Below are 140026 nucleotides of genomic sequence, written 5' to 3' on the forward strand. Positions count from 1 at the left end.
CCGAGTGTCCCTGGATCCCCCCAAACATCGCTCTGAACCCCTTCCTTCCAACCCAGGTCCTGAATCAGCAGGTCTCAACAGGTCTTCAGATTCTGCATTCTTACAAACTCCAGGTCACAAAGCTGCTTCTGGGGATCAGCAGATGAGGAGCGAGGTTGATTCCGCCAGGGAGCTGGAGAATTCCCTCCAGGACCCCTGCTTTGCTCATTTCACCAGGGGTCCAAGAGAGACCTTAAGGAACTGGGAAGGGGCCTGAGGGTCAGGAGGAAAGGTCAAGAGAACTTCGCTTGAGGGAACCAGCTCTGGGAGGTGACAGTTCAGCAGCGAGCGTCCCTGCGCCCTTGTGGAGTGGACGCCCCCTCCCCTTTCCCAAAGAGCATGGAAGTCAATCGGGCAGGAAAATGATGCTTCAGGGGGTTTCAAGAGAGCCAGCGGCATAAGGGCTGGGCATTCCCCTGCTGTTCTCAGGGAACCTGATGGACGGGCATTCTGGGCTCGGTCACAGGCTGGCACTGACCGGCACGGACCGGAGCAGAGCGCAATGAGAGGCGGAGGCTTGACCAGGGCATGTGGCCTCCGCGCGGGGCGGGCGGGCACTACTGAAACCCAAGAGGGAAGGTGCTGGAGACCAGGAGGAGGGCAGCGGCGCGCTGAGTCCGAGTGTGCAACTGGTCTCGGAAACCAAGAGGTCGCTGAAAGATTCCAGGCGGGAAGGAAAAGATTTTCCACTGCAGACACCTCGGAGAGGCGGCGCGGGATGGGGACCCGCTCGGCGGGCCTCGGGCCGGGCCTTAGAGCGGCGCCGGCGTCCTCGGCCGCCCCGGCGAGCCGAGACCATCGAAGGTGGTAAACGCTCCGAGGCGTCGAAGCGGGCGCGGAGCGCGCGGCGGGGACCGGGGGCGCGGGTCGCGGGGACCCCGGGGCGGCGGCGTCCGTCCCGAGGCGACCCCGAGGCCGTGCGCTCCGGCGTCCGCGCTCGCCGGGCCCCGCACGTCCCCCAGCACGTCCCCCGGCGGCCTCGGCCAGGCCGCCGCCCCCCGGCCCCCGCGACCGCCGCGCCAGGGTCCGCCCCGCCGCGGCGGCCCGGGCCCGGCCGCTCCTCCCCCGATGATGTCACGTCCCCGGCCGCCCCTCGGCCGGCCGCGCCGCCCCGCCCCCGGCCCCCGGCCCGCGTCCCCTGGGCCCGCCCGCTCCCGCCGTCCCTCCTCCCGCCCGCGCGCCCTCCCTTCGGCTCCCGCTCCCCCGGGAGCGGCGGCGGCGGCGGCGGGATGGCCCGGGCCCGCGGCCAGGCCCCGGGGAGCGGCGGGCGGCGGCGGCCGCGGCGGGGCGGCGCGGGGAGCGGGCCCCGGGGGGAGTCGGCCGGGCTGCTGCTGCTGCTGCTCCAGGTGCTGCCGCCCGCGGCTGCGGCAGGGCCCGGGCGCCGGGGCACGCGGGGCGGCGGCGGCGGTGGCGGCGTCTGCTGGCCCGGCGCTGCCCCGGCCTTTCCCCGGGACGCGCGGCTGCTGCTGCTCCTGCCGCCGCTGCCGCCCCTGGCGCCGCCGCCGCCGCCGCCGCCGCCGCGCGCCGAGCCCGCAGCCTCCGCCTCCCGGATGGTAATCAGCGCCCCGCGCCGGCGCCGCGGGCGGGCGGGAGGGGGGCGGCGCGGGGGGGTGGGGAGGGCGGGCGGCCCCGCGCCCCCGCCTCGCCCGAGGCAGCTCCCGGGGCGCTCGCCCCCACCCCCCAGCACCTCCGACGCCCGCGGCCCTGGGCAGCCGCCAGAGCGCGCCTCTGGGGCGCCTCCGCGCGGACCCGGCTGCCGCCGGCGCTCCCCGCGCGCCCCGCCCCGCTCGCAGGGCGCCCGCCGGCGCTCAGGCCGCGGGGGAATCCCTCCACCTCCCCGCCCCGCGCCCCGGGAGGGGAGGGGACCGCGCCGGCGCTCGCGGACCCGCTTTCTCCGAGGGAGCGCCCCAGAGGCTCGCGCGCTCCGAGCCGCGGGGAACTCGGCGCTGCGCTGCGCTGCGCTGCTGGCGGCGCCCGGTGCCGTCGGGTCTGGCGGAGCTGAGGCGCGGGACCCGGGTCCCCAGCGGTGCGGGCGCCCCCACCCCGACCGCGCGCCCTTATGTTCCCCGCGCAGGACGCTGTGGCCCGCGGCGGGCTGAGTCTGAAGGAGGAACCTCTGCTGCCCGCCGGCCTGGGCTCGGTGCGCTCCTGGATGCAGGGCGCGGGCATCCTGGACGCCGGCACCGCGGCGCAGAGGTAAGCGCTCGGACGCGGCCCGGCGGCGCGCGCGGCTTGCAAGGCAGCGCAGTGCCTTCGGCCCGGTCAGCTCGGCGGTCGGGGCCGAGGGCTGAAGGGGACCCCAACTCTGCACGGTCCCGGCGCACTCTCCGGTCCGCCCAGTCCCGAGCGCCCGCGCTTCCTCCCAGGGGCGCGGGGCGGGCCGGGGCGGGGCTTCTGCCGCCCCTCCGGGCCGTCCAGGCTCAGATTTTTCACTGTGCACGCGGACCTGGCGGACCCTAACTTGGGGGGAAGGGGAGCAGGGATCCCCGATCCGCGCAGTCCCTGAGCCTGACCATCAGCCATCTGCCGTCCTGGAACCGTCAGCCCCCTCCTATTTGGGCAGTCCCGGAGTCTGTCCTGATCTGATTCTGCGACTCGGCCAGGGAAGGCGCGAAACCCAGCCCCTTTTCTGCTTTCCCACGCCCCTCGGAGTTGGAGGTTGGGGCAGTGCCGAGCTCAGAAGTGTCTGGGGCCTCGGGAGCGGGGAAGAGATGCGGACCGTCAGGCCTCTTGGCTGAGTGGTCCCACTTTTCCCCAAGATGTTTTGTGGGGAGTCTAGTGGAAGGCGGGGCGGCGGGGAGCGGAGAGAATCCCTGGAAATCTGAGCCCATCTCTTCTGACTTTTCACACGCTTCTGGGCGCGGAACCCAGACTCCTAATTTGCAAGGGAAGTTTAAAGGTTATTCCCCATAGCTCTCACACCTGCCCCCCGCCAAGTTTTTGCACCCCTAGTTGTGAGTTGGGAGATGGGGATCCCAGGCAGAGTCCTCAGTGGTTAGTGCTGGAGCAGTGCTGCCCCTGTGCCCGCAAAGGGATGGAGGGGGACTTGCTCTGGAGGTGTGAGGGATGCACACACACAGAGACACACACAGACACACACAGACACACACACACACACACACACACACACACACAGCCCTGGCCCAGGGTCACCTCTTAGCCACACTCCATGCAAAGGGAAAAGCTGCTCCTGTTTTTGGCAGACAGGGAGGGAGCCCCAGGAGAGGGGTGAGCTGTGCAGCTCATCTCTTCAGGAAGAGGAAGGTCCTGCCTGAGACTCCGTTTACACAAGTTTTTCTCCCGGTGTGGCTATATTCCAGGCAAAGCGAAACTAGAAGACAAAAATCCCTCGTCTAACGGAACCACTGACAGCCTGCTGGCGGGTTTCCCACGCATCCTCCTTGCCATGAGTGTGTGTTTTGCTGTGCGGCTCCTGTTCTTGGTCTTGCCTGGGTTTGGGTTGACTCCAGTTTTCCCTTTAAGCCAGCGCGGTCAGTTTCTCTAGGGGGCTCCCACTTCCTCGCCCTCAGCAGCTGTGGTGTGAGAGCTGGGTGGTAGAGGGTCTGGAACAGTGGGGTTTGAAGGGTCCTATTTCTCCCCTCTTCTCCTCTGTTCCTACGGGGCTGGTAGGGAATAAGGCAGCAAGGAGGGAGGAGGGTGGTGGCTGGTGGCTGGAGGGAGGGAAGCACAGGGCCCCTCCCAGAAGCCACCAGCAGTGCTGACCATTGGCCGGAGGCCTGAGGGGGTGCATTAAGCACCCCTGAGAGGGGCCTTTCTGCAGCCCCAAGTTGATTATCCCCAGATCCTGAGTGGAACTGAGAGTGTCCCATTCCCCATCCCCCCAACATTTGTTGATTTCTCCTTTGCTGTTAGGAGGGAGCAGGTTGATCTTTTCCTTCGTCAGAGCCTCTGTGGTTGCTTCCCTTCGCACCTGGGCATTCTTTTGCCCAAGTCTTTCTATCCTAAAGAAGCAGCAGACATTTCTTGCCCATCCTTGCCTCACTCTTCCATCTCTGCCTGGGTTTCCACCCTCCTCTCAGGAAAAGGACTTGCTCTGGGTGGGGGTCGGGGGTGCTCTCCCGGGCTGTGTGCTCTCCCAGGGGGCTTCTTTGGCTGTAATGGTTGCCTGGATGTTTTCCTTGCCTTTGCTCCATAGCCTCCGGGTTGACAAGGACTTTTCCTTCTGTGTCCTGCGTCCAGTCTCACCTTCTGCGGGGTGTGGCCGCATCCAGCATTTAGTTCCCTCAGATCTGACATGTGATAAGCCTGGGCTCCACTGCTGACTTGCATGCTCAGTACCCTGCCACTAACTTTTTTTGTTCTATTGTGGGGTCACACCTGAGAATGCTCAGGATTTACTTTGGGCTCAGTGCTCAGGACTTATTCTTGGTACTGCTCAGGGGACTGTATGCAGTGCTAGAGAACAAAATCAGTATCAGCTGTGTACAAGGCAAGCGCCTTAACGCCTGTCCTGTCTCCCAGGCCCTTATTTTTTTTTAAAGGTATTATTTCAGAATATTTTAATGCATATAGAAATGTTTCCTTTCTTTATTGTTGTTGTTCCGTTTTGTGTTTGCTTTTGCTTTGGGCCACACCTGGTGATACTCAGATCTTGCTCCTGGCTCGGTGTTCAGGGATCACTCCTGTGGGCTATTTGGCCTCCAACAGTGATGGGGAGGTAGGCATTTCTCTGAGCCCAGTCCTCTGCCTGCCCCAGCACCCACGAATGCACTGAATCAACTCCTGCTTCTCCAAGACCTACCAGCTTCCTCCGCCTGTGCTCCCGTAGGCTGGGGACATGGTTCTGAGTGCTACCCGCAGAGGCCAAGTTACCCAGGACCCAGTCCCATGGGCTCTGCTTCTTTCTCGGGCTTAATTGCCCAGCCAGCCCGCCCCCTTTCTGCAGGGCAAGGATGGGGCCTCATTTGGCCCTGTGTCCACTGTGGCGGACTGGGTGTGACCATCAGGAACAGCGGGAAGCAAAGCAGGAATGCAGGCGAGGGACTCCTAAACCCGCTTTCATCATCTCCATGTTGGTGGTCACCAGTGTATCACTGACTCCAGGGAGTGGGCACTAAGGTAGCCAGTGTCTGCTCCCCAGCCTTGCAGTGCCAAGGTTTTATGGGAGGAGGCTGAGGCCCCCAGCTTGCTGAAATCAGCAAGCGGGGGATAGGGGGGTCTCTGCCAACAGGAAGGAAAGTTCTGAGCCCTTGAGAGGTGGGAAGCAAAGAGAGGCTGCACTGTCGACCCAGGAGGTGAGATGGGGGCTTGGCCCTGCTCGAAGGCACTCTGCATGTGGACCCCAGGCAGACCCTGTGGCTGGTACAGTCCCCTCCTGGGCAGTGGCATTTGAATTCTCAGACCCCTCGACCCAGCCCTCCTTCCCTGGCCCACCAGTACCCCCTGATCTCTTCCTGGAGGATATTGCCCCAAAGTAGCTCTCCTTTGAATGTGGGTCCCAGCCTGGGGAGACCCCTGAGCAGACCTGGGCCAACTCCCCAAAAGCCCTGCCCAGCCAGTCCCAGCACACTCGCTGTACCCTGAGAGTGAAGCCTTTCCTGTAAGCAGCGGCAGGCTGGCCTCCCTGCTAGGAAATGCTTTTGTGTGCTTTAATAATTAATAGCCGCCCTCAGCCTGGGGCCTGGCAGGCCGGCCTGGGGTGGGGGGCCAGGGGCCGGGCAGTGTACAGGTAGATGGAGGGTAAGGGGAGGGGGTGGCTAGTGGGGAGCCCAGTGACTGAGGTTTCCGAGGATGCTGGGGTTAGGAAGTGGCCTCCACAGCACAGGGCACCTGGGCTGTGACTGACCACCAGGGCCTCCCTCTGCCCACACTGACTCAGAGGGGAACCTCCCAACCCACCCCTGCCCCGTGGATCTCCTAGTTTTGAGTTGTGGCACAGCGAGGCCCTGAGCATCTCAGACTGGCCCTGGCTAAGCCAGTAGATTGTGTCCAAGGCCGGGAGAGCAGTGGGCACCTGGAGGGAGAGTGATAGAGAGGAAGAAGGGAAGTGGGCTGGACTTCGCGGGCCCAGGTTGGGGGACAGAAGAGCTAACACTCCTGCTTCTCCCGTGGTGTGGGATCTCCCTGGCATGCACGGCCAGCTCCCCTGGGACTCACTCAGGACTGTGCTGGGTGTGGAGCACGGAGCGAAGCAGAAAACAGAACAACAGCAGCAGCCGACATCTTCCATGGGGTCTTCAGTTATGGGCGGGACGGTGAGACCTGAGTCCCGAACACTGCAGAAACCAATTAGACTTCGCAGGGACTTGAGGGAAATCAGAAGAGGAATAAGATGCCAGAGACATAGACTTTTTTTATTTTTCTGTTCCATTTTGCTTTGGGGCCACACCCAGTGGTGCTTCAGGTTTACTCCTGGCTCTGTGCTCAGGGAATCACTCCTAGTGGGCTCAGGGGACTGTATGGGGTGCCAGGAATTGAACCCAGATGACCTACATGCAAGGCACACACCCTACCCATGGTCCTGTCGCTCCTGCCCCAAGACTTATGTTCTTTGCTTCTCCGCCCAGGCTCCCTCCTTGCTGAGCGCCCCAGAGCTCGTCCTCCCTTCTGCACATCTTAGTGCAATACCATCAGGCTGAGCCCGGGCACAGCCTAGAAGTGAGCTGTCAGCAGGCAGCAGCTAGGTGATGCCAGGGCAGGGGCAGAAGGCCCGGGTGCCTCGGGTGAGGCGGAGGTTAAGGCTCCAGGTGTTCTCAGTGGGGTGTGGAATGTGCTCTTGTTTTGTTTTACTTTGTCTGGGGCCTCCCAAGTGGTGCTTGGACGACCCATGGCCTCACTGGTGGTTCCCGGTCATCTGGGCCAGCGGTTCAGCAAGCAGCTAGAGAATGTGCTGCTCCAAGGACCCGCCACCCTCTGCATGCTGGGGTTCAGGGGTTCCAGGGCTGCATCCCTCTCGGGGCACCCTTTGATGCCAGGGATCAAAGAGATTGACCTCACCCCTGTACTATCATTTCACCCCGTGTTTTAAAGCCTTCATAGTTTTTTTTTTTCTTTTTTTGGTGGAGGTACTGGGGAGTTTTTTTTTTTTTAATTGTAGTAGTGTTCATGGACCAGTGATACTCCCAGTGGTACTAATCAGTATTTGGACCAGTGATACTTGGGGGCCACCCGGGCAATTCTCGGGGGAGAAGAAAGGGGCCAGCAGGGGCGGGGATCAAATTTGGGGCCTCGCACCTGCACAGCATGTGCTCTAGTGCTCTATCCGCCATTTGAGCCACATCCTCACCCCCCGATTGTTCTGTTTGAGGGCTGCAGTGACGGTACAGCGGATGGGGTGGGGTGGTATGCCTTGCAAGTGGTTGATCTGGGTTCAATTCCTGGCACCCCATATAGCCCCCGAGTTTGCTGGGAGTAATTCCTGAGAACAGCGGCAGGTGTGGCCCCCCAAAAAACCCTAAAAACAAAAAAGAACCAAACAAAAAACCCCAATTTGTTCTGTTTTGCTTTATTTGGGGATCACAGCTGGTGGTGTTGAGGGATTTCTCCTGGCATTGTGCTTAGGGACCTGCTTCTGGTGGTACTTGGGGGACCCTGTGATGCCAGGGACCGAACCCTGTGCAGGTGCTCCCACCCTTTCAGTCACCCCAGGCCCTACAAGGTTCGTGTTTCTAATAAGCTTGAGGAGGTTGAGGAGGCAGCCCGGAGTGGCAAGAGTCGGGAAAGCAGAGACAGGTCTGACCTTGCTGGACACTGAGGCAGCATCGTGAGCTGCGAGGGAGTGGCTCAGGGTGTCAGGCTCCATGGGGGAAAAGAAGCTTCTCCAAGAACCTGCTGAGCAGCCCCAGCAGTAGGGGACAGGCCCCTCTGTAGCCCCCAGCCTGTCCCCCCACGCCCCACGGTCCTTGTGCAGTGAGCACAGGCGCCACCTCTGAAGGTCACGCTGTCCTTGTCCTGGACACCCGACGCAGACCCCAGGCAGCCCCTGGCCCGTGCCGGCCGCCCCCCACAGCCCACCAGACAGAGCTTGCGAGCCTTACGTCTTTCACTGCCAGGTCTCCTCTAACTTTGGCCTATTTCAGAACAGAATATGGGAAGGCGTGGGGGGAGGGGCATGGGCCAGGGTGGGAAGAGGAAAATGAGCACTTCCCCCCCACCCCACCCCACCCCGCCGCTGAAATTCAGGTTCTTTAACCCAGGAACCAACACCCCACCAACTCAGCACACATTGGAGCTGGTAGGAAAGTGGTGTTGAACAATTTTGTGTCAAACATTTGAGAGAGAAAAGAGAGAGACTGTCGCTTATTCTTGACTCGGGAAAGTGTGGAGGTCACTCTTGGCCTCACTCTACCGCCTTGGCTGGGAACAGGTCCTTGGGGAGAGGGAGGGTGGGTACATGCTTCGTGCTGGACGAAGGAGCACTTGCTGGATTTGGGGTTCTAGCCCGTACATGCGTGGGGAGGCAGTTTGGGGTGTTCACCTGCCATGCTGCACTCAGGCTCCTGAGGCTGTAGCTTTGCTGGTTTCCGTGTTGTCACCTGAGGGGTGGGGGTCTCTGGAAACTATGCTTGGCACCACCCCCAAACCCCTCCATGCGCACCCCTTGACCCCCACCCAGACACCAGCTCAAGGGGCATCTGACTCCTGAGCACTCGGACCTTGGGTTCCGGCACCCGTGTGTGCATTGCACAGCAGGCCGGAAGTGAATGAGAAATGACACCCAGAAGCCCCCCAGCCTATGACTGGTTGACATTGGGGAGTTGCCCCAGCTCGCTCCCTACAGAGGGGGTGGGTGACGCTGAAGCATTCAGAGCTCCCATTGGGGTGGCGCTGCAGTGACCTCGGGGAATTTTGTTGGTCATGTGCCTTTCTGAGCTTCTTGTCTCCCGTGGCCCGCCCATTCCTGCCAGCCTCCTCCTCTGGAATCAACTCCAGAATAAGCTGCATTGGGGAGATAGTACAGTGGGTCGTGCCTTGCACACGACCTACCTGGGTTTGATCCCTGGCATCCCCAATGGTCCCCTGAGTCCCACCAGGAGTGATCCCTGAGTGCAGAGCCAGGAGTAACCTCTAAGCATCGCTGGGTGTGGCCCCCACACAAACAAAAAATAATGAAATAAACTGTTTGCATTAGAACCCTTGTTTCAGGGTCTGCTTCTAGGGAAACCTCGACAGAACTCCTGCATCTCCAGACTTGGGGTTCTTCCTTTTTTCTTCTTTTTTCTTTTTTAAAGGCAAAGAAACTTGCCTTAACTCCCCTCGCATCCCAGCATCCCAGTGTCAGCCTCTCGCCATCCCCTCTGGAGACTGTGGAATCGGGAGGGCCCATTGTCCTTCCCATTGTCCTTCCTCAGCCTCTCTCCAGGCTAGTGTGAGAAGGTGAATGAGGGGCTCCAGCGCCCGCCTGCACCCTGCCCCGGCTCTCCTCTAGCCTGTTCGCCGGCTTCCGTGTTTCTGTCCTTTCACCCGGCTTGACTTTCTTCTCATCACAAGGCTCTTCCCAAAGGGAGCAGTGCACAGCTGTCCTTTCCTCTCTCCAGCTCCCACTGCAGGGTGGGTGGCTGATCCCCCGTCACAGGTGATAGACACAGACACGGGCAGCGAGCCAGGCCCCCAGAGGAAGGCACAGCTCAGACCTGCCCCGTGTCCTGTGTCTGTCTCTCCTCCCAGTGCTTGAAGGCCAAACCTTTTCTCTTGCCCCTTGCTCCCTGTGCTCATCCGGCGGGGCTGAGGGCAAGCCAGCTGGAGACGTTCCCGGCGCGGCCGCTCGGGCCTGGCCACTGTTGGCAGGGGAGCAGCCCGCGCGGTCATTCCTGCTGCTCGGGCGGCAGGCTGGCCCCCGCTCGGAACTGTTTACAACCAGGGCGTGAGGCCAAGAGCACGACCTGTGTGTGCCTCAGAGCCCCAAGCGAGGTGGGGAGGGAGGGCAGCCCCCATGCTGGCTGGTTGGAAATGGACCCCCCCATCCCTTCAGACGAAGCAGGTGTGGGCCCCCCCCCCCACTGCCCCGGCTGCTGTGATGGCCTCGCCCCTCCTGGGGCCCCTGACCTCTGCTCCCGAGAACCCCATCCTGCTGGCAGGGCAGGCCCTGGACAGGGAGCTGGCTGAAGGCTTGGTCTGGACATCAGGAGTGGGCGGGCAGGCCGCCAAGCACCAGACGGCAGCTCTCTGCCAGGAGTGCGGGAGGGAGGAGCTGCAGCTGGCCTCAGTTTACTGGGCACTGGTGTGGAACCCGACTGGGGAAGTACCCGGGATCAGTGTCAAAGAATGTAATGGTGCCTGGACAACCTCCAGCCCTTGTGGGTCAGGGCCTTTGTCTGGGTTCTCCTCCCTGCTCGGGCGCCTCACAGAGGGGCGATGTGCGGGGTCGGAGATGGCTCCACAAAGCCCCATACGCTGTGGCCTTCTCTCCCCCAGGTGGACCCTGGAACCTGTCTCTTCCTGCCCCAGGCAGGTCCAGGAGGGAGGAGTCTGGTGGCAGGCTCATTAGCATATTCATCAGCAGTAATCAGGGGCCTGCTGTGCGCTCCACCTCCAGGCAGATAAGCTGTGGTCAAGGCCCAAATGGGAAGGACAGGGACAGCGGGAGAGGGAGCGGGGTGCCTCTGCCCCCCCAGGGACCTGCTGGGGCGCCAAGGGTGGGAGCAGCAGCCCCCCTCTCTCCCGCCTCTCCATCATGGATCGAACAAGTCCCATCACTTCTGCCTTGAGTCAGCCAGGGAGATGACTCCAGGGCAGCCGAGAAAGCAAAGGTGATTTTGGTTTTTCTTTTTTCTTTCTGGGGGGACACACACACCCAATGGTACTCAGGGGTCACTCCTGGCTCTGCACTCAGGGGTCACTCCTGGCAGTGCTTAGGGGGCTGTATGGGATGCCAGGGATTTAACCCAGGTCGGCCATGTGTAAGGCAAGCAAGTGCCCTCCCCGCTGTCCCATCACCCTGGCCCCCGCAGTGCTGCTTTACCTGGGCCCCAATCCCTGCTCGGGTGACTGCTCCTCCCAAAATATAAACAAAATCAGCATTTCTCACGGAGTGCCAGGCTCCAAGCAGGCTCTCGGGAGGGGGAGGGGGGGAGGGTGGCCATCTGCGTTTTGTTCTGTCCGTTAGCACTGAAGTATGTCTTAAGTGAAAACCTAACCCGCCTCTCAAGTCCGCAGCATCCCAGAGACTGTGGCCTCAGGGGAAGCCGGGAAGAGCGCGTTGATTACAGTGGAGAGGGAGAGACACTAAGTAGATATGAGTGGGCCCGGCGTGGGTGCAGTGGCGCACCGTGCCGCGTTGGGGGCTCCACCCTCTGAGCCTCTCCCTTCTGTAGTGCCGTGCCCCTAGCTGCCCATCTGAGCCCGGCCAGCCTTCAGAAAATTCTAGTGGCCTTCAGTTGTGTCTCCCGCACCACATCCCTCAGCAGAAATGCCCTGTGGTCAAGAAAGGGTGGCCTGTACTTCCCAGAGCATCCCCCAGGGACTGAGAGACGGAGCAGGGTTAGAGGCCTATGCCTTGCAGGAAGCTGACCTCTGGCCCCACACAGTCCCCCAGGGATTGCTGGGTGCAGCTCTGGATGACCCCAGCACCAGAGGGCTGGCCAGGGTGATCCTATCCCCAGCACCCGCACGGTTCAGCAGGACCTCATCCTCAGGCCCTCTCATTGACCCACTGGACAGTTGGCCGAGAATGCTGCCTGAGACTCTGGGCACTGATTGCTCTTGTTTGGGAGTCCTCCCCCACACACCTCCCTCCTCCAAAAAAAAAAGTATCCTCAAACTCAGAACAAACAGCGAGCCTGCCTGTTGTTTCTGAGTCAGAACTGAGGGAGGTGCTTGACTCTGTGGGTCTGGCACCCCATCTCTCAAGAGGCTGTAGTCCAGGGTACCGTCTAGGCTGCCGAGGCAGAGGGCTCAGGTCTGCTCCAGGTGATGCCTCCACCGGGCTGTCCTCCCTGTGACCAGTGGCTTCCGGAGAGGCTGATGGAAGAGGCGAATGAGGCAGGACGCAGGGCGTCTTTCCCGCCAGCCATGTGCTGAGCTCGTCCCTCGTTCTGCCTGAGCTGGGCCAATCCAGGGTGTTCCTGGGGGGTGTCCGAGGGCTCCCCACACCCCCCCCCCGTGTTGAGAAGCCACGGTCCCCAGCAATGCTGGCCACTGCACCCCTCTCTGGAGACATGACCAGGAGATTTGGGGGGCATCGGTCAGAAAGCCTCAGCTTAGAGCAGCAAGTCTGCACCCCGGGGCCTGGATTCAGGTATTCCCACTACAGCCTTTCCTCTCTCCTCACTTTACCCGCTGAAATCTTGGTGGCACTCACGGGTGTCTCTAACCCTTTATCATGCCCTTTACTGATATAGCTGTAAAGCTCCTGTTTTCCCCCTCGAAGGACCCAGGGGACCCAGGGAAAGCCACCATCTCCAGGAGTCTTCCCATCATCCGATCAACAATCCCCATTTTCTTTCTTCTTTTTTTTCTTTTTGGGTCACACCCAGCGATGCACAGGGGTTACTCCTGGCTCTGCACTCAGGAATTACTCCTGGTGGTGCTGGGGGGACCATATGGGGTGCTGGGAATCGAACCCAGGTCGGCTGCGTGCAAGGCAAATGCCCTACCCGCTGTACTATTGCTCCAGCCCCAACAATCCTCATTTTCTGCCTTTACTACTGTAGTTGTGAGATTTTTGTGTTTTATTTATATCTTTCCCTGCATGCCCTTCCCTTTGTGGCTGTTGATGTTGTGATGTTTGTGGAGGTGTGTGTGATGGGATACACACAAACACACACACACACACACACACACGCACAGAGCTGACTGTGGTGTTTGCCAGGGGTCGCACATCATCTCACAGTGCTCCACAGTCAGGCTCGGTGCTCTCAGAGATTTGCACTCTTTGTGGCTGGGGCTCACACTCTTAGTGGAGGCTCATGAAGTTTGAAGTATGTGTCAGTGGGTACAGGTGTCGGTACAGGCTGCCCTCTGGGTCGAGTATGGCTGTCACACTGGTGGTGGGACAAGCTGTAGTTACTCATGTGCATTCTCAGCATAGCTGTGTTGCTCGCACTTGTGCAAACATCTTTTTAGTCGTGGTGCTCCCTGGGGCCGGAGGTTGCCCCCATTTGCTTGGTGCTCTCACACATGGCCGCAGTGCAGCTGGAAATTGATCACAGACAGTTGAACTGCCAGGTCTGGGCTTTGCACATGGGAGACGCCAGGGCTTCGAACCCATGACTATATGCCTACAAGGCAGGTCCTCCGAGCCCCTGCATTACTGCTTGGGGCCTTTCTTTGTCTTTGTCTCAGTCTCTTCAGGGACCATTCACCACTTGGTCCTGCGCTGCAGTTCTGGGTATCTGACTCCCCTCGGTTCCAGCACTGCGTCTGGCTCCTGCTCAGGGCCACAAGTCTACGTGGAGTTTCAGGACGTGGCTGGTGATGAGGGTTGGGCTTGGTTCCTCCTGCTCTCATGCTGGCTTTGCACTTGGGAATGGTGTCTGATGGGCCAGAGGAAGCCCTTGCTGGGTCTCTCCGACCACCTGGGGATAGGCTTCTGCACCTGGACAGGGCATCCTCACCTTTGGCCAGAGCCCAGGGTCTGGGCTGGACAGACCCAGGGCCTGGAGCCAGTTTGATGTCTCAGTGAGACTGGCAGGTGATGGTATGGAGGATATCATCATCTCCCAGGGCTGTGCTGCAAACAGCCCTGGGCTGGGGCCGGGGGTGTTCCATAACCTTCTGGCTGCTCCAGGCTGCCCTGAGACCCCTGGGGGGTGAGAGTCATTGCAGACAGGTGGGGTTGCGAGATCAGCCTTTCAAATATGAGGCCCGTGCGAATCCTGGGGCGAGCCTGGCAGGAAAGTCTGTGGTTTTCTTCCCACCCAAGGAGCAGACTGGGTGCAGGCTGGGGTGACCTTCGAGCCACAGCCTCTGCCTGGAACTGCAGTGACCCAGCGAGGGTGGGAAGAGTGTCCATCCAATCTACTGTTTTGTTTTGTTTTTTGTTTGGGAGCCAATTGCACTCAGGGCTTACTCCTGGCAGGCCTGGGAGACCATGTGGGACGCAGGGAATTAAACCCAGGTCAGCGGTACGCAAGGCTTCCCTTACCCCTTGTACTCTCTGGTTCCTCCAATGATTTTTGTTTTTCTGGGGGAAGGGTGCGTTGGGTGAGATGTGTCTCGAGATACTGGGGGGCTACTCGCAGCTCTGTTCTGGGGAGGGGGTGGTCACTCCCTGGTGCTAGGGATGGAACCAGAGGCAGCTTCCTGCAAGGCGAGTGTTTTCCCCTCTCTCCTGTCCCTCTGGCCCCCTCCGCCCCTCCCCGCTTCTGGGCAGGGCTGAGGGGTCTTCCTGTCTTCCTGCTCTCTGGGGGCCACCTCAGGGGCACTCCAGCTCCTCCTCTCCCACAGTGGCGTGGGCCTGGCGCGAGCACATTTTGAGAAGCAGCCCCCCTCCAACCTCAGGAAATCCAACTTCTTCCACTTCGTGCTGGCCATGTACGACCGGCAGGGGCAGCCCGTGGAGGTGGAGCGCACGGCCTTCATCGACTTCGTGGAGAAGGACCGAGTGAGAGGCTGGTGGGCTCACGGGCGGGCGGGAGGGTGCGGGGACCCCCACCCCGCCCACAGGCTGATGACTGGGCAGATGGGGGTTGGTGAATGGGTATGGGGGACAGAAAGACGCAAGGGTGTGTGTGTTGTGGGTCTGTGTGTCTGTGTGTCTGTGGGGGTGGTGGGGGGCTTTCGGGTTCCCTGGGCGCCAGAAGCTTCCTCACTGTGGTGTCTCTGCAGGAGCCTGGAGCGGAAAAGACCAATAACGGGATCCACTACCGCCTCCGGCTGGTGTACAACAACGGTGAGTGAAGTCAGGCCTGGTGCCCCCTCCTCCGGGCCGAGGGGCCCCAGGATCCAGGATCGGGGGGGGGGGCGTGGAGCGTGAGGTGGCCTTCGTGGCCCCCTCCAGCCAGCCCCGTCCTCCCTCCCTGCCCAGGGCTGCGGACGGAACAGGACCTCTACGTGCGCCTCATCGACTCCATGTCCAAGCAGGTGAGCCCACCCGAGCCGCGCAGGTCTGTCCTCACCCCCACCCCTACCCCCCTGCACAGTCTCTGCCCCCCTCCCACTGCGGCTTCCCCGCTCCTCTCCACCCCTGCTGCACACACAGGAAGATGTGTGGCTTTCGCCTTCTAGGGGATGATTATTCACTGTGGTGGTTGCATCTTGGGGAGTAGCACACATACATTGTGTGCGTGTGTGTGTGTGTGTGTGTGTGTGAGAGAGAGAGAGAGAGAGAGAGAGAGGAGAGAGAAGAGAGAGAAAAAGAGGAGAGAGAGGAGAAAGAGAAGGGAGAGAGAAAGAGAGGAGAGAGAAAGAAAGAGAGGAGAAAGAGTGAAAGTGAGAAAGAGCGTGAGAGAGGGAGAACGTGTGGGCAGTTCTGGGGGCTCAAACTCGTGACCTCCTCTCTGCAGGGCGGGCACTCTGCCCCTCTCAGCCCATTCATTCATGCCTTCTAGATGGGATAAAATCGCCTTAAGTGCCGAGCAGGTCTGAGCTCACCGTCTCCAGAGGCCCTGCATCCTCTAAGGGCGAGGCAGGTGTGGGTGGTTTTTCAGGGAGGCAGTGAGGAGCCTGGCGGGAGGAGGGAAGGGGGCCAGGCCTGGGCAGGGGGTGCTGCTCCGGGCGGGGGTCTCAGCTGGAGCCTCCTCTCAGCCAGATCTCGGGAGCCCTGGGGAACCAACAGCCCCAGAGTTGTGGGGGCTGGAGGTCTGTATCCGCCTCAGTGTGGCGGACCCCCTCTGGGGGGGAGTATGAGCTCTCCAGCGTTTGCAGGACCCGTAGCTCCTCACGGCTCAAGCCAGCCGTGTCCTTGGTAGCCAGCCTCAGGGGTTGCAGGGGGGTGAGTGAACTGACCCAGTAAAAGAGGGGTGCAGGGCTGCCGCTGGTGGGAAAGGGACTCAGAAGTGTGCACCCTGGGAACCCCAGGGAATCAGAACCCAATTGAGCCCCGGGAGAGTCTGCCGAGGAAGCATCCCCCCAGTCTCAGGGTCCTGCTGGTGAGGAGGGGCCCAGCCTCACACCTGTTGCAGGCAGAGATGGGACCCCCCTCCCAGGTCCCCCCATTTCAGGGCCTCTGGCAGCTCCCACCAGCCCCAGTGGGGGGAACGAGTGACTCCTTTCTGGAAGGTCTGTGGTTACTACAGTCTCCCAGGCGGGCCAGGCAGTGGTACCATGGGATTGTGGGGAGACGAGTGTGGAGTTAAGGGGGCCCAGAGAGAAAGGCCACCAGTGGGGGGCTTCATTTGGGAGGCCCCTGGGTGTTGCAAACTCAGAGGCCAGGTCTGTAGCTAGGGGGAATCCGTGCTGGCGTCCTGGCAGGGTGGGTGATGGGCGTGGAGCTGACGCTTCCTTCAGCCCGAGGCTGGGGACGGGGCAGGGTGGGGTTGGGATGAGCCCATCCATTGGCAGCACAGGCTGGAGAGACCAGGTCAGCGAGCGGAAGCCAGAGGCGGTGTGGGAGGGGGCGGGCACAGCCCACTCTCAGCAGCCCGTGCACAGATGGAATCTGCAGCCTCCTTTGACCACGCTTCCCCCCACGGAGGTGGGCTCTGGCAGGGGTCCCAGGCCTCCAGCTCCTGCTTTGCACTCTGGGGTCCTCCAGGTGCCCATGTCTTCCTGGGGGGTGGGCGGGGACTTGAGAGGAGCCTCCTTCCACTCCCCCAGGCCATCATCTACGAGGGGCAGGACAAGAACCCCGAGATGTGCCGAGTGCTGCTCACCCACGAGATCATGTGCAGGTGAGGCGGGCTGGCACCCACACTCTGCCCCTTGGCCCAGAGGTTGCCAGGGACAGCCACCGCCTGCCCTCCCGCCCCCCGCCCCCTGGGGGAGCCTGGCAGGGGGAGGCGGGCTGAGGGAGGCCCCAGGGCCCCAAGCTGGCAGGGGGAGAGGGTCCTTGAGGCCCCATTAGCCTGGCCTGTTTATGTGAGTGTTTTTGTAAGGAAGCTTAACTAACAATGCTCAGGGGAGCCCCGGAGGGCGGCTCCCGTGCAGCTCAGAGCTGCAGGAAGGAAACCGGGCTGCTCCCTGGCGAACTCAGGGCACCTCCCTGCCACAGGTGGGGGACCTGGGCCGGGCATTTCTAGGTCAGCTGCTCCGGCAGGGAGAGAGCATGGCTTTCGAAGCTCTGATGTGGACTGTGCCCACCTAGGGGAGGGCTGGTGACAAGGGGGAGCCTTCTGGGGCACTGGGCACCCCATCGGTCCGCGGCCATCAGCCAGGAACCACATGCTTTCCCTGGAAGAGAAACATTGCTGGTGGCCAGCAGCCAGTCCCTTCCGAACCTCTCTGGGACCTTGTCTTGGGGACAAGGGTGTCCTGGCCAGGGTTCCCTCAGGCCATGCTCGCAACTCCCTCCCTGTGAGGGACCCTCACGGCCTTTCTCCCAGGCCCGGGAGGGAGCTGCTCCGACTCAGGTGCCATAGCCAGGGGCAGGCCATCAGCATTCCACACATGCTACACACACACACACACACACACACACAATATACATGCACACAACACAGTCATACCATATATATACATACACCACACACACACCATATACTTGCACACACCGTACACACACTGTATATATACACGCCACACACCATATACATACACACACCACACACACACCACATACATACACGTCTCCTATATATACTCACCTCACACATATATACTGCATATAAACTATATGCATATACTTATGCACACATGTTCCACACATACCATGTGAATGCATACACCACATACACACATGCATGCCCATGGCACATACATATGCCACACACGTATACATTACACGCATGCATATCATAGACATGTACATATATCACATATATACACACATGCTATACATACCACATATACGGCACACATGCATACCACACATTCCACACACATGCATAATACATACACTGCACCACATACACCACACATGATATCACACAATAGCATACATCTACACTGCACACATACCACACACATGCACATACCACCCATAGCATACACATACCACACACACACATATACAGCTCACACACCCATGCACTCCATACACACTCCACACCACCACAAGCATGATACACCACTTACACAACATAGACTGTGTACATACACCCACTGCACATGTACACTATACCACACACATACCACACCTACACCACACAAACACCACAAATACACCACACACACATACACAGCATGTGCATGACACAGGCTCACACCACACACTTCCACCACATGTACAAACACAGACTGTAATCTCTCTCTCCCACCTCCCTTCCTCCTTCCTCTCTCCTCATCTTTTCTTCAGCCGATGCTGTGACCGGAAGAGCTGTGGGAACCGGAACGAGACACCCTCCGACCCGGTCATTATTGACAGGTACCGACTGGGGGTGGGGCCTGGAGGCTGCAGGGCCAGGGCAGCGTGGTCACTTGCAGAGCACTGTGGCACCTCCCTGTCCTCCTTCACCCTGTTGATGGCTGTGAGTGGAAGGAAGCTCAGACACCATCGAGTCACCAACCAGGGACCCAGTAAATCCCCTGGGGGCCTTCTCGCAGGAGCCAGGCAGGCTGAGGGGTTGTATCCAGGACTGGGGCCTGGAAGGCAGGGCGAGTCCGGAGCAGACTGGACATGGAGAGGGGCTGCCATGGATTGGGGCCTCCATGTGGGCCTGGTGGCGAGGCTGGACGGTGGTCCTCCACTGTCGAACCCTGTGCTGGAGACTCAATATTCCAAGGGTCCTGCTCCTCCATTTAAAAACACGGGAAATACTGTCAGCCAGACAGTTATCCACAGCTGTATGTGAAAAGCATTCTCCCACCAGTTTTGAGATGATTTTATTTATCTGTGAATGGGAAGCGCTTACACAAGGTACACAATTCAAAAAACACAAAAGGAACAAGTAATGGCAAGTCACCCTGCACCCACTTACCCCCTCCCCCTGTCCTTCCAGAGCTCCCTTCCTTGTCCTTCCCAGAACCCCCCTCCTGGTCCTTCCCTGTGCTCCCGTCCTCCAGAGCTCCCATCCTTCCTATCCCCTTGTTGCCATTTGTTCCTGGTAACGCTGTATCCTAGAGATCTTTCCAGACCCAAACAAAGCCTCTTTGAACACATTATAGTCACAAGGCACAAAAGCTCAAGAAGCTTCGAAGGGTTTATGACAAAGGCCCCACCTCTGCCTCTCCTGTCCACTGTCAGCCCCACAGGCAAGCTGGCGCAGCTCTTGAGGTTTCCAGAGACTTGAGGCATGGACCAGAAATGCAGTTTGATGTTTTGGGGGCCACCATTCTCTTGATTTCTGTCCAGTAGTGCCACCTACACATGTCTGTCACCATTCTTCTTCTCTAAAAAATATCAAAAGCTGTAGCTTATCCAAGGTCATAAGAAGAAAATTGTTTGCTTCTGTAAATTACTTCATTGTGGATGGATTGTAATTTATAGTGCACATTTGCTACTGGACGTGTGGACCTTTGGGATTTTTTTTCAAGGATAAAACATGCAAATGACTTTGTCTATGTGTTATTTTGCACGTGTATGAAAAAGACAATCACTAGGCAGTTTTTAATCTGATGGTTATTTATCCTCGACAGAGATGATCTCAGTTGACATTCCTGCCGGCAATCTTGAGAATCCCTGTCACACACACTCTAATCAGTCAGCATGTTGCTTATTCATTCAACTAATAATTTTTTTCGTACTTACTTGGTGCCAGGGTCCTTTCTATATGCTTTAGATTAGCCAGTGACCAAAGTCGAGTCTGGGGAAATATGCCTGGCATGTGCTGGGCCCCAGGTTTGATCCTTGGTACCACATGGCTCCAACTCAGCACCGCCAGGGATAGTGCTGGTGGACCCCAGACACTGTTGGGAGTAGCCACCAGACCCCTGAGCCCTGTTTAGGCCTCCTCTAAAAAAATCAAAGAAGAAGAGGAAACAATAGTCATAATAGATAAAAGGATAAATAACCTGGCATGGGAGAAAAGAAAAATCACCAGGCAAGATCAGAGTACCAGGAGGTGCTGCATTGTACGATTTTTGTTGTAGTTTTATTTTGTTGGGGCACATTCATATTCACACACGTTTATACCCCCCTACCCACACACACACACATCCACATTCACATATATTTACACACACACACACACATATCCACATTCACACACTCACTCTCACATCCTCAACACTCCCCTACATTGACATATACACACTCACATTCACATTCACACACAACTCACCCACATACACACTCACACATTCAAGTATACACTCACCCTGACACACACTCACATACACTTCACACACTTTCTTTTTTTCATTGTTTTGTTTTGGGGCACACTGGGCAGTGCTCAGACTAATTCCCGGTTCTGTACTCAGGAGTTACTCTGACTGTGCTTGGGGACCATATGGGATGCCTGGGTTGGTTGGCAAGCGCCCTACCCACTATACTATCTTCCCAGCCCCTGCAGCCCTTTTTATTTTTTAATTGTATTCATTTATTTATTTGAATGAATCACCATGAGATACAGTTACAGACTTACAAACTTTTCGTGATCACACAATGATTGAGTACCCATCCCGCCACCAGTGCCCATTCTCCACCACCAATGTTCCCAGTATCCCTCCCGCCACCCCCACCCCATCCCCCCCTGCCTCTGTGGCAGGCACATTCTCTCTTACTCTCTCTCTCCTTTTGGGTGTTATGGTTTAAGATGCCATTTTTTAAAGCAGTGCTCAGGGCATTTGGGAACCGCTCTCAGATGTACTGGGATAAATGGGCCAGAAGGTTCAATTTTAGGGCCACACATGGCATGACTCAGGGGTCACTAGAACCATATTCAGTAGTTCCTGGGAGCCGGGGGGGCATGCAGTGCTGGGGATGAAACGCAGGTCTTTGCTTCTGCAACAAGTGCCCCTGATCTCTGAGCTATCTCACTGCCCCCAAAAGATGACATTTGAACCGACAGCTGAAGGAAGTAAGAAAGAGAGGCATAGGAAGGAACTGAACTCAGGGAAGAGAGCGCTACAGCAGTGGTGCAGGGAAGTGGTCAGCGGGAGGAGGATGGGGAGCTGAAGGGTGCTGAAGTGTCGTGCGTGGAGCCCTATCGGCAAGAGGATGGTAAACCACAGTAGCAAAAGAATTATTTAAAAGTGCTTGTTATAGAGGCAGGCTGGTGGGTGAGAGGGACATTGATGAAACATACACCAAAGGGTGTATGGAGCAGCAGACAACTGGGGACATTGGTGGAGGGGAGTGGACCTGGTGAAGGGATGGGTGTTAGAACATTGTATGCCTGACACCCAGTCATGAACAACTTTGTAACTCACCATGACTAAATAAAATGTTATAAAATGAAAGTGGAGCTTGTGTGCATCTGGGAGAAGCTTCTCTGTAGGCAGGAGCCTTCCTCAAGGCAAAGCCAGAGGCCCCGGTGCCTGGAGGGAGGCGCAGGGGGGTGAGAACATCAGGAACGAGGGTAGAGCAGGAAGACAAAACTGTGGCATCTTTGGGGGCTGCACGCAGGGCTAAGCTGGGGGCCCCTGTAAAGATGCTGGTTTGTATTCTGAACGCCATGGAAGCCTTGTGATTGGTCATGGGGGAGAGGGGAGGTTGTAGTTGGACTGACACGACCTTATTTGTGTCTGAGCAGTCTCACTCTAGCTCTTGTGTAGAAAGCAAATGTGGGAGGCAAAGGTAGATGCAGGGAGACGAGTCAGGCCGAGGCCAGGTGTGATAAAGGGTGTCTGGAACAGCAGCATTCTGGTAGTTTTCATTTGGGGGCCACATCTGGCTGTGCTCAGGTCTTATACCCGACTCTGTACTTAGGGATAACTTCTTGTGGTGTGCAAGGTACCATGTGGGGTGCCAAGGGCTGAACCAGGTTGTCCATATGCAAGGCAAGCTCCTTACCCACTGTACCCTCTCTCTGGCCCCAGGGATTCTGTATATGTCTCAGAGGCAGAAATGAAGGATTTGTTATGGAAGGAAAGAGAAATAGAGGAAGTGAAGTCAAAAGCATCTTCAGACTTTCCGACTGAAGCAACTTAGAAAGAAATTCCATTTATGAGAAGAGGAGGAGAAGGCTTGGGAGGATAAAAGACTGGGAGTTTGGTTTTGGACATGTTATTTTTGTGGTGTTGTTGAGGCTTTTTTGGCTGCGGTGGGGAGAAGGCACCCCCGGCTGTGCTCAAGGCTTACTCCCTGCTCTGCACACAGGGAATCACTCCACCCCCTGGACACGTTATGTTGAAGATGCTTACCAAATATCCAAGTGGGACCGGGAGAGCAGATGAAAATATGAGTGTGGTTCTCCAGGGAAAAGCTCAGGCTGCAGATAGAAACTTTAATGAATGAAATCACCAAGGGAGTGAGTGTTGATAGAAAATAGAGGAGGCCTAAGAATTGAATCCCAGAGTTTGCAGTGTTTAGAGGTCACGGAGATACGGAACCAGCCAAGGGGAACAAGATTGGACAGCCCATGAAGTACAAGGAAATCAGAGTGTTGTGTCCTGGGGGCCTAGATGAGAACACATTCCCCCAAGAGGCAATAATCAGCTGCCTCAAACACTGCTCCACAGATGATAGACTAAGAATTGTCTCTCGACCTTAACAAGAGCCATTTCAGTGGAGTATTGGGCCAAAAGTCAGATAGGAAGAGATGTGAGAGAAAGTGGGTATGGGGGGGGGCGGTGTGAGCAGAGCAATGCTACAGTGGGTAGGATGTTTTCCTTGCACGTGGCTGACGGGTTCAGTTCTCAGTATCACGTATGATCCCCTGAGCACTGCCAGGAGTAATTCCTGAACACAGAGCCTGGAGTAACTCCGGAGCATCAACTTCCCCACAAAAAAAATAAGAGAGAGAGAAGGATATAAGAGAGATGTAAAAGAGAGACCTGAAACACTGAACAGAGGAATTGAATTTTGCTCCAAAGGGATCAAGGGGACAAGGAAGGAGGAACACAGAAAAGACCAAGAAAAAAGTAGCTTATTGATGGGGCTGGAGCTATTGCACAGCAGGTAGGGCATTTGCCTTGCACAGCGGCTGACCCGGGTTCGATTCCCACCATCCCATATGGTCCCCTGAGCACCGCCAGGAGTAATTCCTGAGTACAGAGCCAGGAGTAACCCCTGTGCATCGCCAGGTATGACCCAAAAAAGAAAAAAAATAGCTTATTGAGACACTGATGAGGAAAACTCACAGGAAAGAGAAATATAGTGATGCAAGAGATGGGAGAGTGGCTCGAGCAACATCCTATGGCAAGCAAAGGGCTTGTGATCTTGTGCATGGAAGGGACAGGAGGCCAGTCTCAGCTGCATTCAGAAGCAGCTCTCCATGGGGGTATTCAGGAGAACCCAGGTGCAGGTGTAGGTAAATGGGCGTGTCCAAAAGTACATCCAGTTATGGATGTTCTTGTCTGCTTGCTTGGTTTTCTCCAGGAATGAGGATGAGAAATTAAGAGGGAGACACTAGAGTAAGAGATGGACAGGAGAGCGAATGGGTCATGGACATTGTGTCTGATTGTGCAAAGTGCCTGTGTGAGGTTTGTGGTCCTGTGTTTCTAATAAGAACTTTCTGCTGCCTGGATGCAGATGGATGAGCGATGGTCAAAAAGAACCAGTATTGGGGGGTTATTGAGTCCATTAAAAACATGAATGGGCGAGAGAGTGAAAAGCTTTTGCCAGGGTGGGGCGGGAGAGACAGTACAATGGGTAAGGTGCTGGCCTTGCAGGCAGCCAACCTGGGTTTGATTTTCAGCATCCCGTATGGTCCCCTGAGCACTGCCAGTAGTGATTCCTGAGTGCACAGCCAAGAGTAATCCCTGAACATTGCCAGTTGTGGACCCAAAACAAAACAAAACAAAGTGTTTGCTAGAGTGATTTAAAAAATGGAACAAAGCCAAGGCCAGGGAGATACAGTAGAGTGGGCGGGGCCTTGCCTTGCGTGGCTCACCTGGTGTTCAGTATGGTCCACTGAGCCCAGCAGGAGTGATCCTGAGTGCAGAGCCAGCGTTTAAGCTCTAAGTACCACCAGGTGTGTCCCCCACAAAAAGCAAACAAACAAACAAATGAACAAGGAAGTTAAGATGGATGTGGAGAGGAGAGTAAGAAAACAAAGAGAAGAGGCTAGAGCGATAGCACAGTGGGTAGGGTGTTTGCCTAGCATGCAGCTGACCCGGGTTCGATTCCAAGCATCCCATATGATCCCCTGAGCACTGCCAGGAGTAATTCCTGAGTGCATGAGCCAGGAGTAAAGTAAGTAAAGTAAAGGCCCTCCCGTTGATCATCGATTTGCTCGAGCGGGCCCAGTAACGTCTCCATTGGAGACTTTGTTGTTACTGTGTCTGGCATATCGAATACCCTCGGTAGCTTGCCGGGCTCTCTGAGAGGGGCGGAGGAATCGAACTCGGGTCGGCCATGTTGGCTGCGTGTAAGGCAAACGCCCTACCCGCTGTGCTATCGATCGACCCAAAAAGAAAGAAAAGAAAAAGAGAAGGCAGGATGAAAGAAACATACTGTGAAGGGACCAGAGAATTTAGGTACTAGAAGGAGGTTGATCAGGAGGTTGGAAAGTGTTTGGACAGGGAGTTTTTTGTTGGTGGGATTATTTAGGGATGACTTTTATCGGTTCTAAGCTAGGGTGGAGATAGGAGAGATGCTTAAGGAATGGAGAAGGTTGTTGCATGAATTATCTATATGGTATATCACAGGACCAGCATTCAAGAGCATGTAAGTGATTAGAAGTAAAATCGTCAAGGAGTGCAGGCAGGTGATCTCAGGGTGAGAAATGGCTGCAGCTTGCAGAGGTTGTCATGTCCTTCATCTCTCTGCATGATATAAATGAGTTTTGACATCCTCATAAAGTCTATTTCTCTTCCCCACATGTGGAGCCTACGTTTTATTGGTATTTTCCTTTCTGTCTGCTTTTGTCCTTTGTTAATTTTTCTGTAAAGAATTGATTGACTTTTGTTGTTAATTGGGAGTAGTAGTAATAGTAGAGATTAAGGATGCTAGCCTTTTGTTATAAATTGCACATAATTGTTTCCTAGTTAGTTACCTTTAAACTTTTTTCCAGGGCTATAATTCACTCCAGGCTCTGGGTTCAGGAATCACTCCTGGTAGGGCTCAGGGGACAATATGGGGTATCAGGGATCAAACCTGGGTTGACCACATGCAAAGCGAAGTACCCTACCCACAGTACTATTTCTCTAAACCCTCTTTTTAACTTTGTTGATGGTGAAAAGTTCTCAATTTCTCAATATTTTAGGACTCTGGATTTTTCCTTTGTTTGGGGGTTTGTTTGGGGGCCATGCCTGGAGCTGCTAAGGTGTTACTCCTGTTTCTGCACTCAGGAATCACTCCTGGCAGTGCTCGGGGGAATCATGTAGGATGCCGGGGATCGAACCCGGGTCGGCCAATTGCAAGACAAGTACCCTACCCACTATATACCCCTCCAGCCCCATCTTCTGATACCATTTAAAACATCTTTTTTTTTTTTTTGCTGTTTGGGTCACACCCGGCGATGCTCAGGGGTTACTCCTGGCTCTCTGCACTCAGGAATTACTCCTGGTGGTGCAAAAGCCCTACTTGCTGTGCTATCGCTCTGGCCCCTAAAACACCATTATTTACCTTTAAATATTTGAGCCATTTGAAAAAAGAAATTGTCAATATGCCCTCTATGATACATACAAATGAAAATTATAACAACATAGAAATTATGAAGCATAGTAATCAATGTGCACCTGTGAGCCTGCCAACAACTTAAAATGAGAAGATTAAAAACACCCTTGAAGTCACCTCTGGGTCCCTTTCCTGTCTCACAGTACTGCCCACCCCTCTCCTAAAGGAAATAAGGAAGAGTTCTGTGTGGATTATGACCTTGCTCTTTAAACATTAATTTACCAGCAACAGTGTCATCTTAAACCCTATGTTAATTTCAGCGTGGTTGTGTAACTTCGTAAAAATAATCTCAGGTTGTGATGAGTTGTTTCTTTTTTTTTTTTAAATTCGCCATTGTGTTTTTTAAAGATATTTCTTTATTGCTATTTTTAGCTGGAGTTCGTTGTATTTGGTTTTGACTGTGATAAGCACCACAAGCTCTGAACACTCTTGTTTGTGTCTCCTAATTTGAATAGGTACAAGGGCTTGTTTGATGTATAAACCTAGGACTGGCATTGGCAGGTCTTAACCCATGCTTTCGACCCACGTGCCAAGCCAAGGTCAGGCTGGTCTTGCTGAGTAGCACTCCCCTTGCCTCGACCCCTGAACCCCCAACCCCTTGCCCGACCCTGCACCCCTGCATCCCACAATATGTCTTCACCTGTAGCACTGTAGCACTGTCCTCCCATTGTTCATCGATTTGCTCGAGCAGGCCCAGTAACGTCTCCGTTGTGAGACTTGATGTTACTGTGTTTGGCATATCGAATACGTCATGGGTAGCTTGCCAGGCTCTGCTGTGCGGGCAAGATACTCTCGGTAACTTGCCAGGTTCTCAGAGAGGGGTGGAGGAATCGAACTCAGGTTGGCCAAGTTGGCTGTGTGCAAGGCAAACACCCTACCGCGGTGCTATTGCTTACTTAATAATTGATTTCTAGTGAAATTGAACTTCCTTCAGTCATCTATTTGGTATTTGCATTATTTCTCTTATTTATTTTATTTGGAGGGAGCTTAGGTCACACCCTGCAATGTTCAGGGGTTACTCTGGGCTCTGTGCTTGGTGATCACTCCTGGTGGGGCTAGTTGGGGGGGTGTCATATGGGCTGTTGGGAATCGAACCCAAGTCGGCCGAGTTCAAGGCAAGCACCCTACCCACTGTACCCACTGTACTATTGTACCAATCCCTGCATTGTTTTTTCTAAAAGTTCATTTATTTATTTATTTTTAATTGAATTACAGTGAGATGCACAGTTGCAAGGCTGTTCATATTTGGATTTTAGTCATATAGTGTTCTGACACCCATCCCTTTACTGGTGTACATTTCCCACCACCAATATCCCCAGCATTATTTCTTACTAAGCATTTTTATTTTCTTTTACTCGTTTTTCTTTTTGAATCTTTTAGAGTTTTTTTCCCCAAAAATTTTAAATAGTCTTTGTAAATCCTAGATAGCTAATCCTTTGATAGGGAAGTTTATTTCAAGTATTTATTTATTTGTTTGGTGGTGGAGCCCAGACTCTTAGTGCTGAGCCACATCCTCACTCCACCCCAAATTTCACTTTTATTATAATTTGTTTTTGTTTGGGACCATTGTGGTTGGTGTTTGGCAGTGCTCTGAGACTGCTCCCAGCATGGTACTCAGGGGGATACCACCGACTGGTGGTGCTGGGGATTGAATACCAAGCTCTCAAATGCAAAGCTCACTGCCCAGCTTTGAGCTCACTTCCTGCCTAGAGATTTTTTAAATTTTGTTTTGTTTTGTTCGGGAGAAAGCCCCCAACAGTGCTCAGGGCTTTCTCCTGGCTCTGTGCTCAGGGATCACTCCTAGTAGGGATCAGGGGACAACATGTGATGCCAGGAATCAAACCAGGTTGGCCATGTGCAAGGCAAGCACCTTGCCTAAGGTACTATCTCCCACTCCCCCAAGGTGCTGTTTTAAAGGGGGTGGTTTCAGTAGGCCAAATCTTTGAGGAAACAAGTAGTGAGGGTCTGAATCATTCAGGTACAGTTACCGTTTTGTTGCTATTGCAAGTGATATCTCCTCTTAGGTTTCCTAACTCTGTTGATTACATAGATAAATGCAATTGACTCTTGGGTGAATTTTTGTCTTTAGATTTGCTTCATTGTTTTCTATATAGGCAGCCACCTTAGCAAATAATGACTATTTTGTCTTTCCTATCAAATTTTATATGTGTTATCCTTTGTACTTCGTTGCATTAGGACAATAATGCTATAACCAGTGGCGGTGGGCATTCTTTTAAGATATATTGCATTCCACATTTTATCATTTAATATGTTCCTTTAGCTATTTTGTAGCTAGGTATATTTCATCAGGCTAAAGAAAATTACTAAGAGTTGTTTTTTATTTTTCTGGGGTCTTTTTTTTTTTCCTTTTGCTTCTTGGGTCACACCCGGCAATGCACAGGGGTTACTCCTGGCTCATGCACTCAGGAATTACTCCTGGCGGTGCTCGGGGGAGCATATGGGATGCTGGGAATTGAACCCGGGTCAGCTGCGTGCAAGGCAAACACCCTACCCGCTGTGTTATCACTCCAGCCCCTCTGGGGTCTTTTTTGTTCGCTTGTTGTTTTTTGGTTTTCTTGCTTATTTGTTTGGGGCTTTTTTGGGTCACACCCTGTGATGCTCAGGGGTTACTCCTAGCTCTGCACTCAGAAATTACTCCTGGTGGTGCTCGGGGACCATATGGGTATGCCAGGGATTGAACCCAGGTCGGCTGCATGCAAGGCAAACACCCTCCCCACTGTACTATCGCTCCGGACCCTGCTTGTTTGTTTTTAACTTTTGCATTTGGGGTCATACCAGGTAGTGCTCAGGGACTATTTCTAGCTCTGTGCTTAAGAGTTACCCCTGGTGATGCTTAGGGATCCGACCAGGGTTGGGTGCCTGTTTTACCAGCGCCGACCCCTCTGTACTATTTCTCCTACCCATCCTGTATCTCACGTTTTCATAATCACTCTGCTTCTATGGATTGGCACTTTTTTTTTGCCACACCTAGTCGTGCTCAGGGAGTATTTCTGGCTCTGAGCTCAGGGATCACTCCTGGTGGGGCTCAGGGGATCAAACCCAGGTCAGCTGTGTGCAAGATAAGCACCTGACCCACTGGACTGTGGCTCCAGCCCCTGAATGGCACATTTCTGCTATAACTTCTCTCTAATATCCGGGCTGTTTTCAAGTGTACTTCGATAGTAGCTCTGTAACTATAAACACTTCGATAGTATTCTAAACTCTGATTCCTCAGTAGACATATTAATTTTAAAAACTACAAGTGTGTTTCTAAACCAAGGATATGGCTCTCCAGGAGAGTTCATGCCTTATGGCTTTGATCCTTGGGATCTCTCCATCCAAAGAGAAACAAAGCAAAAGAAAGAAAGGAAACAGAAGGACCAGGCCATAGTTGTGTGGGGAGGGCGTTTGCCTTGCACTCGGCTGATCCGGGTTCGATCCTCAGCATCCCATATGATCTCCTGAGCACTATCAGGAGCAGTTCCAGAGCACAAGAACCTGGAGTAACCCCTGAGTGCCACCTGGGTATAGCCCAAAAAGCCAAAAAAGAAAAGAAAAGAAAAGAAAGCAAGTGTATTTCCTCTGCTTTATTTTTAAGCTAAATGTATTATTATCAAATTGACAAGCAATAAAATGCACATGAAATATGTGACTTGAAAAGTTTCATTTATTTACTTAAAAATAAAACGTTGTATCCCTGGTAGGGCCTTCCAGTGAATCTCAGCCAATCTGCAGAAACCAAAGTGCGCGCTGCTGTGCAGTATCTGTGGTGCCAGGGCTGACCGGTCCTCCCAGCAGTCCTCAGGGGCCCCCAGGCCATGCCCACTGTTGTGCATAGCCTCCCGGGCTGCACACTGGATGCTCTGGGGACCAGGAGGTGCTGGGATCAGTCTGGGTCCGATTCATATTAGGCCTGTGCCTTACACCTCGTACTGTTTCCCAGTTTGGTTTGACTTGGTTTGACTTGGTGTTTGAGCCACACCTGACTGTGCTCAGGGTCTACTACTCTCAGTGAGGTATTTGCTGGTCTCTCCCTGCAGAGCATGGGGGCCCATCCAGTGCTGGGGGCCCCAGCCCCTTCAAAGCATGTGCTCCAGTCCTTTGAGCTGTCTTCCTAGACCTTTCTCCACTTTAGTCCCCCCCCCCCACACTCCCGCTCTTTGGGTCACACCTGGCAATGCACAGGGATTACTCCTGACTTTGCACTCAGGAATTGCTCCTGGTGGTGCTCGGGGGACCATACAGGATGCTGGGACTCGAACCTGGGTTGACCGCGTACAAGGCAAACGCCCTACTCGCTGTGCTATCGCTCCAGCCCCCTCACTTCAGTTTTTGAGCAAAGTTTACTAGAATGTTTTGTTTCTTCCTTCTATGCCTTTTAGAATTCACCAGTGAAGCCTCTGGAAGAGGAGTTTTCTTCAGGAGAGTATTTTAACCGTAATTTAAATATCAATAATAAAATCGATGATCTGCTTCTTGAATGAACTAGTTGTTTGTATCTTTCAAAATTTTCCCATTTCTTACCATGTATTGAACTTGTGACAGGAAATTGCTTTTATTATTCCCTATTCTTTTAATTAATATCCCGAGAATCTATAGTGATGACTGCGTTCATTTATAACATTGGCAAGTTGTGTCCATATTTCTTTCTTGATCAGTCTGGCTAGAGGTTTTATGTTACTGAGTTTCTGAAAGAACCAACTTCTGCATTGATTTTTTCTCTTTTTTATTTTGTTTTTTGAATTTTCTATGTTGAGGTTTATTAGTTTTTTTTCTTCTGGGTTTAATTTTCTTACTTTTTCTGGTTTCCTGGAGTGGACAAGCTCAGGTGTATGCTTTTATTGCATGTGTTTCTTCCTCAGTATTGCATTAGCGGCACACCGTTGGGTTTTCATTTCCATTAAATTAAAATTTGTTTTGTTTTGTTTTGTTTTTTGTTTTTTGCCCACACCTGGCTATGCTCAGGACTTACCTCTAGTTTTGTCCTTAGGGATCACTCTTGACAGTCTCAGGGGACCATATATGGTGTCAGGAATCGAACCAGGATTGGCCAACTGCCAGGCAAACAACTTAATCTCTGTATAATCTTTCTGACCCCAAAAATACTTCCTAATTTCCCTCATGAGCTTGTTTTGCCTTTGATTCATTTGTTTCTTTGTTTCCAAAAATTTGGGTATTCTCCTAGGAACTTTATCATTATTGGTTTCCAATTTGATGCTATTGTATTGAAAAACATGAACTTTGTACCTCTTGGGTAATTTTTAATTTTTGAGACTATTTTTATGTTCCAAAATAAGCCCACCTTGGTAAATGTTTTGTATGTACTTGAAAAGAATTTATAGTCTTTTGTTGTTGGGTGGAGGGTTCTATAAATATCAAGCAAGTTAGTTGATAATGTTGTGTGAGTCTAATATATCCTGGCTGACTTTCTGCACATTGATTCTATTATTGGGAGAAGGGCATTAAAATCATTGACTATTAATGGGAATTTGTGTTCTCCTTGAGTTTCTATTTGATCTATATGATTTGGAATAGTGTTATTAGGGAAATAGAATTTTTGCATTTTATGTCATTTAATTGATCCCTTTATCATGAGCCCATGAAATATACTTTAATGTTAATACACCCACCTTAGCTTTCTTGTATTAGTGTAAGTTTCATCTTTTTACATTTTTTTAAATGTCTTTTTATTTATTTATTTTGCTTTTTGGGTCACACCTGGCAATGCACAGGGGTTCCTCCTGGCTCTGTACTCAGGAATTACTCCTGGCAGTGCTCAGGGGACCATATGGGATGCTGGGAACTGAACCTGGGCTGGCCATGTGCAAGGCAAATGCCCTATCCTCTGTGTTATCGCTCCAGCCCCTCATCTTTTTACTTTTAACGCATTTGTGTCTTTATATGTAAGGTGTATCTTGTTTGTTTTGGGGCCCCTCCTGCTGTGCTCCGGGTTTACTTGTGGCTCTTTGCTCAGGGATTACTCCTGGAAGGCTTAGGGAACCATATGGGGTACTGAGGATTGAACCTAGGCTGTGTGCCAACAAAGCTCCCTGTCCCTTTTTTGTTTGTTTTTGGGCCACACCTGGTGATGCTCAGGGGTTACTCCTGGCTCTGCACTCAAGAATGACTCCGGTGGTGCTTAGGGGACCATATGGGGTGCTGGGGATTGAACCCCGGTTGGCTGCATGCAAGGCAAATGCCTTACTTTTTGTACTCCAGCCCCATCATACTGTATTGTTTCTCCTGCCTCTAGGGTGCATTTTGTTTTTTTTTTTTTGAGTTCACAGCTGGCAGTGCTCAGGGCTTACTCCTAGTTCTGTGTTCAAGGATCACTCCTGGTGAGGCTCAGGAGACCATATTTGGTGTCAGAGATTGAACCTGGGTCCACTGCATGCAAGAAAAGTTCCCTGTGTGCTATACTATTGCTGTGGTTCACAAGGTGCATTTTTAATAAGCAGCTTGTAATTATAACTTTTTTTTCCTTTTTGGGTCACACCTGGTGATGCACAGGGGTTACTCCTGGCTCATGCACTCAGGAATTACTCCTGGTGGTGCTTGAGGGACCGTATGGGATGCTGGGAATTGAACCTGGGCTGACTGCATGCAAAGCAAATGTCCTACCTGCTATTGCTCCAGCCCCCTAATTATAATTTTTTAAAACCCAATTCGACAGTCTCAGGCTTTTAATTAGGATATTTGTGCCATTTGTCTATGCTGTTTTAATATGGTGATATTTGACTTTTTTTTTTTTTTGCTTTTCGGGTCACACCTGGCAATGCTCAGGGGTTACTCCTGGCTTTGCACTCAGGAGTCACTCCTGGCAGTGCACAGGGGACCATATGGGATGCTGGGAATCGAGCCCGGGTCGGCTACGTGCAAGGCAAATGCCTTACCCACTGTGCTATCACTCCAACCTCGATATTTGACTTTCCATTCTGTCTTTTTTGTTGTTGTTCTTTGTTTCAGTCTTTCACAGTTTTTAGGTACTCTTGTAAGTATTAATTTTTTCCATTATTACTTTGTGGGCTGGAGCAATAGCACAGCGAATGGGGTGTTTGCCTTGCACGCAGATGACTCAGGTTCGATTCCTCCGTCCCTTTCGGAGAGCCCGGCAAGCTACCAAGAGTATCCCGCCTGGACGGCAGAGCCTGGCAAGCTCCCGGGGAGTGTATTCAATATGCCAAAAACAGTAACAACAAGTCTCACAATGGAGACATTACTGGTGCGCGCTTGAACAATGGGAGGACAGTGCTACAGTGCTACAGGTACTCTTACTATTCCGTTTTATCTCCTCTGCTGGCTTATGAGCAAAACTGTGAATGCTTGTTCTCTATATCTACTCCTGTAGTCACCATTTCCAGTGTTCTTCATTCTTTTCTGTAGATACAGATTTCCACCCAGCATCATTTTTTCAAATATACCTCAAGGTGTCCTTTAATATTTTACTATAATATTTACTATTTTTCTATAATATTTCTGGTTCTTTTTACTTATTCCATCCATCTGTTATTGTTGTGATCAGCAGAAGTCTCTCAAAGGGGTGGGAATGATAGTACAGTGGATAGGGCATTTGCCTTGCACACAGCAGATCCGGGTTCGATCCCCAGCATCCCTTATGGTCCTCTGAGCACCACCAGGGTTGATTCCTGAGTGCAGAGCCAGGAGTAACCCCTGAGCACCACCAGGTGCAACCCAGATGACCCAAAAATAAGAAGACTCTCACACACGTGGGTTATGGGTTATGGTGCTCCAACGTTTTTCATGGTGCATGCAGGGTTCCTATCTCAGGTTGCCAGATGTGCTTGGTTGCAGTGCTTACACACATGCTCTTGTGCTCTCTCTCAAGCTCCTGGCTGTGATCACTGTCACTGTCCTTCCGTTGTTCATCGATTTGCTCAAGCAGGCCCAGTAACGTCTCCATTGTGACAATTGTTACTGTGTTTGGCATATCGAATACGTCATAGGGAGCTTGCCAGGCTTTTCCATGCGGGCGAGATACTCTTGGTAGCTTGCCGGGCTCTCCAAGAGGGGTGGGGAAATCAAACTTGGATTGGCCGTGTTGGCCGCTTGCAAGGCAAATGCCCTACCTGCTGTGCTATCGCTCCAGCCCTGGCTGTGGTATTCACACATATTTTTCACTGCATCACCTGCTGGGGCAAGGGGGCTTGGGAGGTGGTAGCGTCTTCCTTCAGGTTTGGGGCTCACATGTCTGACTGCAGCACAGCTGCACCTCACTTAACAGTCCCAGGGATCTCAGGCAGCAGAGTTGCCAGGGGTGGACTCAGTAATATGGGCAGCACCAGAGTTCAACTTTCAGCTTCCTGCTTTACAAGGAAGGCGCTTTAGCCACTGAGCTGTCACTGTCCTCCTGTTTATCAATTTGCTTGAGCGGGCCCAGTAACGTCTCCATTGTGAGGCTTCTTGTTACTGTGTTTGGTATATTGAATATGTCACGGGTAGCTTGCCAGGCTCTCTGAGAGGGGCGGAGGAATCGAACCCGGCTTGGCCGGGCTGGCTGAGTGCAAGGCAAACGCCCTACCTCTGTGCTATTGCTCCAGCCCAGCCACTGAGCTATCTCCCAATTTTTTTTTTGCATTAAATTTTTTTTTTTGCTGGGTATAGATTTCTAGGTCGATTGCTAGTGTTTTAAGAGATTCCTCTGTTATCTTCTCCCTTGAGTTTCTGTTGAGAAATCTGACATATATGATGATTGTTATATTTGATTATATGGGCTGGAGCGATAGCACAGCGGTAAGGCGTTTGCCTTGCACGCAGCCAACATGGCCGACCCGAGTTCGATTCTTCCGCCCCTCTCGGAGAGCCCGGCAAGCTACCGAGAGTATCTCGCCCGCACGGCAGAGCCTGGCAAGCTCCCCATGACGTATTCGATATGCCAAACACAGTAACAAGTGTCACAATGGAGACATTACTGGTGCCCGCTCGAGCAAATCGATGATCAACAGGAGGGCCTTTACCTTTTTACCTTTTATGAGTTCATATATATGTAAAGAATGTATGTATATACACATACACACACATATATACACTTTTATCTCTAGCTGCTATTTCATGGTGACTGGATCAGACCCAGACCCAGGGCCTCACCCATGCAAGGCAAGTGCTCTACCACTAAGCTACGTCCCTGACCATCTAGCTTTTTTTTTTTTTTTGGCTTTTTGGGTCACACCTGGTAATGCTCAGGGGTTACTCCTGGCTCTGCACTCTGGAATTACTCCTGGCAGTGTTCAGGGAACCATGTGAGATGCCGGGGATTGAACCCGGCTTGTCTGCATGCAGAGGAAACACCCTTCCCTTAGCACTGGATTATTGCTCTGGCCCCAACATAGTTTTTTTTTAAAGATTTTCTATTTATTATTCAACATTAGCAACTTGATTATGACATGCCTTGATGTTATTTACTTTGTGTCTGTGTGGGAGGGAATGTGTGCACATATATGGTATGGTGTGTGTGTGTGTGTGTGTGTGTGTGTGTGTGTGTGTGTGTTTAATCTTTTTAAGTCTTGGAGTCTATAGTTTTCATTAGATTTGTGGAGTTTCTGACCATTGTTTTTCAGATATGTTTTCTGGTACCCTCTTTAGGATCTCCAATTATCCATAAACTCAACTGTGAGGTTTCCTACCACTCACTAGTAGTTCTTACATGTTTTTTGAATTACTTGTTTCTTTTTTATTTTGTATACTTACTACTGCTGTGAGCTGGAGCGATAGCACAGCAGGTAGGGCCTTGCATACCGCCGACCCAGGTTCGATTCCTCCGCCCCTCTCGAAAAGCCCGGCAAGCTACTGCAAGTATCTCGCCCACACGGCAAAAAAGCCTGGCAAGCTACCCGTGATGATTTCAAGATGCCAAAAACAGTAACAACAAGTCTCACAATGTAGACATTACTGGTGCCCGCTCAAGCAAATCAATTAACAACGGGAGGACAGTGCTACAGTGCAGTGTACTACTGCTGTGCACTTAATCAGTCTTCTGGGGCTGGAGTGATAGCACAGCAGGTAAGGCGTTTGCCTTGCACGCGACTGACCCGGGTTCAATTCCCAGCATCCCATATGGTCCCCCGAGCATCGCCAGGAGTAATTCCTGTGTGCAAAGCCAGGAGTAACCCCTGAGCATCACCAGGTGTGACCCAAAAAGCAAAAAAAAAAAAAAAAGAATCTTCTTCAATGTGTCCACTGCTATCACTCCCATCTTATTTTTTTTTAAATTTATTTATTTGTTTATTGAATCGCTGTGGGAAAAGTTACAAAGCTTTCAGGTTTAGGTCTCAGTCATGCAAATATCAATCACATTTCCCTTTACCAATACTTATTTTTCACCACGAAGAACCCCAATAACCCCCCCCCAACCCCCCCATGTCTGTGGGGTAGATGAATTCTAGTTAACACTCTGTCTACTTTGACTAGCTTCATTGTTTTGAAAAAATTTGCACCATTATTATTTAGACTTTACCCCCCACCCCACCCCCAAATCAGCCATGCTGAAAAAGCATTGTGAAATGATTTGCTTTCTACAGCTGGGTTCAAGAATTAAATGATGTCACGCGGTTTTGGATTTCTGCTATTTTATTTATTAACCCTGGAAGTATTTCTACTGAGGATCAGATAATTAAGAGACTGGTTTCTGTGCTTCTGGGGCTGTGGCCGTGCCGGAGAGCCGCTCGTGGGGGGCAACTGGTGACCTCGGTAGGGCGTGAAGGATGACTCCCATCTTATTTTACTTTAGACATTGTAGTTTTCTTTTTTTGTTTGTTTGTTTTTGAGCCACACCAGATGCTGCTCAGGGGTTACTCCTGGCTCTGCACTCAGGAATTACTCTTACGAGACTTGGGGACTATATGAGATGCCAGGGATTGGGGGATTGAACCCAGGTCGGCCACATGCAAGGCAAACACCCTTCCCACTGTAATATCTCTCAGACCCCTAGACATTTTAATTTTCCTCTCTACAAATTTGAGTAGTCACTGTCCTCCCGTTGTTCATCAATTTGCTCGAGCGGGCCCAGTAACGTCTCCATTGTGAAACTTGTTACTGTGTTTGGCATATCAAATACGTCACGGGTAGCTTGCCAGGCTTTTCCATGCGGGCTAGATATTCTCGGTAGCTTGCAGGGCTCTCCAAAAGGGGCGGAGGAATTGAACCTGGGTTAGTATCCTTTTTAATCTTCTGTCTACTTAAGTTTTTAAACTTTATCAAATTGAGTCATAATAACGCTTCACTGTTCTTTTCTGTTAATTCTAACATTTGTTTCTGATCTAGGTCAGCTTCAGTTGATTGATCATTGTCCTAAGGCATATTTTATAATTTATTTACTTTTGCATTTTTGCACACCTACTAATCTATGATTGGATGTCAGGTATTGTAATTTTTTTTTTGGTTTTGTTATTGGGCCACACACCCAGTAATGCATTGGGTTTACTCCTGACTCTGCACTCAGGAATTACCCCTGGCACCCTGGAACCATATGGGATACTGAAAATCAAAGCTGGGTTGGCCATGTGCAAGGCAAGGGCCTTACCCATTATGCTATTTCTCCAGCCCACTATTACAATTTTTAAAAAATATTTTGGAGTGGGAGATATTTTTGTGTTCTGTAATCTCCTGAGCTTTGTTCAGGAATGCAGTTCAGTGTCTCAGAAACACTTTGGTCTTTTTTTTTTCTCTCTGAGGTGGGGACTTCCTTCAGCTGACCTTGAAGGGCCTGGAACCACTTCCAGTGTTAGTGCATCCCCCACCCTGGCCATTGCAGAGATTCTCACCAGGGCTAAGCCAGGTGGAAAGACATGTACTGGGAAACTCGGGACCTTACACATGTTAGGCATGTGCGGTGCCACTTTTGAACCTCTCTCCAGCCTCAGCACTTGAGCCTTGTGTCTGGCTTATACGATTTATTAGCTGTACCCATAGCAGCAGTCTGAGACAATTTTTTTTTCTTTTTGGGTCACACCCAGCAATGCATAGGGGTTACTCCTGGCTTTGTGCTCAGGAATTACTCCTATTGGTGCTCAGAGGACCATATGGGATGCTGGGAATTGAACCTGGGTCGGTCTTTTGCAAGGCAAATGCCCTGCCCGCTGTACTATCACTCCAGCTCCTCTGAGACTATTGCCCACTCATCAAGACCTGTGGAATTACTCTACCTCTGGCCCCCTGGAATTGAGTCTTTTCAGTCTAGCTTGTGGAAGCAGACACTATCACCGTCCCTTGTGAGCACCAAGGTCCCTTTCTTTCAGTGGTTCTCATGACCTCAGGGACTTTCCTCACTGCCCCACACTGATGAGTCAGTAGGAAACCCTTCTGCCTCCTTATGCTTCTGGGTTTTCTCTCTATGCCTGTCTCCTCCATAAGACTTGGTCTTAAAAAGAATAATTCCTGCCCCTCAACCCCCAAACCAACTATGGTTCTTTCTCCTCCAAGCTGGTATTCTGGGCATTTGTAAGATGTAGAGTTCGCATCTCTTAGGGCTCACAGTCCTTTGTTATCTGTTGTCTGTTGTCTGGACAGTATTTTGTGTATTTTGCCTGATTTGTTTTTGCTTCCTTTTCAGGCTGTTGTCTGTATTATTCCTTCTTGGCCTGAGACAAAAGTAGAAGTGTGTTTCTTAATTTCCAATCATGTGGTGTTTTTCTAGTTTTTTTTTTTTTACTAATTTGTGACCTAATTGTGTATCTAATTGAGCCTACTGTTTTATACATGTCCATTAAATCAAGATTAATTGTTGTGTTGTTCAGATATGTCTTTATCTTTGTCTACTTGATGTATTAAAATTGAGAGAGGAGGTTGTTATCTTCCATAGGATCTTTCAACTTCCAATTTGTAAATTTCATCAATGTATCTATCTACAGGTCGGTTTTATTATCTGTAGACATGCTTTTAAACTTAATAGTTTCTGAATTGAACCTTTTTCAGCACTTATTAATCTTTTATTTTAATAATACTTTTGCCTTAAATCTGTTTTATCTAATATTTAGAAATGCTTTCAACTTACTTTTAATTATATCTGCCTTATATAGTTTTATTTTTCAACCAATATATCTTTATGTTTCAGACATTTCTCTTTTAAGCCCACATTGTTGATTGATATTTGGGGAAAAAAATTATCTTTTTATAATACGGCATGTTTGATCCTTTATTTTATTGGGACTGTTGATTTATTCAAACTATTTTGCATTTCATATTTGTTTCAATTCTCTGTTTTTCTTTCCTCCCATTTAAAAAATTTAGTGTTTTCCCTTTGTGTGCTCTGTTCCTTATTCCATTTTTTCTCCTTACTGGGTTAGATGTTTGTTGACTTTTTTCTATTCTTTTGTTTATTGACCTTGAAATTTACTATATGTTCTTTTTGATTTGTTTTTGTTTGCGGGATGGGAAGTTTGTCCATACCTAACAGTGCTCAGGGCTGACTCCTAGCTCTGTGCTCAGGAATCACTCTTGGCTATATGTGGTGCCAGTGAGCAAACCCATGTCGGCTGCATGCAAGGCAAACACTCTACCCACTATATGATTGCTCTGACCCCTACAACACTTAAAGTCATAATTCCCATTTTGACTCATATTAGAATCTTCGGCAGGTGTGCTAGGCTGCCTCGCACAGATTCACAAGAGCTAATTATTAGCATTCCTTTTCAAGGGCATATTTAGTGATATTACTTTGGTAGTTTGAAATCAGTGAAAGAGGAAGAAGATACCGTGGGAATGGAGCAACATTATAAATCAAGGGTCTTTGCCCTCTGGAAATGGTTTTTAAACACTCACAACACTGGTCTTCAGCTGTTCTATGACCGTGGTCTTTATTTATGAGCCATAGTTTTAGTTATTTTAAAATTTCACACATTGTTATCTTTTTTGTTACATACGAAGATTTTCCATTTAGATTTACCAGGCTTTTTGCTTTGTTTTTGGCTTTTCCTTCTTGCATCTCACCATTTCCTGGGGTCATTTTCTTTTTTTCCAGAAGTACTTCATTTTTGATTTGGGGTTCCCCCCATTTCATTGTTTGGGGTAGGGGTTGGGCCACATCTGGCTGTAAATGTGAAATACAAAAATGTCATGTGGTGACATAGGGGTTCTAATCTGTCACGCATTTCTTCTGCTGCCTCTTACTCAAAATGGATCATTTCATTGGTGCTTCTCCTGATGTTGTGGTGCTAATGATCGTAGCTCGTGTTTGGTTGAACCAGTTATGAAGTCAGACTGGGTATGGTTTGGAATCTTCTGGAAGGATTTGTGTTTGATTCAACCAGGAACTGGGGGAAGTACCAACCTTTTAGGTTCCTCAGAGGATTTGGGATCCTCTGAGAGAGATCCTGTTTTTAAGCTCACCGTGTTTGCTTGGGCCAGTTTGCTCTGATACATTAGTTCCTAGTCATGCCTCCACCCAGATTTCAACTTGCTAATTTTTTTTGTTCTGTTTTTGTTCAGAGGGGAGGTTGGTGTGGGCCATACCTGGTGATGCTCAGGGATCACTCCTGGCAGGGCTTGGGACATCATATTGAGTGCTGGGGACTGAACCTGGGTTGGTCACAGGTAAAGCAAGTGTCCTGCCCTCTGTACTATCTCTCCAGCCACAACTCATGTAATTTTTACTTTTTAATTGCCTTCAGGATTTTCCTTTTCTTTGTGCTAAAAGCTCAGAATGTAGTTGAGTTGGGAAAGCCTCTCAAGACACATAGTATGCCATAATACTAAAATAGGAAAGCATCTAGTTGTAGATACCCTGGTGAAAGGTAGGAAGTATGGACCCTCTTGAATATTTGTCACAATTCAATTATTGAATTGCTGTCACAGCATCAATTATTGGATATTTAATCTTTCCCCCTAACAATTGGAAATACCACCCATGTCATATTCAAAATGTCATTGTATATATTTCTGGATTGTGTATCCTATTAATTATTCCACGTATTCCTTTGGAAATAGGATGCTGCTTCAATATGTGAATATTTAGAACATGTTCCAGTAACTTGTTGTTCTAGTAATGTTTAGATCTACTCTATCCTCACCAGTATTAGAATTTTTAGAATTTTAGAATCTTTCCAACTATTAACCTATGTGTGTCTTGTATAAATATGTGTCTTGTATTTACTTGATAACTAGGTCATCTAGGCCACCAAAAATCACTTCTAATGTCTTTTATTATAATGGTGGTAACAGTTTAAAAAGAAAAGAAACACAGAAGAGGACGAGGGAGATCACTCAGAGGGCTTGAGCATGTGCTCTGCTGGTGGAAGGCCGGGATAGAACTGCTGGTTCTCTGGTCCCGGAGCATCTTTGAGAGTCACACCTGTACATTGTCAGGTGTAGCCCCCCCAAACAGCAGAAAGACAGAACAAAACAGAGCATGAAATTTTCTGTTCTAGCATTTGTAAACATAAAGTTCAGTAGTTTTAAGGATAGTCATATGTAAGACAAATTTTCAGAAATTTTCTTCGGGCAAAACTGAAGCTCTAACTCTGTTAAATAGTAATTCTCCAACACACACACACACACACACACACACACACACACACACACACACACACACACCACCCTCTTCCTGCCCTCGTAGCCACCTCATATAAATGAAGTTATACATTATTTTTCTCTTTTGACTGACTTATTTCACTGAAGCTTAGGTTCATGCATGCTGTAAGATGGGAAAGAGTGTCTTTCCTTTTGAGGCTGACTAAGGCCGGAATCGTGGCTCAGAGGACTAAGTTGCATGTTCTGTATGTGGGGGGCCTAGGTATGATCCCCAGCACTGAATTATCTTCTAAACACCTTTAGGAGTGATCCCTTTGGCATACAAGCCAGGAGTGGTCCCTGGGTATGGCTGGTTGACCCCTGCCACCCCCTGCAAAAGTCAACAATTTCCAGTATATTTATACACCTGGTTCATCCCTAAATAGTCATTTTGGGGATCCCATCTTTTGGCTATTGTGAATAATCCTGCTATAAATATCAGTATGAAAATATTTCTTTGAATTACTAGAGATATATACCTAGAAATGGGATTTCTGGGTCATATGATAGGTTTGTTTTTGAAGATCACCATACAGTTTTTCATAAAAGTTGCAGCATTTTACAATCCTACTAGCAGTGCACGGGGTTCTAATATATCCAATTCCTTGCAGATAATTTTTTCTTTAATATAGTAGCCATCCTCACAGGTGTGAGATGACATTTCACCGTGCTTTTGATGTCTCTAATGATATGTGATGTTGAACATCTTTTCAGATGCTCGCTGGCTGTTTGTACATAATCTTTGGAGAAATGTCTGTTAAATTCCTTTGCCTTCTTTTTAATTGGGTTATTTGATTCATTATTATGAGTTATAGGCGTTATTTACATACTTGGAGATAAACCCTTTGTCAAATATATGATCTGCAAACTTTTTTTTAATTCTACAAGAATTTGCCTTTCTATAAGAATTGCCTTTCCATTTTATTGATTGTGTGTCTCAATTTCATTGAGAACATATTTAATTCAGGTTTACCCAGAGGTGAATGACATACAATGCTAAGTCTTGAAGGTGCTATGTAAAATGTAATTCATTTGTTATGTGATGGTATGAGCTACAGTAGGAAAAGTGCAGACAAAAGCAGCTTTACTCCTAAGTATTGCTTTCTAAACCCACTCTCCTCTGTCATTTCCTTCTCTCTCTAAACCCCTTCCCTCCCTCTCTTGCTTCCCCTCCCCCTGGGTCTCTCTCTCTCTCCCGCCATTGAACCCAGGGTTCCACATACTATGCAAGTGTAGTAAGTATAGAATCTCTTTCTAAAGTATCGCCCTCCCTGCCTTCACCCTGCCTTGGGCTTAGTGATGGGGGGAGGAATTAGCAGAATCATTTTCTGCTTCACACCATATACTTCATCCCTTCCTGTAGTTTAGGTTGAGTTTTAGGAGGGGCACTTTGGGAGACAAAAGGTGTTCTGGAACTGTCTGGCAGATGGCTTCTCTCTCTCTCTCTCTCTCTCTCTCTCTCTCTCTCTCTCTCTCTCTCTCTCTCAGGTTGAGTGTTTGTCAGTCTCTCAGCCTTCCATACTGGGGTCCTTCTTCTGGTGTCTTATGACACCCACCCCCCACTTCCTCTATCAACCTCTACAACCAACTGTTTGTCCACACCAGGATGTCTACAAGACTTACGTTCCATAGGTAGAATTCAGGGAATCTGTTTCATAGGTAGAATTCAGGTGAACCCAGAGAGGGACAATTCCGTTTTTGTTATATGTAATTTCTAGTTATTTTTGTTTTTTGTTTTTTTTTCTTTTGGAGTCATACCCGGCGATGCTCAGGGGTTACTCCTGGCTCTGCACTCAGAAATTACTCCTGGCAGTGTTCAGGGGACTATATGGGATGCTGGGATTCGAACCTGGGTTGGCTGTGTGCAAAGGAAATGCCCTACCCACTGTGCTATCGCTCCAGCCCCAATTTCTAGTTTCTTATCTTCAGCTCACATTAGCATTTTCTTTGGTGAGCTATGGACCACAGTGATATGAGCACTGTATAGAACTGTGTCACAAGAATGATTATTTTTTTTAAAAAGTGAAGCAAGATAGCGTTTATCTTTTTTTTTTTTTTAAGTTTTGGTGTCATACCTAGCTGTTCTCAGGGCTTACTCCTGGCTCTGCACTCAGGGATCACTCATGGCAGGGCTCAGGGAACCATATTTAGTGCCCAGGAGTGAACCAGGCTAGTGCCTTACCTGCTGTACTGTCTCTCTGCCCCCAAGATAATTTTTATTAAGGAAAAGTCAGAAAGATGCAGTTGTGGGGTAAGCAGCTTGGGAGGTGGGGGATGGAGAGGAAAGAATTTTGTATTCAGGGGGAAACACAAGCTTGAAAGAGCGAGTAAGCAACGAGATATAGAGACAAGCAACTGTCTATTCAAATCTCTGCCCTGATTGGGTTTGTTTTTCTTTGTTGTTAAGTTGTATGAGTTCTGTATATACCTTGGTTATTAACCCCACATTGGATTACAGTATGCAAATATTTCCTCTCAGTAGATGACCTTATTTTATCTGTTTACATTTTCTTTCTCTGTGCAAAAGCTTTTCCATTTAATTCAGTCTCAATGGTCTCATCTTTGCTTTAATATCCTTTGTTGCCGGGTTGAGACCCCAAAGACATATGTCATGTTGATACCGCATAATAGTTCACCTTTATTATCTTCTATGTGCCTTGAAGCCTGTGGTCTTGAATATATTTTGAAATGACTTATATTCATGGAATTAGAGAGTATACCAGTTTCATTCCTTTTGCATGTTGTTGTCCAGTTTTTCCAATATCATTTGTTGAAGAGATTCTCCTCTATTGTATGATCTTAGATCCAATGTCAAAAATTAAATATTGATAAAATTTGTGATTTATTTCTGGGCCTTCAAATCTATTCCATTTGTATGTCTACTTTTATTCCAACACCATACAGTTTTAATACTGTTGTTTTTTGAAATGGTTTGAAGTCAAGTAACATGATCTTACCTTCATTTTTCTTCCTTAGATTGCCCTAGCTATTTAAGGTGTGTGTGTGGGGGGGGGGGGGGGGAGTTGCTGGGAATTAAACTCAGTACCTTACACATGCAAAACATTCTGTTGCTAAGATGTGTATTTATAGTGGATATTTTTTAAAATTACATATAAACTTTAGTATTTTTGTTCTATTTACTTTGAAAAGTATTATCTTAATTTTAATTGAGATTGCATTAAATCTTTTTATATTGCTTTTGGTAAAATGGACATTTTGACTAAATTGATTCTCCACATCATGTATATAAAATGACTTCTATGTTTTTTAACAGTGAGTTGATTTTATTGTATAGGTATTTAACCTCCTTTATTAAATATATTCCTAAGTATTTTGTTCTGTAGGGGCACAATTGTAAATGGAGTTGATTATTTAATTTCTTCTTCTCATTTGTTTTTTGAATGTAGGAATGTTAGAGGTTTTTGTTTTTTTCTGGGTTTTGGGCCACACCCGGTGGTGCTCAGGGCTTATTTCTGGCTCTGCACTCGGGGACTAAGTCTGGGTACCATATGAGGTGCCAGGGATTGCACTTGGGTCAGCTGCATGCAAGACAAGTGCCCTACCTGATGTATTATCACTCTGTTCCCACAAGAGACTTCTTAATATTGATTTTTAAGGGTGTGGTGTCAAAGATCAAACCCAGGGTTTCACATATGCAGAGTATGTGCTCTACCACCTGAACCACACCCCTCACATAGCATGTCAGTGCTGTCTCCAGGGTTTTTCTATCTATTAATTAGCATATTATCTGCAAATAGTGATAGTTTAACTTCTTTACAATTGACATTTCTTGTCTAGTTGTAGAGAATTGTGATCCTAAAAAATACTTGTTATAATTTCAGTCTTTTTAAGTTTATTGATAATTGTGTTTTAATATCCTTAAATACTCCACACAAATGTGGAAAAGATCTCAGTTCAGATCATGTGAAATAAAACATTCCATTAATAGCTGTTAAATCCATCTCCTCTAGCTCATCATTAAATGCTGTTGTTTACTCATTTATTCTCTAGTTGATTTGTCCATTATTGTAAGGAGCTTGTAAAATCCATGTTTTTAATTCTATTACTGTTGCTATCACTTTTCTATCCTATTAGTAGTTGCTTAATATATTTTGGTTCATGTTCATTTAGTGCAATATATTGATAACTGCAATTTCTTCTTGCTGTGTTAAGTCCTTAGTCATTTACATCTATCCCTATAATTTTTTTACCTTCTTTTCTAGAAATTTATTATCTGATATAACAGTAATTATTTTTTTGAAATTACTATTTTCTTGTAGTATCGTTTTCCAGACTTTCACTTTGAACCTGTATTTCTTTTGGAGACTAAGATGTGTTTAGTGCAGACAACAAAATATTAAATTTTGGTTTTGATTCGTCCAACACCTTTTATTTTTGTTAATTTACTCATTTATTTTGGTTTTGGGGCCATACCTGGTAGTATCTGAGGGTCACTCCTAAGCATCTTCTCCACCACTAATCTCCATCCCGCCCCTGTATCCTGTCCTTTAGCTTAGCTGTTGCATGTGAGACATCCTTGATTTCTATTCGAAGCTTTGTAATAGTTTCTCTGTCCTTACTGTAAACCACCTTTGCTTTATCAGTTGTTTTTCTGATTTTATTTAACATTGTTGTTATAACAGCTTTAAACTCCTCTTCAGGCAAGCTCTTTGATTGCAGTGCAGATGAACTTTCCCCCAAGATTTTGTTTTCATCATAATCTGTGGCAGATTCCTCTGTCTCCTCTTCTTGTTCGAGACTGTTTCATGTGTTGGGTTGAGCATTTGTCTTTGCTTTACTCATGCAGGCTTTGTATCCCAGCTGTAGGCTGCAGGCTGCGATGCTGGGTTTTCTTCCCAGGACACAGAGATGCTGGCCGCTTTATGCACTCGTATTTCTGCACCTGTTGGGGTGATGGAGATGCTGCTGCGGCAGCCTGGCCTCCTGGCCTCCTCGGGAGCTGCTTTGCCCTCCTTATGGTCTCATCCTAATCTGTAAATTCCGCTGCCCAGTCCTGCAGAGGGGCGCCAGCTGGGAGCTGCGGGGGTTCAGGTTACAGTCAGGCCACAGCCAGGCAGGAGGAAGGTGATTCTCAAGGTCAATAGCTACTGTCAGGACAAAGAAAGTTCCCTCCTTTCCATCCGGCCTTCACTTTGGGTGATGGGATGCCGCCTTCTACAGCAGGACGCAGAAGGGGGAATAAGACCCCATCTCAGGGGCCTTGCCCAGCACCAGGCCATTGCTGAAAGGAGCTTGGGAGGGAGGAGACCAGACGTCACGATCCCTTTGTGCCCAGCATGCTCCTCATTGCCTACTCACCCCTCAGAGCCCAGTTGTCTGTATCCTGAAGTAACAGGATCTATCAAGTTGTCATCTCGACTCCCCCCCACCCCTTAACCAGTGGCAGTGCCCATAAGCAGAGACTCAGACGCACCTGGTGGAAGGATTCTCTCCCTTCAGCCCTGCCTCCTTGGCAGTTTCCTAGCTGGTAGAGTTGGCATTTGAGGGAGATATCTCAGGGGTCAGGAATGCACGCATTGCATTCGCAAGGATTCAAGTTTGATCCCCAGCACCACATGGCCCCTCAAGCAACCCCTGAGCACCACTGGTGACCCTTGAGGTCCCTGAGCACTGATAGAGTTTCCTGGGTATTGCCCAGTATTGACGGAGCTGTGCCATGTCAACACCCCCAGCATTCAGCTGTTGGGTCTGTTGGCAGAGGGCAATGGCCTCTAGCGCCCCTGAACGTTACTTGGGGATAAAACACATGAACCATCTCTGTGACTTTCTCCTCCCCTGGCAGTCAGCCATGGAGCTCCACTCCCTAATGGCTCTACTATCCAGAGGGCCATGCAGGACATCCATCCTCCCCTGGACGATGCAGAGGGGACAATGCAGGCTCTGACTCACATATCAGAGCCTCCAATTTGGGTGCGAGCCCCTAAAACTCTGAAGCAACGCTCCAGTTTGCTGCCTCCCTTGTTCTTGCACATCCTGGCAATCAGGGGCCATGCCTGGGGCATGATTTCCAGCTGTCCTATCCTCAGTGCTCCCAGGTCCCCTCCCCTCCCCCAGTGAAGGAGCTGATCCTTTGGCCAACCGCTCCTTCTTCATGCCCGATTTTGTCCTTCATTTACCCTTGATTTCCTTTTCAATACCTCCTTCCCCCTCCCTTCCTTTCTTATGTTTGGTTGGTTGATTGGTTGGTTGGGTTCTTTGTTTTGTTTTTGTTTGGGGGCCACACCCAGCAATGCTCAGGGGTCACTCCTGGCTCTGCAGCCAGGAATCACTCCTGGTGGTACTCTGGGGACCATAAGGGATGACAGAGGTTGAATCTGGTTTGGGCTGGAGCAAGGCAAGAGGCCTACTCACAGTACCATCTCTCTGCCCTCCCCACCTGGTTGTTGTTGTTGTTGCAGTGATAGGGTGGCCCACATGTGTTTGTGGTGCTCACACACTAGGCCATGCTGCTCCCTGGGGTTGTAGCATGTAGTTGTGATACTCACGATTGGGGGCTAGAGTAACCCAGTGCTCACATGCCTGTTCACCAGGACTCACATCCTGGTCATGGTCCTCACACAGCGTGGATCTGCCCATTGGGGGTCACAGCCCTTTGAGTGGTTTTGCACACGCCCTCCAGGCCCTGCTTTGATAGAGTGGGCAATGAAGAGGGGATCCAGCCACGCACTCCATCATCTTGTTGGTCTCTCTGGCTTTAGACATTTGCCTCTCTTTCTTTGTTCATCTGTTTGATCAGCATCACAGAGCCAGGGAGCCATACCTGGCTTTGCTCCTGGCTCTGTGCTCAGGGAGTCACTCCCAGTGATGCTCAGATGTGGTGCTGAGGGTGAGCCCCAGGTTCAGTGTGTGCAGAACCCATGACCTGACTGCTGCACCATCTCCCTAGTACCTGTTTGGTTGACTTTTAAGTGTTTGTCTAGTTGGTTTTTCTCTATTATTTTTCGGTTCTCTATTTCATTTATCTCTCCTCTATTTCTCTTCTACTATTTGTTTTTGGATTTTGTTTGTTTGTTTGCATTTCTTCTCTAGTTTTCTTATGGTGGAAAGTTACTGATTTCAGATCTTTATTTTATTTAATTTTTTTTAATATTTTGGTATGTTACAGCTCTAAGTAAGCACCTGTTTCATTTCCTCCCAGATGTTGGTATTTGTAGTATTTTCATTTATCTATAAGAATTTTTCTCATTTTTTTTTAAACTTGGCTATTTAGGAATGACTCATTCAATTTCCAAATATTTGCAAATTTGCCAAGTTTCATTCTGTTACTGATTTCTAAATTTAATTCAATGTTACTATCAGGTACACTTTGTTTGTTTGTTTGTTTGTTTGTTTGTTTTCAGCCTATTGAGATTTTTCTTATGTCCTAACTCATGGTCAGTGTCAGAAATAGCTCATGTGCCCCTGAAGAGAATGTGTAGCTTCCCGTTGATTGGAGTTATCTTTAGGTGTCTGTTAGGTCTAATTATTTGTGTGTGGGTTTTTTTTTTAAGTTGTTGTTTGTTTGTTTGTTTGTTTGTTTGTTTGTGGCCAAATCCAGCTGTGTTCAGGCTTACTCCTAACTCTGCCCTCAGGGATCATTCCTGTTTGTGCTCAGGGACTCTATGTGGTGCCAGGCATCAAATCAGGGTCTATCACATGCCAGGCAAGTGCCATAACCCCTGCTCCATCTTTTCAGTCCCTGTTCATTGTTCTTAAGTCTTCCAGATCCTTAATAACCTTCTGCCTAATCGTTCTATTATGTTTATGGTAAGGTAAATTTTTTAAATTTTCTTTTTCTTGATTTGTTTGTTATTGTTTGTTTTTTTTTCCCCTACCTCTTGTTGTTGTTGCTGCAATGTCTGAGATTGCACACTTGTTTGTGGTACTCACCAATTGCTCTGGCAGTATTGGAATCTCACTCAATGGGATCGGATATGGGGCCTAGTGTCTGCAAAGCAGACTTTCTGGGAGCCTTAATCCTGGCCCCAGGCTGTAGTTCTCTCTATTATTAGAAAAAGTGAATTGAAGTCTTCAGCTCTTTAATGTTGAATTATCTACTTCTTCCTACAGAGATCTCATTTTTTGCTTTTTTATTTTGGAATCCTGTTAGTTATTAGGTGCATATGGGTTTATAATTTTTAAAAATAGTTTATCACTATTTTATATCATTATCATTATATTATTAATTATCTATTATAATATATCATTATATATTATATATATCATTATCATTTTATAATGTCCTTTGTTTCTGCTAACAATTTTTGTCTAAAAGTATATTTTGTATGATTATTATTAAATCTGTTAATGCTTTTTTAGATAGCATTTTTATTCCTTTTCCAACCCCTTTGCCTTCTAGCTGATTGTGATTATTTTTTTTTGCCCTACCTGGTAGTGCTCAGAGGTTACTCCTGGCTGTGCACTTAGGGTTCACTCCTGGCAGTGCTGGGGTAGCATAACAGATGCTGGGGATCAAACCCCAGGCAGCCTGCAAGACAAACGCCGTACCCACTGTACTATCTCTCCAGACCCTGTTTTTTTTTGTTTTTTGCTTTTTGGGTCACACCCGGCAATGCACAGGGGTTACTCCTGGCTCATGCGCTCAGGAATTACTCCTGGCGGTGCTCAGGGGACCATATGGGATGCTGGGAATCGAACCTGGGTTGGCTGCGTGCAAGGTAAACACCCTACCCGCTGTGCTATCGCTCCAGCCCCCAGAACCTGGTTTTGATCTTTAAATATAAACTGCATCTCACGTAGACAGTATATAATTATATTTTTAAAAATTCATTCGGATAATTTCTGCTTTTTATTCATAGTATTTAATAATTTAATCTTGATAGTATTTAATAATACTTATAGTATTTACGGTTAATGTCACCACTATAGAAGTAGGATTTGTGGGGGGAGCTGAGCTCATGCTTCATATGCAGGAGACCAGGTTCAGTCCCAGAACCACATGGTCCCATGAACTCTGCTGGGAGTGGGAGTGACCCTTGAGTATGGACTTGGGAGCAGCCCCTAAGTACCACTGGGCAGGACCCTAATCCACCCCACCCAGAGGATTTATATCTGCGATTTTGCTGTTTTCTGATTTATTTGTATCCCATTGTTCCTCCATTATTGTGTTTTTCCAGTGTACTCTTTTTTTCGGGGTTGGGGGCAGACTGATACTTGATGGTGCGTGCGGAGCTGCCCCCAGTGGTGCTCAGGACACTGTGGTGCCAGAAGTCAAACCCAGAGCCCCTGCCTCTGCTCCATCCCTTTGAGCTATTTCCCTGGCCTTCGAGTGGGCTGTTTCCATTACATTGTTGTTGTTGCTTTACTGTAATTTCCTAAGTGGTTTCCCTGGGAATTACAATTACAATATCTTATTTTAACACAATCTCATTTAGATGAATATCAGCTTAATTTCAAAAGCATACAAAAATAATGCTTTTATTTAGTTCTGTTCCCTCTCCTCGCCTTAGTTCTATCTTTATCAATCATATTATATCTTTACACATTATAAGTCTATCAATACAGTTTTAGAATCATTGCTTTATGCCGTTTCCTTGAATAATTGGCTTTTCGTTTCTGGGTCACATCCAGTGATGCTTAGGGTTTACTCCTGGCTTGGTACACAGGGATCACTCCTGGGTGTTCTCGGGGGACCATATCAGATGCCTGGGATTGAACCCAGGTTTGCTGCATGCAAGGCGAACTCCCTACCCACTATACTATCACTCTGGCCCCAGATTGTCTTTTAGAAGTACCTTCAAGTTTATAATAAAAATGTGTGGAAACCACAGAGAATTCTGGTATCCACTCCACCTTCATGCACACACAATTGTTTTTTAAAGTTTCGGTTATGGGCCGGAGAGAGCTCAAATACAGGCTGAGTACAAGTACTTTAGGCCCAGGTCAAATCCCTGGTACTGCATTGTCCCAAGCACTGAGCCAGAAGTAGCCCTTGCACACAGCCATCCACACTCCGCAAACCAAATGAAATACATTTTAGCAAAAAAAAAAAAAAGTCACAAGACGAAATACACTTAGAATGTGGGTTTGGCTTGTTGTACTCAGGAATCACTGCTGGTGTTGCACAAGGGGATGCCAGAGATCGAACCTGGGCTGGCAGCGTGCAAGGCAAGTGCCTACCCGCTGTTCTATCTCTCCAGTACCTATAATGTGCTTTTTGTTTAACACCTAGCTATTTTTCCTAGAACACATTATCCTTTTCGTTTTCTGCTTATGCAGGATCTCTGGGCCTCCAGAGCTCCTTCTCCTTCCTGGATGCTGGTGCTCTGCCCTGCCCACACACAGGGACTTCCTGCTTTCCAGGAGCGAATAATCGCTTTTGAGAGCCCCATATGAGCATCTCATTCCCACTTTCTCTGTCTCGAGAAGACTTTTGTTTGCACCGTCAGGTATTACTGCCTCCAGCAAGAGCAAATGTTAAACATAACCACTGGCTGCTTTCAGCAAACACCCTGAGTGAGCCCTGGATCTGGTCAGGTAACTAGTTCTGCCCTTTGGGGAGAATCTGTCAGAGGTGCTGCATAGATCCAGGCGTGGCAGCTGGGGAGGTGGTTGGCAGAGGTGCTCCCCATCGGTCTGTCCCTCAGAGAGGCTGTGGGCTGCCAGTTCTCACAGCTGTCCCGGATGCAAGACTGCTGCTCCCCAGACCGACACAGAGCTGGGGAGAGGGCCTGGGGAACTGGGTACAGTGAAACACCACAACGCTCTCAGTTCTCCCTCAGAGTCAGACAGTTTTCTAGAGTAAATATTCTTTTTATTTTTTATTTTTGGGACACACCCGGTATTGCACAGGGGTTACTCCTGGCTCATGCACTCAGGAATTACTCCTGGCGGTGCTCCGGGGACCATATGGGATGCTGGGAATCAAACCTGGGTTGGCCGTGTGCAAGGCAAATGCCCTACCCACTGTGCTATCGCTCCAGCCCCTAGAGTAAATATTCTTTGGAGAGCAGCAGATGTTTTGATAATTTTCAGATTTCTAAAAAAACGCTGAATCTTTTTTCTTTTTCAATTTTTTAGGGGTTTGTTTTGTTTGGGGGCCATACCAGGCGGTGCTCAGGGCTTAGTCTTGGCTCTGTGCTCAGGGATCACCCCTGGTGGGACCCAGAAGACCATAGGGGATGCCAGGGGTCAAATTCAGGCCAGCTGCATGTGAGGCAGGACTATGTAGTGATATAGTACCATCTGCTGTGCTGTATCACTCCCAGTCCTCTCTTTTCAGTTTTTGGGCCATATCTGCCCGTGCTCAGGGGCTACTCCCAGGCTCGGTGCTTGAGGAGTTTCTCACAGTGGTGCTCAGGAGACCATGCAGTGGCGGGATCAAACCCAAGCCTTCTATGTCCAAAGTGTGTGCTCAAGTCCTTTGAACTACCTCCCCAGCCCCTGAAAAGGTTGATTCTATTTTTCTGGGTCCCTGTTGCCTTTGAGAGAAAAGACTTTTCAGAGGTCTTTGCAGTTCTCAAAATTCTGGCCTCCCAATTGGTATTTTTTCCATCCCTGAATGTGAGGTTTTTGCATTACTCCCTGTTAAGAGAGATTTGGGGGTGTTGGTCTAACAGTCAGTGTGATGTTTTCTTTCATGTGATGGAAAGGAGGAGGATGGGGCACACCCACAGTGATCAGGGCTTGCTTACTCCTGGCTCTGTGCTCAGGGATCACTCCTGGTGGTGCTCAGGGGATCATATGAGCTGTGGGAAATTGACCTGGGACAGGACACAGGCAAGGCAGGTGCCATACCATCATACTATCTTTCAAACCTCTCACTAGAATTTTTTTTTGGTTGTTTGGTTTTTGTTTTGAGGCCATACCCAGCAATGCTCAGTGGTTGCTCTTGGATCTGTGCTCAGGAATCACTCCTGGTGGTGCTTGGGGGATCATATGGGATGCTGGGGATTACACTCTGGTTGGCCGTGCACAAAGCAAGTACCCTTACCCACTGTGCTATCACTCCAGCCCCTTTCACTGTAATTTTGATTCTAAATGAATAAAAATTTTATACCTGCAGTGGGGCAGAAACTGGGATGAAACAAATCTGAACCACAATTTTCAACCTCTGAGAGTTGAAGAGTTGTCAAGGAGAGGGCCCAAGCAGTAGTGCTGCAGGTGGGGTGCTTGCCTTGCGTGCAGCCAACCTGGGTTCAATTTCCAGGACCCCATAGCATCCCCCAAGCCCACCAGGAGTGATCTTTGAGCACAGAGCCAGAAATCAGCCTTGAGCACCACTGGGTATGGCCAGAAACCAAAAGAAATCAATAGAATAGCCAAGGGAGACACAGTGTAATTGTGCAGACCTGTGCAGAACAGCTCAGGGTTCCAGGCAGGCTCTGCTGTGGGAACTTCTGCTGGATGCGGATGAGTGGCCACACCCAGAGGAGCACTTGCCAGTGGCCACACACACCATGAGGCGCTTGGCCACACACACCATGAGGCGCTTGACGTGTAGCTAGTGTGGCAGAGAAATGGGATTCCTGGACATGATTTCACTGTGATTAGTTCAGATAGTCTCATGTGGCCGCCTCACTGGCCATTATACTTCTAAGACTTAGTATCTATGTCAGGGACGAGGGATACAGCTCAGCAACAGAATTCAGGTTCGCAGATAGGAGGCTCTGAGTTTGTACCTGGCAGCCACAAAAAAAAAAAAAAACGTCAAAAAATAGACTGGATTGGCCTCACTGGCGCCTGCATGGGGGCGGGGCAGGGTGCGAGGAAGAGCTGCTCAGTGGGCTGGGGGCAGTTTAGCGGGTGGTCCTACCTGGTGCAGATAATTTTTTTTTTTTTGCTTTTTGGGCCACACCGACAATGCACAAGGGTTACTCCTGGCTCACGCACTCAGGAATTACTCCTTGCAGTGCTCAGGGGACCATATGGGATGCTGGGAATCAAACCTGCAAATGCCTTACCTGCTGTGCTATCGCTCCAGTCCCGAGCAGAGACTTTTTAGTGGCACTTTTGGAACAGGTCCTGTTTGGGCCACGAGCAGAGGAAAGTGCTGGTCTGTCTGGCGGGAGCAAGCAGCCCCAGTCCCTCGTGGGGCCCAGGATGCCACATAGTTTGGTGGGAGCAACAGAAGAACCAGCCGCCAGGGCTGGAGCCATGTACAGCAGGCAGGGCACTTGCCTTGCACTCAGCCCTCCGGTTCGATGCCTGGTACCCTACGTGATCCCCAAAGCCCCCCCAAAAGTGATCCCAGAGCACAGAACCAGGAGTAAGTTCTGAGCACTGCCGGGTGTGGCCCCCAAACAAACAAACCAAAAGAAACAGCAACAAAAAAGAATCAGCCGTACTCCCTTGTCAGGTGAACCCGCTCCCCTCTGTAGCCACCCACAGGCTCACGGCAGCTTCTGTCCAGTGAGAGTCGGGCTCCCCACGACAGCTGTGGGCACCCACTTCTGAGTGTCCCTGCTGGGCGTTCCCTGGCCCTCCCCGAATTTCCCTGCTTGGTCAGTACTGGGGAGAGCTCAGGCTTTCCTCTCTGAACTGCACTTCCCTTCCTGGGGCCCTGTTCATGCCCAGAACATTTGAGGGGAGAGGGTCACAGAGGGGCTTCCTGAAAGGTCCCCCAGGCCCCGGGGTTCCTGTGGGCTGCAGTGTCAATCATAAGGAGGAGAGTCCCCAAGCCTCCTGATTCTGATCCAGAATTCAGGTGACGGCTTCTGGGCAGCTGACGACAGGCTCCAAGCTCAGGGTCCCATTGGCCTGCTTCCTAGCAGGCGTCCAGCTGTGGGCACTGGAGGAGGAGGAAGCCTGGGCGTTACATGAGTAGGGGACAGGAACGCTCAGCACTTGCATGAGAAATGGCCGCTGAAAGGGTGGGGGACCGAGACAGTCGGGAAAGACTGGCCAGGCCCCAAGCACGGCCTCCTCACCTCCCTCTGCTTCTGATTTGTAAAAGGGAACTGACTCTTGTCGTTATTATTGTTAAAGGTGGGAGCCACATAATGGTGCTCACAGCACACCAGGGCCACTCCCAGTGGTGCGGAAGAGGAAATACCACAAGTTAGGGCTGGAACTCAGGGCTGTGGCCACCTGAGCTTAACCCCAACCAGTGGGGATGTCATGAAGTTGACTATGCAGTGGTTGCCTGCGGCCCGAGAGACAGGGTAGGACTTGAGGCGCTTGCCTTGCAAACAGCAGAGCCTGAATTTGATTCTCAGCATCGCTTATGGTTGGTCCCTAAGCACTGCCAGGAGTGATCCCTGAGCACAGAACCTGGCATGAGCCCCGCACACAGCCTATTTTGTTTTAGTGTGGCCCCAAAACAAAACAAAAAATATATACCCAAGTGCTGGGCCTGAATCTGTCCAGATGTCATTTCTTGTCCTGCCCTGCTTTCAGCCCAGTGACCATTGTGGATGGTCAGTACGAGTAAGTCAAGGCTCCTGAATAAGGTTTGGAGCCAGGAAAGAACTTGGAACCCACAAGCCAGAGGGGAGCAGGAAAGCATCTGGGGCCGGGAAGGGGTCTGCCCTGGTCACCCCCTCTGCATCTCACATGAGGGGTCTCAGACCAAGCAGAAAACACAGCTGCTTCTTCCCTTCAGCCCATGCCCCACACACACGCTTCCCAAGTTACTCACAAGTCCACCTTCCTCTGCTCTCCCCGCCGCCGGCATCCCCTCCGGCTCTTTCTAGATCCTTCTTCCTCCTCTTCTGCCCTAGAAGTCCTCCATCCTGCATTCAACCGAGACACCCCTGGGCTGGAGAACAGGCAGGGCACGTGTGCGTGTGTCTTGCTGTGTCCTCGAGGCCACCAGCGGCGACTCGTGCTCAGGCGACAGGCTGTCCTCTGGGTCCGCTCTGAGCTGCTGCCGCCCATTAGCAAACCCCCGCTCCCGCCTCCCGCCCCTCCGGCCCATTTGTGGGTCTCGGAGTCACCACTCTAAGGGGCAGCTGGGGGGCCCTCAGCCGGCTCTGCACTCTTCTCCCCCTCTCCTCAGGCCCCATGCCCAGCCCCGAGGTTTGGAGAGCCGAGTAAGTGCCCTATCAACATGTTAATCAAATTACTTAGGAGCTAAAATTGACGCTGTTCATTAATTATACAAGATTATGCTAATTGTGCATGCAAATGCATGCAGGGGAACAGAAGGTGTTCAGGCGCATGGTGGGCCATTAGCATAGAGGATGGGGTGCGGGTGCATTGGCATGCTAATGTATGCGCCCCTGCTATTTATAGTCCCCCAGCCCATCTGCACTGCAGCCACCTCTGCCCTGGGGAGGGACTGGGCGGGGGAGGGGGGAGACCAAGACCAGGCCTGGCAGGTGGGAATGGCCCCGGGGACATTGGGGCCTCACTGTTGCTCCCCCACTACACACACACACACCAGGACCAGAAAGTAGCAAGCCTCCCCCCCACCCCCAAATGGACCTGGACTGTCCCACTGGCCTCAACCTGGATGTGTGCTTCTTCCTGGAGGCAAATGACACTTTAGTTTGGCACCACCACCAAGGCCCCCCTGGCACCCCCGGATAACCCAGGGGGCCCAAAGCTGACCAGGCTTAGGTCCATCTGCCCAGGCCCTGGGCCGCAGTGGCCCCCCTCAGCCTTGCGAGGCCCCCCGTGAGGAAAGTGTGCCACGCATGGCAGGGTTGACATGCCCTTGGCAGGGAGGACCCCTGTCCCCTACTTTGTTGTCAGGAAAAATTGCTTCTGGTCTTTCAGACCCCAGATGCCCGCCATCCCAGGTGACCTGTCGCACTGGCACCTCGCCTGGGGGAGCATTACTGTGGGTCTCACTCAGCAGTGTCCTGCTGCCCAGACCCCTCTGTGTTTGCTGGGGGTCCTTTGAGGGGTTCTCTTAGCTGTCCCTCCAGCCTCTGCTGACTGCTCCCTAGAAGGTGGCAGAACTTGTTGACTGAGTGTACTGAATGACTGCAGGGATATGGGCCAGCCATTTGAGTCCTCCTCCTCGGTCCTTTGGGCAGGGGAAGCCAACCCTGAAAAGAATGACATGCACAGCCCCTGTCCCCGAAGATGTGCAGTTTTTCCTGAGGCTTGTCAGCTCCAGGGCAAGCCCTTGGGGGTGAGAATGAGCGGAGAATTTCCCCTGCTTCTCCTCATCTCAAAACTTCTGTGTGGGGGCAGAGGGATAATACAGCAGGGGCCAGAAGTGATGGTGGACGTCCACCATCCCTCTCTGTGTTTTGCTGTTCTTTGCTCAGTCTTTTTTTTTTTTTTAAGTGGTAGGGCATTTGCCTTGCACGTGGCCAACCAGACTGACCCAGGTTCAATTCCTCCGCCCCTCTCGGAGAGCCCTGCAAGCTACTGAGAGTTTCTCGCCCGCACGGCAAAGCCTGGCAAGCTCCCTGTGACGTATTTGATATGCCAAACACACTGACACCAAGTCTCACAATGGAGACGTTACTGGGCCCACTCGAGCAAATCGATGAACAACGGGAAGACAGTGACAGTGACAACCTTTTGGTTCTTGGACCACATCCAACAGTGCTCAAGGCTTACTCCTGGCTCTGCGCTCAGGAATCACTCCTGGTGGGGCTTGGAGGACCATATGGGATACCAGGGATCAAACTTGAGTCAGCCATGGGTAGGGTGGTGTTTGCCTTGGCATGTGGAAGAGCCAGGTTCCATCCCCATATGGTCTCTCAAGCCCTGTCAGGAGTGAGCCCCGAGCACAGAGCCAGGAGTAAGCCCTGAGCACTGCTGGTTGTGGCCAGAAGTAGGGAGGAAAGAAAAACCTGCCATGTTCATTTAAACTTGGCATCAGAGTTTTAGGTTTATTCTCCCCTCGGCTCCAAGTTTGCCCTCACGAGGCCCTCGCAGGAGGCTCTGCCCCACCTCTGCTGCTCCTCCTGCCCCACCCCTGCCTCGTCTTGCCCTTGTTAGCTCTGCTCCTGCCCTCGGTGCCAGCCGCACACCACGTGTGACTGTCCGGCTTTGTTCATTTAAGGAACTAAAGGGTCGTGGAAAGTGAAATGCAGTTTCTGGTCCCTTCAGCCCCGTGTCAGGAGGGGATGAAGTCATTGCGGGGAAAGTCCTGCTGGAGAGCGATGGTGGTTTCCCCATCAGCTTCCTGGCTTCTGTGTTGTTACCCTGGGCCCCATCCATCTCCTTCCATTACCGGCAGCTTTTTGCAAGTGGGAACCTCGCGTCAGCTCTCAGGCAGGCTCTCCGGGGGATGCCGAGAGGAGAAACAACAGCGGATCACTCTAGTTTCTGAGGGGGTGATTCCTAGAAGCAGACTCGGAGACGGGGGTACTGGTGAGAATGACTTCCAGGAGGCAGGAGGCAGGCGGGAGGTGGGAGAACAGGGCGGAGATGGGCTGAGTGAGATGGGCTAGGTGGGGGCCGAGGGGTGCTTAATCCTTGGGGGAAGGGAAAAACCCACCCATAGCTGCTGATGCCAGTCTGTTGGGAAGGGGGCACTGCAAGGCATCATTCTCTGCTCTGGGGTCGGGGGAGTCTAGCTGCGCACCACCCCACAGTGTGAGTCCTGCCTCCAGACCATGCTGTTGTCCACCCCAGAGAGGCCAGAAATGATGGTGGACACCCACCCACCCTCTACGTGTTTTTCTGCCCTTTGTTCAATTTATTTTTTTAACTTTTGATTTTTGGACCACACCCAGCAGTGCCCAGGGTTTACTCCTGACTCTGCTTAGGAATTACTCCTGCTGGGGCTTGGGGGACCATATGGGATGCCTGGGATCAAACTTGAGTCAGCCGCGTGCAAGGCAAGCTCCGTACCCGCTGTGCTGTCTCTCTGGCCCCTGCTGAGTCTGTTGAGTACAGCCTGGGTTGGGGTGCTCTTCTCCCGCTGCAGTGTGGCGCCAGGGAGTGAGGAGGAAGTCAGCTGATTGCCCTTGAGTCGTCACCAATCGGGCCCTGCGTCTTGGGTTGGAATATGCCTTTGAGGAGCACAACACCTCTTTTTTTTTTTTTAAGCCACCTTATTTATTTATTTATTTTGCTTTTGGGGGCTGGAGCGATAGCACAGCGGCAGGGCGTTTGCCTTGCACGCAGCCAACATGGCCGACCCGAGTTCGATTCCTCCGCCCCTCTCGGAGAGCCCGGCAAGCTACCGAGAGTATCTCGTCCACATAGCAAAGCCTGGCAAGCTACCTGTGACGTATTCGATATGCCAAACACAGTAACAACAAAGTCCCCAATGGAGACGTTACTGTGCCTGCTCGAGCAAATCGATGAACAATGGGAGGACAGTGACAGCTTTTTTGGGTCATGCCTGGCAGTGCACATGGGTTACTCCTGGTTCTGCACTTAGGAATCACTCCTGGCAGTGCTCAGGGGACCATATGGGATGCTGGGAATCGAACCCAGGTTGGCCTTGTGCAAGGCAAATACTTTACCCGCTGTGCTATTGCTCCAGCCCCTACCTTATTTATTTTTGTTTTGAATGAGTTTTTTGGTTTTTTGTTTGTTTTGCTTTTAGGGTCATACCAGCGATGCTCAGGGGTTACTCATGGCTCTGCACTCAGGAATTATTCCTGGCAGTGTTGGAGGAACATATGGGATGCTGTGGATCGAACCCGGGTTGGCCGCATGCAAGGCAAACGCTCTACCATCTGTACTCTGTACTATTGCTCCAGTCCCAGCCTCTGCATTCTTGGGGAAGGAGGAAATTCAATTGCAGACACGTTGTGAAAGCTAGTATTAAGTGTGGGAAGTGCAAGGCCTAGGTGCGGGTGAACAGGCTCTGTGTGGTCTCTGCGGTATCTAGCCTGGTCTCTAACCAGGCCAAGTCACACAGGAAACAAGCTCCTGACCCACTAACGATGAACTCCTGACTCATCCTAAATAACTCATCTTTTTACTTATTTGGCTTGGGGGCTACACCCAACAGTGTCAGGAGAGGCCCCCATTTGGTGCTCAGGGGTTCATCAGGTGATGCTCGGGGGGCCATGCAGGGGAGCCAACTGGGCCCCCTGCATGCAAGCCAGGTGCCCCTGTCCATTGTGCCATCCTCCTCTCTGGCCCACTACTGACCTCAGGAATGTTATGGCCCAGCACCAGTAGGGCCTGAGTCTCTGAGAAGCTTTGAAGGAGGTTTGCTGCAAAGTCTGTGCCAGCCTCACAGCTGAGCAGGGATGGACTCAGATACTCATGTCTCTGTGGGTCTTAAAGTCCAAGTTCCTGCCTCAATTTTTGTTTTGTTTGGGTCACACCTGGCGGTGCTCAGGAGCTACTCCTGGCTCGGCACCCAGGAATCACTCCTGGCAGTGCTTGGGGAACCATATGGGATGCCGGGAATTGAACTGGGTTGGCCGTGTGCAAGGCAAGTGCCCTCCCCACTGTACTATCTGTCACTTCAGTCCTCCTGTCTCAACTTTGGCTTTGCTGTTGCCGCTTACTCTTGCTTCTCCTTGGCTTTATGAGGATGACACTGCCTTAGGACTAGGAGGGGCTTAAGCAGGTAATGAAAGCGGTTAGCACAGCAGAGTTTCTGGCACTTGTTAAGGGCTTCCTAGAACTCTGTGTGTGTGTGTGTGTGTGTGTGTGTGTGTGTGTATGAGTGTGTGTGTGTGTGTGTGTGTTGGGCCACATTTAGTGGTTCCCAGGACTTTTGTTTGTTTGTTTTTGGACCACACCCAGCGATGCTCAGGGGTTACTCCTGGATCTACACTCAGGAATCACTCCTGGTGGTCTTCGGGGGACCATTGGCTGCTGGAATTGCACCTGGATTGATTGTGCACAAGGCAAACACCCTCCCCGCTGTGCTGTGCCTACAGTCCCACTCAGGGTTTTCGCCTAGTGTGCTTAGAACATTCCTGGCAGTGTTCAAGGAACTGTGTAGTGCCAGGAATTGAATCCCGGGTGGCCCCATACAAAGTGAGCACCTTAACCCTTGTATTATCTCTCCAGTTCCCGAATCACTTTTTAAATCGACTTTGCCTCGTTCTCCGTTTCCAACTCATGCTTGCATTCCTGGTGTAGTCTTCATTCTCGATGGAGCTCCTGGGACATCATCTTTGTCTCACCACACTTTCTGTGATGCCCAGAGTTGGGTACCATGTCCCCAGGGAGCCTCACTGTGGCAGTGTGGATGGCATGGGACACAGGTCTTGCCCAATGGGACATCCAGAAATGTTCACCTCTGTGAGGGGGTCAGCTAGACTCTGGGGTCAGCCTTGCCTTGCTTCCCCCAGGCTAGAGGAAGTTCAGCTTAATCCCCTCCTCCTCGTAGCCCCATGAAGGGAAGGGGACTGCTCAGAAAGGAGCCCCATGCCTGCCTCCCGTCTGGTGCCTCCTGGCTTGAGATAAAATGCTTTCCTGGTGTCAAGCAGCCCTCCAGCCCCTCCAGGAAGGAACCACTCCCGCCTCAGGCTCCTGTAAGGCAGCCATGCCCAGGACCTTGGCCTCAGTTTTGCCTACCACATCAGGCTCTTTCCAGGAAGAAAGGGATTAAAAACAGATATGAAAAACACATGAGGGAGATCACCCTGGTAGGCTCAGAGCAAGTGGAAATTTATAGCACAATAAACTTTTTTTTTTTTAATTTGGGCCACACTTAGTGTTGTTCAGGGGTTACTCCTGGCTCTGCACTCAGGAATCACTTTTGGCAATACTCAGGGACCATTTGGGATGCTGGGGATCGAACCAGTGTCAGCCATGTGCACAGCAAGCTCCTTCCCCACTATACTGTCTCTCCAGCCTCCCATGAAATGGTAACCTTTAAAGCTACTTAACAGAAAAATTTGCAGCTTCCCAAGACCATTTGTTTCTTATTCGGTTTCTGCAAATTAGCACCTGACTCAACAGAGTCAGGCCCCAATTCACAGTAAATGAGTCTGGTACTTTACCAGAGAGCAGTGATGGAGAATTTTGTTTTTTAATCAGGGTCATTTGGATATCCATAGTATCTTTTGAGACCACCCAAGCAAGCAGATGCAGGCAGCTGACAGAAGCACTTATGTCTTTCCCATGTACTAGGGCCAGACTCCAGGATTGTGTAGGTCAGAATCCCTCTCTGCCATAAAAAATGGAATAACCCTTAGAAGGCTTTGTTAGCTTCATATCCTAGAAGAAGATTGCCTGATACAAATATAATGTAAGCCGCATATGTAATGTTATCTATTTATTTGTTTATTTTTAGTTTTTAAAAGTACTGGGACCTGAGAGATAGTACAGCAGGTAGCATGCTTGCTTTACATGCTGCGGACCCAGGTTTGACCCTCCGCACTCCGTATGGTCCCCCGATCACACCAGGAGTGATTCTTGAGTGCGGAGCCAGGAGTTACCACTGAGTACTGCCAGGTGTGACTCCAAAATAAAAGCAAATTAAAAAGTACATATATAGGGGTAAAGCACTTGGCCTACCTATATCTGACTGGCCCCACTTGGATCCACACCACTGCATATGGGTCCCTGAGCACAAAGCCAGGAGTAAGCCCTGAGCACTGCTGGGTGTGGCCCAAACCACACCCCCATACATATTCACTCGAGCAGGTACCAGTAACGTCTCCATTGTGAGACTTCTCATTGCTGTGTTTGGCATATCAATACGTCACAAGGAGCTTGCCAGGCTTTGCCGTGCGGGCGAGATACTCTCAGTAGCTTGCCAGGCTCTCCGAGAGGGGTGGAAGAATCATGCAAGGCAAACGCCCTACCCGCTGTGCTATCACTCCAGCCCACCATACAGATGTAATATTTAATTTCCTAATAGCTACACTTTTAAAAGTTAAAAGATGATCTGGGGAGATAACACAGAGATCAGGAAACCCAAATCCAGACCTTGGGACCAAATGACTCTCAAACTGCACTGGGGGGAACCCTGGAGGTCCCTGAGTTCCCCTGGGGTGGCCATGGTGGTCCATGCAGCACCATATCCTCAGGCCCTAGCATTGAACTGCACGGTCCGGTGAGCCAAGTATTGCCAGCAATGGCCTCTGAGTGCCCCTGAGCACTGTTTGGAAGCCCCCTTCCCAAATAAACCAAAACAATTTTCTTAATTCAAAGAAATTGGTAAAATTAATGGTGGCTATATTAATGATTCAACCCAGCACATCAAAACTGTTATCATTTCAACTTGTAATTGAGTTTTCCCCCCCTTCGCTGTGTTTTGTGAAAGCACCGTGATTTACACAGCTATCCATAGTTGGGGTTTAGACATATGATGTTCCAACACCGATTCTACCACAGACTCGCCTTCCCTCACCACTGTACCCAGCTTTCCTCTCCCACCCCCATGTAACTGAGTTTTTAAATATTACTAAAGAGATAATCTTTTGTTGTTGTTGTTCTGTTTGGGGGGATCACACCCAGTGGTGTTCAAGACTTACTCCTGGCTCAGGAAGTGGTGGTGCTCAGGGGACCATATGGGGTGCCAAGGATCGAACCCAGGCCAGCTGTGTGCAAGGCAAATTTGTTACATCCTTTTTTTTCTAAGTCTCTGGAATCTGATGCATGTTTTACATTTCGAATTGCAATGGAGACCTTTGAAGCACTCAGTGGCAGCCCCACGGGGCTGAAGGCTGCTCTTGGGGAGACCGGCTGGAACACAGAGGTTGCCCCATCTTTGCTGAGGATTGCCTGTGAGGCTTCTGGAAAACCCCCAAGAGTCTCTGACTCAGCAAGTCCAGGCAGACCTGAGAAGCTGCCTCTCTAGCAAATTCCATCCCCAGGGGATGCTCAAGCGGCTTGTCTGGTGCCACACTTCCAGGCGGACTGTGGAAGAACTGTCACCTTTCTGCATGACCTCCAATTTGGAGCGTTGGTGTTGAGGCCACATCTGACCCAGTGTGTGAGCAGCTAGGAGTAGCCTCTGGGGGCTCCCACAGATCCTGGGTGAGAGGGGAGCAGTGCCATGGGGGCATCAGAAGTGAGTGGCTGGTGGTTAGAATGATAATACAGCAGGTAGGCACTCACCTTGCACATGGCTAACCTGGTTCAATCCCCAGCATCCCATATGTCCCCTGAGTGTCGCCAGGAGTGATGTCTGAGTACAGGGCCAGGAGAGCAATGTGGGTGTGCACAGTCCTTCCCACCCCACAAGCTCCCAGCCAAATTACTTAGCAACCCCAGAAGTTCCCACCCTGGCTATCATTTCAGCTCTCCGACAGAGGGCAGTATGACCCACTTTGGAAAAGTGCGCTTGTGACTCTGAGACAGGAAAGGGCACTGTAGCACAGTCCTCCCATTGTTCATCCATTTGCTGGAGTGGGCACCAGTAACATCTCCATTGTGAGACTTGTTGTTACTGTGTTTGGCATATCGAATATGTCACGGGGAACTTGCCAGGCTTTGCTGTGCAGGCGGAAAACTCTCGGTAGCTTGCCAGGCCTCTGAGAGGAGCAGAGGACTCGAACTCGGGTCGGCCTAATACAAGGCAAACGCTGTGCTACTGGCCCTTATTACCTCCAAGGAGGGTCTTACGTGCTGCCACAGGAAATGCCAATCTGGTTAAAGACTAGATGCCTTGGGGTGAGTCAGCCTCAGTAGAGGTGACAGGGAAGATGAGGAGACTTGCTGAGCAAGGGCAGTGGAAGGGGCCTCTGAGAGGAGCTTCCGGGGGGGGGGGGGGGGACAAGACAAACCCTGCAGGAAACAACAGGTTGAAGGCTGAGGAGGTTTGCAGCAACAGCTGTTCCAAGGGTTGGAGAGAGAGCGCAAGGGGTAAAGCTCTGTCTCCGCATCTCACAGCATCGCCTGAGCTCCACAGGGGTCAGTCCTGAGCACAGAGCCAAGAATCGCTCCTGAGCACAGCCGATTGCGGCCCCCAAGTCAACCAAAAATCAAATGAAGTCCATCCCTTAGGGGCTGGAGCAGCACAGCAGGTAAAGTGCTTGCCTTGCTCATGGCCAACCCATGTTCAATCCCTGGCACTCCAAATCCCCACCAGAAGTGCTCCCTGAGTGCAGAGCCAGGAGTAAGCCCTGAGCTCGGCTCAGTGTGCTGTTCCCCCCACAAAAACGTGTCCTCGAGCCAGAGAGATAATATAGCGAGTAATTTGCACCCGGGCACGCTGCTGACCTGGGTTCAATCCCCAGGACCTCTCCCTCAGCATAGAGCCAGCGGTAAGCCCTGAGCACCACCTGGTGTGGCCCCCAAGCCGGAAAATTAAAAATAAACAAAAAGTCTGTCATTGAGGTATCTGTACAAGATGAGGAAGGGTTCCAGAGCTCGAGGCTGGTGGGGATCCAGGCTGGGACACCACCCCACTTCCAGCCTAAACACACTTCCTCTTGACTGTAGATTTGTGAGTGGGGTCAAATGATGCATGTATGGCTCTGCAGGGGGCTTTGTTATCTTTGAGGCACCCCCATGGTGACACCCAAAGCTTAGCATGCTTCTAAGCAAACAGGGGGGCTGTGTTCCATCCTAGTGTTTGTCCTTCTAGCACCTTCTAAACGACTGAGCACCTGACCTGGAATGTCAGCGAACTGTGTGAGTAGTGTCTGGGTTCTATGTCACATGTTAGTGGGACATGCTTGAGGGGAGGGCATTGGGCACAGGGACATCGTGGGGTATCTTAGAGGGGTTTGGGAGTCATTCTAGTGACATATAATGTGGGACAAGAGGGGTGTCTCTGCAGTGCACGCATTCTGTTCCAGCGAATTGAAGGTGTCCATACCTCAGCCAGACCTAGAGAGAACATAGGACACTTTGTGTGTCTGTGGGGGGTGTCCTATTGGGGTTACAGAGAGTATCAGCATGCTTCTGTTGGGGTCCTGAGTGCTACTCTGTTGCCTCAATGGAAGGGGACTAGTGGGAGTTCCCACAGGGACACCCATTGCGTGTGGAATGTAGCAGGTGCTGAGGGGTCAGCAGAGGTAGGGCCCAGTGGGGACACACATGTCCACCTTCCGGGAGAGCTGTCTCTGTTCCAGGTGATATCCACACCCCCGCCTCAGCACTGAGGGACTTCCCCTTTGGAGACTAGGGGAAGTCTGCCCTATTATGAAGTCTTCTGCCCTGTTAAGAAGTCTTCCCTCGGGGGCTGCCATGCACAGTGCCAGCCCCAGCTCAGTCCCTGGCACCAGATACCATCCTCTGGACCCTGGCAGGAACAACCCCTGAGCAAAGAGCTAAGAGTCAGCCCTGAGCATCACCAGGCGTGGCCCCATGACCTCACTGCTACCATCACCAAATAAAACTTCCCTAAACTGGAATTCCATGTTGGTCGGCTTTGGAAGCAACTCTGATGGGCTAAAGGGATTCTAAACGGGGGTTTCAAGCGAGCAGGATGCTTGTTAGGGAGCTGCCCCCATAGGACAAGTCAGAAAGAGGCCAGTACCCACCACAGACTGCAGTCCTACACCGAGCAGTTGGAAAAGGGCCTCCCTAGAAGCTCAGACCACTCTTGGGGGTCAGGTACATCAGTGACAGTCTCTTGAGTTCACAGAGTCCCCGGTCACCTCATGGAGCATTGGGTGGGTGGGGTGCGGGAAACACACGTTCCCCACCACCCCAGCAGAGAAGACCCAGCGCTCTCATGGTGGTCTGGAAAGCAGCCTACGGTGGGCTAGGGATGTGGGAGATTCTAACGGGGAGAGCTCAGAGGATCTGGGTTCAATCCCCAGGCCAGCCTCCCATCCCCACACCATGGCTGCATGGGTATATCCCTGTGACTCCAAGAACTTCCACGAATGTGCCCCCAAAAAAAGAAGAAAAAAAGCAGAAGTATCACTGTACATTCCCAATTCCTGTGCGTGAAATAGAAGGTATCGGGCGGGGGTGGGGGTACCGGGAAGGGTGGGCCATTTGTTTGTGCGCACATGCGCAGAGGTGCCTGTCAGACCCCAGACCCATGCATGTGCGTCGTGGGAATAGACTCTGCGGGCAGGTTTTGTGTGTGTGTGATGGAGATGGATGTAGTCTGCTAAGTGTGAGCGGGATCTGCCATGTTGGTGGGGGGCTTGGAATCTACTATAAAGGAGAACGGAGGGATCTGCTCTGGGTGATGACACTAGTTTTTTTTTTTTTAATTTATTTTTTTAAATTTTTTTATTAGTGAAACACCATGAGGTACAGTTATAGACTTACAAATTTTTGTGCTTGGGTTTCAGTTATACAATGATCAAGTACCCATCCCTCCACCAGCGCCCATCCTCCACCACCACGGGTCCCAGCATCCCTCCCACCCTCCATCCCCCCATCCCACCCTGCCTCTGTGGCAGGGCATTCCCTTTGTTCTCTCTCTCCTTTTGGGTCCTGTGGTTTGCAAGAGAGGCATTGAGTGGCAATCATATTTGGTCCATAGTCTACTTTCGGCATGCTTCTCCCACCCTGGGAGGATCCTCCCAACACCCTTTATTTGGTGCTCTCTTCTCTATCTGAGCTTCCTTTTCCCCTAGCACGTGTGGCTGGCCTCCAAGTCATGGAGCAAAATTCCTGGTACTAATCTCAGCCACTCCTGGGTGTTAGTCTCCCATTTTGTTGCTTTATGTTCCCCAGATGAATGCAATCTTTCTGTGATGACGCTAGTTTTAGCAAGGGCTGTATTTGAGGTGCTCAGCTACAACACCCTAGGATGCATTTCTGTGCAGGTTCAGCGGCCCACCTTCTTCCCGTGCCTATGGCCTGTAGGCTGGGCATGGACCACACAGGGCGGGAAGGACCTTAACTCACAGGGGTCAGTCTGTGCCATCTCTCTGGGTCGGCTGTGTGTGAGGTTTTTACTTTATGCGCCTCTGAGAAGGCTGTGCCCTGCGTGTGTGGGATACACGCTATGTTTGTTGTCTTAGAGTAGAAGGGCTCACCAGTGTGCCTAGCTAGATATACCGTGTCCACACATGGGGGACGCCGGAGGATGAGTCTGTCTCGTGTGACAGGTCCACTCTGGGGGTGGGGCTCCGAGTGTGATGGGCAGAGACTGTGGCCAATAGCCATGGAGTGGGGTGGGTGAGCCTGAGTGAAGTGCCATGTGGAGTGAGGGGTGTGATTTCTGAGCAGTAGGCGCTCAAGTGTGTAGGAGACGACCAGGACGAATAGATTTTGTAACTTCGACAGATACACTTGGTGGGACAAATGAGCACTGTGTGATGGGTTGGCGTGTGCAGACGTAGCCAGGACACAGGTCTATCAGGTACCCTCTGTGCAGCTTCTGGGGGCAGCCTGGGATGTTTTCCTGTGTGTGCACACACAGAGGGGTTGACTCTTCACCTCTTCGCAGAACGCCCCTGAGCCCTCCAACCACTGTTTCAGGTTCTTCCTCAAGTTCTTCCTCAAATGCAACCAGAATTGCCTAAAGAACGCAGGGAATCCCCGAGACATGCGGCGCTTCCAGGTGGGTCTGGGCGGAGGGCTCCCCCTGTGAACCTGCCCTTCGCTCGTGCGGGTGGGTTGGAAGCTGGGACCCTGGCACCCTGGGAGAGGCTCCCTGGGACAGAGATCTGCCCTGTCGGGGTGCTCCAAGTCCTGTGCCTGCTGGGGGTGGGGAGCTCCATCTCAACTTATGCTGGCTGCCAAGGGAGGCTTCATTAGAGCCCCACTTAAGGAGATGCTAATTGTGACATTTTTACATGATTAACGACCCAGCTCATTTGCATAGCGTGAAGCCGAGAGCAGCTGCCCTTAGCACATCCCCAACCTGCGCACCCTCCCAGGGAAGGGGGTGGGGGGGCTCCCCCGATGGGCTCTTGGGCTGATGCTGTCCCCCTCATCCACACTCTCAGTCCCACTAGGAGCCCCAGGGATGCAGCCTGGGTGGGTGTGTGGAAACCAGTGGCCTCTCTTCCCACAGAGCTTCAGGCCTGATTTTTTTTGCTAGCTTCTGGGAGGTCAGTTCCCAGAGATAGTGGGGCTCTGGTTGGCTTGTCCCAGGACCCAGCTGTCCTGTCCCCCACCTTCCACCAGCTCATTCTTGGAGAACTGGAGCCCTTCCTGGGCCATGACCCTGAATTCCGAATGGCAGTCTCTGGTCTCCAGCGGCAGGTTCCCCCGCATCGGGACCCCAGGCAGGCTGGCCTTGGCTCTCCCCGCAGGTGGTGGTGTCCACGACAGTGAGCGTGGACGGGCACGTGCTGGCCGTGTCCGACAACATGTTCGTGCACAACAACTCCAAGCACGGCCGCAGGGCGCGCCGCCTGGACCCCTCGGAAGGTCAGGATCCCCGAGTCCAGCCCGAGGGGCTGCAGGCCCCACCCCGGGTCCCCACCTGGGCGCGCGCCGCTGATCCAGCTCCTCTCCTGTCTCCCAGCGGCCACCCCTTGCATCAAGGCCATCAGCCCCGGGGAGGGCTGGACCACGGGCGGCGCCACCGTCATTGTCATCGGGGACAACTTCTTTGACGGGCTGCAGGTCGTGTTCGGGAACGTGCTCGTGTGGAGCGAGGTGGGCCCCCCTACCCCACTCCCGCCCGCTTCCCTGGGAGCCCCTGGCCGCCCCTCCGCGCTCGTGCGCGCAGGGCAGGACCCCGACCTGCGCTCTCCCTCGCAGCTCATCACGCCCCACGCCATCCGGGTGCAGACACCTCCGCGGCACATCCCCGGGGTGGTGGAGGTGACCCTCTCCTACAAGTCCAAGCAGTTCTGCAAGGGAGCACCGGGCCGCTTTGTCTACACTGGTAAGGAGTTAGGGAGAACCCGGGTTTCTTGGTGGGAACACCAGGTGCAGGTGTGCGGAGCGAGTCACCCCAAACTGCGGAGTGGCCACTCCCGCCCCAAAGTGGCTGCTTCCTTAACCTGCACCTCAGGACCCTCCCTGGCCTACCTTCTCAAGTTCCCCTCCCCTTCTGACTCACCTAGGCGGGCGGCTCCCTGGTCTGCCCTGGGCCTTTGCGTGCGTGCGTGCGCGCGCGTGCGGCCGAGTGAGTCTCCCGGCCCGAATCCTCGCGCCAAGCGCGTGCGCCCCCTCCTGGACGCGGGGAGAAGCGCAGCGCAGTGGCCCGGCCACTCGCCTGCGTGCGGGGCAGAGGTGCCCACCTGGTGCCGGGCAGAGGCGCACACCCCGCTCCTTAGAAGCGGCCGGGAATCCGCTCCGCCTCCGTGCCCCGGGCGAACCCCGGTCCAAGTTCCCCGCATCTCCCTGTGCCCGCACGCCACCCGGCCGGTCAAACAGCGAAGGGGGCAGACGGGGGGAGGGGGGCGCAGGAATCTCTGGGATGCATTGTGGGCTTGGCTGGACTCCGAGAGTGGGACTGGGGGTCGGGCGGAAGGAGATGGGGTGCGGCGGTCCGAGAGGCAAAGAACGGCAAAGAGAGGCACAAAGTTCCCGAGTCAGTGCAGAAGGTGCCTGAGTTAGCTGGGCCGGGCGGGGCCCAGGAGGAGGGAGGTTGGGAGGGGGAGACGGGGAGGTTGGGAAGGAGGAGAGAGAAGACGGAAAGGGGAGAAAGGGAGGATGAGAGGGGGAAGATGGGAAGAACCACGGGGAGAGATGGAAGGAAAGGGGGCATCTCATACCCTGGGAAGGATGTGACTGTATATTCCCAAGAGCCCTGGGCATTGCCCACCGCTAACAGGCAGGAGCTGATGTTTCCGCGTGCCCTGTGATATATGGAGTATTGAGTTTTGGTTTCTTTGGATGTTTTGGATGTGGGGGCCACATCTCTCGGTGCTCCGTGCTTACTCCTGGCTCTGGGCTCAGGGGACTATATGGAATGCCAGGCAAGCGCACTACCCACTGTGCTATCTCTCTGGCCCAAGCTTTACATTTCTTTTTATAACAAATAATGCGCTCTAGTAAGACCAAATGCAATCAAAGTCTTCCTTCAGCCCTGCCCCTGGCCACCTCCCCAAGTATGTGCACGGCATGTCCTCTGGCATGGAGTGGGATCTGGGGTCGTGCAGTGCTTGGGGGGGGGGGTCCCACTCGCGGACACAGGGCCTGACTGCGGAAATCTCTGTGGAGTGGATGAGCAGAGAAGAGAAGGAGGGGACCTCTGTGAGCGCCCCTGGGTGGGGCGGGGCTGGGTGCAGGGGTTCTGCCGGCTTTGCCCCCGCGCCGGGTGAGAGTGTCCCACAAACGCCACCGTCTCCCCAGCCCTGAATGAGCCCACGATCGACTACGGATTCCAGAGACTACAGAAAGTCATCCCCAGACACCCCGGGGATCCCGAGAGGCTGCCTAAGGTACTCGGCAGGGCTCCGGCAGGGCTCCGTGGGGGTGAGGAGGGGTCGCGCGCCCCCCGGGGGCTGCCCCTCCGTCCTGCTGTCTCCCCTCTCTCCCCCCCCCCGCCCCACCCCAGGAGGTGCTGCTGAAGCGGGCGGCCGACCTGGCCGAGGCGCTGTACGGAGTCCCCAGCAGCAACCAGGTAGGGCACCACCGCGCTGCCCGGGGTGGCCGGGGAACCCGCGCCCAGCCGCCCAGACGCACCCCGCTGCCCCGCCGTGCCCCGCTCTTGTCTCCGCAGGAACTGCTGCTGAAGCGCGCGGCGGACGTGGCCGAGGCCCTGTACAGCGCCCCCCGCGCGCCCGCGCCGCTGGGACCCCTGGCCCCGAGCCACCCGCACCCCGCCGTCGTGGGCATCAACGCCTTCAGCAGCCCGCTGGCCATCGCCGTCGGGGATGCCACGCCGGGCCCCGAGCCGGGTGCGTGACGCCGCCCCCCGCCCCCCGCCCCCGCACGCGGCCGGCTGGAGCCGCTGACCGCCGCTGACCACCGCTGTCCCCGCAGGCTACGCGCGCAGCTGCAGCAGCGCATCCCCCCGCGGCTTCGCGCCCAGCCCCGGCTCGCAGCAGAGCAGCTATGGCAGCGGCCTGGGAGCCGGCCTCGGCGGCTACGGGACGCCAGGAGTGGCCGGCCTCGGGGTGCCCGGCTCCCCTAGCTTCCTCAATGGCTCCACGGCCACGTCGCCCTTCGCCAGTGAGTGTCCGCTGCCCGCCAAGGGAGGGGCCGGGGTCCCCGAGCCGCAGGACGGGGCTGCGCCGCCCTCGACCCCGCCGCTAGCCCCGAGGGGAGGAGGCTTCCCGGGACCGCCAGCCCTGCTCTGGGCGTGTGCGTGACGCCGTCCTCCTCTCCTGCCGCTGCGGCGCGGGCAGCTGGCACCTGGAGGCCTTCCCCCCCCCCCCCCCCCCCCGGCCCCGTGCACATGCTTTGAGCCCCGAGATGCGGCCACGTGGGGTTGAACCCCGGAGAACCACAACGGTTTCGGGAGGAGTTTGGCGCCCCCTGCCGGAAGCTCTAGGAAGGAGCGCTTGTCCACCGGGCCCCAGAGAGAAATTCCCCCGGGAAGGAGCTGTTAACTCACCACCGCTCTCTGGGGCCACGGTGCGCGAATTCTGGGTGGTCACTCAGCTGGGGTTAGGGTTTGCCTGTCCACATCAAGCACTAGCGGGCATACAGCGAATCACTTCCTTGGAGTTCAGTTTTTACCTTGGTGGAAAGGAACCGATATCAACCCCTGCTTAGGACTGTTCTCAGATCTGAGTGCACACAATTCAGGAGTGTCTAATTTAGAAGCCCCAACTCGCCAACTACTCGCTGACGTATGGGGATGGGAACTAGCAATCGGATGGATAAAAACAGCCTTATTACGCTTTGGGCATTTTGCACTGCCCTCAAGTTCTTCTTTTCAACACCCAAGTTTCAGAACAGCCTGCAGACCCATGCCTTGGGCTTAGCATCCCAGCAATCATTTATAAAACACCACCTTGATGCAGAGCCTCTGGCTGGGGCCTCTCTCTGCCCCAGCTCACCCGATCAGTTTTCTGGGGCTGTACTTCCCGTCCTGGGGGACACTGCTGAGCCAGCATCAGGGATGCAGAAGGCTGCCCTCAACCTTGCTGGCTGTGATTTTTTCTTAGTCCCTGCACTGTCCCTGGATTGTCAGTATCGCTAAGGATTGATCTCTCTGTCCCTGTGGGCCTCCTTGCCAGCAGCCTGAGTATTGCTTTCTCTGCCATGGCTAAGAGGCTGGCTCTCCTCCTGGGACCCAAAGTCCCAGATGCCATTATCTGTGCCATACTCCCTGACAACCCATCATTCCTTCGCTTAGGCTGGGATATACTGTTCCTGTTCCCACACAACTCTCTCTCTATGCACGTCCCCACTTTTGACACGGGTGCAGTCTGGAATCACCCATTCTTTCCACTGGGGTGCCGAGGTCAACCCCATTTGTCCAGAGGATCAAAGAATTCTAGAGGGGAGGGGCCGGAGAGATAGTACAGTGGGTAGGGTGCTTGTCTTGCCCACAGGCAACCTGGCTTCAATCCCTGGCACCCTGTAGGGTTCCCCAAGAAAAAGGAAAAAAGGGGCTGGAGCAATAGCACAGCGGGTAGGGCATTTGCCTTGCACACAGCTGACCTATGTTCAATTCCCAGCATCCCATATGGTCCCCCGAGCACTGCCAGGAGTAATTCCTGAGTGCATGAACCAGGAGTAACTCCTGTGCATTGCCGGGTGTGACCCAAAAAGCAATAAATAAATAAAGGGACTGAGCTCACTTCCAGCGTCAGTTGGGGTCCATCTGTTTCATAATGTCTCGCACCATCATGCCCCTCCCCAATATGCCCATCCACTCCCCCTGTGGCAGAGCTGAGGGGTGGGGGTGCAGACTAGGGGTTTCCCTCCTTGAGTTTGCCAGGCTATACATGAGTGCTTGTTCCTGCCAGAGGTTTGGGGTGTTTGTTCAGGTCTCCCTCAGTCCTTTCCTCCTCCAGGAGCCCTGGGCCAACCCAGGACTCCCAGTGACATTCATAATGTGCAGCTTTATGAATGTGCATTTATAAGTTTGCATACCAGTCAGAGCGAGGACGTGTTCTCTGGCCTTGGCTTCCAGACAATTCCAGCTCCCTGGGCCTCAGCAAGAAGCTGCAGTGCATGAGTATTACCTGAGGAGGGGATGGCAGGGCATGGAGAGCATTTGGCAATGGGGCATCCTCGTGTCAAAGTGATTGTTGGGGTGAAGGGCAGGGTGTTCTGAGGCTAACGTGGTCTTGAGTCATTGGTTTCAGGAACCCCTGACTTTCACTGGCTGTGTGGACCTCACTCAGCACAACCTTACTAGTCTTTAGAAGAGAGAGGCAGGGGGGCTGGAGTGATAGCACAGTGGGTAGGGCATTTGCCTTGCTGACCCGGGTTTGATTCTCAGCATCCTATATGGTCCCCCGAGCACTGCCAGAAGTAATTCCTGAGTGCACATCCAGGAGTAACCCCTGTGCATTGCCGGGTGTGATCCAAAAAAAGAAAAAAAGCGAGGCAGGGAATCGGTTCAAATAAAGATGGAGAAAGGTGGGATCTAGAGATGCCCTGGGCGGGGCTCCCCCAGGGGCTGCCAGAAGTGAGGGAGGAAGGGGGAGTTAAGCCAGTGTGTCAAAGCCTTACACCTCTTGGCTGGCCACTGTCCTGCAGACCGGCCCAAGCACCAGCAGTTAGAACCAAGGCAGCAGGCAAGGAGTGTCCAGCCTTTGTCAGCTGTGCACGGGCACCTGTTTGTGGACTATTGTTTGACAACAACTGAGTCACTGAGCTTGTGTGAGCTGTGATCCAGAACCAGAGGCCCGGGTGCACCCCCAGACTCTCCTAATCCTGACCTGCTTTGAATCCTGATTCCGGACTAGCCTCTTCTGCTGGGGCTGTCATTTCCAGTAGTTTCTACCCTGCCCTCCCCTTTCCATGGCAGTCCCCCTCCCAGGAAGCTGGTGTGGGATGTTCTGGTCCCACCTTTGTTTTAACTTCATGGATCCTGTCATCTCCAGCTCTGAAAAGGGGGCCTCCTAGAGCCCCCTAGAAGGCAAGTGCTGGCCCAAAGGCCTGTCCCCAGTCCCTTCCCTGGGCGATTCTCCCCAGGACCCTCAGAGCCCCCTGATGCCTGGGCCCCACCCCCCCAAGTTGCTCACTCTGGTGCTGTCTCCCTGTCTGTTGTGTCTCCCACCTCCTTCCCTGCTGCGTCTGCCCCTGCCTGCCCCGCCCCGGAGTCATGCCCTCTAGCCCCCCGCTGGCCGCTGCCTCCTCCATGTCCCTCCCGGCCGCTGCCCCCACCACCAGCGTCTTCTCCTTCTCACCTGTCAACATGATCTCGGCGGTGAAGCAGAGGAGCGCCTTCGCCCCGGTGCTGCGGCCCCCCAGCTCCCCGCCCCAGGCCTGCCCCAGAGCCCACGGAGAGGGCCTTGCTGGTGAGTGGGCACTGGGGGAAGGGGGGGCGTCCACTCCACCCACCTCCCACTTGCTCTCCCCTGGAGGGCGCCGAGCAGGACGCTCACACCCCTAAGTGTGGGAGGGAGGGGTCCACCCCAGATACTCTGGGCCAGTCCCTGGAAAAAGTCCCAAGAGACTTAAGCCCAGCTGGAGGGAAGGTGAGGAGGGGCTGCGAGACCTGCTCCTTCCAGTTGTGCCGGGCCGCGGGAACCCCAGGGTTGCAGCGCCACCCTGCGTCCACATGGGGTAGCGCCGCGCATCACCGTGTCCCGTTAATGAAATGATTGGCGGGTGCCGCTGCGTCCCAGAGCCCGGCTCTAGCCCGCGCTGTACAGCCAGTCCAAACAGGTCTCATGCCTCTGAGGGTGGGCTTGTTGGAGAAGCTCTCTGTGGGTCTGGACCAACACGCCAATCAAGTTGGGGGATTTTTTTCTTTGGCGGGGGGAGCAGTGGGGTTTGGGGCCACACTCAGCAATGCTTAGGGCTTATTCCTGGCTCTGTGCTCAGGGATCACACCTGACAGAGCCCCCCGGGAGGGCATATGCAGGGCTGAGGATTGAACTCCGGTCCCCACATGCTAGAGAAGCACCTCCCCCCCCTCCCTGCTTTATCTCTCCAGCCTCTTTTTTAGGTGCATATTCCTGGGTCTGTGCTCAGGGAACCGTGTGTAGTGCTGGGGATCTGAACCCAGTCCTCCCTATCTCTTCAGCATTGCTCCAGAGCCTCCAGGACTCCCTGGCGGTGCTGGGGGGTGGGGGGGGGAAGGGGGGCCCGGGGGCTATTCATTACCAAGGACGGAACTTGCAGCCTTAGCCTAATTTCTGCCCCTTTGAGCCAGTTCCCTGGCTCTGGATACTTTTCCTCAACCTCAGCGTAACTGAAGCTTACTACGTGAACAGAGCTCAGGAAATAGTGCACGGAGATACGCACATGTGCTTTGCACAGGGAGGCCTGGCTTCCATCCCCAACTCGCCATGGTCCCCCAATCACAGCCAGGAGTAACCGCCTAGGACCTCTGAGTGTAGCCTCCAAGCAAAAAGAACCGCTCTGGGGACAGGCATGGGGGGGGGGGGGGACAGGTCTGCATTAGGCTGGGTCCCCCTGGTAGCAGAGTGCTCGTCTTTCTGTCCTGGGACAGGATACTAACTCCCCACTCCAGCTCCAGACAGGTCCTCTGAAGCAGGCAGGGCCAGGAAGAGGTGCCCAGACCGTCCATGGAGCAGAGCTTAGGGCTTCGAGGGCTGAGGCCATCTTTTCCTCCCAGACTGTAGGGCCAGCTGGGCCCTGACTGGGCCCGTGCCTGCCCTTCACGCCTTCATGGCTCTTGAGAGCACTGACCACTGGTGGGGCAGGCTGGGCCCCGGTTCACACAGCTCATGGCCCTCTCCTTCTTCCCTAACAGACCAGCCTTTTGAGGATTCTGACAAATTCCACTCTCCAGCACGGGGGCTGCAGGGCCTGGCGTACTCGTAATTATGGTAGGTCTTGGGGGAGCAGAGGCCAGGTGATCTTCTCCCAAAGCCTGAGAGGTCTGGGGGGGCTGGGGTCCAGGGCTCCTGCCCCGGGATCCAGAAAGCTGGCCATGGGTCCCAGCTGAAGAAGGGAAGGGAACGTGGTCTTCTCACTTCCAGGCTGTCTCCAGAACCTTCTTCCCTTCCTCTCTCCCCAAGGTTGGCAGGTGTGGCCCACCAAGCCCGGACTGGAGGCCCCGCTGGGAATACACACCCACGTCTGGATGACGGCACAGACATGAGCAGGGTCAGGGCTATGGGCCAAGCAGAGGCCTACTTCCCAGCGCTCAAGGACCCCCCCTCCGGCTTCTCTCACCCCCCTTTTTGGGGCCGGTCAGAAGCCCGAGCACTGTGCTGAGCACTTTGCACTGAGCACTGTGCTCTCGGCTGGAGAGCATCGGGAGGTGCTGGGGTGCGGGGCCTCCCTGGCGGCTTCCTCTGGACTCGAAGGACCTGGTGCAGACCAAAGCGCCCGTGCCTGCGACAGCCCCCAGAGCACGGGTACGGACGGGACAGACGGTGGGAAAGGACAGCTCAGGGAGAGGGGCCGGGAAGGGCCTGTCGGAGTCTGGCCCCGCATCCCAGCGTCTCCCCAGGGCAGAGGTGGCGTCCACAGGTGCAGCCCACCCAGGCCCCCAGGGTGCTCCCAGGGGCACCTGTGCCCAGCGCGCCCTGTTCTCTCGGGGGCCCGCAAGCGCCTGCCTGCCACATCAGGAATCCCAACGGGAACTTGGAGCCTGCAGGACACAGAAGAGGGATGCCACGCCTGTGGAACTGTGGGTCTCCGCCCAGTGGGTATCTCATGGACTCTGGTGCCCCTCGACGTGACTCTGGCTGGCACAGGGGCTGGGTCCGGCCACCCCTGGGCTTCCCCTCTGCTCTGCTGAGGTTGGAGTGACCGGAACAATAAACACAGATGCAGGTGGCCCTGGCCTCTGGTTCTGCTTCCTCGGCGAGGCTCTGCTTTGATTCAGTGGCGCCTCCCCAAGGAGGCCCTCCACATCGTACCCCCAGGATCTTTCTTGTAATGTTAGGGGCCTTTCCAACAGCCCCCAAGTGACAAGCAGGGGCAAGTGTCTGCTCATGGGGTGTGGGGAGGCCTGAGACCTGCGGGGGACAGTCCTGAAAGTATCCCGCTGACCCCAAGCCATCCCCCACCCCATCCTCCCGCTGTCAGGACAGGAGCCAGGGAAGTGTCATCAGGCCTTTACGGGGACCCAGGACAGAACATTGAAGCTCTGTCCCAGGTTGGAGGGAGGACCTGACCGACTCCAGTCCCCATGCTGCTTACTGAGCCCCCATCCCCATGCTCAACAGCCCTGCCTGCTGGCCAGGGCTAGGGACCTTCCAGCTGAGAGATTGGACTGGGTTGGTGAGGAAGCTCCTATTTCCACAGTCTACCACCGCACCTCCCAGTTTGAGTCGGAGTCGGCCCCTGAGCCCAGCATTCCTCAGTTGCTTCCAGGGGTGGCCCCCCACCCCAAACCTTGTCTCCATCCTGCGTCTCCTCTGTCCTCCAGTTGAATCACATCTTGTGCTATAGCATGCCCCCCCCATTATGAAATTTCCACTCGTGCCCCCTTTGGAATATCCTAAGGGCCCACAGTGAGACCATAAGGTCCCCGATTTCGTAACGCTGCCCCAGGGGACAGAGCAATAGCACAGTGGGTAGGGTGCTTGCCTTGCATACAGCTAACCGAGGCTCCATCCCCACCACCCCGTATGGTTCTCTGGGGTCAGGTCCCTGAATGTAGAGCCAGGAGTAAACCCTGAATACTGCCAGGTGTGGCCCAGAAACACAATATAAATAATATTTTTTAAAATGAAACAGAAATGCTGGGCTGGAGCAATAGTATAGCGGATAGGGTGTTTGCCTTGCATGTGGCCGACCCAAGTTCAATCCCCGGCATCCATATGGTTGCCTGAGTACTGCCAGGAGTAATTCCAGAGTGTAGAGCCAGGAGTAACCCCTGAGCATCACTGTGTGTGACCCCAAAAGAAAAAGAAAGAAGGAAGAAAGAAAGAAAATGGTGTCCTACAGCACAGAGGCATCCTCTCAGGCCCAGAGCCCAGCCCTGTGGCCTTTCCTCTCCTGGTAGGACCCTGGGCTGTGGCCTCGGGGGACTCTGTCTCTGGCTCTGTCCTTCCCCAGCCTGGGTCCCGGCCTTCAGGCCTCTGGACAAAGACTCAGCGGAGAGGGTAGGCAGGGCTGGGATGCCTCCGCTTCCTTCTGTGTTCTTGGCCACAACCGGGAGTTCGTCTCACCTGGGACCCAGGCCGGCCAGAGCTATTTCCTGGCCTCCCGCAGGGCTGCTCCCTGGCCAAGCTCCTGCAGATTGCCTATTTGTACTGTAGGAGGCAGGTGGACAATGGTCATGCTCGAGGACCTGGGGTGGTCAAGAGCCATGGGTGACGTATACAAGATGTGGCATCTGTTCCCAGAGGCTTCCCAACTCTGCTCAAGCCACCAGGGGCATCGCCACACAGCAGGCAGAGCTCCTGGGTCATACCGGGCGCCCCGGACAGACCCTGGCCTCCCTGAGTGAGTGCTGTGGTACCCCCAGAGGACTGTCAGGAGATGGGGTCTTGCAGAAGGTGAGGAAGGCTGAGGGAGGGCCTCCGAGGGGAGCCCTGAGCCAAGAGGAGAGGACGGGTGTCCTGGAAGGAGGAAGGAGCTTGGTGGCTCTCTCCACTGGGTGGAGACACGGCAAGGACACCCTGGCAGGGCACCCTCACCAGGGACAGCACACTCACCAGGAACCAAGGGGAGCCCCCCCCCCCCGCCAGATACCAGATTTGTGTCCTCTAGCTATGTAGGCATGTGACAAAATAAATTTCTCTTGTTTCAGTCACCCAGTCTAGTATTTGTCCTGGTAGCCAGGCTGGTTAGGCCAACGCTCTCTCCCACAGGCCTCAGGTTTGGTGTTCTAGAAGTAGGCCCTGAGGCAAGTTCCCCAGGGAGACCTCCGGCAGGCAGGGTAGAAAACCACCAGCGTTCTCCCCCATGAGGGCCAACGAGCCCGCCTACCCCTGACCAGCCGACCCCACCCTGCCCCAGAGAGGAGCCTCCCATTAGACTTCTGTGTCAGCATGATGGGAACAAGTTCTCGGAGGGAATATGGGCCTCAGTCATGTCTTCCAAGCCACTGAACCACCAGGATTTTTTTTTCCTTTTTGGGGTCACACCCAGCGATGCTCAGGGGTTACTCCTGGCTCTGCATTCAGGAATTACTCCTGGTGGTGCTCGGGGGACCATATGGGATGTTGGGAATCGAACCCAGGTCAGCCACAAGTGCAAAATGCCCTACCTGCTGTGTTATCGCTCTGGCCCTTAACCACCAGGATCACAGGATTCTTTTTCATGGCCCCTGATCGGAGCTGTCCCCTGTGATGAAAACAATTACCCACATCTGGTGTCATATCAGGTCTTTCTGTGGTCAGCGCATTACGGGTGAGTCAGACGGGAGCCTTCGCCTGGCGCCCTCCCAGCAAAGCACTGAGCTCAGTGTCTCCACCTCACAGGCCGCGACTCCCCCTTATCCCCACATTCTTCCCTCTAAGGGGGCTCCCAGTGCCCTGCAGTCCTGAGTCTGAGTCCCACAAAGCTAAGTGGGAGGAGCACAGTCCTGGTCTGACATAAACCCATGTGGCAACACCTCACCCATTAGATGCTCTCAGATCCCAAGTCTTTGTTTCCTGATGGCCCAGAGGTCCATGTGAGTCAAGAGAGGTGGATTTAGGGGGCTGGAGCAATAGCACAGCAAGTAGAGCACTTGCTCATATGCAGCTGGTCTGGGTTTGATCCCCAGTGCCCCAATGGTCCCCCAAGCACCGCCAGGAGTGATCCCTGACTGTAGAACCAAAAGTGAGCCCTGTGCACTGCCAGGTGTAGCAAATAAAAGAATTAAGATAATGGATTTAGATTAGCTCCCTATAAGTGCCAGATATTCCAACGATGAGCATCCTAATCTGGCTCCAATGCCTTTGCTCACACTGGTCAGGTTGGCATTGCTCAGCTGGACATTGTCTTCACATGGATACACCAGATGCAGAGCCTGAGACAAGGATTCGGGTTCCGAGTTGGGAGATAATCTCAGGAATTACCAGGAAAGGAGGGAAGAAAGGTAGGGAAGAAAAGAAAACCTGATAACTATGGCATAGGGACCAAAGAGATGGTACAGGGATTAAGACATTTGCCTTGCACATGACCAGACCCGGTTGAATCCCTGGCACCTCACATGATCCCTCCACACCCCACCAAGAGTGATCAGAACAAGGACAAAGGCCTGAGCACAGCCGGGTGTGGCCCAAACACACCTTCGCCAACTAGCATAGTTACTAAGCAAGTTACCACTGAGAGTTTTCCTGGAGTCATTCAGGGAACACTGGAGAACCATATGAGATGCACACCTCAGAGATTTCCCACTGGAGACAAAGAGGTGTGAGGGAGCTGGAGTACTTATACGCCAACCTTCAGCAGTCAAAGATGGAAGGATCCTGGGGGAGGGAGGTCTGACCTTCCTGGAACCTCCAATGAGCCTTGTGATTGGCTCAATACATTTAAAAGCTAGAGGAAGCTCTCGGGCAAGGAAGTGCAGGTGCTGGCAGGTGGAATCAGACCTATGTACACTTCACAGGGAAAGAGGAGGGGAGACGGGAAGGACAGCTGTGTCTGCCCTAGAGTTGGTCCCTGGTGTTTCTCCTATAGAACAAGAAGCTGGTTTATTCTATTTGAAATAAGTAGGGCTGAAGAGATAGTGCAAAGGTGAAGGTACTTCTGTATTTCTGTACTGCGAAACATAATACCTAAAAGAAGAGTGAAAGGGGGGGGGGAGAGAGAGAGAGAGAGAGAGAGAGAGAAGAGTCTACTCTAGAGGCAGGCTGGGGGTGGGGTGGCTACAGGGTGGCAGGAAATATACACTGGTGAAGGTTTGTGTGTTGGAACATTGTATGGCTGAAATCCAGTCATGAACAGCTTTATAACTGTGTACCTCATGGTGATTCAATTTTTTAAAAAAGGTGAAGGTGCTTGCCTAGCATGCTGCTATGACCTCAACACTGATTTAAATCTTAGCACTGCATAAGGGCCTCAGACCACCACCGGACATGGCCCCTGAGCACTGTTGGGGGTGTCCCTCTCCAAGAAAAAGGAAGAAAAATAAGTCAGAGTGGATATTAATTTTTCTGTATGTGTGGGGCCCACCTCTTCTGAGACCAGATAACAGAAATCCCCACCGGGCTATTTCTGGTGGAGATACCAAGATGGCAGGTAACAAAAGGAACCTTCTCGGCAATGCTGGGTGGGGTGGGAGGGTTTCCAATGGGGGGTTCCCAGTGGGGGTCCATGAGCTGGAGTGCAATGGGCACAGAGCCACTCAGGCTTCCGGGAGAGAGAGCATCTCCGGGAAACCCTCTGCTTTCTTCTCACATGTTTTCTGGCAGACACAAGACAGCTGTGTTCTGCATCAACCCTGGGGATTGAGCAACCTCTAGGGCTGTGGTTGGCTCAGACAATCACCACTGCAAGCAGGACTCAGGAATGAGAGAGAACCAGGTGGCCTGTCTGCTGACTGCTCGGCATGGGGCCCTGGCCTCTTCCAAAAAGGAAAGCCACTCAGAAAAAAAGAAAACTGCCATGCAATGTGGAAAGGATCATTGTTTTCATTCATGGCGTTGGGCCCACTGGATATTCACATGAAAAATAAAACTTGGGCCCTACCTCACACCATATGCAAAACAAGAGTCAGTGCTAGGTGGATTGGGGAAGCTAAAGGAGAGTTTCAGGGACCCGAGCGATAGTACAGAGGGTAGGGTGCTTGCCTTGCACACGGTCAACCCTGGCTGGAACCTGGGTTGGCATCCCATATGGGTCCCCAAGCCCTGCCAGGAGAGATTCCTGAGTGCAGAGCCCCTGAGCACTGCCAAATGTGTGATCCCCCCCCAAAAAATAATAGAGTTTTAGATTAGAAGAGTAAGCCCTGAGCACAGCCAGGTGTGGCCCAAAATTTTTTAAAAAGGAAAAGAAGAAGAAGAAGAAGGAGGAGGAGGAGGAGGAGGAGGAGAAAGAAGAAGAGGAGGAGGAGGAGGAAGAGGAGGAAGAGGAGGAGGAGGAGAGAAGAATAAGAAGAAGGAGAAGGAGAAGGAGAAGGAGGAAGAGGAGGAGGAGGAGGAAAGAAGAAGAAGAAGAAGAAGAAGAAGAAGAAGAAGAAGAAGAAGAAGAAGAAGAAGAAGAAGGAGGAGGAGGAGGAGGAGGAGGAGGAGGAGGAGGAGGAGGAGGAGGAGGAAGAAAGAAGAAGAAGGAGGAGGAGAGGAGGAGGAGGAGGAGGAATAAAGAAGGAGAAACCTTTTTCCTTTTTTAATTTTATTTTATTTCTATAAAATTGTTCACAATAATTCATTGCACTTAATATTCAAACACCAGTTACACCACCATGCACCGTCCCACCACCATAAGAGCAAAATGTATGAAAATTGTTGTGTTTCATCCTGGAGCCATTTTAAGCCCTTGTATAAGAGATTACAACTATACACGTTAAACCCAAACAAATGTGTGCTACTTTTTGGTACATTCAGGGGCTAGAGTATGAAATGTCGTGTGGCCACACTTGTGGCCATGTGCTCCAGGATTTCTAAAATTTAAAATATTTTAAATTTTAGTAGCACAGCAGTAGGGTGTTTGCCTTGCATGCAGCCAACATGGCCAACCCGAGTTCGATTTCTCCGCCCCTCTCGGAGAGCCAGCAAGCTACCGAGAGTATCTCGCCCGCACGGCAGAGCCTGGCAAGCTCCCCGTGACGTATTCGATATGCCAGACACAGTAACAACAAAGTCTCCAATGGAGACGTTACTGGGCCCGCTCGAGCAAATTGATGATCAACAGGAGGGCCTTTTATTAAAATATGATTATAGAGCAGATTCACTCATGGATAAGGCGTATGTGGCTCTCTCCCGGGAGCTTTATTTCAGAGTTTCTGAATCTTGGCCACTGATGAGATTATATGGCACTAGAGGCAATTGATGGGTGTGGCTGCCAAGCTACTGGAAAACTGGGGAGCTGATGGTGAGGAGGCCCAGTCCTGCTCTGAACGAGCTTGGAGATCTCAGTCACAGGTCCTGCACACCTGGGTTTTTCTGCAGGTTCCCCCATGGGTGAGGCTCATCCGAGCCTGTGGACAGTGTCCTTGAGCATGGCTGCGGTTGAGTTCTGGAGGGAAAAAAATCCTTTTCTTGGGAGGATTTTGTAGGTTTCCATATAGAAGATGTACACATCTCTATATGCATGTATTAAGATAAAAATGTGACTTTCCCTATTAATTTCTAAACATTGTAAGTTATATTAGTTATATAGCTAATGTTAAATCATAATTGTCTAATTACATATTTTATAGTAAATATGAATAGTAAATTGTCTAATTCCATCTTTTAGTCAGGGTGTACCTGGGTTGATATGTAGTCTCTCTGTCTTCATGCATATCTGCCCTCTGACTCTTCACTGCTGTTTAGGGTACCACACAGTGCCCTTCGCAATGCAACAGGTGTGACCCCCGTGCACTGCTGGACCTCCAAGGATATGGAGAGGTCACAGGACCTCCGTCAGACCCCTACTGGAGGCAGGTGAGAGAGATTTCACAACTTGGACCACACCTAGAGGTTCTCAGTGCCTACTCCTGGCTCTGTGCTCAGGGAATCACCCTTGGGGGTCTCAGAAACCATGTGGGGTGCCAGGGGTGGAATCTGGGTCAGCTGAGCATAAGGCAAGCACCCTCCCCACTGTATTATATCTCCGGTATCCATATTTCATAACGTAGGTGTAGGAGAGTTCTTCAGCAGACCAGTAGCTGAAGCAAGACTATCACACATTCTCTTCACCTCTTTCATTCTTTTCTTGCTCCCAGTGCTGGGGATCAAACCCAGCTCTCTTGCATGCAAAGGCTTGTGCTTTATCACCAAGTCATATTCCAGTTTCTCCCTCTTTGGGAGGTGTGGGGGTGGCTTACCCAGTAGTCAGGGCTTCTTCCTGGCTCCGTACTCAGGCATCACTCCTGGCAGTGCTCCGGGAACTGTATGGGGCGCCAGGGATGGAACCTAGGATAACAGCAGGCAGGCACTGCCCTATCTGCTATACTGTCTCTCAGGTCCCTATTCCTTGAGTGAGGAACAAAGTGTTTAAAGGGGCTGGGGAAACGCCCTCAAGTTGCAGGACTGTAGTTCTACCATCTTGGCATCTTGTTCTCCAAAACCTCGCCTCCTCCAGCCTCTGCCAGTGGTATCCCGGGCTGTGCAAGGGGCCCCACTTGCCAGGTTGCCAGAGTTCCTGGGCTGAGCTGGGGAGGCTGCCAGGCGGCTGCAAGAGAGGACATGTGGCCAGGACCCCAGGCGGGGTTGGAAAGGACTGTGCCTGCTCGGGCCAAGGGGCCACCCCAGGCCGGCAGCCATCCATGAGTCCAGTTCCTAGACACCAAGAGTGACCGACCATCCTCCGGTCTGAGTCCCCATCCCCACCCCCTCTCCCTTGGGATTCCACCCACCCGGGATCCTGCCTCTCTTCTTCCCCAATGTCCCACAGAGCCCACATCCACCTTCAGGCGGCTGGGGAAGGCCCCTGCTGGGCTGGCACAGACTCAGGGCAGTCAGCCCCGGCTTCTGCTTCTGCAGCGACGGCCGGATGGTCTGGGCAGCTCCCGGCCAGAGTTTCTGCAGCCAGGCCCCGGGACCTCCTGCCAAGACAAATTGTGGCTGCCGGCTGGAATGTGGTGGGTGGCGGCTGGCCCAGCCACAGAAGCTGGCAGGGCCACAAGGAGTAGTGTCCTGCTGGCTCCACAGTCCAGGGTTCTGGTGCCCAGGGTCAGGCCAGGCCAGACCAGCAAGCCACAGGCTGCCGGCCCTCACCACCACCTCACTGAGCCGCCAGGAGCGTTCGTTCTCTCGGTCTCACCCCCAGACCAAGAGCCCACCCTCAAGGTCCACAGGAAGCAGAATTCCTCCCAAACCACTTCCTCTAGGGAACAGTTCAGAGGGGACTTCAGGGGGTGTAGGTGCAGCGATGTGGGGTCACATGGGGAGTGGAAGTGAGGTCAGAGCAGGAGGACTCCCCACAAGGTCTTCCCTCTCTAAACCACCCCATGTTGGAGCTACCTGGGGATCAGGTCCCCAAATTATCCAGGACTTGCAGAAGTTTATTGCCTCAGCTGGGGTTCCCTGGAGGCAGAGGCTGAAATTGAGGTTTGCAAATACAGGAAAGTGCTTCCTGTCAGGAAAGGGGGCAGACAGACCTTCCCTGTGTTGAGTGGGCTCACGCACCCCTGTGCCCACCAGTACTGGGGGGATGCACACGTGCCGTCTGCAGCAGCCCGCACTCAGCTAAGAGCAGGCCTGGGGGGAGGGGCAGCCAGCAACCCCCAGGGAAAGGAAAGGGGGGCTGGCGGGTAGCAGGTGGGGTGCATGCCAGCCACCACCACCCGCCGACTCAGACCATGGAGAGCCAGGCATGCGCAGGGGCAAGGCCCAAGTGTAGCTCAATGGTCAAGTACCTGTCTTGGTGGGAGGGGGGCTGTATTTGACCCCTAGCACATTCCTCTCTCCCAAAAAAAGAATAGGGGCCAGGCCTTCTTTCTGACAGCATTGTTTGTTTCAAGGGAAGCTAGAGGGGTGTCCTGGGTTGATGGCAATGCTCAGGGGTCCAAGCCAGGTGGAACAGAAGTATGCATGGTCAGGGGCCAAGAGGACTCAATGGTGGTCACTCATTAGGGTCCTGCTGACCCAGGCCCCCAAGTCCTTTACCACTCTCTACTTTTTTTTTTTAATTTTTGAGCCACATCTGGGGATACTCAATGATTACTCCTGGCTCTGCACTCTGGAATTACTCCTCATGGTGTTCAGGGGACCATATGGGATGTCAAGGATCAAACCCAGTCAGTCAAGTGCAAAGCAGATGCCCTCCCCCACTGTACTATCTCTCTGACCCACAAAGAAAAACTCCTAACCTTCTGTTTCCCCCTCTGAATCGCTGGGGCAGCATCCTTAATTCTCCTGTGGGCGGTGTGGACTCTCTGATCCAACTAGAAGAATCCCCAAGATAAGGCGGTGCAGGCAGCATTGGGGGCAAAGGCCTGAGAGGCCTCTGGGAGGTAGAGTCTGGCCAAGCGTCCCGCGACAGGAAGCAGATGGAAGGGAGCGTTAGGAAAAGCAAAGAATGCGTGGAAAGTACTCAATGCTCCCAAAGCCAAACCAATAAAATAAAACAGCAGGACGGAATCCCATTTCTGAGAAGACAGAGGAGACGTCCATTTTCCTATTCCTCCCTCTTAGCATCATGAAAAGCCCCGAGGTTCTGAGAAATCCTCAGGTGGTTTCATAATGGTGTGAACCCACAAGAGTGAGCACACAAGCCTGCCTGGCATGGCCACACCACGTCGCACCTGTGTTCCTAGATCGTCTGATATTTTGTGCTGCCAATGACAATCCAGAGAACAAACATAAAAAGGCCCTGGAAGGGAGAAAAACAGAGGCCAGTTTTCAAAGGACCTCAGTGTCCAATGCTTATCTTTCTGCACCATAAACCCCAGATTTCAATCCAAGGAATCAGAATCAGGCAACTCACTACAAATATAAAAATTTGGGGGGCTGGAAAGTCAATATAGCAGGTAGGTGCTTGCCTTGGATGTGGCCAACATAGATTTGATCCCCAGCACCCCATATTGTCCCCCAAATCCCACCAGTGAGAGCACAGAGCCAGGAGTCAGCCCTGAGCACCACAGATGTGACCCCCTCAAAGCAAACAAACGAACAAACAAAAGAAAACAGAAGCGCCATGCCTATTAAACAATAACCCCCATTCCCTCTCCCCTCACCCTTTTTCATAACCTCAATTATGTTTTCTGGTTTTTTTTTTTTGCATTACACCCAGCAATGCTCAGAGGCTACTCCTGGCTCTGCACTCAGGAATCACTCATGGTGGGCTTAGGGAACCATATGGGGTGCCAGGGATAGAACCCAGGTCAGTTGCGTGCAAGACATGCTCCCTACCTGCTATACTGTCACTTTGGCCCCTATACTTTCTGTTTCTATGAATTTGCCTATCTAGGGATCTCACATAAGTGAAATAATTTATTTGCCTTTTTGTATCTGGTTCCTTCATTTAGCAAATTGTGTTTTTCTCACTAATATGTTTCCTCTTTTTCATTAGAATTTTATTTTTTATAGCTGAGTAATATTCTACTGTATGTTCATATTATGTTTTATTTACTGACTTCTTCATACACGTGAGAATTGTGTTTACCTTTTGGCAATTGTAAATAATACCACTATAAATATTTGCACAAGTATCTGGGTTCATAGTTTCAGTCTGAAGCAGGAGGATATACGGAGGAGTAGAATTGCTGGAACATGTTTAACTTTTTGAGAAATTGCTAATTCCCAGCAGCTGTAACTATCATTTATGTACAAGAGATGCAGTGTTGTTAACACTTGGCTGTTTCCCATTTTATAGATAATCACCATCCTAATGGGTATGAAGTGCTCGTTCATTGCGGTTTTAGTTTGCAGTTTCCCAATGACTAGTGATGATAAACATCTTTTTGTGTACTTATTGGCCATTTGTATATCGCCTTTGCAGAAATGTGTTCAAGTCTATTTTTAAATCAATTTGGTTGCTGTTGCTAAACTGTAATCATTCTTGATATATTCTGGATATTTCGATTTCTGCAAACATTTTCTACCCATGAAGTATGCCTTTTCACTCTCTTAATAGTGTCCTTTGATGCAAAAAGTTTTTAATTATGATGAAGTTTTTCATTTTTTTCTTTTGTTGACACTTTGTTCTTGCTGTCATATCCAAGGAATTATCAACATTTTCAGTCATGAAGATTTCCCCATTTTTCTTCAGCTTTATAGTTTTTGTTCTTAAATTTAGATTTTTTTAAGATTTGTTTGAGTCATTTTTGATTATAGTGTAAGGGTTCAATGTCATTCTTTAACAAGTACAAGCCTAAGTTTAACATATTTAAGATATGCCACAAAGCTGCAATAGTCAGAACATCTTTGGTGGGGACACTCCTGGCAGTGCTCAGGGCTCACTCCTGGCTCTCAGCTCAGAGACCTTTCCTGATGGTGCTGTGTCAGGACCAAATCCGGATCTCTTCATGGTTTTGCTTGCTTGTTTTTAGGACACACCCAGCTGTGCTCAGGGATTACTGCTGGAGCTGCACTCAGAGATCACTCCTGGTGGGGGTTAGGGGACCAGATGGGGTGCCCAGAGTCTAATCTGGGTTGACTGCATGCAGGGCAAGCGCCCTCCCCATTGTACCCTCACTGTGGCCCCCAAACCGGGATCAGCTGCATTCAGGTCAAGCACCTTTGCCTCCTAGAATATCTCTTCAGTGTAAAAACCATCCTTTTATTTCAAGATGCTTAAATCTTTATAGTTGATTTGACGGGAGGTAGTTATCTTTTTATGGGGGGGGGGGCGGTGCACCCAACTAGGCTCCTGGTTCTGCACTCAGGGGTCACTCCTGGTGGGTATCAGGGGACTACATGTAGCACGGAGGATTGAAATAGAGTCAGCCGTGTGCAAGGCAAGTGCTTTACTTGCTGTACCATCTCTCTGGTCCCTGGAAGGATCTTTTCTATAGGGGTCACATCCAGCAAAGCTGGGGTGTGTGTGGAACACCCCTGAGGTGCTGGGCTGGTGTTGCAGGTCTGATTCATCACTGCTCTGGAGCTGGGGGCCACCAGCGCCACTCCAGTGGTGCTCAAGCTGCCACATAGTATCAAAGTCAGCACCTAAACAGGCCAGGCCTGTGACCCCCTCCTGCACTCTATCTCTAGCCCAGGATGCTTAATTTGACTGAAGAAACCGGAGCAAACCAGCTCGTGCCAAGATGGACCCCAGTGCTGACTCATTACGACTGTCCCCCACTCATGTCAGCGCTAAAAATTGCACCGGAAAAGAAAATATCAGATCCAAGGGTGGATATTAAACACACTAATGAACTCTGTAACTCACACAGAGGCATGTTCTGTTCACTGAGCCTGGACCCCTGGATCCCTTCTCTGTCCCCACACACTTAAAGGTCACTCCTCCACCTCTGCACCTTAAATAAAACTCCCCTGGGGGGCAGAAAGGCAGTATGGGGATAAAGCACTAGTGTGTAACTGATCCTGATTCCATCCCCAGCACCCCATATGGTCCTCTGAGCACTGCCAGGAGAGCACTGAGGCAGGAGTGAGCCCTGACCCCCAGGTGTAACCCACAAATCAACACAAACCAAACCTACTCCCAACCTGTGTTTGGGAAGCCAGCTTCGACAGGCTGTCCTGTGCCCTCATGCCTCAGAGACCGCAATAAACGCTGCAGGAGAGCTGGGAATATGGTTCAGCAGGCTGAGTAGGAACACGTGGGGACCTTAGGTTCGATCCTTGGCACTGCTGGGAGTGAGTACATAGCCAGGAGTAGCCCCCATCATCACTGGGTATAACCCAAGAGCCAAAAATAGAATACAGGGCGGGGGTGGGGGAGGCAGAGTCATAGTAAAGCTGGTAAGGTGCTTTCCTTGCATGCAGTCAAAGTGGGTTCCATCCAGCATCCCATATGGTCCCTGAGCCCACCATTCTCTGCATGCAGAGCCAGAGTTAAGCCCTTAGCACCACCTGGTGCGGTCCCCAAACAACAAAAATACAGCTCGAATATCTTGGAAAGTGCCTGCCATAGAGGCAGGCAGGGGTGGGAAGTGGAGGGTTATGGGATGGGTCACTGGTGCTGGGAAATATACACTGGGAGGGATGAGTGTTGGAATACTGTAGGACTGAAATCCAATCATGAACAGCTTTGTAAGGGTCTATCTCACAGTGATTCAATAAAAAGGTTAAAAAAAATAGATGCAGAGTGGGATAGGGATGGTTAAGAGGAGAAGGACATTAGGATAAAGGTGGAAGGTTTTTGACACTGCAGGTGTAAAACACTATCAAACAATTGTAAACCATGATACTTCAATAAAAATAACTAGTTTGAAAAGAAAAAAAAAAGATGTCCAGTTCCCAAGGCCTGTCTCAGAGCAATTCAACCAGAATCACTGGAGAGTAGTCTGGGCAATAGTGTCCTTCAAACAGTTCCCAAGAGACACTAACATGTGGTTCAGGATGAAAACCAAAAACCCTACAGGCTCATTTAATTTTGAGAAAATACAATAAATTAATCATTTTGTAAAAAAAATACAACAACATAAAATGAATATCTCCTTGGCCTGGTAACCATACCTACACTGAGCGTCCAAGAATCTGGAGTCAGCCTACAGCCATGGCCTTTCCCAATCCTGGATGGCTGACTGCCTGCTGCTCCTTGGTGCTGTACGCATAGAACTTGTCCCTGTCCCACCCCCGGTGGGCTGGCACTGGACTGAACCATTGCCCTTCCCTGACTAGGAGGCCCAGGACATTGGCCTTGACTGCCTGAGACAGAGCAGGAGTTTACAGGAAGCTGAGTACAAGGGGGAGTAACTGCTCTGCGCATGGAAACCCTAGACTCAATCCCCCAAGCACCACTGGGAGTGACCCCAAAGCACCATGCCAAGAGTGGCCTCAAGCACTGCCAGTGTGGCCCCCATAATGTCAGAGACACTTGAGGGGCTGGAATGATAGTTACAGCAGGTAGGGTGTTTGCATCACACTTGGCTGCATCAGGTACGATCCATGGTATCCCGTACGGTCTTCTGAGCACTGCCAGGAGTGAGTTCAAAATTCAAAGCCAGGAGCAAGGTCTGAGCACTGTGGGGTGTGGCCCAAAAAAACAAACAAACAAAAACTCTTCACAACACCCCTGGTGGTGCCTGCTGCAGAAACTGCTGGGCAGAGATAAAACCCCAGTTCGAAAAGTCAAGTGGAGAACTATAGAGATAATAAGAGAGCTAAAGCATTTGCCTTGTGTCCTACCAACCCCAGTTCCACCCCAGCGCATCCCCAACGTCCCCTGAGCACCGCCAGGGGTCCCTCCTGAGCAGAGCCAGCAATAGCATCTGAGCACTATTGATGCAATCCAACATCCTCCTCCTCCTCACCCTCCACCCAAAAAACAAACCCAGCACCTAAGTGGGGTCCTCTCACCCAACGCACATGAAATCAACTAAGGACGGAAGGGCAAGTGTGTGCAGAAGAGGGTGGGCACAGGGGCAGGAGGCCTCGCCCAGGGAGGCGAAAGGGACCTGGGACAACAGACCACAGGGCCAGAGGCTGAGGTGCCAGGTAGCTTTAATGAGCCCGAGGCGCCCCTTCCCCCTCCCCGCTTCAGTCCGGGACAGGTCCAGCCCGCCCGCAGTTCTGAGGCTCGTCAGCTGGCACTGTTTTGCCCCCTCAGAAGCTCCAGGCGCCTCCGAAGGTCGGGGGGCACCTTGGTCCCAGCTGCCAGCAGCTCCCTCAGTCTCTGTTTAGGGGTCTTGGTGAGGTGGAAATCGCAGGGAACGGGACCCTCTTCAAAGGTGACGTGGCAGCTCCGTGTGGCTGTGTGGTAGCCCTCGGCACTGGCCGTCACCACGTATTCCCCTGGGGTCAGCAGGCGCCAGTAGTCCCCGCCCCAGGCTGCAAGAAGCAAAAGGGAGCAAGGTCAGGATGCTGAAACCCCCTGCTTCTGATCCAACCTGAACCCCCCACCCCACCCCCCCACACACACCTGTTGTCACATCGTGGTTAATCCCCTCCACGGCAATGACAGCATCAGCAATGCCCAGCTCCGTGTCCTTGTCCCGCACCACGCCTGCAATGCCCATCCGTACCTGTGTGGGGAAGGTTGTCAGAAGCCCCCCTGGGCCAGAGACAGCACCGCAGTTAGGGCGCATGCCGGCATGCCCAACCCCCTGCACCGCATGCTCTCCTGAGCATCCCTAGGTACAGCCCCAGGGGCCCTCACCACAGGACCCGGGGAGCACATCCTCCAGCCCGGGCACCAAAGCACCAGCCCAGCTGACTGAGTGTCATTGGTAGTGGACTCCGGGGTCCCCTGAGTGCTGCTTGGAAGACCCTCCCCAAACCAAACTAAACCAAATCGAACCCTTCCTGACTGCAGAAGTATGTGACCCGCAGTGAATTTTCTAACCTTGTCCGCCTGCAAACTTAATAAATAAAGGTGGCCTATCTGCTGGTGACAAATGTTATCTCCTGGGGCCAGTCAGTCCAGGGGCTAAGGCGCTGGCCTTGCAAACAGCAGATTCCAGTTCAAGTCCTGGGGAACCACGGCACCACATATTGGTGCCAAGTACTTCCGGGTGTGGCCTCAAAACCAAAAATGAATTGATTTAGCAGCTGTCTGGGAACTGGGAGGGTTATAAATATGGGGTATTTGTGGGGAAGGGGCAGTGTTCAAGGCGGGCCTACTCGTGGCCCTGTGCTCGGGGATCACTCCAGGTGGGATAGGGGGCCATATGGGGTGCTGGGGATCAAACCCAGGTTGGCTGTGAGCAAGGCAAATGTCCTACCCACTGTACTATATCTCTCCAGCTGCCAAGGGCTATGAATACGAAAGCCAAAGACCAATGGTAAGGTTTCCCCCAAGACCCAGGACCTCCGCTATTGGGCTTGTGGCTTTACAACCCTCAGCAGCTCTATTATGTGACCATTCACTCACTGGGCCCTGAGTTCCTGCAGAGCCCAAAGAGGCCCCGCCAGAGGCTCGAGGGCCACAGTCTGGACCACTATGTGTCCCTTCTTTCTGGCCTGTCAGCAGGCTGCCGGCAAACTGCTGGCAAACTGGACTTCCTGTCCTCTCCACCTCCACATCAGCCCAATGGGCACTGGGAGCTGAAGCCCCCGGTGAAAGGCATAGGAGCAACCACAGGGCTGGAGAGCTAGTACAGCAGGCAGGGGGTGCTACTCCTGAGCACAGCTGACTTGGGTGGGTTCCTGATACCCACTATAGTTCACCGAGCCCATGAGAGGAGACCTCTGAGCACCAGTGAGTGTGCATGCCCTCCCCCCAAGAAAAAAAATAAGACAAAGAAAAAAAGAGGATGGCAAAGAAGCAAAACGGGCGTGGGCAGGCAGGCGGGGGCTGCGGGGAAGAGACCCCACCTGCTCCAGGTAGGTGAGGAGGGCTTCTTTGTTGTTCTCCCACTCCATTGGCAGCTCACTCTCATGGGGGAACTTGTCACAGGATAGTTCCACGGTGATCTCAAAGCAGTTGGTGTGCAGGTAGCTGAAGTCATTCATGCCTAGGGGTACCGCGGGCACCAGAGCTTAGAGGGTGGGAGAGCCCACCCTCCCAGTGCCCGATTCTGGAAGACGTTCCTCAGGGGCAGCTGAGACTGCTATTGGGGGGACAGCAGGTGGCCTCATGGGGAGGGAACCCCCCTTCTGGGCTGGGGGGGCACATACTCCCGGGCACCGTGTGCCAGTAGGCGCCGTTGATGATGTTGCCATGCACAGAGAAGTCCTCGCTGTGGCAGGGCCGGCGGTCGGGGTCCTGCATCCCCCGGTGGGTGCCCGCGTAGACGGTGCTGAGCCAGCGGAACACGGCGTCATCCGCGGTGGGCGTGAGCTCACGGGCCTCCCATGGGGTGCGGGTCATATCGAAGGGGTAGGACACCACGAGCTCCCCGCCGTGGAGGTTGGCGCTCAGCACGAAGGGGATCCGCTGCATCCACTTGATCACGGCCCAAGTCTCGGGGGCCACCTGCACAGGCGCAGGTCAGGCGGGGCAGGATGCAGAAACGAGGCAGCGGCGGAGGCGCCACTGGGAGCAACCCTGCATCCAGCCCCACCCCCAAGCACTCACAGTGGCATTGGGCAGGACGTAGTATGCCGGGAGCGGCAGGTGGTGGTTGGGGACGGTGTTGGGGACCAGACCATCGTCCTCTGCATCCCACAGGGGCGTGTTCAGGTCAGCAAAGTTGTGGTTGAGGTCAATGCCCTGATGGGTCCAGCGCCCCTCTGCCCAGCCCACCAGCTCAGAGCCCTGGCAAGGAAGGAGGCAGGTCAAACCGAGCAGGGTTGGGGCAGCAGGGCGGGAGGGGCGTGGCCCGCGAGCTGGGAGTCAGGGAGGGGAATTGGGGGGTCAGGGGCGCCCTACCCGCCGGAAGGCCGTCTCGTAGCCATCGGGGTTCATGGACGGCAGCAGGTGGATGCGCGTCTCGGTGAGCAGCCGGGTCACCCGCGGGTCCCCTCGGAGGAACTCCTGGCACAGGTACTGCATGAGCAGCAGCAGGAGCTCCCGGCCCAGGGCCTCGTTGCCGTGCATGCCAGCCACGTAGCGCACCTCTGGCTCTCCTGGGGTCAACAGGGGTTCACAGCCGCCCCGGGGCCCCTGCCCCGTGCCCGCCTCACCCCACACCCCCTGCCAGTACCCAGCTCGTGCTCCCCGGGCTGGTCCGACATTTCCATCACATACAGCTTCAGGCCCTGGTAGCTCTTCCCTATGCTGTAGATTCGGGTGATGTTGGGGCACTGCTCGTTCACTTGCTTCATCAGCTGGGGAGCAGAGAGGGGTGAGTGGCAGGGAGAAGGAAACCCAAAGGACAGGTCCCCTGGGGGACATGGAAGGGCTTTCAGAAGCCATGGGAGCCGGGGAGGGGGCACAATGGGAAGAGAGGAGCCTCCAGAGACCCACAGAAGGAGCCTGGGGGTAGAGTCATGGAGAGGAAAAGTGGACAGACAGGGGTCAGGGGCCACCAGGGAGCAAGGACAGGCAACCCCAGTGGCCTGGGCTATGGCTGACCTTCCTCATGGCCTTGTAATTGTGATGCTTGAAGTCCAGCTGGTCTGGGGACCCCAGGATCTGTGCCTCGGGGATCGGGTAGTTGGGATCTGTGGAAGGGGGAGCTCCTGGTAAGAGGGGGTGCTCAGAGTGGGGGCTGCTGCACCCGACACTGCCCTCTCTGGCGCACCTGGGACGGGACAGGCCAGGATCTCGGCCCGGAGGCAAGCTGCGCCCCCCTGCAGCCAGGTCTGGGGGAGCAGGCGGATGAAGCGGGCCTGCTGGGGCTCCGGCAGGACATTCAGCACTGGGGTCTCGGGGTCCGAATTGGCAGGAAATACCTGGGGGGAGTAAGTGTTTGGGCAGAGCTGCTCGAACCCCAGCAGCCCAGCCCAGGACGCAGAGGAGGGGTGCAGGGTTCCAAGATGACACTGAGACTGGCACTCTGTATTCAATATTGCCTGCTGCCCACCCTCGGCCCTGCCAACAATATCATCCACAGGGGCTGCTCATCAACCCTCGTGTGGCCATGTGACTCGGAACAGCCAATCCTAAAGGTGGCCAGAGGGCGATGGAGATGGGAAAACCAGGGCCGTGTGGAGGTGCCAAGTGAGTCCAGAACCCCATGTGCTTTGTTAGGAGAGTTGCAGAAGGTTCCAGCAGTAGTGCAAAGTGGCACCCACCCAATGGTGGAGCTATCTGGGGAGGATGAGGGCATGTGCCAATATACTCTGGCTCCCAGAGCTACCTGCCAGGTATCACCCATCCTCACAGCAATCCCTTCCTTCTGGGGATGATCAAGAAGCCCCAGCCCCACCCCCAACAGTGCTACCTGATTTCCAGCATAGAGGACTCCAGTTACCATGGCAACACTCACCGCATCCATCCCACCGCTGATGTTCTTACTGGCCCACCAGGTCCGACTGTCATTGCTGAACTGGACCTTAAATGAGGTGACCCAGTCGTACCTGGCAGGAGGGGGAAGGGGAGGTCATCCGTGGAGACGCCGAGAACTCTCTGGGGTTGGCCTAAGGCTTGCTGGTCAGGGCCAGCCTGCCTCACCTCCAGATCGAGTTCCTGCCCTGAGTGATGATGCCTGAGAAGCGGACAGGGCGCCTCGCGTCCACCTGCAGCCACGGCTCGGGGTCCTGCTCATCTGCACACCAGGCCCCATCGAACAAATCCCCATCCTCCAGGCCTGACTGCAGACAGGGGGCACAAAGATAAGGCCCAGAGGACCCCTGGGGGTGGGTTAGGGTGAGGGGCTAAGGTGTGAGGAGGTGCTGACCTGGATGTTAAGCCGTCCTCGGTGGGGTCCAAGACCAAAGGACTGGCTGCTGGATGCCTCGAACTGGCTATCGGAAACTCTCAGGGACTCCAGACCCAAAGGGGGACAGCCTGGGACAGGGACAGGGCCGTGAGACAGAACCAGAGGCGGGTGTCAAGAGATGGGAAGGCGAGGGTCTGGAGCGGTAGCACAGCGGGTAGGGCGTTTGCCTTGCACGCAGCCAACATAGCCGACACAGGTTCGATTCCCAGCATCCCACATGGTCCCCCGAGCAACGCCAGGAGTAATTCCTGATTACATGAGCCAAGAGTAACCCCTGAGCATCGCCAGGTGTGACCCAAAAAGCAAAAAAAAAAAAAAAAAGATGGGAAGGCGAGTATTAGCATGCCATGTGTTCCCAGGCCGTGCGTCTGGGCCAGGCAGTACCTGGGTCTTGCTGCTTGGGGTGCTCAGGGGTAGCTGTCACTGGGGGCCCAGTAGTCACCCGGGATTTGGGCCGTGTGAGTTTTTTTCGCTTCTTTATGATAACCTTCTTCTTGGTGATGCGAACCCGGAGATGCTGTTTTGAGGTGCCTGGGGACCAGGAAGGAGCATCCCCAGGGGAGGGAAGAAGACTGTAAAACCCCCGCCCATCCCAGCAGACTCCAGCACAGAATCTAAGCGCTTTTGCTGGACTCACGGAGCTGCAGTCAGACCCCATGACCCTGCCAGTCGCTTCTGTGCTCTCCCTGCTGCGGACTTACCTCTGGGGGTGCAGCACCCCATGGCAAGTACCATCTTCCAGCCACGAGGCACTACCTGATTGCTCTAAAGTGTATGAGCTCGGGGCTGGTGTGATAGTCCAGCAGGGTGGGTGTTTGCCTTGTATGGGTTTGATCCCCGGCATCCCATATCGTCCCCCAAGCACCGCCAGGAGTAATTCCTGAGTGCAGAGACAAGAGTACCCCCTGAGTATTGCCGGTGTGACCCAGTCCCCCCCACCACCAAAATATTAGCCAAAAAATTATTTAAAAATAAAGTGTATGGGGGCTGGAGAGATAGCACAGCGGGTAGGGCGTTTGCCTTGCACGCGGCCGACCCGGGTTCGGTTCCCAGCATCCCATATGGTCCCCTGAGCACCGCCAGGAGTGATTCCTGAGTGCAGAGCCAGGAGTAACCCCTGTGTATTTCCAGGTGTGACCCAAAAAGCAAAAAAAAAAAGTGTATGGACTGGAGAGAGTATGACATGGAAGGCAATTGCCTTACATGCAGACAACTCAGGTTCAATACCTGGTGCTTTCCCTGGTTTCCAAGCCCTGCCAGGAGTGAGCCCTAAGCACTGCTGGATGTGTTCCCCTCAACCCCCCATACACACACACATACACAAAGTATGAGGAACTGAGTATGGTCCTTGGCCCCAGCTGTCCCCTCCTCATGGCCCCCATTCTTCTTATAGACCTCAGGCCTCATGTTCTTAGCTCCTGTTGGTTTTGTGCCCAAAGTCCTTAGGCCATCGTCCCTTGCTGAGTGGTCTGTCCTTGAGCCATGTCTGCGTCAGTGCTCAGGCTGTCCAGGGTCCAGCTCACCCCCTGGTGTCTTGCCCACAGCTGATATCCCACTTCCCCACCTACCCGAGCCCCACAGGTACTTCCAGAACATTCTGTTCACATCACAGCTGGTGCCTCTGTACATACTTTTCCCTTCTTGGCTGTCCTCTCCAGTTCTTCTTAGCTCAGACATTTTCACCTTTCAGGACCCGTTCTCCTCACCTCCTCAACCCTCACTGATCATCTCTCCTCGCCTTCCTCCTCTAAGGATCCACGGGAGGTGGGGCGTGTTGCTGGGGAGAGGCTAGAGATGGGTAACCTGCTTCTCGCCCTCCCCAGACAATGCTCCTTTCTCAGCTGCACCCCCGGGGTGACCCCCTCTCTCTCCTCCTTTCTACCCTGCCAGTGCCCTCAAGGTTCCCTCCTCCAGGCTAGCTCCTGTCTCCCTCCTCCAGCTCTGACCTTGTTTCCGTATCTGTGAGGAGGGAAGAACTGGGGCGGGAAGAGGCAGCATCCCCACTGGCTGCCGGCCTAGAACTGCTGACTTGCTGACTCAGTCTGGCAAGAACCTGGGGGTGCTGAGTCAGCAGCCGCTGCAGGGGCAGAGAGCGTGTGCGCGTGTGTGCATGTGTGTGCAAGGGTGTTACGTTGAGGATGGTATTAGTGTGTGTGTATGGTATTGGGAAAGAGTCCGGGAATTGTGTGTATGTGCATTTGTGTGTGTGTGTGTGTGTGTTGGGGAAGGGGCCTTCCCGTGTGTACGCACGTCTGTGTGCATGTGTGTGTGCACGTGTGGGCTGGGGGGTCTTCCCAGAAACTATGTGTGCGCACGTGTGCATGCACGTGCATGTGTGTTGGGGAAGGGACTGCGTGTGTGCACGCTGAGGAGGGGTCGTCGCGGAGGCGCGAAGAGGCTAGCGGGGCAAAGACCCCCAGAAGGAAGGAGCTCACCATTCTTGCTCTCTGCAGGCGACTGCGTGGGGCTGCTCAGCTCCGGGGTGGAGACCCCGGCCTCGGTGGAGAGGGGCTTCGCCAGATCCAGCACAGAGGTACTGGGCGCCCCCAGACCCAGGCCAGCCAGAGGCGCACACGCGGCCAAGGCGAGCAGGAGACCCCACATGACGAAGTCCAGAGGCGGACTGAGGCGCAGCGACTGTCGGTGGGTCGGTCTCTTCCTGCCTGCGGCTCCGAGCCCCCCGCCCCTTCCTGCGCTGCCGCACGCCCCCTGCGGCCCTCGGCCCGCCCACCGCCCGCGCGCTACCCCCCACCGGGCGGGGGCGGCCGGGGCGGGCCGGGCGGAGAGCGCCGGCGAACCCCCGAGGGGGCACCGAGGTCAGCGCGCCCCGCGCCCCGCACCGCCGCCCCCAGCTGCCTGGCCTCTGTGCGCTGCCCTTTACAGCCGGCCAGAGCCTCTGGACATGCCCCATTTCCCCGAAAGGTCCCGGGGGTCCCGGGCCACCCTGGACACACGCCCTGCCCACCTTCTCCGAGTCACACTTTCCACGTGGCCTCTCCATCACCCCGCACTGTGCAGACTGGTAAACTGAGGCTCCGCGTGGCCGAGGGAGCAAAGCTGGAAACTTTGGAAAACCCAACTACACCCCGAAAGGGAAATGCATTCAGAGGCGGGCGGGTGGACCGAGAGCCCGGACGCGGGTGGGGGCGGGGAACGGGGTGGGGGTGGGGTGGGGGATGAGTCCCTGGGGAATGTTCCAGGACACTCCGGAGTCCAGCCCACTGCCGCGCGCCCCCGCCCTCCCCGGGCCCGCCTCCCTCCCCTCCCCCTCCCCTTCCCCGCCGCTCCCCTGCTGCCACGTTTGGGGGTTACATAACGCGCGCCGCGGGCCGGGGGTGGCGAGGAGCGGCCGAGGCGGATGCGCCCCCTGCGCCCCCTCCTCCTCCCCATCCTCTCCCCGCGTCTCGCCACCGGGATCCCCGCCCGCCTCGCCTCCCCGTCCTCCCGGAGCGGGCAGCCCCGGAGCTGCGTTCAAGAAGCCGCCGCACCCTGGCGCCAGACCCTTCCCACTTTCTCCTCCGAGGTCGTCGGTGACTGCCCTGTCCCAGGGTCCTCCTCCCCAGAAGGAAGGACACGCTCCGCGCCGAGCGCCCCTGGCTGCTGCCCAGCCCGGCGCGACCCGCCGGCCAACCCCACGCGAGAAGCGGCGCCCGCAGGCGGCCGAGCCCCCCTCCCGCCCCCACCCCGGCGCGAGCCGGGCGCTGAGCGGACTCCCACGCGCCAGGCCACTGGCGGTGTCTATCGGCAAGTTAAATCGCCCAAAGCCGGCGGCTTGGCGCCATCCCCGGGGCCCTAGTTTACACGATCTCTCCAAAGAAACACCGCGAGGCACGGCTGGCTGAGGACCCCCCTGACCCCTCGCCCAACCACCGCCTCATAGACCATGTCCCCAGGACTGCCCAAGGCCTCTGGTCAACCCCACGTGCTCCCAATAGAGAGGTCTGGGAAAAGCGCCAACCAGGACGGGACTCCAGCTGCTGGATTTAGTCTGGATCCCACGATACAGGTCCAGGATTTAGACACTCTCCAGGCAAGCGGGAGGCTCCCCAGGAAATGTGTCAGGAGAAAGGGTTTGCGAGGATTACTCGGGATTGTGAGGCCAGCTGGACCCTGACAGAGTCTGAACGTGTAAATCCTCCTCCCACCCAAGCCCGCCCCTTCTGTCCCCAGAGCCCCAGCTCGTCCCAGTTTCCCAGGGGGCGGTCATCCGAGGTTTCGATCTTGCAGGGCAGGAGATAGCACCAGTGTGGTGCTCAGCCTCCTGTGCATCATACTCAATCAAACGGGAATCCCTGGGAGGCTCCCTGCAGGGCCCCTCATGGCCAGGTTGCCCACCCACTCTTTGGTCTCCTCCCACCAGCCTCTCCTTGTGGCTCCTGTTCCTTCAAGCTGTTCCTGCAGTACCAACTAACCTCAGGGCCTTTGCACCACTCCCCAAGTCCGTGTCTTCTCAATGAGGTTACCGTTCAGTGTCACCTGCTTGATCATCCAGACAAAATTAAGTTGGAAGCTACCTAGCAGTGCTCAGAGCTTATTTTTATTTTTGAAGGGAAAGGGCACATCAGTTGATGCTCAGGGATCCTCTCTCCTGGCTCTGTACTCAGGAATTACTCCTGGCAGTGTTTGAGGGACCATACAGGATGCTGGGAATTGAATCCAGGTCAGCCTTGTGCAAGGCAAATGCCCTGTATTCTGTACTATAGCTCCACCCCAGAGCTTATTCCTGGCTCCACACTCAGGGATCACTTTTGGCAGGCTTTGGGGACCATATCAGGTGCAGGGGTTTGAACCTGGGTCAGTCACATGCAAGGCAAACATACTGTTGTATTTGGCTCCAGTCCTCCGGTTCTATTGTTTTCTTCTAAGTGCTCAGCACTGCCTGAGATGATCCTGTCTGATTGGTTAGGTGCTCATTGTCTGGATTTACCATCCCAGCCGGAACTTTCCTCTTTGCTCTCTATGGTCTCAGCTGCAACCCAGGACCTGGAGCGGTGCCTGCCTGCTTGTTAACTGGTGCTCAAAAAGTATGTGTCTAGTAGACTCTTGGTTAGAGCAGATCAAGCAGTACTGGAGGGAAGTTGACCCTGCCAGGTTTGGAGCAGAGAGAGAAGACAGGGCGTGATCTGCAGACCCGAAAGGCAATGTCAGGAAAATACATGCAGATACTCCCGCCTTTCCCGTAGAAACTAGAGAGCATATGTGGGGTTTTCTTACCCTGCATGTCCCCTGGGCCCCTCCATCCCCCTTTCCAGCCCTGTGCCTCTCTGCCCCGGTGCTCTCTGTGGTTCATCTGCAGTTCATCTGCGGTTCTCACTGTCTGTTATAACTTCCTCATCCTTTCATGCTTCCAGCAAGCTGCTGCCTCTGGTTTTCACACTAGTCCTTGGGCTGCAAAAGTGCTCAACATGAAAGCAGGTTCAGGGGTGTCAGCTCCTAAGGGGCGGGAGCAGGGTAGCACCCCAACCCCTGCACAGTCAAATCTCTTGCAGCAGGAATCGGGTGGAAGCTTTTTTCACGAAGCTGAGGGTATACCACGGAGCACAATAAGCAGGACACAGCTGGCTGCCAAGAGGGGAGTGTGACGGGTGGGCTGGGAGGGGAGTGCGACGGGTGGGCTGGGACTTCCCTCCAGCTGGTCCAGTGGCTAGAGAGGACAGATCGGCCACACACAGGCTTCATGTCACACCCCCCGCTTTCTGTGGTCTATTTTGCTGGCATATCCTTGGACAGTAATCTTTTTCTGCATCTGATTCTCTTCTGTAAAATAGGAATAATGTTTAGAGAAGAGCTGGACAAAGAAATGCAATGTTTGAAAGGGCGGGGTGCTTAGATCACCCTTGGTCCCAGAGTTGAGGGAGAAGAAGGGCAGAGAAGGAAATAAACTAAGTGGGGAAGAAGAAATAGATTGGACGCAATGAGGAGCAGGGGTTCAGGGGATTCTGAGTATATGGGTGGTGTAAAGGAGTCATATAGCGAATTCTACAAGCCACAAGACCAACAACACTGAGAACAAGAGATCCAAATTACAACAGCCAAATTTTTTTTTTTTTGCTTTCTGGATCACACCCGGCAATGCACAGGGTTTACTCCTGGCTCTGCACTCAGGAATCACTCCTGGCAGTGCTCAGGGGATCATATGGGATGCTGGCAATCGAACCCGGGTCAGCTGCGTGCAAGGCAAATGCCCTACCCGCTGTGCTATCTCTCCAGCCCCAACAACAGCCAAATTTTAAAACCCTCTGCCTGTCAAGGTGGCAGGCTGGGGATGAGGGAAGGGGGGCTTGGGAAACCTGGGGAGGGAAGGAGACACAGATGGTCAGATTGCTGCTGGAACATAGTGTGTCTGAAACCCAAGTGAGTAACATATAAATCATGGTGGTTTAATAAAAATGCTTTTTAAAACAGTCTATAGACCAAACATGATTGCCACTCAATGCCTCTCTGGCAAAACACAGTACCCAAAAGAAGAGAGAGAGAACAAGGGGGAATGCCACAGCGGCAGGGTGGGACGGGGGGAGGGGGTGGGGGATGGGGGGTGGGAGGGATGCTAGGACCCGTGGTGGGGGAGGATGGGCACTGGTGGAGGGATGGGTACTTGATCATTGTATAACTGAAACCCAAGCACAAAAATTTATAAGTCTATAACTGTACCTCATGGTGCTTCACTAATAAAAAAAATGATTAAAAAATGTTTTTTAAAATGGGGATGATGTCTTCCTCCCAGGATCACAGTGATGATGAAATAATATGTGGTTCTGGGGTGAGAGAGATGAGGAAAATAGACCCCTTTCCATATTTCCAACAGGCTGGCTTCCGGCAGGCTAGCACCAGAGAGCAGGAGACGCCCAGGGGCAGCTGAGTCTAGATGACATGACACAACCATGGAGTGCTTTCAGGATGTCCTTGAGCTGCTCACAGTCTGGCTTTGTATCCTTGGTTACCTGCAAATGCACTCCAAATGTGCTTGTGTCCTTGAAGTGTAACAAACCTTGCTTTGCAAAATAACATGCTGGGGGAATTTCTGCTTTTGTACTCTCCTGCCAGCTGCCTGCAAAATCCCCCATCAGATATTTTATAAAATGGAGCTCTGACCTTTGTTCTGCGGGTCAGTATTTTTGGAGCACAAGCTCCACTGGGCCCACCGGTGGGTGAAATAAAACAGTGCTTTCCCACCTCTCATTATCTTTGAATCAATGTCTTTGACTCTTACTCCTCAGTCTGTTGGCTAGAACCGCAAGCAGCCACCTCCTCTGAGGACTGGCTAGACTGCCCACCACGGAACTACCAAATCAGAATCTATATTTTATTATTTTTTTCTTTTTAGGTCACACCCAGCGATGCTCAGGGGTTACTCCAGGCTCTGCACTCAGGAATTACTCCTGGCTGTGCTTGGGGGATCATATAGGATGCTAGGGATTGAACCCAGGTTGGCTGCTTGCAAGGCAATTGCCTTACCCGCTGTGCTATTGCTCCAGCCCCAGAATCTGTATTTTAATGGTTCCCAGAGATTCATGTGCACATTAGAGGCTGAGACACAAGAGAAGAGGTTTTGAGTACCTCCATCTAAAATGCATGAGATTCCCAAACTCACATTTTGAGTATGATGGTGTTTAATGTTGCCACTGGAAATAATATCTGAAGGAAGCCATTACATCCAGATGACATTAGGAAAATCGTATTTTATTCATCCTGGGAGGATAGAGTCCTGATCCCCACAAAATGACCTTATGCTGAGATGCTTTTTAAAGGTAAATCATTTTTGTCCAAATACTGCAGAATGTAGTTTTCAAGCACATCACATACAGACTTGCAACAGGAGATTCTTCTACGTGTCTCCACTCTCAGAGAAGGCCTTTTGATTCTTTTTGTCTTTCTTTCATTGTACCTCCATCCTTCAATCATCATTTCTTGATTTTTGTATCTTAGACTGATCTGTGGATTTTCTACTGTGAAACTAAGGGGTTTGCTTTCATGCCATCACTCCTTCTGCCCATATGCAAATACCCAAATACCCAAACACATACTGAGTTCCCTTCATTTCATCCTCCCCTAAAGAGTTAAATCACCAATTGGAGTCAATATCCCATACTACAACCATCTAAATATTATTGCCCAACTTTCTGTTTCCTGAAGTCAGTAATTTATAATTTCATCGAATTTCTAGGTACCAAATGGCGAATTCAATCCCAAAACTTCCAAGAGAACTTAACATTTATCCTGTTTTGTTTTGTTCTGCTTTGCTTTGTTTTGGGGTCATACCTGGCAGTGGTCAGGGCTAACTCCTGGCTTTGTATTCATGGATTACTCCTGTTTGGGTTCCAGGAGTAATCCGTGTGGTGCCAGGGACTGAACCCAAGCCAGCTGCATGGAAGGCAAACACCCTACCCACTGAACTCTCTCCAGCTCCTGAACATTTATTCTGAATGTATGGAAACAGCAACTAATCCATCAACTTCCCTTTCTTTTGGGTTCTTCTCTTCAGGAGCATGTTTGGTGGCTTGCCTTCTTCACCTGAAAACGCAGCTGATGTCTCAGCCCTTCCCGTCATGCCTCTCCTATTTCTTTTCTCCCGTGTCTGAATTGTGTGTTGTCCTTAGTTGAATCTCTTGTTTTGCTAAAGCACAGCCTTCAGTTTCCTAAGAGTCTAGGCAAGCTCAAATGTGTGAGTTCTTATATGGCTTCAGAAGTCTTTCTCCTGTGCTTTTTTATTTTGGTGGGGGAGGCCAAACCTAGCAGTGCTCAGGGCTTACTTGGAGTTCTGTGCTCAGTGATCACCCCAGTTGGGTCTCCTACCCTCATTCTTGATAAGCCATTGGGCAGATATTTCACTCTGGTTTGGAAAGTAGGCCTCCTCAGAATTTGTGGGGCATGGCCTTATTTCACTGGGAAGAGCCAGAGCAAAGGAAACCAATGAGTAACCCCAATGTTATAGATCCCAAGGTTCTTTGGCTCCCCCAGGGGCTGGGAAGATAGTACCATTGGAGAGATAATACAGTGCCTTGCATGTGGACAACCTGGGTTTGATCCCCAGCATCTATATGAACCCTAATGCACCGCAGGAATAATTCCTGAGTGCAGAGCCAGGAGTAGACCCTGAACATCAACAGGTGTGGCCCCAAATCAAACAAATACAAAAGAAATGGACTGCAGCCCATGAAGATATTTCAGCTGCATCGTTTGTAGACCTGTGCATGGAAGACAGTACAGGACAACATGTCTTAGCCGGTCTCCCTGAGCACAGGTGGGGAAAAGCTCTTTGTTTTGCAGGGGGGTGGGGGGTGTTGTTTGGTCATACCTGGCATGGCTCAAGGAGCTACTCCTGACACAGGAGTTACTCTCAGTGGTGCTCAGGGGACCTGATACTGTGCGTGGGTGGAGCTGGGGGTCCTGTCCTTTCCTCCTGTTGTTCATCGATTTGTTCAAGCGGGCCCAGTAACGTCTCCATTATGAGACTTGTTACTGTGTTTGGCATATCGAATACGTCACGGGGAACCTGCCAGGCTTTGCCGTGCGGGCGAGATTCTCTCGGTAGCTTGCTGGGCTCTCCGAGAGTGGCGGAGGAATTGAACTTGGGTCATCCGGGTTGGCCGTGTGCAAGGCAAATGCCCTACCCGCTGTGCTATTGCTCCTGCCAGAGCTGGGGTTAGGCGTGTTTTATCTGTCCAAGATGAGGGTGGGGAAATCTTCTAAGGGGCAGAGGTGGGGATGAGGTGACATCTATGTAAGCAGGGGCAGAACTGCAGATGCTGTGGATGAAACATGCTAGAACATGCATTGCCTGTCTCATTAGGATGCTACATCTCCACCTGCAGTACAATTTTCAGTATGAAAATGAGAGGAGGGCCAGGGAGACGGCCGGAAGGGCTGGTGCACAGGGCCTGCGTGCTGGAGGCCTACGTGTGCTGGACCTGGTCCCCAGCAGCGCTCTGTCCCCTGAGCATTTACCAGGTGTGACACAAAACGCCCAAAAAAGTAAAAATAAGGGAAATGACGGGAAAATCAGTGAGGACTCCGCACTGAACCCCATCTTACACACATTAGTCCAGTTTCTTTTCTTTTTTAGGATAAAATGTGAGGGGCTGGGGTGATATCACAGTGGATAGGGCATTTGCCTTATACGCAGCCAACCCGGGTTCGATTCCCAGCATCCCATATGGTCCCCTGAGCACTGCTAGGAGTAATTCCTGAGTGCAGAGCCAGGAGTAACTCCTGTGCATCGTCGGGTGTGACCCAAAAAGCAAAACTAAGTAAATAAATAAATCTGTTTAGAATAAAATTTGAGCCTTTATATTTTATTGCTTGTTAAAACATTACTTTTTGTTTGTTTATTTGTTAGGGGCATAGCAGGCTGTGCTTAAGGATTACTTGGGGAGATTGTGGTGCTGGGGACAGGATCCAGGTCCCCAGCTGCGTGCCAGGCAAGTGCTCTAAACCACTGCATGGTCATCTCTGTGGCAATAATGGGGTGGCTTAGTCCCGTTTCTTCTCTCTGCTGACCCCCTCCCACTGCGTTTTGTTTGAGAGATGCAGCTCAAGGACGCACAGCTTAAGTTTCCTTTTGAGGTGATAGGCTCAAAGCAGCTGGCCTTGCTAGCTGCGGTGGGTGTGGGTTCCCCAACAGTTTCTATTCCCTTTCCCCAAGGGCTGCTGGCATAGCTCTGGGCGTTCTTGAACCCTCTCAGCAAGATGCCAAGATCATCCAGCTCCAGACTTTGTACAGGGCCAGTGCCCTCTGGCGGCCAATACTTTTTCTGTTCCCTCTGTCCCAGGGTGGTAGGACCCTCTTCTCCTCCCCTGCTCAGACAACCCCCTCTCCCACCTCAACTCTGCAACACGCACACTTCAAAGTATGACAAGTCCAAGTTCTCACAACCCTGACCCATTGCCATCCTTGACCCGTGAGTATTCCCCAACCCTGACTGTCCTTGCAGGCTTGGCAGTGATGCCTGGATGGCAAAACTCTTGGTTGTGGCATTCTGGATGCAGACAATTTGGTGGCAGAGCGACTGGGAGTACACTTGGGCACCCTCATTTCCTCAGGTTTTTTTTTTGTTTGTTTTTGGGCCAAAACCAGCAGTGCTCAGGGGACTCTTGGGTGCTGGGACTGAACCGGAGTCAACTGGGTGCAAACAGGCACTTTCCCGATGTTCTCTCTCTCCCGCCTCCCCACCACCCCATACCTACTCTTGCCTCTCAAGTCCCGAAACTGAGCTGGGCTGGAACCTCTGTATCGGCCCCATTTATTCATGATCCTGATGCTGGGGTTTTCCTTAGGTGTGCTCCTTTCCTGGGGCAACCCAGGCTGTAGCGTCCCGACATCATCATTCGGCCTTAAGAGAAAGCAGTCGAGGGCCAGAGCAATAATACTGATAATACCATGAATAGGGCACTTGCCTCGCTTGGGGCTGATCCAGGTTCAATCCCCAGCAACACGTACGGTCCCCCAAGCACTGTCAGGAGTGATTATTAAGTGCAAAGCCAAGAGTAAGCCCTGACACTGTTGGATGGGGGGGGGAGGGGAGAGAGAGAGAAAGAGAGAGAGAGAGAGAGAGAGAGAGAGAGAGAAGAGGGAAAAGGGAGAGACAGAGGAGAGGGAGAGAGAGGGAGAAAGAGAGGAGAGGGAGAGAGAAGAAAGGGAAAGGGAGAGAGAGGGAGAAAGAAGAGAGGGAGAGAGAGGAGAAGGAGGGAGAGAGACAGGGAGGGAGAGAGGGAGAGAGAGAGAGGAGAAGGAGAGGGAGAGAGCACAGTTGGAAGGACAAGGCCTCCCAGCAGATTTGCTCCTGCAGGAGGAAGGGGCACCCAGGAGGGACCCTGGCTGAGCCCCACCCTCCCCACCCTAGGTCACAATGCCACTGCACCCAGGCCCAGAATGGCTGAGGGGATTGTGAGGAGCTGAGAAGGGGCGGAGGGGTGTGTGGGGAGGGGGATTATTCCCCAGCAGCTCAGCTCCTGCTTGCTCCCTGAGCTTCCCCACGGGGTGACCCCTATGTACCCTGGCACCCCTTACTCCAGACAGGGCCCCTCCCTCCACGGCCCAGCTCTCTCTCTTCAAGCCTCAAGCTCTTATTTATCCTCTCCCAGGCCTCCTCGGGGGCCACAGTGCTGGGGAGGACCCCGGCAGTCCGGGGGCTCCGTGCATGCTCCCCTGCGGCCCCGGCCCGAGTCAGCTCCTGGACAGCGTCCTCGGGCTGGGAGCACTGAGCCTCACCACGTGGGCCATCCTGTCCACGGCTGGCTTGGCCTTGCTGGTGCTGCTGCTTCTGGTCAGCTTCCTGGCTTTTGACCTGCTCCACAGGTAGGTGGACGGGCACCTGAGGGAGGGAGAGGGGATCAAGCCGCTGCCACCTCCTGAGGTATGGCCCCCACCCTGTCTCTCCACAGGCCGGAAGGTCCTGCCCGGCCTCTGCACCTCCTTGTCACGGGGGGCCAGAGTCAGGGGGCCGGCGAGGGCCCCGGCCAGCAGCAGACGCTCCTCCTGCCCACACTGGCCATCCCTCAGCAAATCCGCCTGCAGGATGCGCTGCTCCTGCTGCTTCTGGGGCTCGGGCTGCTCCTGGGAGCCCAGGGCATGCCCCTGGCGCTGCTCGGCCTGGCCTTCTGTCTCCACCCCTGGGCCTGAGGGTGCCGGAGGAGCGCTCAGCATAACACAGAAATAACAGGCTCTGCCACTTCCGCCGACCTCTTCTCCTCCATTCGGGGCGGGGTGGGAGGAGAGGAGGGCCCCCGTCTATCCCGGCCAGAACCTCAGGGTCCCGCCAGAGGTGGCCGTTCCCGGGTCTGAGACTAAGAGATGAGCTAAGATGCCCAGGGCAGGAGGCAGGAGCTGACACACAGTCTGCGGGCTCGGGTGGCCTTTCCGGCCTCCTCTGGGGTCTGGAGAATGACAGCCTGGGAAGACTTGAGGGAGAGGGAGACAGGACTGGCTGGACATCAGCTAGCAGGCACGCGCCAGGGCCAGGGAAGGGCTGGTCTCAAGCCAGAGCAATCCCACTGAGCGTCCCCCGGCCAGTGCAGGGATCGGGGCTCCAGGGAGCCTCTCTTGGCTGAACCCCACCCCAGCCCGGGTCACAATGGTGCTCCTCTGCTCAGGGTGGGGGTGATGAGCAAGAGTGGGTTCTGTCAGGCTGTCCTGGGAGCTACAGGAAACAACATGACTTAGGAGGTCCTGCCCGAGGTAAGCCCCCCTTCCCCCTCTCCCAAGCCCCTTCCCCTCTGGGCTGATGGCTCCCCCGGACCTGGGCATCCCCCACCTGCTCTGGGGTCCCGGCAGCTCCCGGGCAGCTCCTGCAGCTGGCCTGACCCTCTCCCCAGGTGCACCCGCCACGATGCAGCCGGCTCGCGTGGAGACAGACGCCATCGGGGCCGGTGGCCGCGGGGCCGGTGAGGGGCCGCAGCGGGCCGTGCCCTGGTCCATCTGGGTAACGGGGCAGGACTGGGTGCGCTGGTGCTCCTGCCATGTGCCCCGGAGCTGGACCCAGTGGTGGAGCACCTCGGGCTGGCGGCAGCCGCTGCAGCGGGTCCTGCTGGGGCTGGAGGGGGTCCTCTACCTGCTGCTGGCACTCATGCTGTGCCACGCGCTCTTCACCACCGGCTCCCACCTGCTGAGCTCCCTGTGGCCCGTGGTGGCGGCCATGTGGCGCCACCTGCTGCCGGCCGTCCTGCTGCTGGCGCTTAGCGCCCTCCCGGCCCTGCTCTTCGCGGCCTCCTTCCTGCTGCTGTTTTCCACCCTGCTGAGCCTCGTGGGCCTCCTCACCTCCATGCCCCACCAAGGTCACATTCTGGAGCTGGACCAATAGAAGGGCGGCGACCCCCATCCTTCTGCCTGTGTCTGTTGAGCCCTGGCCAGAGGGGCCAGGGGGCCCCACACCCTGTCCACAGCCACGGTTGGGCGTGTGTGACGTTGCTGGAGCTGACGGGAGAGAGACTAGCCTTGACCCTTGGACGCCCTCCCTCAAGCCAGTGCTGCAGGGACTTGACTGGAAGGGGCCAGAGGCTCCGTGGAGACGGGGGCCAGGGCAGATGGCTTAGACAGGGGTAGAACGTGGTGACGCCCCTGGGGTCCCTTTGGCAATAAGGCAGCAGCTTTTCCTTGCAGTTGCTCAGCCGTTTCACTTGGACTCATCAAGAATTTCTACCTGGGTACCTGGAAGTCTCATTCCCGCTTCCAGCTCCTCCCCAGGGACTAGAGAGCACCCACTGATACAGGCTAGGCAGAAGAGGGCTGGCCAGGACACTCCTCGATTAAATTCCCAGAGCTTCCTCTCTAAACCTTCTCCTGCCTCAGTCTCCATCTCCAAGCCTGGGAAAAGAGTTGACCCGGTTAACGAGGTTCCCGGGGAGCCTCTCCTGCGTAAGACTCAAGGTCTGCTATAGAAAAAGTGAATAACAAGAAATTCCCATTTCATCCACCTGCACAATGTGTGGCTCCGGCCAATGAATTCTTTCGAGCCTCGGTGTTAAGAGGGCCCCCACCCTGGGGTGGAGTTGTAGGTCAAAGGCAAGTGCCTTTCTGAGTGAATTACTTCTGCCAAGACCTGAAAACTCTAAGCTCTTTCCTTGAACTCTAAGAACATTGCAGAGGCCAGAGAGGTTTTCGAGCTCAGAGGGCTGAGAGGTAGGCTGCTTCTCCAGCCCACAGAGGAGCTCTGTGTCATGGGCACATGGGTGGACGGGTGTGGACAAGCTGTAAAAGGCCATGTGCTGTGAAATCTCAAAAGGAGCAGATGAAAAACACTCCTCATTGTGAAATGCTTGCGGGCCCGGCTCGGGACCAGGAGATGCTTGCAAAGCTAGGAGTGGGGAAATCAGAGCCTGTGACTTTTTTTCTCGTATGGTCTTGTGTCAGAGATGAAACCCAGGGCCTCACGTAGGTGAGGCACACTCTAGAATTGAGCTGCACTACTCCCCTCGTCCTCCTGCTGCCCAACCCCAAAGCCCATGGGCTTCCAAAGCCAGATGCTCCTGGCACCAGCAGGGCCTTGGAAGGTGGCATCCTTTGATGCCGACAGCCTGAATCAGAGGTGAGATCCTCCCACTTGAGGCCCCAGTTTCTGACCCTTAACCTCTTCCCGCCCACTCTACAGCAGACCCTAAAATACCTTTCCTGCAGCCGAAGTCCAAACTGTCCAAAGTCCCTCTTTCTTGCCACCCAAATACTGAGGGTCTAGGAACCAGCTCCAAGAACCCTAGATTTTTGCCAAGACCCATCCCCTGCCTGGTCTTGGTTAGACTGCCTTCAGCAGTGCTGGAAACCCCAGGAATGGCCTCTGGTTTCAATTCTTTGTGTTTCTCCCCTCCTGTGTCTCCCTAAAAGATGACTCAGTCCAGGGAGAAGCCTGGAGGTGGCCTGGCCAGGGCTGTGGGGAATTAGCCGAGACTGGGTTTGAGTCCCCGCACACTCACCTGCCAGCTCTACAGCCTTGGCGGAAATGGTTGCACCATCTGGAATTTCATTTCTTCCTGGGTAAAACAAAGGCAAGACCTGCAGGTCTGTGGCTCCTGAAGGGTCCTAACTAGGGGGGGAGCTTCTTGGATAACTGCTCTTGTGAGCTGCAGCTCTGCCTGACATTCCTGTTTTAAAGACTAGAGGGACAGTTACCTGCCAGGGTCAAGACCAAGCTTTTTGACTGCCAGTTTGTCATGCACGCTCCCAAAGGGAGGGCAGTGGAGGAAATACCACCTAAATGGGGATTCATGAGGATCACTCCTGGAGGGGTTGGGAGACTATATGTGGTACTGGGGATCGAATCTGGCTGGGTGCATGCAAGGCAAGCACCTTACCTGCTGTCCTATCTCCCTGGCCTCAGCAGTGTGTGGGGGGGTGTATTTATTTATTTGTTTATGCTTTTTGGGTCACACCCAGCAATGCACAAGGGTTACTTCTGGCTCTGCACTCAGGAATTACTCCAGGTGGTGCTCAGGGAACCATATGGAATGCTGGTAATCAAACCCGGGTCGGCCGCATGCAAGGCAAACGCCCTATCCGCTGTGCTATCACTCCAGTCCCAGCAGTGTGAGTTTTTAAGTGCTCCTGTTGGATAAAGCCTGAATCCAGCCTAGGGTTCACCACAGCAGGCTGGTGACCAGGGACCTCACTCTAGAGCTTTGGGTCACTCTGATTTAGGGAGGGAAGAAGGTTTGGGCCAAGACCAGATACGTTGGGGGGAGGGGGGTACCGAATGGAGGCAGCAGCAAGGACAAGACCTCCTTGCCTTTTGTACAAAAATAATGTACATCCCACCTTCCTCGACTTGCTGCTGTGGGCTGACGAGATTAGACCGACTCACGCCCTTACCTCGAAATCCAAAAGGAATTCTCCCAGAGATTCGCGAGGCTCTTGCTTCTCAAAGTGCAGTGGCAGGACCAGAAGTCATCATTTGGTCTCATGCCCATCCAGGGGTGCATTGGGGAGGGAGGGGCAGTTGTGCTCAGGGGTCTCCAGAGCAGCTTCCAGTTCAGAGGAGGGGCTTGGGGGCAACTGGGCTCGGTGGCAATGGAGAGCTCTCCAAAAGTGTGTGCCCTCACCCCTGAGCCACTCCCAGAAGCCCCACAGCCATTGTCTGGGAGCTTGTTTGGAGGTTCCAGCAAGGTCCTGTGGATATTCCAACATGTCACCAAGGAACGGTTGTCTTCTAGGACAGAGGGTGCAGCTGCGGGAGGGATGTACGTGGAGTGGTGAGGAAAGAAGGGGATGCCTGCCCTGCTAGCCAGATCAGGCCTGTCCACCCCGGCTGTCCGTGCAGTGACAGATGTCACTGTCCGAGTTCCCTCACAGCCGAGCACCTGAACTAGATTCCCAGGCGATACAGACGCGTGCCCGTGTTTGAAAATTGCTGTGTGTGGGGGGATGCGTTTGAGAATGACGCTCGTGCTGCTGGCGGCGGCAAGGGAGATGGGGAAGGTTAAACAAGATGGATGAGCATCAAGGAGAGCAGCGCTGGGAGAGGGCGAGGGCGGAGACTCCACAGATTGATCTTGAAATCCCAGAGAGAGAAAGAAATTGAGAAATAATCCACGTCCTTTACACAAATTGAAAACACAGGCCAGCAAAACAAGACACTTTTCGGGTTTTGTTTTGCAAAATCACATCAAAACAAATAAGTAACAATAGTACAGTGGGTAAAGCGCTTGCCGTGCACATGGCCTTACCCCAGTTCTGTCCCCACAAATGGTCGTTAGAGCCCTGCCAGAAGTGATTCCTGAGCATATAGCCAGGAGTAAGCCCTGAGCACCCTCTGGGTGTGGCCCCAAAATCAGAAACAAAAGCAAACATCAACAAAACTCCCGATAAAATAACTTGGGCAGCCCTACTGGGCAGGAAATGGGAAATAAAGTGAGAGATCAGTGGGAATGAAGGGAAGGACTTTGCAGAGGTTTCAGAAAAGTGGTTATCTTGGGCAGGAGAGATAGCACAGTGGGAATGACTCTTGTCTTGCACATAGCTAATCTGGGTTTCATTTCCTGATATTGTATATGGTCCCCTGAGGACTGCCAGGAGTTATTACTGAGTGCAGAGCCATGAGTAATCCTTTAGCATCACTGGGTATGGCAAGGAAGGAAGGAAGGAAGGAAGGAAGGAAGGAAGGAAGGAAGGAAGGAAGACTTTTTTTAACCTAATTTCAGAAATCACTTTATTTTTTTACAAATCACTTTAAAAGTCCGAGGCCTTGCAGTCAAGTCTGTGTTTCCTTTTAGTCCATGAGGGGAGGCCCATCCTCGTGACCCGACCAAGTGTCTAGAGTTTCCTGAGCAGGGTCAGGACTTTTTCCTGCCACAGCCACACCCCACCGCAGCCCTTTCGGGAAGAAGCAGGGCAGCACTGCCCAGCGACCCCCAGCGTCAGAGGGGTCGCCCGCTGGGGGCCGAGATGCTAGGAAAACAGAGATGGGATCCACACGGGCACCTAGGCCGCGCCCCCAGGAGGAGGAGGAGGAGTGCCCAGGCAGACCTGCTGGCTGGGGGGTGTCACCAGATGCGCGGACCCCGTGGCCGCCCTGGGCTAAGGCAACTGAGCTCCCGGGAACCCGCGGGCGCGGGGGGGGGGGGGGGGGGGGACCCCTCGCGGGAAGCGATGCAGGGGTGCGTCCCCAGATGCAGGGGCCCAGCTCTGTGCCGGGAGAGGGTGGGTCCTGGGGGTAAGCGGTCGCGCATGGAGCCGCGCAGGGCCCCAGGGCCCTGGCCCCCGAGAAACACATGTCCGGGGAGGGAAGAGGGAACGCCGTCGGGCCAGGCACCTTGGGAGGCGGGCGGGGCTGAGAGTGGGAGAGTCCCTGAGCTGGGCCCCCCCCGAGACCGCCGGGGAACGGCCGCCGTGGGGGCCACTGCGGGCCGGGTGCGGTCCCTGCCGAATCCGGTGCTGCGGAGGTGGAGCGCGAGGCTGGGAAATCCACGTGGTGCAGGTGCCAGCAGCTCGCCCGGGCGTTGCGGGCGCACCGGGTGACAGGTGACCGGGTGCAGGACGCGCCCCCTGCTGGAGACCAGCCGATACCTGCAACTGGGGCTCGGAGGGCACGCGGCGGCGCCCGGAGAGGGCAGGGAGCACGGGATGGTCACTAGTGGGGCCAAGCACAGGCTCATGGGCCAGGATGGGCCTCTGAAGATCACGGTGACCGTGGCGGAGACTAGTGGACTGTCTTCTCTTACCTCAAACATCCAAAGTGAATCCACCCTGAAACCTTGGGGCCAGCTCCGGGACGTGGGGAGGCGAAGAGATGGAATCTCTGGTCTGCTCCAGCGCGGGTGCCCTGACCCTCCCGCCGTCTGACAAGAGCAGTCCTTGTAAGGGGCGGTCAGGATTTGGATGCCATCAACTCTCGACACGATTCCTTTTTCTCTACTGAGCACCATTGCCATCTCTGTTCTGGATCTCCCCTTGCTTTCTTCATAGGACAGACTCCTAAACTTCCTAATATTTTTCATCTTTAAAATAAAATTTTATTTAACATCAATTGCTTTTACCCAGCTCTCTTGCCTTTGTCGTCGAATGTTTAAACAAAAACAAAAAAGAAAAAGCAAAAAAGGCCAGAGAGAGAAACTGGGTAGGGTGCTTGCCTTGAACACAGCTCACCAGGACTCAATCCGCAGCACCGCATATGGTCCAGGGAATTCCACCAGGAGAAATCCCTGCATGTGGAACCAGGAGTGAGTCCTGAATACCACCAGGTGTGGCCAAAACAACAACAATAACAAAAATACTTTCACAATTTCATTTCATTTCATCATCCTGTTATTCGTCGATTGCCTCGAGCAGGCCCCAGTAACGTCTCTTTCATCCTAACCCTGAGATTATATTCAAGGCTCTTTAGGAGAATGAGACCCATCATTGTTACTGGTATTTGGCATATTTGGTACGCCACGGGGAGTTTGCCAGACTCTGCCCTGTGGGCAGGCTACATTTGATAGCCTGCAAGTTTGTCCAAAGTAGGAATGAGATGATAAGATGTCATAAAAGATGTCCTGATTAAGATGTCGCGCGGCCATTCGCGGCCGCGCGGTTCCGGGAGCTGGATTTTATAGTCTCTGGGTCTTGGCCGTTGATGGGATTACACGGCGCTAGGGGGCCAGGTGGTGGGTGTGACCCCCGCCTACTGGAATTTGGAGGATCTGGGTGGAGGATGCTCGACTCCAATCCGAGTAGGCTGGGAGATCTCGGCCCCGGAACCCGGGTGGATTTGTCCCTCTGCCAGTACCTTCATGTGTGCGGAGAGTGGTCTCAGCATGGTGGTGGCTGGTCCTGGAGGTCTTCGGCTGCCGGAGCCCTGGTCGGGGCGGGGAGGAAAGCTCAACCCGCTCCCCTCCAACGGGCCTCGGCGAGGAACAGCCAGGCATGGGGGCAGACTTTCACAATGTTAGGGATCAAACCCAGGGCCTCGCACAGGCAAAGTGTATGCTCTACCACTTAAGCTATATCCCTGGCTCCCTCCGTCCTCACCCCAAAGAAAATTCAAACATCAATAACATGTTTAGAATTTGTGAAGCCCTCTAAACTGAAAGATATTTCTGTCTCTTGGCACTGGAGATGGAACTCAGATGGAACACCTGCAGGGCAATGCTTTACTGCTGAGCGAGACCCCCAGACTTAACAGGCTAAAACCTAGGTTCAGCGCAAGTAAAGCACTTGCCTTGAATGCAGCAGACCAGGGTTCGATTCCCAGTATCCCAGATGGTCTCCCAAGCATTGCCAGGAGTGATTCCTAAGTGCAGAGGAAGGAGTAAACTCTGGGAACTGCCAAGTGTGGCCCAACATACCCCCTTTAAAAACCACCCCCGAGGTTATGAGGAGAGGACCTACCTCTCTTAGGGTGCGCATCTCTGACTATGTAAGTTGGGGTTTTCCAGACAGTGCGATAGGGAACTGTTGCTCAGAGGCACTTTTCTTTGGCTTGGTCCTTATTTATTTATTTATTTATTTATTTTGGTTTTTTTGGGTCACACTTGGCAATGCACAGGGATTACTCCTGGCTCTGCACTCAGGAATTACTCCTGGCGATAGCTCAGGGGAACATATGGGATGCTGGGAATCAAACCCGGGTTGGCTGCATGCAAGGCAAATGCCCTTCCCGCTGTGCTATCACTCCAGCCCCTTGGTCCTAATTTAAAAGGAAAATTTCCTAAGTAGCTGTAGAAGTGAAAGGGCACACGCTTGAGTGGGCAGGCACTGCCATCAGGAGTCCCACAGCGAGCACTACAACCGAGATTATGCGGAAACAGGGTTTTAGGGGCATGGGGTGGGGGAGAAGCACTGTATCTAACATCTCACCACATAACACATAATTATGTAAAGGCCAGAGGGAGAATAGGTGTTAAGGCGCTTGCTTTGCATGTGGCTGACCCTGGTTCAATCCTCAGCACCTCATGTGGTCTGCTGAATCCAACAGGAATTAACCCTGAACGAAGAGTCAATGAATAATCCCTGAACACTGCTAGGCATGGCCCAAAATTTTTTTGAAAAAATCAAACCAATAATTAGTAAATTGGGGGCCAGATCGATAATAGAAGGGCTAAGGCACTTGACTTACATGCAGCTGACCCCAGTTCAATCCCTGGCACCACATGTGGTTCCCCAGGCTCCACCAGGAATGATTGGTGAGCACAGAATCAGTCAGTAAGCTCCAAGAACTACTGGATATGGCCCCAAAACAAGACCAAAATTAAGATAATTACACAAGTTACTGTTGTGTATTATTATTAGGTCATTATAAATTACATAAGGTCATTATCCTTTTTTGCCTTGCACGTGGCCGACCCAGGTTCAATTTTCAGCATCCCACATGGTCCCCTGAGCACTACCAGGAGTAATTCCTGAGTGCAGAGTGCAGAGCCAGAAGTAACCCCTGTGCATTGCCAGGTGTGACCAAAAAGCAAAAAAAAAAAAAAAAAAAAAAAAGAATTGGAAAGGTCTGTTCAAAGAATGCATACATTTTGAAAGCAAGAGGCAAACTAGCCTCTACAAAGACTGCTACTGTTCTACTTCTGGTCCTTCTGGTCATAGTACAGTACAGTGCCTGTTTGCCCAGATCTCTTACCTAAGCTAATGAATTTCTATTCTGAGTGAGCCAGAGTATACTTAAATTTTAAGTGTTTAATACCCATTTTTCTATGGTCTATAAATTGTATTTTGGGGGTACACCCAGAAGTGCTCAGGGCTTTCTACTGTCTCTGCACTCAGGGATTACTCCTGACACTGCTTGAGAGATGATACAGGATGCCGGTGATAGAACCAGGGTTGGTCACATACAAAGGAACCACCTACCCACTATACCATCTCTCCAACCTCTGAATTATTTTATTAATTTTTTAAGTGATATGCTATTGCTCCAGCCCTCCCCCCCCTTTTCCAATTCTCAGAATTTTTTTACAAATCTATTTGATGTTTGCAAAGCTGCTTACAGTAGGGAAGGGAAGAGGATGTGGCTCATTATTGCAGCCTTTTATATGATTAGATAAACTTGAAGTACCTTAAAGGTCTGTCTTGAAAGATCTATCTAGGGGCTGGAGCGATAGTACGGTGAGAAAGGCTCTTGCCTGTGTGCTGCCAAACTGGGTTCCGTCCCTGGAACCATAAGCCCTACCAAGTAGAGCGATGGGTAAGCCCTGAACACCAGTGAGTGTAGACACAATCCCCCTCGATCTAATTATGGTATATATACCAATGGGATTACTGGAAATCTTAAAACGAATGAGGCAGATCTTTAAATTCTAGAATGTAATGATACTCAGGATAATATATTAGGTAAAAAATGCAGTAATGAATTCGTAGCTTGGAAGTTTATGTGGCAGTATGGATAAGTTTCCAAGAAACTCAGTAGGAGAGTAGGAAAGGAAAGATGGAGGTGAAAAGTGGGGAACTTTGAATTTTCGCTTACATTTTTTGTATTTAAATTTTCTCTTAAGCATGTATCCGTTTGGGCTGGAGCGATATATATAGCGCAGCAGGTAGGGCGTTTGCCTTGCAAGAGGCCAACATGGCCGACCCAAGTTCAATTCTTCCGCCCCTCTCGGAGAGCCTGGCAAGCTACCGAGAGTATCTCGCCTGCACGGCAGAGCCTGGCAAGCTGCCCGTGGCATATTCGATATGCCAAACACAGTAACAACAAAGTCTCCAATGGAGACGTTACTGGGCCCGCTCGAGCAAATTGATGAACAACGGGAGGACAGTGACAGTGACAGTGACATTATCCTTTATGCCGTTAAATTCTTTTCTATCCCTAGTTTAGGGGGCTGGAGCAATAGGACAGTGTGTAGGGCGTTTGCCTTGCACACAGCCAACCCGGGTTTAATCCCTGGCATCCCATATGGTTCCCCAAGCACCTCTAAGAGTAATTCCTGAGTGCAGAGTCAGGAGTAACCCCTAACCTCTGAGCATCACTGGGTGTGACCCAAAAATTAAGCTTTGATAGTGAATGGATATTGAAAGATGAATTTGTTTTTTCTGCATCTCCTCCCAACAACTATTTGCTTATTTATTGTAGGAACCAGCAATGTGGCTCAGTGTAAATGCATGCTTTGCATACAAGATATCTAGGTTCAATTTCTGGTGCCACACACATACACACACACACACACACACACACACACACACACACACACCCCTTGGAATTCTATATTGTTAATATGGGGAACTGCATCTAAATTTTTTCCTTGTTTCTTTTGCAGTGCCAGAATCAGACCCAGAGCTCCACACATGTATTGCTGTACCACTGAGCTTCCTACATTCCAGAGCCTCAAACTACATTTTTAGCGGACTTCCTCACATCCATGCACCCTTTCTCCCCTTAGTGGCTGATTTAAAGACCAAGGTCACGCCTTGTTGTTTGTGGTGCTCCATATACCTCACTGTGGTGTGTGGAGATCACACTTGTTCTGCCAGGTGAATGCTCTGGGGCTCACTCTTTCACATGGGGTGGCACCAACCTTCAAACTCACTGTCTCATGCCATATTTCAGCAAGGCTGGGACCCTGCCACTGAACCATGGCCTTGGCCCCTTAGATGTCTTTTTTTATTTTGTTTTGGGGCCATACCTGGTGATGCTCAGGGGTCACTCCTGGCTCTGCACTCAAGAATTACTTCTGGTGGTGCTCAGAAGACCATATGGGATGCTGAGACTTGAACCCAGGTTGGCCATGTGCTTGGCAAGCGCCTTACTCACTGTACTATTAATCCAGCCCCCCCTTAGGTATCCTTTTATGATAAACACTCCTGGGAAAACAACACCCCAGTTCCATTTAATTAACCTGTACTGGGGGTATGGTGCCACCAGCAGATCAATCTGTACCTGTGAGGCGAGTGCATCAGCAGCCTGATGGCGCCTTCAGACTTCCAGATACCCCAAAATGACTGCTGTGCCTTTGGCCAGTCCCCAAAAGCTTGGGACAAAGTTTACCAAGAAAGTAAACGGCCAAAAGTTAGGTATGTGGGAGACACACCCACAAACCACCTCCGGCTCAGCTATATAATTGGAGGCATGGCCTCTCTGGTTCCTGATCGAACTGCTTAATGGCCATGATCCCAGATACTCAGAAACAAATCTCGAAACCCAGCGGCTTTTGGCAGAAATGTGTCCAGTCTCTGCAGTAGGTTACAGGCGCTGGGCCACCCCAGGTGGGAATAGGTTTCGTGCCTTGGCCTCTTCCCCCTGGCGGCCTGGTGGCCGCCATCCTCTAGAGGCCACTGGAAAGTCAGGTTTGGGCCCACAGTGATGAAACACGTGGGGCCGGCCCTTTCCTCCCTGTCCCAACAAGACCCCGAGTTGCCACCTACGAATGGCCTTTCTGGCTCCTGATCAAGCTGCTTAATGGCCATGATCCAAGAGACTCAGGAACAAATCTCAGAACCCAGCAGGTTTTGACAGAAATCCCTCCAGATTTAATTGCTAAAATTTCGAATTTCAAAATCACACAGCCACTACTGCAGCCACGTGACATCATATGTTATTCATAACCAGCAACTTAACTTAACTTAAACTTAACTTCCCGTTAGTCGTCGATTTGCTCGAGCGGGCGCCAGTAACGTCTCCATTTGTCCCTGTCGCGTGCTAGTGTAGCCCAATGGCATCTCTTCGCTCCGGGAACATGGAGGGCCTCAAACCGATCGTTAACCAGCAACAGAAAACAAATTGTCTACTGTTGCCTTTTCAGCAGATCTGAGTGTTGGGGTAAAATCCCAAATAATAATGGTGGGTCTGGTGTCACAATATTGAATGTAATTAAAGTAGAGACAGAGTAATGTGGAAATCATCTGCCCCACAGGGAGGGGGAGGGTGTGGGATGGGAGTATACTGGGGTTTTTGGGTGTGAAGAATGGGCACTGGTGAAGGTATGGGTGTTTCACTGTATGACCGAGACTTAAAACCGAAAGCTCTGTAACTGCTCTCATGGTGATTCAATAAATAAAATTATAAAAAAATGAAAAAAAAGTAAAGGTGGAGTTCATGCCCAATTCAATCAGCTAGTCAGTGGCTGAATAAATAGCAGTACTCCTACATTTAAAAAAATTAACCTAAAAAATTAATCTGTACTTCATGCACACGACACACAAGTAAAATGCAGAACACAGTGACTTTTCATGCATGCGTGTGGCCAGTGCGGGAAGGAAATCACCATCCCACTAGAGATAAAAGCCTGCTCTGTCACCCCAGTAGGCGCCTCCTCTGGCAGTCAGTCCCTCCAAGGGAACACCACAGATCGATCTGTTCTTTAAATAATTCAGAACAAAGTCATAGGAAATGAATTTTAACGTCTTTCTCAGTTACCTTTGTGAAACCTGTCATGGTTACAGCTATCCTGAGTCTGTTCTTTATTGATAGGAAGAAAACAATTTATTCACTCTCAATGATGGGTGTTGGGCTGGCTCCCAAGTTTAAGCCATTATGAATAAAGCGTCTGTGAATAATTTTGTATAGAAGTTTCACTAGACAGAAGCACTTGTTTCCCTTGAAGTGAAATTGTTGGGTCTAAGAGTAGGTAAATATTACACTTTAGTAAATATGGCTTAACTAATTTCCAGTGATTTGTGTAACCAATGACCCACTGCTTTTTCCAGCCTATCTACCTATTTCAGCATTTGGGGTTTCTGCTCTAGCACTTCTGTTTCTTGTTTTCACTATTTACTTCCCTCATGTGATTTCTATCTTTAGTCTATTACCTTCAAACTACACCATTTTCTGTACTTTGTTTTTGTTTTTGTTTGAGGGGGTCACAGCCATCAGTGTTCAGGGTTTATTCCTTGCTCTGTACTCAGGGATCACTCCTGGTGGCACTTATAAATCGCAGTGCCTAGAATTTAAAAAATAAATAAAAACGCATGAAAGTGTAAAGTACCTACAGGGCCGAAGAGATAGCATTTTCCTTTCATGTCACCAGGGTTCAAATCTCTGGCACCACCAGGGCGCTCTCCTAAGCATAGAGGAATGGTCCCTGCGCATCACCGGGTATAGCCCAAAAATCAAAAAAGAAAAGAAAATGGGAAGGTTCTAGAATAGCAAAAATAAAACAAAGAGACTTTGAAAAATAAGGGATGAACTTTGTGAATGAACATTACCTGATTTTAAGACTGAGTGGGCTAAAGTGATAGTTCAAGTGTAAGGCACTTGCCTCGCCTGTAACTAGTCTCTGTTCAATCCCTGGGGCCACCAATGGTTCCCTGAGCACTGCCAGAAGTGTCCCTGAGCATTTCCCCAAAACAAAAACACTTTTATTATAAAGCTGTGATAATGAAGAGGGTGATATGGTTCTCCAGAGACAAATCAGGGGCCAAAGAGGTAGTACAGGAGCTAAGTTACTGGTCTTGAATGCAGTCGTCTCCAGTTTGAGTCCTGGCATCACAAATGCCCCCAGCACCATCAGGAGTTACTCCTGAGAACAGAGCCAGGAATAGCCCCTGAACACTTCTGGGTGTGGATGAATGCCTCCCAGTAGCACTGCACTGTAGCGCTGTCCTCCTGTTGTTCATTGATTTGCTTGAGCAGGCACCAGTAATATCTCACAACAAACTGTGAGACTTGTTGTTACTTTTTTTGGCATATTGAATACGTCACGGTAGCTTGCCAGGCTTTGCTGTGCAGGCGAGATAGTCTCGGTAGCTTGCCAGGCTCTCCAAGAGGGGCGGAGGAATCTAACCTGGGACGGCTTTGTGCAAGGCAAACGCCCTACATGTGTGCTATCGCTCCAGCCCCCTCCCAATAGCTTAAAAAAAAGTTTGTGCACACATGCATGTGTGTGTGTGTGTGTGTGTGTGTGTGTGAGAGAGAGAGAGAGAGAGAGAGAGAGTTAGAGACAGATCTATGGAAGAATTGAGGAGGGTCTAGATATAGACCCACACATATATTCACAGCTGTTTTTGTTGTTGTTTTGGGGTCACACCCAGCAGTGCTCAGTACTTGCTCCTGGCTCTGTGCTTAGGGGTCACTCCTGGCAGTGCTGGAGAAATGTGGTGTTGGGGATCAGACCCTGGTTGGGCTGCTTGCAAGGGGAGTTTCTTACCCACAATAATCTCTCTCTGGCATGCTGAACAACTGATTTTTGGCAAAGGTGTAAAGGGAAGTTTCCAACAAATCATACTGGAATAACTATTCATATGCCAAAAATTAATTGCAATCATATACTGCACCATTTACCCCCAAAAAAATTGACAAAATCGTGATCACTGATCTAAATGTAAACCTAAAACGAAGTCTTCTAGAAGAAAACAGAAAAAATAGTAGTGATATTGGGTTAGACAGGATTTCTTAGATACAATCCCAAAACACAATCTCCAAAAGGAAAATAGGGAAAATTGCACTTCATCGAAAGTTACTGTGTCTGTTCTTCAAAAGGCTGTTAAGAGAGAATCCACAGACTGGGAGAAAGTATCTGTAAGCCACTTATCTGATAAAGGACTTGGATCCAGAATAAAGAATTCTCAAAGTCTGACGAAGTTTCTACAAGTGATGAAGGGAGTGTGGGAACAGAGAGAAACAAATGACTTCAAAAGGAATTTTACTAAGGAAGATACATACATCACAAACACAAGAAAAATACTCAATATCACCAGTCATAAGGGAAATGCAAATTAAAGCCATACAAATCGCCTATTAAGATAGCTACTGTCAGGGCTGGAGCGATAGTACAGTGGGAAGGGTGTTTGCCTTGCATTCCCAGCATCCCATATGGGCCCCTGAACACCGCCAGGAGTAATTTCTGAGTGCAGAGCCAGCTGTAATCCCTGAGCATTGCCAGGTGTGCCCCAAAAAGTCAAAAAGCTAATATCAAAAAGATTCACTACTACCAAGAATTGATGGATTGATGTGATGTGGAGGAGCTATAACCGCCATGCACTGCTAGTGGAAATGTAAAGCTAGATAACAACTGTGGAAAAATTCGGGAGTTTCTTGGGCCACATTTGGTGATGCTCAGGGCTTATTCCTGCCTCTGTACTCAGCCCTGGTGGGGCTCAGAAGATCATTGTGTGGTCCCTGGGTCAGTCATTTGCAAGGCCCAGAAACAGTTACTTAAAAGTTAAAAACACACCATATGATCCACTCATTTTTTTTAAATAGATGAACACAAATAAACATTCGCATAGCCATTCAGTTATAAAAAGGAATGAACTGTTGGGCCAGAGAGAATAATAGTGAATAGGGCACTTGCTTGCATGCAGCCGACCTGAGTTCAATCCCCAGCACCCCGAATGTTCCCCGAGTCCTTCCAGGAGTGATTCCTGAGAGAAGAACCAGGAGTAAACCCTGAGCCTCACTGGGTGTGGCCCCCTCCAAAAAAGGAATGAACCATTCATACACAGAACACACATGAATTTCCTCAGTGTTCCACTAATCAAATTGAAAGAAGCCAGGTGAAAAATAGCATGCACTGAAGATTCCCTTTATATAAAATTCTGGGGACTGCAAATTTATAATGAAAGCCCATCAGAATTAATGGTGGTTTGCAGATGGGGCTGGCAAGATGGGAAGAGATTGTGGACAGAGGACGTGATGAAGGATTACAAAGAAATAGGATTCATTTCATTGAATTGTGATGATGGTTCATTTTTTTGTGTTTACTGGGGCAGTCACACCCAACAGTATTCAGGGCTTACTCCTGGTTCTTCTCTCAGGGATCATTCTTGGTGGGACTCAGGGGATCATATGAGGTGCTGGGGATCAAACCCAGGTTGACCGTGTAAAAAGCAAGCGCCCTTCCCACTGTACTATCACTTCTGCCCTATAATGATTGTTTTTAATGACACTGTGGCACTGTAGCACTGTCCTCCTGTTGTTCATCAATTTGCTTGAGTGGGCACCAGTAGCATCTCCATTGTGAAACTTGTTGTTACTGTTTTTGGCATATTGAATATGCCATGGGGAGCTTGACAGGCTCTGCCGTGCGGGCAGGATACTCTCAGTAGCTTGCTGGGCTCTCCAAGAGGGATGGAGGAATCAAACCGAGGTCGGCTGCATGCAAGGCAAACACCCTACCTGCTATGCTATGGCTCCAGCCCTTTAATGACACAAATATCAAAATTGATTGTATATTTGGTAAAGGTAAAGGTAAAGGCCCTCCCGTTGATCGTCGATTTGCTCGAGCGGGCCCAGTAACGTCTCCATTGGAGACTTTGTTGTTACTGTGTCTGGCATATCGAATACTCTCGGTAGCTTGCCGGGCTCTCCGAGAGGGACGGAGGAATCGAACTCGGGTCGGCCATGTGGGCCGCTTGTAAGGCGAACACCCTACTCGCTGTGCTATCGCTCCAGCCCCTTGTATATTTGAAATGTATATAATTTATTGTCTGAATTACAGTTGAGCCAAAATTTTTAAGGGTTTCAAATTTCCTTAAAATCAGTTTATGTTCCACTGATGGCAGTTGGATTTTAACACTAAAATACACAATGAACAATCTACGTGAGGGGCTAGATTATATATCAGAAAATAAGTTATCTTGCTTCTGTTGGGAAAACTCCAGTTTGCTTAAAATGTTTTGAGAAGAAATTCCACTTGTTTGGGGGCCGGAATGATAGTACAGCAGGTAGGGCACTTGCCTTGCATGCGGCTAACCCAGGTTCGACCCTCAGCATCCCATGTTGTCCCCAGAGCTCCACCAGGAGTGATCCCAAATAAGTGCAGAGCCTGGAGTAAGTCCTGAGCATCGTCCGTGTGACTGCAAAACCAAAACCAACCCAAACCCCAAAAGCAGGTATTCCACTCGTTTAATTTTGCCTCTATTTTTTTTCCTTTTTTTGAGGCCATACTCGAAAGTGCTCAGGGATTACTCCTGGCTTTGTGCAGGGATCACTCCTGGTGGGCTCGGGAAAGCAGATGTGGTGCCAGGAGAGAACCCAGGTGAGCTGTGTGTAAGGCAAGCACCTTACCCTCGGTACTAGTGAAGTTCAAAATGCCCCAGGAAAAGCGTTTCACGATCATCTCGTTAGCAATCGTTTCTAAAGTTTTCTACCTCTCAGGACCATCACTAATTTTAACGTCTTTTGCGCCTCTAGTGTCACAATAGAAATATTTATACTTATTTTCCTCCTCTCAGGAATATTCTGGTAGGATAAAGAAATAAAAGCTAAAACCATTCCTTAAAAACGGCGAGTTCATAAATGAGAGGAGGTGGAGGTCAGATTTATTTTACTGAATGATGTCAATGGCCAAGTATGAATGGCTTTTTGGACAATGAAGTTTGAGTTCTGCCATGCTTAGCTAGTACTCCCACATTCTGGAGAAACATTTTCATTAATTTTACATCTCAAAAGCCAGTAAACAATGAAAATGCCTGTATTAGCTTATGTGGATTTTTTTTCTTGTGTCCCTGTTAAGACAGAATAAAACCTCCGAGTCAGACTTTCTAGGGTCTTTCTAAAAACTTGGATTGTAGTAAAATAATTTTCTCTCTGTCCCTGTAAGATTTTTTTTGGCTTTTTGGGTCACACCCAGTGTTGCTCAGGGGTCACTCTTGGATCTGCACTCAGGAATTACTTTTGGTGGTGCTCAGAGATATGGGATGCCAGGGATTGAACCTGGGTCAGCCAAGTGTAAGAAGAAGGTCCTACCCGCTGTACTCCAGCCCCTGTGATAGATTTTCTAATCTCCTTAAGTTGAAGGAAGACGGATAATGTTATAAAACCTCATGGGAGCAATAGGAAACACACAATGCAAAAGGAGGAGATGCAGAAGTAGAAGGACAGGCATATAAAGCAATTGAACAGTAGCAAGTTTGCTTGAAGAACGCCAACATTAGGGCAGACTGTTTGAAAGCATAAAAACGGCTTCATAGGGAAGGTCACAATTCTTAAGAGAATAGGATGGCGAGCAACCTGGTGTGCCCTGTGAGGCTGCGTAACATTATTTTATTCTGTATATCAGTATAGGTGGGGCACGAGCAATAGCAAAGCAGGTAGGGCGTTTGCCTTGCACATGGCCAACCAGGGTTCGATTCCTCCACCCCTCTCGGAGAGCCCTGCAAGCTACCGAGAGGATTCCGCCCGCACGGCAAAGCCTGGCAAGCTCCTCGTGGTGTATTCGATATGCCAAACAGAGTACCAACCAGTCTCACAATGGAGACATTACTGGTGCCTGCTAGAGAAAATCGATGATGAACAATGGGAGGACAGTGCTACAGTGGTACAGTATAGGTGTGCAGCTTTCCTATAACAATACAGACATTCTAGAATCAGAGATGCAGTATCCAAACCAAGGAGAGACTTGGTGAAAAGACAGAAGAGACTGAACACAGGTTTGTCAAACCAGATGCAGCAGGAGGGCTACGGATGTATTTTTGTAAACAGGAAAATGATCTTTTGTAAGAGTTATTAAAAATCTTACGTCCCTAACAAAATGCTTTCTTTCATTTTTGTATAGTCTTTTTGTCTGTACCAAAGAAATCTAAACTTGCTCCAGTGCTGAAAATAATGCATTATCATTTGATTCTCAACTGCCCACCAAGGGTTTTAACTCAAACAGTCCACTACCAGTGCATATTCATTTAAAAGCTTTCATTTACACTAAGCCTAGACTAGCCAGGTTCAACACTTTTGGGTTTTGGGGCCACACCTGGTGCCCAGGGCTTACTCCTGGCTCTGCACTCAGGGATCACTTCTGGCAGGCACGGGGATCATAGGGGATGCCAGGGATGAAACCCAGGTAGGCTGTGTGCCAGGTAAGAGATCTATCTTCTGTGCCATCTCTCCGGACCTGGTTCAATACTTTCCAGGTCTTCTATTTCCCTTTCCTTTTGTGTTAAATTTTATATCCTTTGCTAAGGCAAAATCTCAGTAACAGACATGAAAAGTTCTTCCATCCAACTTCAAGTAAAAATTATTTAGTGGACCTGTTTATTTCCCTGTACCACTGATCCCTCTCTCACTCAAGCCACCCTTCAGCCCCCGCCCCCCTAATGCTTACCAGAGGTAAGAATCTAGGTTCAAGAGCACTTGCCAAAGTTGTTAGAAGTCAAACCACTCCCCTAACTTCTTTACAAAGTTTGGCACAAATCCCTACTTATTTCAGTTTTGGAGCCACATCTGGCTGTGCTCAGGACTTACTCCTGGCTTAGTGCTCACTCCTGGTGGTGCCAGAGGCAGATCGCATGCAAGGCTAATTAATCCCAACCTGTTGTACTACTGCTCTGGCCCCCTACCCCCCATTCCGGAATTCGTCCAAAATAGGAAGAGCTCCTCCACTAGGACGCCACCTCCCCTGAGAAGTTGTTCCATCTTCCCTTGGCTTCCATTGTTTAGACGTCTATTTAAAATTCATGATTCTAATTCCCCGCCCCCCCCCCCCTTAGGACTGGGAGCCTTTTGTTAAATTCCTTCCATTTACTGTCTACAATGTACCAAAAAATGTCCAAGAGAAGGTATTTATCTTTCCAAATCCAAGAGGAGATGAATGCTGGATGTACACAGGACGCACAACGCCGGGAAAGGTGAGAACTAGCCAGATACAAATAGAACTAGACAGAACAGCAAGAACCCAGCCCCTGATACTTCCCTGTCCCAAACTGCTGCTGACAGCAGCGGCCCTTGGGGAGACCCACTCCTTCACACAGAAGATGCCACTCTGCTCTTCCATGCCTTTATTGGTGACAGCAGTGGACAAGAACACCAGGCAGGGAGACACCCCAGCTCAGCACTTGGGGTGTCAAGCAGGGTCAGTGGGGCCATCAGCACGTCGAGCCCCAGCCCGAGACCCTATCTACACAGGTCACGTTCCAGAGTGGGCAGATGGCCGTTTGTCCAGTTTGTATGAGTGGGGCAGTCTGTCTGAATTTCTGAGCCGTTGCCTGCAGGGCGCCCCTGTCCTTGGCACATGGTAGGGGCCGTTAGGCGCACAGCGTGGCATCCCCCGGTGAACCGCCGGGCCCCGGTGCTGGCCGTGGGAGGCAGAGCTGGAGACCAGAGGTGGAAGGGGGCCAGGCACATAATTCGCTCCAGGGCCACATCCTATAAGAAAACCGGTCATTGTTGGTGGGGCAAGCTCCAGCCAGGGTGAGCCCACTCTGCTCCTCGGGGCAGCTCTGGCCCTCTCCAAGCTCTTCTGGCTCCGGTTTGCACTAGCAGTTCCCCAACTTCCCAACCTGGGAAACTGTATCAAGTCCACAGTCTTGCTCTTCCAGACTCAGCCTGACAAGACCCCAGCCTGGTGGCCCCAGGGGCTTCCCAGCTCCTCCCAGTCCAGCTGCAAACCACACTGGAAGCCAGGCTGGGAGAGGCACGAGAGGAGACCGTGGAGGCACCTACCTAGCTGGGGTGGCCCCGAGAAGCCTTCCGTTGCTTTAAAACTGAAGAGTTTCTGAGGCGGGTAGGGCTGGCCTGGGTAAAAGGCATCCTGGGGCGGAGGCGGGAACAGAGGAGCCGGCGGCGGCGAGGGCTGAAGCAGCGGATAGGGGTAAGGAACGGGGAGGGGAACGGGAGTGGACGGTGGTGCGGGCAAGGCCAGCTGCTTCCCGAAGTCCGAGGACTGTCCATGGCTCCCGTGGAACTCATGATCCGCCTCCGACCAGTTCTCACTCCACGGGTCTAGAAAGGGGATGATTATTTTAGATATGCCCGGGGAACCCGACGTGAACCTGAACTTGGGGTGCACTACACCTCTACTCCTCCCCTGAGAACAGAACCCCCCAGAGGAAGCGCCTCTGCTCTCTACGGTCCCCCCACTCCCTTTCCTCTCAGGTCAAGCCTAAGAACTGCTCTTTTCTCTGACCTTCCCACATGTGAATCTGCCTTCATTCTGACCTCAAGCACCGCCCCCCCAAGTCTGATCCCTTTGTGTGCCCAGTTCCCACTCCTTCCTCTTCCACCTCTCCCCAGCTCCTCCCCACAGACCCCTCAAGGAGTATAGTCAGCCGCTTCAATACCAAAGGCCCTGCCTCTCCCTAACGTCCATGAAGAGTATTTAGCCCGTTCTCCACTCCCTCATCAATTGCAGGGCTTAGGGAACCACAAAGACTGCTAGGAATCAAACCCAGGCTGGCTGTGTGACAGCCCAGCACGCGACCTGCTGTACTCTGGCCTCACATCTATGTCGCCCCTGATGGGGTCTCCCACAGTGTTCCCGCTTGCAGCCATCTGACCTGACTCCTGATTCCATATATGCAACCCTGGGGTTACTATCTACATGGAAACGGTTGGGGAAAGGGGTGACTGGGCTAAGTTGTCAACAGCTCAAGGCAGGCACCTTTCCCTTTGAGGATGGGATCCATAGGAGCAGCAGACGCGACCATAAGCCACCATGCCCACTTTGAGAGCAGCGGGGACAGGGAGGCAGACAGACACTGACTGCAAGGCCTCTCATCCCTTCCACTTTTCGAGCCTCAATTTCTACAGCGCCCCCTTTCCTTGCCCTTTCTATAGGACAGGGGTATCCTGACGTACCTTCTACACTCAACACTTGTAGATCATTTTGATACACAAGTGACCATAAGGCTAAGGCTACACGCATTTCCCAATAGGTGATACCAGCCTCCAAGGGCACAGGAACCACTGGGGGGGGGGGGTGTGGAGCCTGTAGCAGCCTTGGGATAATCTGGGGGTACTTTGCCTGAAATGGGAGTTTTCCAGGGGGTGCTATGGGCCAGCCAAGTTTGGGAGCCTCAGCGTTACACTGTACAGAACTAAAATCTGTCCCAGGATGTCGTATCACAATCTCGTTCTCCTAGGCTGCGGAAGGAGCACCCAGCGACCACGAGGGTCCCTCAAGGGGTGTCGACTCCCCAAGGACCTCTGTCCCATCTGGTTTCTCAGTCCTGAATCCGGCCTCCCTGCCACTGCCCCTGGGCTCAGGCTCACCAGAGGGATAGTCATGCTTGGGCAGCTCCACGCCCCAGGCGTCGGCCACGTGAGCCAGAAGCAAGTGGGAGAGGTGGCGGTGGGCGTGCTGGTCCCAGTGGACACCATCCCGGTGCCGGTGCCGGACTGCGTGCCGGAAATGAAAGTGCAGGTCCAAGACATCGAAGCAGTGATCGCCCGCCAGGGTGGCACTGTAGAAGTTTCCTTCCACCACATCCCGCCGCAGAGAGCCCGCTAGGGGCTGCAGCTAATGAAAAGTAAGTAAATAAGAGCCACAGCTAAGGGCCACGGGACGAAACAGAGTCCTCCATTCCACAAAGCTGCCCCTTCCCCATCTTACGGGGCCCTGCTCTCACTTGCCTCGGGCAGGAGGAAGCCCCCGGTGACGCGCTCCCCCAGGGGCATGGCCATGTTCCAAACCAGCAGGCAGGAGTCCGGCAACACCTCATCCATGCGCACGAAGACCCGCTCCAGATTCTTACGGTAGCTGTCCATGGAGCAGCGGCCATATCTGCGAGGCACCACGGAGCATGGGCACGGGAGGGGACAGCTTCAGAGTCACACCTCCACCCGGACGGGTCTCCCTCCCTTCCCAACCCAGGCCCCCCTCCCCAAGCCTTTGCTCCAACCTGGAGAGATCCCAGAGACAGGAATTGATGATGACCAGGTCCGGGGTGGGCCCGTAGGCCAGCTCTTCCAGAACACCCTCGAGGTACTCAGAGTAAACGCGGGTGAGGAAGTAGAAGCGCACAAGGTGGTGGCCCGAGCCGGAGCAGAACTGGCGGACCTCCCGGTACTGTGTCCCGTTGTGCAGCTCGCCCAGCTGGCCCCCCGCCACCAGCTGGTCCTGTTCAAAGCTCAGCTCCCCCTGCCCGCCCCCAGCCCACCCAGCTTGTCAGATCCACGCCAGGGAGAGGGGCCCAGCCAGGCCAGGGACTGTGCCCGCCCACCACGGGCACAGCCAGGCTCCCCTCACCTTGGCTTTCAACTGGGCGGCTGTGAGTAGTGAATCTTTCTGGAGCAGGAGCACCAGGTCCTTGTACACAGCCCGCTGGACTGCAGGGAGACAGAGATTCCCGAGAGTCAGGCGGGCCTCACCCCTCCCCCGCCGCGCCCAAGTCCTGAAGGGTCCATCCTGCCCCCAGCTGCCGTTACCCAACATGGCAGCGGGTTTGGAGGCAGCGGAAAAGGAGAAGGGGTCTGAGCGCCGCCTAGCCTCGCTTCCTGCTAGCTGGGAGGGGCTGGGGGTGGGGCGGGGGCGGCCGTCCCCCTCCCCCAAGACCTTTGTAACCCAAGTTCATCCGACAAAAGTCCAGGGGTGAAGTCGCTGGAGAGGCGGACAGCGCCAGGGAAAGTGGGGGGCCCGGTTCGGCGGGGGCGCGGGGGGGGGGGGAGGGAAACGCCCGACCAGGAGGGGCTCCAAAGACGGGCAGGCTGCACTCGCGGGGACGCTGGCCCGAGGTCGCTGCGGAGTGAGGGGACCGCCCAGGTCGGGCTGGGGGCGGGGGGGGGGGAGGGGGCGAGCGGAGGGGGCGAGCGGGCAGGCGGGCGCGGAGGCCGTCCGAGGTGGAGACCACGGAGACCACGCGTGGCGTCGCGTCGAGACCCGGGACCGACCGGGACTAGGACCTGGAGGGCGGGGCGGCGTGAACCTCGAGGGGCACTCACTTGAGTCCCCCAAGATGACCACGAACTTGTTGTGGAGCAGCTGCTGGACTTCGGAGGCCTGGAAGCGGACCATGGCGCCTCGCAGCGGGCGGCGACCCGGCTTGTTCTCCAGGCAGAAGACCATACCGCCACCGCCACCGCCACCGCCACCGCTGCCGCCGCCAACGTGGGGCTGCAGGGAGACGCAGCGGCTCAGGCGGGGCAGGGCGGGGACTCGGGGCGCTCGGCCCCGGGACCCGCCCCGGGATGAGTGACAGGTGCGCCAGCGCCGCCCGGGCTGCTGCCGGGGACGGCGGGGCGGCGGCGGGCGGCCGGGGCTCCTCCTCGGCGACGCCAGCTCTGGCCCCTCGGACGCGGCGGGCGGCGGGGGGAGGGGGCACCCGCGGGACTCCCGGTCCGCAGGCCTCTCGGGCACCGAGGCGCTTCCCGCGCGGCGCGCCCAGCACCCCGCCACGTGCCCGCCGTCGCCGTCGCCGTGGCCGCGCGCATGCGCGCGCGCCGGCTCGCGCCAATTACCGAGTCCCGGGGCTCCGCGCGTTTCACACTCGGGCCGGGCAGGCCTGCGCGCCCCGCGCCTCGTCCGCGGCGAGCTCGGGGCCTCGCGGCATGGCCCGGCGGCGCGGCCGGTCGAGCGCAGCCCACGCCCCGCAGAGCCCGCGCGTCCCGCTGAGCCGACGGTGCGCAGCCCGGCGCCCGGCGCTCTCCATGCGCGCGTCGCGGCGGCGGCCCCGACGGCGCCTCGGGCCTCGCTGCCCGGGGCGGCGGCGCTCACGGCGCCCACTTCCGGTCACCCATGTCCCGCCCCGCGCGACCCCCCGGGCCGGAGGGGACAGGAAGGCGGCGGGGATGGCCGCGCTGGGAGGCGGGCGCCGGCACCGGGCCCACCCGGGCGGGCACTGAGCCCGGGCGGGGGTGCGGCCGCGGCGAGCGTCGCTGCCCTCAGTGGTGATGGCCGTGGCGACGGCCTCGCCACGTGACCCGGACGGGCGGAAGCGGAAGTGCCGGCTGCAACCTGCGCGCGGCGTGCGTACCCTCGGCGCTGCTGCCCGGCCGGCCGCCGCCCGCCGGCCAGCGCGGCGATGGATTGCTACACGGCGAACTGGAACCCGCTGGGGGATTCGGCCTTTTACCGGTGAGACGCCCCGCCTCCTCCTCGCCCCCCGCCCGAATCACTCCTCCGCCCGGCGGCGGTCACGGGTCTCCGGGCGGAGCCGGCGGCGCGCGCTCCCGTCGCTCGGGCGCCCGTTGGGGTCCGCCCCTTGCCGGCGCTAGCCCCGGGGCTGTCACTTTGCGCGCCGCGGCCCGCGGGCCGGGAAACTGCGGAGGAGGAAACTGAGGCCCCCCGCGATGTTGGGCTGCGTCGCGCGGGATGCTCAGATCGCCGCGGGCCCGGCCGCCCGGACTCCTGCGGGAAGTGCTGCTGAAGTCAGACGCCTGAGGGCCCTCGGAGGTGGGGGGCGGGGTCGCCGGGCAGCGGGCGGGCTGGCGGTGCTGACCCAGGTTGGGAGAAGTGCCCGGTCCCCTGGCTTTTTTACCGCCTGGCAGGAGCGGAGCCCTAAATCACGCGTCGTTCGCCCACCAAGAGTTCTCGGTAGCTTTCCCTTTGTAAGCGCACACGCAAAGACTTCTCCTGGAACACCTGTCAGCCTGCCGCCACCTGCCTAGCGGTGCCTTTCTCCTACCCAGAGCTTTCCTACTTGCCTAGGATGACGAGGCACAGACACTGTTGTTCCTTCGCCCCCAAGGCCAGCACCGGCCTGCCATTCCTTCTCCGCCCACTGCCATCACCTCTTGATTTCACGGAACAATTCTTGCTCAGCGTTGTGGTGCTAGTTTAAGGGTTCTTTTTTGGAACGTTCCTGTTCCAACTTAATCGAATCCTCTGACTCAACTTTGGGCCTGCTGGGGTCTGTTACAGATGCATGGTAGGGTCGTGCATTGTAGAGATTTCTTCTAAATGGAATTCCTTGAGAGATAAGGCCTTTGCATTCCCTTATCTTCGGTGAATATTTAGACATGAGTAATTCTGAGTAGGAGTTGTAGGGTGAAGTTTTAAAAATACTTTGTTGAGGGACTGGAGAGATAGTCCAGGGGTTAAGTTCTTACCTGGCATCCGACGCCGGTTCCATCCCAGGCACCATATATGGTCCCTTCTGCATCACCAGATGCAGAATTCTGAGCTTAGCACCAGGAGTAAGCCCTGAGCATAACCGCTGTGGGCCCCCAGTCTTTATTGATCACAACTAAAGATCACAAAGATACTGAATTGTGGTTTTATTTCAAAATAGGACACTCTTGGGCTGGAGAGATAGCACAGCGGGTAGGGTGTTTGCCTTGCACATGGCCGACCCGGGTTCAATTCCTAGCATCCCATATGGTCCCCTGAGCACCGCCAGGAGTGATTCCTGAGTGCAGAGCCAGGAGTAACCCCTGTGCATTGCCAGGTGTGACCCAAAAAGCAAAAAAAAAAAAAAAAAAAAAAGGACACTCTATGTATTATGTATTATCGAGACTACACAACTACACACAGTTTGTATTCACATATTAAAGTTATAATTTTGATTCATGAGATATCATTCCTTAACGTTTACAAGATGGACACCTGCTTTTTGGCATTGTTTATAGAGATCTTTGGCATTTGTTGTTTATCTGATATTTTCATCTCTCATAAACATGTCGATACAACATGAAACAGTTGAAAAAGTGTAATATTAGGAGGAAGTAAATAAGTTTCAGTGGTTGAAATGTGAAGCCAGAGGACTATTGGCAAATGTAGGCCATATTATTTGACAGTTCACACACATACAGCGTGCACTTTTTATTTTCATTTCATTCACTTATTTATTGACTTTTGGGCCACTCTGACAGTGTTCAGGGCTTACTCCAGTCTCTGCACTCAGGAATTACTCCTGACTCTGCTCAGGAATTAACTCCTGGCGGTGATCGGAGAACCATATGGAGTATCAGGGACCAAACCCAGGTTGACTGAGTGCAAGGTAAATGCCCACCTAGTGTACTGTTGCTCTGGCCCCTCTTACTTAAGTTACATTCTTCAAAGATCCATGGAGTTTATTTGATTGAAGTGTATTAAAGATGATGGTGTTATTACTGTAGTGCTTCTGGTTTTTCATATCAAGTTTTAGTTTTGTGGACATATGAATAAAGATTTGGGGAAACCTCCTCCTAGGTGGTGCTAAAGGTCCCTTTGAGGCCTCTCCTGATGACATTTGACCAGATGCATCAGGTGGTTCAGTGCTGGGCCCTGGGATGCTCTGCTGCTCAGCCCTTTCGGTGTTGAGGACCACCAGAGCTCCCCCGGGGCACGTGGTACTGCAGTTCTAACACCCAATCACTGGGCTATCTCTTGGGTCCTCCCAATAAAGTTTTGTGGACTTTATTTACCCTGTTTTTTAGTTTGGCGGGGGCACTTCTAGTGCTGCTCAGGGATCACTCCTGGCAGGGCTCAGCGGATCATATGTGGTGCTGGAGATCAGACTCATGTCAGCTGCATGCAAGAGTTACTGTCTTATTTGTACAACCTGGGTTTTTATTTATTTTGCTTTGGTTTGGGCCCACACCCAGTGGTGCTCAGGACTTACACCTGGCTCTGAACTCGGGACTGTCTGCTAGCAAGCTCAGGGATCATGGGGTTCCAGGAATCAAACCCAGATCAGTGGTGTGCAAGTGACCTACCTGCTATACTATGGCTCTGGCCCCTGTATTTGTTTTATGGGCCATATCTGGTGGTGCCTAAGTCCTACGTCTGGCTTGATATTCAGGGTCACTCCTGACAGTGCTGAGGATCATGCTGTGCTAGGGATTGAACCCAGACCTGCATGCAGAGCATGCACTTCAGCCTGTTGAACTATCTCTCTCACCCTTAGCCAGTAAAAGTTTGTGTGTGTGGGGGGGGGGGGGGCTCACCCAGAGTTTATAGGAATGACTCCAGCTCTGTGCTTGGGGGTTGCTGGTGATTCTTGGGGGACCATGCCAGGAATCAAACCCAGATCTCCAAAATGCAAAATACTTGTTTGCCATCAAGCTATCTCTCTGGCCCCCAATAAAATTTTAAATGACCTAAGTGCTTGAGTGCTTGCCATGGACATGACCTTCTTGGGCTGTTCTGCTCTGTCTGGTACTGTAAAAAAATGAGACATCTAAGCTTTGCTGGGGAAGATTGGTTTGTTTTGCTAACAAGTGTGAGGCTCTAGTGTCTGACCGCTTGCTAATCTCTTTATAGGTATGGACTTTAGGTCTCACATCTCTGTCATATAATAATTGGTCTTATCGTACCAATCAGGAAACGAGGAAGAACAGAGTGGTTGTGACCACATTACACAGTTAGTGGTAGGGCCAGGATTTATTTCAGTCACTGTGCTTTATAATTTTACAATACTGTCAATGATAGGGCTTCATGCAAACAACATTCCAACACCACACCACACAACCCCCACCAAAGAACCAGGATTTTATTGGTTCTTGTGTGTGAGTGTGTGTTTGGCCTTTGGGCCACACCTAGTGATGCTCAGAAGACTAGGTGGTACCATATTGAACCTGGCCAGGCTTTTTGCTTAGCACACACTCTAGCTCTCTGGCCCTGCTTTTTAAAAATTTATTTATTTATTTATTTTTGCTTTTTGGGTCACACCCGGTGATGCACAGGGGTTACTCCTGGCTCTGCACTCAGAAATTATTTCCGGCAGTGCTTACATATGGGATGGTGGGAATTGAACCTGGGTTGACCACGTGCAAGGCAAACACTTTACCTGCTGTGCCATCACTCCAGACCCCTGCTTTTTATTTTTAAACGAAGAATAATAAAGAACTGCTCTAGTTTCTTCACCTTACCTTTTCACCTATACAGACATGTTAAATGTAAACTTCTGCTTCTATTTATTTATATCATATGTGGGATTTCATACATGTTCATGTAGGTGAGTGAATGGTCAACAGGTGGTGGCAGGCATTGTTCTGGTGGCAGAATAGGTTCTTTTGCAATTGAAACAGTGTTCTGGAAAACGCACAGAACTTAGGAAGGCAGAGAGAGAAACAGAGAGTGAGTGGCAACCTCTTCTTAATGGGGCTCCAGAATTCTAGCCTTTTTCTTTTGAAAAATTAACTTTGGCTCATCCTGTTAATTCATTGTACCTAATCCTTTGCACACTGGTTTCAAGTGTGTATGAAACCAATGAAATAACCTGGACCCTGGGCACTGGGAGATGGCCTGGTGGCTTAAGCATCACTGTGGCAAGTGCCTGGCCTCACTTCAGCCTCTGGGGCATTCCTGGCAGCTTTGCTACTTGGGCTCTCAGTACCATAGGGCCCTGGAGATGACTCTGACTTGAAAAGCACCCGGGGCAAGCAGGAAGCAGGAACTTATAGACTTCGAGCTGGGGTGACTGCTGGGAGTCACCGAAGGAGATGAACCGAAAGAAATGATATCTCATCCCGGGGATGAGTAGACGTGGGTGCAGGGAGGGGAATGAGGTAGGCCATCTGCTTAGGTCCTGAGGCAGGAAGGATGGGAACACTGGCCGTGCCCCAAATGGTGATGATGTGTCTGTCTTGAGTGCCACAGACTAGAGGGGCCAGACAAGGTGAGTTTGCTTCCTTTCTTTGTGACCCCTATAATTTGATCTTTTGGGGTAGGTGTGAAGAGGGGAGCGCCACACAGGGGTTACTCCTTGCTCTGCACTCAGGAATGAACTCCTGGCAATGGTCTGGGGACCATATGGGATGCCAGGGATCAAACCCAAGTCAGGTGAGTGATGGAACTGAGACCACCAGAACATCTAGGCTCGGTGATGTCCTGGTAACGAGAATCCAAGGCCCGTTCACTATTGCTGAGGGAATTTCCACTCCCTGGACCTGGGACGGAGGAGCCAGGACTCCTGGCCTGGCTCACGGGAGGCATGGTCTGGCCTCAGAGTGCTCACCCCTGCATTGCTGTGAGAGGCCAGCATCCCTGCTGCCCTCTGCTTCGCTCGTCAGCATCTCACCTAGTTTGCAACACCTCACTGTCCCTGAGAAGCCTTGAGCAGGTGGGTCAGCGGCCCAGACTGCCCTGGTCCTGGATTCTGAACCTCCTCCAGGGGCAGTGCCTCCTTCCCGCCCTCTCTGTGTTCTGTCAGCCTTCTGGACCTCACCCTGCACTGTTCCATCTTTGACCCACGGTTTCCAGAGGCATCTCCGCGCTTGCCACATTTTAGGTCCCTTAAGTGGCCAGTTCTCTTCTTGGTTCCATGAACTTCAGGCGTGCGAGCACCCCCCTTGCGCAACCTTCCAGCCAACCTCAACCTCCGCCTCCTCCTGGGCTCTACTCTGAAATATCAGACTCGCCCACCGCTGACCACTGTCTCCTATGAGCTTGAGCGTGATGGCTCCCGACATGCCTCTGCTTCCAGTGGGGGTGCCATCTGCAGGGTCCCCTGCTCTCTTGGCATCCTTCTGCAGACCTCCCTTCTCAAAGTGTGTCACACACACCCTATCTAGCTGCATGTGTAGCTGTTGTCGGTCATTTCCATTCCTTGCTTCCTCCTGAACACCTTTTCCCTTTGTCCCTTGGGGACGTTAGTCACCGTCTTGGAGACCTGTGACCAGGCTGCTGAGCACTGCTGTGAGAGTCCCACTCAGGCAGGTTGGGGTGACTGTAGATTCCTGGTCCTCTTACCCTCCACTCCCCACAGGGCTCTTCTCTTCCTTTTTCTTTTTCTTTTTCTCAGTAGCCTGTGGGGCTCAGTACTCCAGGGGCTAGGCAGTACCAGGGATCAAATTCAGGGTTTTGCACATTCTCAGCAGGTGCTCTACCACGTCAGCTGTCTCTTGTACCTTCTTTTCCTTCTAAAATGTTGCATGAAGGGAGGCTGG

General features: G+C 52.5%; 6 protein-coding genes across 9 annotated transcripts in view; 4 read left to right on the forward strand and 2 right to left on the reverse strand.

Moving 5' to 3' along the window:
• The first annotated feature begins 640 nt into the window (after positions 1-640).
• Positions 641-77024, forward strand: EBF4 (EBF family member 4). 4 transcript variants are annotated; one of them, XM_056121345.1, is made up of 18 exons: positions 641-843; positions 2114-2235; positions 14386-14542; positions 14767-14830; positions 14966-15021; positions 16696-16769; positions 18332-18400; positions 68351-68432; positions 69130-69247; positions 69345-69478; positions 69584-69710; positions 71126-71214; positions 71331-71396; positions 71496-71673; positions 71759-71947; positions 75001-75198; positions 76623-76698; positions 76891-77024. In XM_056121345.1, the coding sequence occupies exons 2-17, from the start codon at positions 2192-2194 to the stop codon at positions 76691-76693; spliced, it is 1716 nt and encodes a 571-aa protein (XP_055977320.1). In that variant the 5' UTR covers positions 641-843; positions 2114-2191; the 3' UTR covers positions 76694-76698; positions 76891-77024. The 4 variants fall into 4 exon arrangements, with proteins under 4 accessions (XP_055977320.1, XP_055977319.1, XP_055977316.1 ...); XM_056121344.1 differs by lacking the exon at positions 641-843 and adding an exon at positions 1268-1385; XM_056121341.1 differs by lacking the exon at positions 641-843 and adding an exon at positions 1269-1592.
• A 14983-nt stretch (positions 77025-92007) lies between these two features.
• Positions 92008-99428, reverse strand: CPXM1 (carboxypeptidase X, M14 family member 1). Its single transcript, XM_056121777.1, has 14 exons — positions 99170-99428; positions 97119-97265; positions 96693-96802; positions 96467-96606; positions 96282-96372; positions 95595-95745; positions 95426-95514; positions 95055-95178; positions 94781-94977; positions 94487-94666; positions 94087-94384; positions 93784-93923; positions 92390-92492; positions 92008-92298 (listed from the first exon to the last, which is right to left on the reverse strand). Exons 1-14 carry the CDS (start codon positions 99336-99338, stop codon positions 92051-92053), a joined length of 2187 nt encoding a protein of 728 aa, XP_055977752.1. The 5' UTR covers positions 99339-99428; the 3' UTR covers positions 92008-92050.
• A 9175-nt stretch (positions 99429-108603) lies between these two features.
• On the forward strand, positions 108604-109353 carry CUNH20orf141 (chromosome unknown C20orf141 homolog). Its single transcript, XM_056121574.1, has 3 exons — positions 108604-108618; positions 108773-109029; positions 109116-109353. The coding sequence occupies exons 1-3, from the start codon at positions 108604-108606 to the stop codon at positions 109351-109353; spliced, it is 510 nt and encodes a 169-aa protein (XP_055977549.1).
• A 601-nt stretch (positions 109354-109954) lies between these two features.
• On the forward strand, positions 109955-110530 carry TMEM239 (transmembrane protein 239). The gene has a single exon (XM_056121576.1). It carries the CDS (start codon positions 109955-109957, stop codon positions 110528-110530), a length of 576 nt encoding a protein of 191 aa, XP_055977551.1.
• An 18734-nt stretch (positions 110531-129264) lies between these two features.
• On the reverse strand, positions 129265-134093 carry PCED1A (PC-esterase domain containing 1A). The gene is made up of 8 exons (XM_056121452.1): positions 133676-134093; positions 133160-133331; positions 132468-132547; positions 132121-132359; positions 131852-132002; positions 131492-131738; positions 129944-130222; positions 129265-129646 (listed from the first exon to the last, which is right to left on the reverse strand). Exons 2-8 carry the CDS (start codon positions 133281-133283, stop codon positions 129408-129410), a joined length of 1359 nt encoding a protein of 452 aa, XP_055977427.1. The 5' UTR covers positions 133284-133331; positions 133676-134093; the 3' UTR covers positions 129265-129407.
• A 21-nt stretch (positions 134094-134114) lies between these two features.
• VPS16 (VPS16 core subunit of CORVET and HOPS complexes) overlaps positions 134115-140026 on the forward strand; it is a 28535-nt gene continuing 22623 nt past the window's right edge. Inside the window, exon 1 of the mRNA XM_056121451.1 lies at positions 134115-134291. Within this exon, the coding sequence (XP_055977426.1) occupies positions 134239-134291 (53 nt within the window). The 5' untranslated portion in view covers positions 134115-134238. The remainder of the gene's footprint in view (positions 134292-140026) is intronic.

The sequence above is a fragment of the Sorex fumeus genome, unplaced genomic scaffold, assembly GCF_029834395.1.
Source record: "Sorex fumeus unplaced genomic scaffold, SorFum_2.1 ptg000044l, whole genome shotgun sequence".
NCBI classification, from domain to species: domain Eukaryota; kingdom Metazoa; phylum Chordata; class Mammalia; order Eulipotyphla; family Soricidae; genus Sorex; species Sorex fumeus.

Bases quoted from the DNA above. Each gene is read 5' to 3' on its own strand.
- EBF4 (XM_056121341.1), top strand. From the start codon at position 1,269: ATGGCCCGGGCCCGCGGCCAGGCCCCGGGGAGCGGCGGGCGGCGGCGG. The intron at 71,215-71,330 runs GTACTCGGCAGG...GCCCCACCCCAG, and splicing joins ATCCCGAGAGGCTGCCTAAG to GAGGTGCTGCTGAAGCGGGC. The intron at 71,674-71,758 runs GTGCGTGACGCC...CTGTCCCCGCAG, and splicing joins CACGCCGGGCCCCGAGCCGG to GCTACGCGCGCAGCTGCAGC.
- TMEM239 (XM_056121576.1), top strand. From the start codon at position 109,955: ATGGCTCCCCCGGACCTGGGCATCCCCCACCTGCTCTGGGGTCCCGGC.
- CPXM1 (XM_056121777.1), bottom strand. From the start codon at position 99,338: ATGTGGGGTCTCCTGCTCGCCTTGGCCGCGTGTGCGCCTCTGGCTGGC. The intron at 95,746-96,281 runs GTGAGTGTTGCC...TACTCCCCCCAG, and splicing joins TCAGCGGTGGGATGGATGCG to GTATTTCCTGCCAATTCGGA. The intron at 95,179-95,425 runs GTCAGCCATAGC...TCTGCTCCCCAG, and splicing joins ATTACAAGGCCATGAGGAAG to CTGATGAAGCAAGTGAACGA.
- PCED1A (XM_056121452.1), bottom strand. From the start codon at position 133,283: ATGGTCTTCTGCCTGGAGAACAAGCCGGGTCGCCGCCCGCTGCGAGGC. The intron at 130,223-131,491 runs GTGAGCCTGAGC...TCCCCTTTCTAG, and splicing joins CAAGCATGACTATCCCTCTG to ACCCGTGGAGTGAGAACTGG. The intron at 129,647-129,943 runs GTAGGTGCCTCC...GTTTTCTTATAG, and splicing joins CTCGGGGCCACCCCAGCTAG to GATGTGGCCCTGGAGCGAAT.
- CUNH20orf141 (XM_056121574.1), top strand. The intron at 109,030-109,115 runs GTAGGTGGACGG...GTCTCTCCACAG, and splicing joins GCTTTTGACCTGCTCCACAG to GCCGGAAGGTCCTGCCCGGC.